Here is a 144,179-nt window from a genome sequence, read left to right as displayed (position 1 = left end):
ATTTAAATGGTAAATGACGCTACTGTTCTTGTAACCCTTTCAATTCTTCAACTCCCAATACTGGCTTCTGGGGCCTGAGGGCTGCACCGTAAATACAATCCGTACTACATGCGGGTTGGGTGCCAGGGCAATATTTCAAACAATAAGTAAAACAACACACCACAGTAGTAAGAAATCCTCTTATGCCACGTACACACGATCAGTCCATCCGATGAGAACGGTTAAAAAAACGATCGTGTCAGAACGCGGTGACGTAAAACACAACGACGTGCAGAAAAAAACGAAGTTCAATGCTTCCAAGCATGCGTTGACTTGATTCTGAGCATGCGTGTATTTTTAACCGATGGTTGTGCCTACTAACGATCGTTTTTTTCCCATTGGTTAGCAATCCATCGGTTAAATTTAAAGCAAGTTGGCTTTTTTTTTAACCGATGGTTAAATAACCTATGGGGCCCACACACGATCGGTTTTGACCGATGAAAACGGTCCATTAGACCGTTGTCCTCTGTTTAACCTATCGTGTGTACGAGGCCTTAGGGATTGCATAGATTATACAGGTTATAAAAAAAACAGGGCTACATTTACCATAAGCCAATGGGGGAGCGTAGGGCAGCAAGACAAATGATGGAGGAACACAATAACAATTATTTTTTGCTTGTACTTTACCCTAATCTTTCAACCTACTTGTGGAAAAACACAGCAGTAGAATACATGGGTGGGAGCAGGGGCGTAGATAAAAGGGGGATGGGGGGTCCAAACCTCCACCAATGAGAGTCCACAAAGCTGCAGCTTTTGCTTACAGTTTCTGCACACCGGAAGGACTGAATCTGTCGCTTCTGCCACTTATCAGAACCCAGAGACAGGGAGCAGCAGTTCAGAGGAAGGGAGGTTCTCTTTAGCCTCTTCATCGGCTCCAAACACATGACTAAATGAAGGGAGGACTTCCCCTCACTCTTAAATACCCGATCTGGGGAGTAGATTTCAATGAGGGAGGAGAAGGTAGAGCTGTACTGCTGGGGGGGGGGGGGGGGTATGTATTTGGGGAAGCTGTACTGGTGATAAAGGGGACATGTGTACAGAAGGTAGTAAGCTTGGAGGAAGGGAGGTAATATTTGTGTTGTATTCTGTCTACTGACTTGTATGTTATGCATCACACACTCCTTGCCCCTGTTAGACTCTTGCTTTTGGCACAGTAATTAAAGAATTTTAAAAATAGAGAGTATTCACTGCGCTTGGGTTATAAGGAGCAGCTAGCATAAAATTGCTTGTAACAATAATAACACTGAAAAAATGAGTATATAACAATAACAATTTACATTTTTAAATGTCCACAAACGCTGGCACAAAAGTCCATGTTTCTTTTCTGGAATCACCCAAGGTGTAAATCAGACAGACTAGAGTGAATGTTGGTATCCTCCACCGAACATCAACACACCGGGCCTCTAACCCCAAATAGTGGACCACTAGGTTATAAGTGGTCAAACAGGCATAGTGTATATCTACCGGCTGGTCACATCTCCACTAAGACAACAAGCAACTGGATCTTGTATAGCCTTCACAGGTGGTGAATCCACAGGTTCATGCATTAAAAGAAGAGAAAGTGATTTCTCATGGTGCAGTATATTAGGCCATTGTAAAATTTATTTCAAAACGAATTCCAGTAGTCACATTTAAAATGATAAAAATGAGCATGTCATAAGGTATAAAACAAGCAGATGTTCCCAACCCACAAGATGGCCGCAGTCAGCACGTGATCAGATGGCAGAGCAAGCAGGTATATCCTTCAAGTCCTGAGAAGAGGAAGTGATGATTGCCAGCCACGCCCCTGATAACGTTCCTCATTAGACGAAACATGTAGGATAGAGCCTGGGATCTGATGTCGCGATGCTACACGCGTTGACCGTGGGTTGGAAACATCTTCTCGTTTTATACCTTATGACGTGCTTGTTTTTATCGTTTTAAATGTGGGTACTCTGGAATTATTTTTGGAATAAATTATGCACTGTTACTCTAATTTCAATGCATGGCTTAACGGGGGTGGGGGCGACACATTTTGGCATCTTTGCCCTGGGCACTGGATGATCTTGTTCCAGCACTGCATTGACCCATGGGAAACCCAAATTTCTGTATTCCAAGCACGCTGCGCGATATGTACTCTCTCCAGCACAGTGACCTAACTGTCATAGACTGCTCCTAGTCTCTAGTAATGATCAACAGACGGTCTGCTGATCATGTGGCTACTGTGCCTGCCAATCAGGTGTCACAGGGCACAAAAGTCCTATTAGAGGAATGGCAGGGCTGGGCAGGAAGGCAATAAAATGTGAATTTCTTGATTTTGTCAACTACTTAACCTTATTTTTTATGGAAGATCCTCTCTGCTCAGTCCTGCTTATTCCTTGCTGCACTCAAATAAGGCAGCCTGTACTGTGTGCAGCTGCCTGTGTATAACTGCCAGTGAACGAGGATGAATAATCAGTCTAATTTTATAAATATGCCCCATTGTGCTATAAAGCAAAAAAATAATCAGGAACTATATTTCACCTGAAATGAGTCAACCGGCATCTGCTTGCTGTCAGTTACTGCACTTTGCAAACTATTGCTTGCATGGCCTTTTTGAAGAGGAATGCAATTCCAGTGGGTGAGGGGGTTTTTGCCATAATTTGCAAGTATACACAGAATAATTCTCCATGTGCCCTTCTGCAGCAGTGACAGCTTTAGTGTCTGCCCTATCCACCCGCACATTCTCCCCCCCATGGCTTCTACCAGGTCCCACATCCCTCCTCTTTGGCCATTGTTCATTGGAAATACATTGTTCTCACTAGCTGACTCTGTTCTCAGCAAGCACCGTGCAGTGTACACACACACAAAAAGGTTATATATCAATGAAGTTGAATAAATTTCTTTTTTTAAAGTGTAATTTAAAAATATAATTAAATAAAATAAAAATAAATTGTTTCTCAGACGTGCACAATTATTAAATCTTGACTTATCTATTTATTGATCGTAACCTATTTTTTTTATATTTTATAATAAAAAAAATTGATATTATATGGGGTTTGTGTGCGCTAAAATGCATTTAAGTGTATTTTTCCCTGAAAATTTGCATTTAATAAACAGCTGCACGAATATCGTGTGACGTAAAATATGTCAATAACCACCATATAAATCTCCAGGGACGCTCCTTTCAGAAAATATATCATGTTTGGCTATTATAAGCCATTTTTCGAGCTAAAAAACTTGTTTATTTTAACAAGTGTGTGAGAATGTTAAAATTGTCCCTGGCAGCTCAGGGTTAAAAAGATTACAAATTTAAATGTTTTCTCCAACAAAAAAAGAGGTCATGTGACATGACCATATGCATATTTGATTTTTTTTTTTTTCAGTTAGAAAAAAAAAAAATATTAAGGCCCAGATTCACGTAGGAGATACGACAGCGTATCTCCAGATACGCCGTCGTATCTCTGAGTCTGAGGCGTCGTATCTTGGCGCCTGATTCAAAGAATCAGATAAGCCAGAATTTGTATAAGATACGACCAGCGTAAGTCTCCTACGCCGTCGTATCTTAACTGCATATTTACGCTGGCCGCTAGGGGCGTGTACGCTGATTTACGCCTAGAAATATGTAAATCAGCAAGATTCGCCAATTCACGAACGTACGCCCGGCCGTCGCATTACTTATATGCCGTTTACATTAGGCTTTTTCCGGTGTAAAGTTACCCCTGCTATATGAGGCGTACCAATGTTAAGTATGGACGTCGGGCCAGTGTCAAATTTTCCGTCGATTACGTCGTTTGCGTAAGTCGTTCGCGAATAGGGCTGTGCATAATTTACGTTCACGTCGAAAGCATTGGCTTTTTGCGGGTTAATTTGGAGCTTGCGCACTGGGATACTTTCACGGACGGCGCATGCGTCGTTCGGAGAAAGCGTCATTTACGTGGGGTCACAATACATTTACATAATACACGCCCACAACTTCCACATTTGAATTAGGCGGGCCTACGCCGGCCTATTTACGCTACGCCGCCGCAACTTTGCTTTGAGAATACGGCACTTGCCTGTCAAAGTTGCGGAGGCGTAGCGTAAATAGGATACGTTACGCCCGCACAAAGATGCGCTCTCCTACGTGAATCTGGGCCTTAATCTTGACATTTGGGTATCCATTTACTCATCTTAACCTCATGTTTTATATTTTATTATATATATATATATATATATATATATATATATATATATATATATATATATATATATATATATATATTATATGGTGTTTGTGTGCACTAAAATGCATTAAAGTGTATTTTTTTTCCTTGAAAATTTACATTTAATAAACAGCTGTGGGAATATCGTGTAACATAAAATATGGAAACAACCACCATATAAATCTCCAGGGTCGCTGCTTTCAGAAAATATATCATGTTTGGGTATTATAAGCCATTTTCTAGCTATTTGGACAAGTGTGTGAGAAATGTAAAAATTGTCCTTGGCAGCGAAGGGTTAATTCAAATTCAAAATTTTTGTCAGTTAGAAAAAAAAAGTCATGTGATATGACCATATTCATATTTTTTTGTCAGTTAGAAAAAAAAAAAACATTAAAAAAATTATTAAATCTTGACTTTTTGAGCCTCGTCCTTACACAGTCATGGAAGAGGTGTCCTGGAACAGAGGGGCTGGAGAAGTGATTGGAACGCAAGTAAAAAGCATCTAAAAAAGTAACCAGCAATTTTTAAATATGTTTTTATCTTATGCCATTTTAATAGGAACCGGTAACAAATATAAGGTAGGAATCATCTCAATTCGGCTGCAAAACCATTGAAACAGAGAATCAGCATGGCAGCTAGAAATAAAAAGAAATCAGCCATGGAGATTCCATGTTGCTCTAATGACAGGTCTGCTTTAACTTCAGGATTTACCCCCTTCCTGACCAAGCCCCTTTTTGCGTTTTTTTACCAATTTCAATGTCCTCTTGTTCCATGGCTTTCCACTAAGGCCCCGTACACACGACCGAACATGTCTGCTGAAACTGGTCCGCGGACCAGTTTCAGCAGACATGTTTAGTCGTGTGTACGGCCGATCGGACAGGTTTCCAGCGTACATTTGTCCGCCCGACCATTTTCGAGCGGACAAATGTTTCTTAGCATGCTAAGAAACACGCCCGCTGGAATCCTGTCCGTCGGACATGTTCGGTCGTCTGTACAGACTTACCGTACATGTCCGACCGGCCGCCATCCCTCGCATGCGTCTAATGACTTTGACGCATGCGTGGAAGCATTGACCTTTCAGCGGCGCGCACGTCACCGCAACGGCGCAGACACGTCACCGCGCTGTCTGTCCGCGCGGATTGTCTCTCATTTCTGTCTGATGGTGCACAACCATCAGACAGAAATCTCCGACCGGACATGTCCGCTGAAAACGGTCCGGCAGACCGTTTTAAGCAGACTGTCCGGTAGTGTGTACGAGGCCTTAGACATTCTAGCATACACCTTTGTAAACAATAAAATGTATGATATATGTATGTTTTTATGTCAGATTTATAATTTGAATGTATCTCATTCCAGATAGTGAGACTCGTTCTCTTTTTTTGTCATCCCTTTTGAACCTTGGTCGTTGTCCTGAAGAAGCCTAACGGCAAAACGCGTAGACACACAAGGGCTCATTGTACAAACTACATCCTTTTATATGATTTTTAATTCTTGAACACTGTTTATCTGTACTTTTTCTAATAAATATTATTTTTTAACGTACACTTCTCCATTGTTTCCATGCCTTAAAAGTCCGACCCTTGGTTATTTGAATAAGTAGCCTTCTATGTTCTTCCCATGAATATTAAAGAATTTGTTATTACAGGAAAGCAGTAAAATGGGGTGGTTTATTAGATGAGAGAGCATGTTTATAGAGTGAAGGAAAATAATTGTATGCTCTAGATGTGCCCCCACCAACAGCGGTCCGTCCATAGAGGGCGCTGGAGCGCCGCCCCCTCTGGCACTGCACTGCCACTGAAAATAACATACATTCATGCATTGCATGAATGTATGTTAGTGTTGCCAGCTGCCGCTGGTCTATTCAGGTGGCCGGACATTGAGCGCTGACCACCTGAATAACGGCAGCTGGTTGGCTGTGCGGAAGTGCCTATCCGAGTACAGCCCTCGTCTTCCGGATGTCTTATCCAGGGAACATACGGGGTGTATTCTTTGGATAAGACTGACGGCCGTCTCAGCCAATCAGGTTCGCAGATTCTGGTTATCGGTAACCTGATTGGCTGAAGCGTCACCAAGGCGGGAGAAGACATTGAGGGACGTCGAAGGATTAAGGTAAGTGCAATTTACAGGGCAATGTGGCGACAATGGGCACAGAGGCGACAAGGGGGACAGTGGCATCAATGGGCACAGTAGTGACAATGGGCACAGTGGCAACAATTAAAGGGCACAGTGAAATGCACAGTGGCAACAATAGGCACAGTAGTGACAATGGGCACAGTGGCATCAATGGGCACAGTGACATCAATGGGCACAGTAGTGACAATGGGCACAGTGGCGACAATTAAAGGGCACAGTAGTGACAATTGACACAGTGGCGACAATTGAGAGGCATAGTGGTGACAATTGGCACAGTGGCGACAATTGAGGGGCACAGTGGCTGCGTTTGATGGCATGGCACAGTGGTGACAATTGATGGCACAGTGACTGTGTTTGATGGCATGGCACAGCAGCTGCGTTTGATGGCATGGCACAGTGACTGCGTTTGATGGCATGGCACAGCGGCTGCGTTTGATGGCATGGCACAGTGACTGCGTTTGATGGCATGGCACAGTGGTGCGAATTGATGGCATAGTGACTGCATTTGATGGCATGGCACAGTGGTGATAATTGATGGCATACTGGCTGCGTTTGATGGCAAGGCACAGTGATTGCATTTGATGGCATGGCACAGTGGTGCGAATTGATGGCATAGTGACTGCATTTGATGGCATGGCACAGTGTTGATAATTGATGGCACAGTGACTGCGTTTGATGGCATGGCACAGTGGTGACAATTGATGCCACAGTGGCTGCGTTTGATGGCATGGCACAGTGACTGCATTTGATGGCATGGCACAGTGGCTGCATTTGATGGGCACAGTGAGGCTGCAATTTTTTTCTTTTTTACGTTTGCGCCCCCCAAAAATTTTGAGCACCAGCCGCCACTGGCCCCCACTCTGCATGTCAAAGGTGCCTTTATTTAAAGACAGACACCCCCATGGCACACAGCATTTTCTACAGATGCCAAGCATGGAAATATAAGCACATATCAGCAATCATGTATACTGCCTAGCTAATGCACCCACATTGCCTGGCTGCTGATACACTCCAATGCTGGAGTGTGAGACAATCAATATATTGCGCAACAACTAACACAACAGGTCTATTGATATGATTGATTCTAAAGGGCTACTGCATGCCTGCTGTTGTATAAAGGCATTTATTTTTCTGTTTTCTTTCATTAACATTGCAGCACTCAGCCTGGTAAACCAAAGGACATTTCTAGATGGAATTCAGGTGCTCTGGGTTTTCTAGGAACAATACATCACAGCTTTCCCGATTGCTGCAGCTCATGAGCCCCATTGTGATAGAACCTTTGGTGGTGAGCCGCGTTAATTAGCTGTTTTTTCAAAGAAATGTTACAATGAGGATGTGCAAAGAGCAGTGACCCATAGCAACCAGGGTGCTGTGGACAGAAAAGCAAAGAGAGAATTTGTATTGACACTATGATGTACTTTGCTTTAATTTTAACATTGTTAAAGCAAATATAAAGCCGTCTTTTTTTAGATTTTAGTTTCGGTACAATAGGGAAGTGTAGAGCACTTTGTCAATTGTCAATTTGCACTTTATCAATTTGTTTTGCTTTCCCTGTCCCAGTGTGACAGGAAGTCAGGTAAATCTGTGGGTGTTGTCACAGACGGGACATACATTTCTGCCTTGTTTAGACAATACACCAATTGTTATTAGGCGTCGGCTGCAAAAGTGGCCAGAGAAGGTCTAAGGGCGTTGGAAAACTTCAGCTGTTCAGAATGAGGCAATTAAGGCCTCTATAAATAATCCAGAGGATTACCACTGACTTGATGCATCCTGAGGCTTTCTGAGTGAAAGAGAGCAGAAGCTGAAAGTCTTCTGAGGAGGTGAGGAGGAAATTGATTTCTCTGTGTGATAAAAATCAAAAGACTATTGTTTTTCTGCTGTATGACCAGCAGTGTCTGCCCAGCACTAGGCTGTACCAGACTTCATTAGATAGGTTCCTGTGTGGTGAAGATAGACGCCCCAAGTGGCCAGGGTTTATTTTATGTTTGACTTTGTTTATGCTGTTTTGGATGCTTGCACTTGTTTCCTGCAAGATGGAAGAATAAACCAAAATCTTTGTTTTCAACCATCTTCGAGTGCCTGTCTGTATAAATTCAGTGTGTAGTGAACCCATCCAAGGGTTCACACACCCCCGCTACCGAGCTAACCCCTTACACCAGATAGAGAGATCTTCCCTCTCAATTTGTCCTGGTGACCACACAACCTCATACACACAACTGGTTTTCCCGGCAGGAAAACTGCCAGGGGAGCTTTTAGCCGGTAATCCCGGCCGTGTGTATGCTCCCTAGCAGTTTTCCCATCAGAACCCTGCTCTCTATTTTCTCGTCAGGTTTCCCGGCAGAGTGTTTCCTGCCGAGAAAACCGGTCGTCTCTATGGGTGAAAAACCATAGCATACAAGGTTAGTGTGGGGTGTAGCAAGATGGCGGCGACGGCATCGAATGTGACGAGACCCTGGCTAGTCGTAGTCGATGACGTCACCGCGTTCTTGCCATTCAAAAGAACGATGGTGTTTTGTGTGGCTGTGTGTATACATGGCTTTTTAAGTCATGCCTGCCAGGAATCTCGTCAGGAACACCGACGTTTTTTTTCCCGACGGGATTCCTGGTCATGTGTACAGGGCTTCATATGTAGTGCTATCCCAGTAGGAGCCACTGGTAGTTTGCCCAGGTCTTCCCCACTTTCCCCACAGGCGTGCACATGGGCGGATACAGAGTCTAGTCTCAGGAGGGGCACTGCCAGAAAATATTTTTTTTGCGGGCAATTTGTCGGGGCAATGGCTGGTGTTGTCGCTTCAATCATCTCGGCACCATGGTTGTTATGGTCTAAAGGTAAACTTAGGCCAATGTGTGTGAATCTACCCAATTGATTTTTTTATTAAAATTGTCGCTCTATTTTTGTTTATAGCGCAAAAAATAATAAAAGGCAGAGGTGATCAAATACCACCAAAAGAAAGCTCTATTTGTGGGAAAAAAAGGACGCCAATTTTGTTTGGGAGCCACGTCGCACGACCGTGCAATTGTCTGTTAAAGCGACGCAGTGCCGAATCGCAAAACCTGGCCGGGTCCTTTAGCTGCATTTTGGTCCGGGTCTTATATGGTTAATAACATTATTCTATTCCATTCTATTTTCCTCCATCCCAGAGCAGGAGGTCACGAGCCACATCAGAGTGCTCCACGGGCCACTGGTTGGGCACTAAAACAAACAAAAAAAAAGTTTTGACTTTAGATACATTTTAAATAGTTTGCATAACGACACTTGAAAAGCTTTTATTAAAAAAAATGTTTATCAGTTGACATGAAATTATATAAAACAGATAGGGCCGGATTCACAAAGAGTTACGCCGGCATATCAGTAGATACGCCGACGTAACTCCGAATCTAAGCCCGTCGTATGTTTAAGTGTATGCTCAAACTGAGATACACTAAAACATGCAATATTTACGCTGGCCGCTAGGTGGCGCTTCCATTGAGTTTGGCGTAGAATATGCAAATGAGTCGTTATGCCGATTCACGAACGTACGCTTGCCCGTCGCAGTAAAGATACACTGTTTCCGTAAGATAAACGTGCCCCCCTAGGTGGCGTATCCAATGTTAAGTATGGCCGTCGTTCCCGCGTCGCAATTTGAAAATTTTAAGTTGTTTGCGTAACTCGTCCGTGAATGGGGCTGGACGCCATTTACGTCCACGTCAAAACCAATGACGTCCTTGCGACGTCATTTAGAGCAATGCACGCCGGGATATTTTAGGGACGGCGCATGCGCAGTTCGTTCGGCGCGGGGACACGCTTAATTTTTTTTTAAATAGCCGCCAGATCAGGTCTATTTATTTATTTATTTTTTATTTATTTTTTTTAAAGTGTATTTTGTGCGTGTACTCGAGAGAGGAGCCGGACTGCAGGAGTTGGGAGTAGGCAGGCCTCCCCCAGAGGCAATCTGCCACCTTTCTCCATGCCCCGGGTGGCAATGGTGGGTGTGTGAGGGGGTCCTCCCACACAGCCCGCCCTACCTGCTCCGCTTTGAAGCCCAACGGGGCAGAGGGACTCCCTATAAGGGAGTGAGAGGATCTAGCCCGCTCAACCAGCCCCGTTAGTCCTTCGCCTCTTTTTTTTTTTTAGAGACTGCGTGGTCAAAGTGCGTGCATGTTAACCCAATTTCATGTAAGTGTGGTGGTTTTTGTAGGAGGGGGGTGGGCGTGGTAAGCGCTGGCTTACCTCGCATAGCATACCCACCGGGAGCCGGGCTGAGACCACCAAACTCAATTCACATGTAGCCAAGACCGGGATCCAAACCCCTAGCTGCAGAGGTGAATGGCTTGTCAGCGCAGTGCCAATCGCGTTGAGCCACCGCAGCTCCCTGGGACGCGCTTCATTTAAATGAAACACGCCCCCTACCCGCCGAATTTGAATTCCGCTGGGTGATTTACGCTACGCCGCCGCAACTTTACAGGCAAGTGCTTTGTGAATAAAGCACTTGCCTGAAAAACTTGCGGCGGCGTAACGTAAATCAAATACGTTACGCCCGCCCAAAAAGACGCCCATCTACATGAATCTGGCCCACAGTCTTTGTTGAGCTCTGATAAATATGGTGCAAGTATGACATGGCCATCTTTTGTCAGTGGCCTTACAGTAAAGGGTAAATACGATCCATGAATTCTGTTCAAAGCTCTTCACTCATACTGTAGATCCAGTTTTAGGATGACGTAAGGAAAAGATAAAATGCAAGCATTGTACTATAAGCAAGGTATTTTTTTAACGTCAATTTTACTGAAACCTTACTATAAATCCAACAACCTATACGTGGCACTGCTTATTTACAGCTTGGGGATTACTGGACAATAGAAGCTTTATGCAGAGGGATTAAATGCAGCAACAACAAAAGTAGCCGAGAGACGATGCATTTTTGTGAAGCAGTAGCTGAGATTAGTGATGAAATGAATTGTGGAAATGGATTGTATTGGAGGTCTTGGAACACACAATAGAAACTAAAGTGGGTCTGTAAGGAATACGTTGTATAAAAATAAGGAGATATTGCAGAGTTTAATGTATTAGCGGTCTGAGTTATAGAAATGATTATTCGAAGTAATAAAATGATATTATGTGGAGTAACAGATGGGGTATTGGCTGGGATTACATGATGGAATATGGTACTTTATATTGTGAAGGCTCTTTTAATGGAACAACATATCAGCCTAGTGAGATATTACGTTACATAGACCTCCAATACTATGGAGGCATTCCTTACTAGGCTGATATGTTGGCAGATCAAATGGTATTAGAGCCTAAAACTACATTAGTCTCTCCGGGATCAATACCAGCTACAAAGCACGTCTTGCAGAGCCGAGCAAGTCTGGGAACGCGGCTCAGATCTCCACCACCGAGAGCTGCTCCGCCGCTATCCCTCGCCAGCACCGAGACGGTTAATACAGCTGCAGGTTTCTGAACATGAAGACAGATTTTTGACATTTCCCTGCATATCCTTTTATATGGTGATTAAAAATCAAAAACAAGACAATAAACAGACTGTATCAATTATTTAGTGGTGGAAGGCTCTTGTCGCGTATCAGGAACGTAGTGACACATTCTGTAATAAAGCAGCTGTTTCCTAAGGGAAACGTGACTGTCGCCACTCACAGCATATCTCACGGTTACATCCGGTGGAAGATGTGTGACAGCGAATTTCCCATTCACAGGCGTCTCTCAGCATTATTACTTCTTGGATATCTTACACGGCGGTAGTACTCCACAATCCAGGAGAAGCAATGCCACTCAGAATGACACTACCAATATCAACCAATGTCAGGAACATCCCTTCTCAATAGTATTACTCAGGAATATACCTACTTCTATTATTCAGGAACATCCCTCCTCAATAGTATTACTCAGGAATATACCTACTTCTATTATTCAGGAACATCCCTCCTCAATAGTATTACTCAGGAATATACCTCTTTCCTGGAAAATCGATCCCAGACAGTGAAACTAGGTCCTTTCACCTCCGAACGACGCACTGTGTCATGATGTGACCTACTAAGGAATATTGGGCCTAATCCTCAAAAACCCGGCGCAACGTAACTTTTTCCATTTAAATTACACCGCCGCAAAATCTCTAACTAAGTGCCCGATCCACAAAGCACTTACCTAGAAATTTTGAGCGGTGTAACTTAAATCGGGCCGGCGCAATGCGTTCCTCTTCTCCAGGGGGCGATTCCCATTTAAATGAGCCGCGCTCCCGCGCCGGCCGTACTGCGCATGCTCGTGACGTCATTTTCCCGACGTGCATAGCGCGAAATTACGTTACGTCGGGCTTTGTGGATTGCGACGGGACAATAAAGTTGCGTCGGGTAAAAAAAAAGATACGGCGCCAAAAAAAAATTTTAAATTTAAAAAAAATCGCGTCGCGAGCAAGAAAGGTCTGTTTTTACATGGTGTAAACAGTTTACACCTTGTAAAAGCAGCCCTAATTTTGCGTTTGCAAAATAAAACTTACGGAGAAAAAACTAAGCTGAAAAGCTTTGTGGATCTCCGTAAGTCCTAATTTGCATACCCGAGGCGGCATTTCGACGCGAAATGCCCCCAGCGGCGGATGCGGTACTGCATCCTAAGATCCGACAGTGTAATTCAACATGTCGTAACAGCAGTTACTCCGTCGTATCTCTTTTGAGGATTTGGCCCTTTATTCAGTAACATACCTACTTAGAAATATTGGGCCAGATCCACAAAAACCTGACGTAACTTAAAAAATCCAATTTAAGTTACACTGCCTTAAAGTTTCTACCTAAGTGCCTGATCCACAAAGCACTTATCTAGAAATTTCAGGCTGTGTAACTAAAATTCCGCCGGCGCAAGGCGTTCCTATTCAAATGGGGCGAGTCCCATTTAAATGAGGCGCGCTCCCGCGCCGGCCGTACTGCGCATGCTTGCCGGCCGTACTGCGCATGCGCGAAGTTACGTTACGCCGAGTTTTGAGGATCGCGACGGCTTAAAGTTGCGTCGGGGATAAAAAAAATGACAGCGGCATGCATTCCTGAGGGAGAACTCCATGCCCATTTTCAAAGAAAAAAACGGCATGGGTTCCCCCCCCAGGAGCATACCAGGCCCTTAGGTCTGGCATGGGTTGTAAGGAGACCCCCCCACGCCGAAAAATTGACGTAGGGGGTCCCCCTACAATCCATACCAGACCCGTATCCAAAGCACGCTACCCGGCCGGCCAGGAAGGGAGTGGGGACGAGCGAGCGCCCCCCCCCCTCCTGAGCCGTGCCAGGCCGCATGCCCTCAACATGGGGGGGTTGGGTGCTCTGGGGCAGGGGGGCGCACTGCGGGCCCCCCCACCCCAGAGCACCCTGTCCCCATGTTGATGAGGACAGGACCTCTTCCCGACAACCCTTGCCATTGGTTGTCGGGGTCTGCGGGCGGAGGCTTATCGGAATCTGGGAGTCCCCTTTAATAAGGGGGCCCCCAGATACCGGCCCCCCACCCTAAGTGAATGGATATGGGGTACATCGTACCCCTATCCATTCACCTGGAGGCAAAAAGTAAAATGTAGTAAACACACAACACAAGGCTTTTTAAAATATTTTATTATTCTGCTCCGGACGCCCCCCCTGTCTTCGTTATTAGCTCAATTACCAGGGGGGGCTTCTTCTTCCGCTCTCCGGGGGTCTTCTCCGCTCTCCGGGGGGGGGTTTCTTCTCCGCTCTCCGGGGGGGGGCTTCTCCGGACTCCGGGGGGCTTCTTCCATCTTCTCCCCTCTTCCGCTCTTGACTCGGCGAACCCCGGTTCTTCTGCAGCTCTCCGGTGCCTTCTTCTTCAGCGCTGGCTGCCTGCTATGTTTGTGTGTTAGCTCGATTTCAAACAGGCAGCCGGCGCGGTCTTCTGTGACGCCAGGGTCTTCTCTTCCTTTCTTCCGATGTTGCCTCGTCGCCTCTTGTCGCTGCAATGATGGAAGCGCGCCTTGCATCCCATTTATATAGGCATCACCGTCCCATCATGCTCCGGTAGGTACCCACGTGGTGGGTGCACGTGGGTAGGCACCCACCACGTGGGTACCTGCCGGAGCATGATGGGACGGTGATGCCTATATAAATGTGATGCAAGGCGCGCTTCCATCATTGCAGCGACAAGAGGCGACGAGGCAACATCGGAAGAACAGAAGACCAGAAGACCCTGGCGTCACAGAAGACCGCGCCGGCTGCCTGTTTGAAATCGAGCTAACACACAAACATAGCAGGCAGCCAGCGCTGAAGAAGAAGGCACCGGAGAGCTGCAGAAGAACCGGGGTTCGCCGAGTCAAGAGCGGAAGAGGGGAGAAGATGGAAGAAGCCCCCCGGAGTCCGGAGAAGCCCCCCCCCGGAGAGCGGAGAAGAAACCCCCCCCCGGAGAGCGGAGAAGACCCCCGGAGAGCGGAAGAAGAAGCCCCCCCTGGTAATTGAGCTAATAACGAAGACAGGGGGGGCGTCCGGAGCAGAATAATAAAATATTTTAAAAAGCCTTGTGTTGTGTGTTTACTACATTTTACTTTTTGCCTCCAGGTGAATGGATAGGGGTACGATGTACCCCATATCCATTCACTTAGGGTGGGGGGCCGGTATCTGGGGGCCCCCTTATTAAAGGGGACTCCCAGATTCCGATAAGCCTCCGCCCGCAGACCCCGACAACCAATGGCAAGGGTTGTCGGGAAGAGGTCCTGTCCTCATCAACATGGGGACAGGGTGCTCTGGGGTGGGGGGGCCCGCAGTGCGCCCCCCTGCCCCAGAGCACCCAACCCCCCCATGTTGAGGGCATGCGGCCTGGCACGGCTCAGGAGGGGGGGGGGCGCTCGCTCGTCCCCACTCCCTTCCGGGCCGGCCGGGGTAGCGTGCTTTGGATACGGGTCTGGTATGGATTGTAGGGGGACCCCCTACGTCAATTTTTCGGCGTAGGGGGGGTCCCCTTACAACCCATACCAGACCTAAGGGCCTGGTATGCTCCTGGGGGGGAACCCATGCCGGTTTTGTTTTTTACAAATTGCCGTGGAGTTCTCCCTCGGGAAAGCATACCAAATGCCGTCGCTGGAATGGGCCTTTACAAGGTGTGACTAACTTTACACTTTGTAGAACGAGCCCTAATTTTACACTTGCAAAATAACACTTACGGCGCAAAAAGGAAGCTAGAAAGCTTTGTGGATCGCCTTAAGTGCTAATTTGCATACTAGCAACGGCATTTCGACTCGAAATGCCCCCAGCGGCGGATGCGGTACTGCATCCTAAAATTAGGCAGTGTAATTCAATTACACATGCCGGATCTTCTGTGTAACTTTGGAAAAAGCCTTTTGAGGATCGTTTCCAAAGTTACACACAGACTGAACAGCAGTTAAGTCGGAGTATCTCTTTTGAGGATATTATTCATTATTCAGGAACATAGGGCCAGATTCACAGCGGAGATACGACGGAGTATCTCCTGATACGCCGTCGTATCTCTGGGAGTATCTATGAGACTGATTCATAGAATCAGTTACGCATAGATAGCCCTTAGATCCGACAGGTGTAATTGTTTTACACTGTCGGATCTTAGGATGCAGTACCGCGGCCGCCGCTGGGGGGAGTTCGCGTCGTAAACCAGCGTCGGGTATGCAAATTAGAAGTTACGGCGATCCACGACATTTTTCACGTTCGCTACATCGCTGCTAGTCTAGTTTCCCGTCGCAAATTTAGTCGTCGTTTTAGGTGCCCTAACTTTACACAGCACACGTATGTGCTGTATAAAGTATGGCCATCGTTCCCGCGTCGAAATTTAAAAATTCACGTCGTTTGCGTAAGACATCGAAAAAATGACGTCAGTTCGCGCAAAGCACGGCGGGAATTTCGAAACGGAGCATGCGCAGTAGGTCCGGCGTGGGAGCGCGCCAAATTTAAATGGCACACGCCCCTTTAAATTACGCGGGCTTACGCCGGAGGCCGCCAGCGTAGGTTTTCATTGCAAGTGCTTTGTGAATCAGGCACTTGCGATGAAAACTTGTGGCGGTGTAACGCATCTACGATACGTTACGTTGCCGCAGTTCTACATGAATCTGGCCCATACCTACTTAGGAATATTACTCAGGAACATACCTACTTAGGAATATTACTCAGGAACATACCTACTTTGGAATATTACTCAGAAACATACCTACTTAGGAATATTACTCAGGAACATACCTACTTAGGAATATTACTCAGGAACATACCTACTTTGGAATATTACTCAGAAACATACCTACTTAGGAATATTACTCAGGAACATTATTTGGGAACATTCTTACTCAGAAATCTGTAATCAGAAATATTGCTCAAGAATACAGTCGACTTACTCATGAAGATTATTCATGAAACACCTCTAGCCAGGAATAATAAACATTTCCTACTAAACTATTTGTTACATTTCTTACTCCAGCACTTGCAGTTTACAACTTTCAATGCTGTTGGCTCTAGTTCTCCTAGTGCTGCTTCCCTGAACGTCTGGTCTTCAAAGGAAAGAGTTAACAGTGGACAGCACAATCATTCTGTTAGCTTGAAGAAGGGTGGGGGGGAGGGAGGAGTAAGTGAGTGTCTTGCCATCTTAGTCTATTAGCTAGATTCAGAAAGACTTAGGCTGGCGTATCAGTAGGTCCGAATCTGCGCCAACGCAAATTCAAGCGTATTCTGGTAACCAGATACGCTTAAATTAGGCTCAGATACGAGCGGCGTAAGTGTCTTATACCGTTGTATCCTAAAGTGTACTTTTTAGGCTGACTGCTAGTTGGCGCTTCCATTGCAGTCGGCCTAGAATATGTAAATGAGTAGATACGCCGATTTACGAACGTACGCTTGCCCGACGCAGTAAAGATACGCCGTTTACGTAACGCACTTTCAGGCCTAAAGTTATTCCATCAAATAGCTGGAATAGTAATGTTAAGTATGGCCGTCGTTCCTGCGTCGAAATGTGAAAATTTTACGTTGTTTGCGTAAGTCGTCCGTGAATAGGGCTGGACGTAATTTACGTCCACGTTGAAACCAATACGACCGTGCGGCGTACTTTGCCGCAATGCACACTGGGATATGTACACGGACGGCGCATGCGCCTTTCGTAAAATACGTCAATCACGTCAGGTCACCCTCCATTAACATAAAACACGCCCCCTCAGCCGAATTTGAATTAGCCGCGCTTACGCCTGCCCGATTTACGCTACGCCGCCGTAACTTAGCAGGCAAGTACTTTGTGAATCATGTACTTGCCTCGCTAACTTACGGCGGCGTAGTGTAAACACGATACACTACGCCGCCGCAAAGTTAGGGCGGTCTTTGTGAATCTAGCTATATGAGTTTCTATTGGTGTGTACAGTGTAGGGAGACACAACTCTAATCCAAGGGTGGCAACAAAGGATGCTGCAAGAGAAAGGAGCCACCCTGAAATATGAAAACCTGAGGCAGCAGTTATGGCATCAGCTTAAACTGGAACATAGGCAAGGAAAACATATAAAAATGCTACTTACAGTGATAAAATCAGCTGCTAAAAGTGCTGGGTTTATTGTCACTTTAACTGCAGTTAAGAAATATAAGGGTATCTTGCTGTGTTTTAGGTTGGTGCAAAGAAAACAGTTCTGTTTTTTGTATTTCCACTTTGATTTGATTAGGGGCTTGCCTAGAGTTGTGCATTAATTAAATCTGGTGTAGGAGCTATATCCTGCATAACGATCCTTTTTTCTGCTTTACGTTCTTACTGCAATGATGGAGACGAGGGCCTGGATTCAGATACATTGGAGTATCTATCGGCGGGGCGTAACGTATCTCAGATACGTTATGCCGCCGTAAATTAGGACGCAAGTCCTGTATTCAGAAAGAACTTGCGCCCTAAGTTACGGCGGCGTAACGTATGTGGTCCGGCGTAAGCCCGCCTAATTCAAATCTGGATGATGTGGGCGTGTTTTATTTAAATTTCATGTGACCCTGTGTATTTTTCCGTGCGCCGTTCGTGAAAGAATCCCAGTGCGCATGCTCGAAATTACGCCGCAAATCGTCATTGCTTTAGACATAAACGTAACTTACGAACGACGTTCATACTTAACATAGGATACCCCTCATATAGCAGGGGTAACTTTACGCCACAAAAAGCCTAACGTAAACGACGTAAAAAAATGCGCCGGGTTTCTGAATCGGCGTATCTACCTAATTTGCATATGCAACGCGGAAATCTACGGAAGCGCCACTGTAACGGACCTATGCATGCTGCCGGGACATCGATAATCTTCATGCAGGGAGGACTACAAGGAACTGCATGGCTTGTCACAATTGGATGTACCACATTGTATTCTGAGCTCAAAGGGTTAATTGGACAAAGGTCTCTTTCACTGCTGAATGCTAATGTTCCCTTTGCATAGCTAATGAGAACTCTCTTTTGTGTAGGTAACAGCCCCCTGTGAGGTGTATGCTGATGGGGATTATGTGTGAGTGATAATTGTTTTAAAGGTTAATTGAATTCTATTGTAAGTTTAGGAGCCAAAACGGCTAGCGACTGATTGGCTCAAGGGAATGTCATTATTATTTAAGTATGTGTATTGAAGCCCCCCCCTGGGTGGGGGGGGAGTGTCATTTGTTTCTGTACAGTTTGTAACCAGATATAAGGAAGAAAATGTGGCATTAAAAGTCAGTCCTGCTTGACTCTGCAAACGTAGCCCGTCTCGTTTCTTGAAAGGGCGTTCAATGGGATATACCGGCGGTACCTGCATATCGCAGCTTGCCAGGGAAAAGGACGTCGCCAACGGCCGATACCCCTCACTACATGGGTAGCCGTTACAGCCACCTAGCGGCCAGCGTAAATATGCAGCCTAAGATACGATGGTGTAAGAGCCTTACGGCGGCCGTATCTTAGTAAAATTCTGGCGTATCTTGCTTTCTGAATACAGAAAGAAGATACGCCGGCGCTTCGTAGCACCTACGCGGCGTATCAATAGATACGCCGACGTAAAGGCTATCTGAATCCGGCCCGGCGTCAGGAAAAATACAGTTGCCTGAGGGGTAAATGCCCCTTTGGCAGCCCTCATCGCCTGAAAGGCCAGGTAGGATCTTTCAGGCCATTCCAGGTATGATTGTAATTCTTCAGAGTGGTCACGTGCCACGTAGAATGACCTCACAATATAGCAGGTCGCCCCTTACTGCTCTACAAGGAATTTTATCTGCCATGCCTTTCTTATTTGATTTGCGTTGATTGATAGATCTAAAATTCTTTGACAGGATTCGCATATATGCTGCACCACATGGGTAACACACGAACAAATCTTTTATACGTGGAAGAAAATTCCCTATTCTTTGCGAAATCAATAATTCATGCCATGAGCACTCAAAAACTTTTGGTTTTCCTTTAGTGTGAGATACGTGCGCGGTTGAATCAGAATCTCCTCCTTACAGACACATATCATAAAAACAATGCCTGAAACATCAAATGTCCCAGAGGCCCCCAACGAGAAAGCTCACCCATGCTCTATTCTTCGCTATACAAGAAAGCCAACAAAGCTCCTTGGAGCATTTTATAGTCTGTTTATGGCAGGCCTTTTTACGTGGCTGACTCCCTTACTTAGCCCCCCCTATATTTCTGAATTCTACACGTTATTAACTATATTTTCTGTGCTGTTAAAACTGTCTTCTTGGTGAGTATATAGGCTTGAAACTCCAACCGAAGCATTCCCATAACTCACTACTGCTCTGGTTTTTCATCAAACATTAATGTCTACAGCATGGGGATAAAACACATTTATACATTGTTATGTCATAACCTATCATCCTATTAAAAAAAAAAAAGACCTTGTCTGACCTCTTTCTAAAAATACTAGATGACTGGCTCCCCTTCTGACCCCTTGACTATAATTACATTCAGTCAATGACCCAGAACAAATAACCAGGTCAAAGAAAAGTATCTTCAAACTTATTCTGTGTCAATGATTTAGGGTATGTGTAAATCCAATCACAAAAATGAATCTTTCAGGCTCCATTCACACCTGGGCATTCCAGAATCGCAGCAAAATGCGGGACGCATTTGCGATGCCATCAACTTTTAATGGCACTGTGTCCGTGAATAGAGCCTCACTGTGCCCGAGAATGCAGCCTTACTTTGCCTGTGAATGCAGCCTCACTGTGCCCATGAATGCAGCCTCACTGTGCCCATGAATGCAGCCTCACTGTGCCCATGAATGCAGCCTCACTGTGCCCATAAATGCAGCCTCACTGTGCCCATGAATGCAGCCTCATTGTGCCCGCGAAGCCCCCCTCTGGGCCGCTCTGCCAGAAGCGATCAGCCAGGAAACTGTAAGCCTGATCTGCCCTTGCTCTTCACTCGCCCTGCACTAAATTCCACTCGCAAAATGCGAGCAGGCAAGTGGACTTTTTGAGGGCTGGTATACATTGTAAAGTTGCAGAGCTCCCAACTGTCCCTTATTTCGAGGGACTGTCCCTGACTTTGAGCAATATCCCTCTGTCCCTCTTTCCTCATTTGTCCCTCATTTTGGTCTAATCCATATACCGTAATTATCGGCGTATATCGCGCACTTTTTTCCCCTTAAAATAAGGAGAAAATCGTGGGTGCGCGATATACGCCGATAGCCGCTTCCCGTGGTGCTCAGTTTGAAATCCTGCGCCGACATATACCGAGTGCAGTACACTCGGGTACATTCGGCTAGTCTCGACTTCGCTTGTGCTCACGCATAAACGTCACAGAGCGTGAGCGCGAGCGAAGCCGAGCCTTGCCGAATGTACCCGAGTGTACTGCACTCGGTATATGTCGGCGGAGGCGTTCGAACTGAGCGTGGGAAGCGGGGACTCGACTTGAGGCGCGCGCTGGAGAAGCCGGGAGGACACCATCGAGGCCGCAGACGGATGCCGGACCGGACGATGGACGCTGGGAAGACACCAAAACTGTAAGTAATAAAATCATATAACATTTTTTTTACAGGAATTTCGGGGGCAACTTTAGGGGTGCGCAGTATATGTGGGAGCGCGTTAAACCGCGATAAATACGGTAGTTGTATATAAAATGCAGTTTTTATCTTTCAAAAAGAGTTTCCCAGTGCTAAACCTTTCTTCCAAATGTTTAATTGCTGCATTTGTAAATTTTAAAAGCTGAAATAAAGGAATAGTAGTGATAAAAAAAGCCCTTATGGATTTAATTAATCTTTTTCTTCGTTAACCTCTTGACCACTGGGCACTTAAACCCCCTTCCTAACCAGATACATTTTCAGCTTTCGGTGCTCTCACATTTTGAATGACAATTACTCAGTCATACAACATTGTACCCATATGAAAATTTTGCCCTTTTTTCACACAAATAGAGCTTTCATTTGGTGGTATTTGATCACTTCTGGGTTTTTAATTTTTTTTCGCTATTAAAGATAAAATACTGAAAATTCCGTAAGAAAAATTAATTTTTCTCGTTTCTGTTATAAAATTTATAAAATGTGTAATTTTTCTTCATACATTTTGGCCAAAATTTATACTGCTACATACTTTTGGTAAAAATAAGTACAAATTGGTGCATATTATTTGGTCTTTGTGAAAGTTATAGAGTCAACAAGCTATGGTGCCAATATCTGAAAATTGATCACACCTTGAGACCCTAACATGCCAGGAAAGTACAAATACCCCCCAAATGACCCCTTTTTTGAAAGAAGTCATTTCAAGGTATTTAGAAAAAGACATGGTGAGTTTTTTGAAGTTGTCATTTTTTCCCCACAATTCTTTGCAAAAATCAGGATTTTTTTTTCTTTTTCTTTTTTTCCCCCACAAAATTAGCAGGTTATTTCTCACACATAGCATATGCATACCACAAATTACACCCCAAAACACATTCTGCTATTTCTCCCGAGTATGGCGATACCACATGTGTGAGACTTTTACACAGCGTGGCCACATACAGAGGCCCAACATGCAGGGAGCACCTTAAGGTGTTCTGGAGCGCCCAGGCCAATTCTGACATTTCTCAAAATCATCATTTATTTGCTAGAAAATTACATAGAAACCCAAAACATTATATATGTTTTTTTAGCAAAGACCCTGGAGAATACAATGGCGGTCATTACAACTTTTTATCTCGCACGCTATTCGTGTAGCAATTTTTCGAACATGTTTTTTTTTAACGGTTTCGTGCTTAAAAAAAAAAACATTAAAGTTAGCCCAATGTTTTTGCATAATGTGAAAGATGAAGTTACGCCGAGTAAATAGATACCTAACATGTCACCCTTCAAAATTGCACATGCTCGTGGAATGGCGCCAAACTTCGCTACTTAAAAATCCCCATAGGCGACTTAAAAATCCACTCTTTGCTCTACTGACACCGTCCAATGGTCTGCTGATGGGCTCTGGGGTGCACACCCTAAAGCAATAGGCTGCGCACACCTATGTCTCTTATTGAACTAACTGAACCAGGTATTCATAAAGCATGAAAAGTAGAGACAGACAAAAAACATTACAGAAGGAGGTAAGCATTAGATCCCTTATATATTTTTCAGAGATATAGCAGGACTACAGGCAATCATTTATAAAGGAATGCCCCAGATGGGGTAGAACCACAGGCTGGTTTCAAAAACTCTTGAATTACACTTCCCTCTTGGTGTGTCCAACTTTACGCGCTTTCCTTCACCATGCACAGGATCCTACTGGGCCTCAAGCTTATTACTCTGCTAGTGCCTCTCCAGCTTTATTGAGCACGATATCACAGAGACTCGGGTACAGTTGAACCTTGGATTACGAGCATAATCCCTGTACCTCAGGCCAAATGAGGTACTGCAGGCCAATGTTCGGCTTTTCTCGGTTTCTGCGCCTCCGCACCTTAGGCCAAATGAGGTACTGCAGGCCAATGTTCGGCTCTTCTCGGCTTCTGCGCCTCCGCACCTCAGGCCAAATGAGGTACTGCAGGCCAATGTTCGGCTTTTCTCGGCTTCTGCGCCTCCGCACCTCAGGCCAAATGAGGTACTGCAGGCCAATGTTCGGCTTTTCTCTGCTTCTGCGCCTCCGCACCTCAGGCCAAATGAGGTACTGCAGGCCAATGTTCGGCTTTTATCTGCTTCTGCGCCTCCGCACCTCAGGCCAAATGAGGTACTGCAGGCCAATGTTTGGCTTTTCTCGGCTTCTGCGCCTCCGCACCTCAGGCCAAATGAGGTACTGCAGGCCTATTTAGCTTGAATTCTGCTCGTCTTGCGAGTCAACACTCACAAACCGAGTCAGAATTGTTTTTAAAAGTTGCTCGCAAATTAAAACGCTCTCAAACCAAGTTACACTTAAACCGAGGTTCCACTGTATATGAATGCTCCACTATTGTCTATACTAAGTGAGCAGCAAATCTCCCCTCTCTTTCATTTTCTGAGCTACCCTCGGGGGAAAATTCTAATTTCCAGTTCAAATGCTGCCACATCTGGCCAAATACTCCAAGGTTTTCTAGCCGTTGCTGCTTCTCCACTGACCCTGACTACCTCTGTGCTATCAGTCCCTCTGTAGTCCTTTGTCAACAACTGAAGGATTGAGATTGCCTTCAGATGTTTGTTGGTGTCTTCACAACTATAGTGTCCTTTCAGATATTTTTGGCTAAACATTATTTTGATTAGAGCAAGCAGCAGCAATAATGAAGGGCTTACATTGACTGAAGTTTCCATGGGAAGTTATCTTCCTTGCCTCCTCCCCGCAGAAGAAGCATGCTCGATGACCCTCGGGAGAAACACAGCCACTAGTGCCTTTGGGGAAACATGGACAACGACTACATATTGCCTTTTCTGTTCAATTGCTTTTTTTTTATAAAAAGATTTTCAAAATTAAAGAAGTTGAGTCATGCTGAGTCGGTAGTACAAGTGTACAGTGAATAAGGCACAAAAGATCAAATCACACATATCGAAAAAAAAAAAAATCATTGTATTATCGCAACTTCAGGTCAGAGAAGAAAGTGGGAGGCGGAGGAAGAGCCGAGAAAGGCAGTCAGGGAGGACAAAAAATGGTCAGGGGTGTAGATTAGTTCATGAAGGTGTCAGTCAAAGTCAGAAGGAAGAAAGTGCAAGACCCAATGTTCTCAGTTTCTTTTTCATTTGGCCATGGTACCATGGAATTTTGCCGTTAGCTTGTCATTAACTATATCTGGTCTCCCACAGTACACAGACCATGGAAATGCAATTATTTTATTAAATATAACTGGATAAATACCTTTTCTTATCAGCAGTATACAGTATAGCAGTCTTGTGACTTCTATCAGTTTCTAGTAAAGCTTGTGGCTCCACAGAATTAAGTAGAAGCCTTGTACTCAATTCAAAGAATGAAAGGTGTCCAACCCCCTATTAACAGAAATGGTAAATAGTATCCCCCTATGCATTCTTTATTGAGGCAAATAGGTCACCCTATACCCATGCTATAGTTCTGTATGCGGCGGCGGTTAATAATGGGATGTGGGGTTCCAGCACCTTGCACCTCTGGACCCCTTTACATTACACATCACCCTGCACCTCTGGACCCCTTTACATTACACAGCACCCTGCACCTCTGGACCCCTTTACATTACACAGCACCCTGTACCTCTGGACCCCTTTACATTACACAGCACCCTGCACCTCTGGACCCCTTTACATTACACAGCACCCTGTACCTCTGGACCCCTTTACATTACACAGCACCCTGCACCTCTGAACCCCTTTACATTACACAGCACCTTGCACCTCTGAACCCCTTTACATTACACAGGACCCTGGACCCCTTTACATTACATAGCACCGCACCTCTGGACCCTTTTACATTACATAGGACCGCACCTCTGGACCCTTTTACATTACACAGCACCCTGCACCTCTGGGCCCGTTTACATTACACAGCACCCAGCACCTCTAGACCCCTTTACATTACACAGCACCCTGCACCTCTGGATCCCTTTACATTACACAGCACCCTGCACCTCTGGACCCCTTTACATTACATAGCACCCCACCTCTGGACCCATTTACATTACACAGCCCCCCACAGTTTGTTACACAGACACCCCCCCTAACAGTTATGGACCCCCTGCATGTTACACAGAACTCCCTACAGTACAGACCCTCTCCCTACAGTACAGACCCCCTCACAGTACAGACCCCCCTACATTACAGAACCCCTCTACAATACAGTACAGCCCATACAGACCCCCCTACATTATAGAGACGTGACCTGCGGCGTGCGGGCCACCGCGGCCCACAGGGCATATGCCCGGCATGCCCTATGGCCAGTCCAGGCCTGGCTTATACAATACAAATGTCTTCTCAATAAGGACCCCCTTGCAGAACTATAGCATGGGTGACCTATTAGCCTCAATAAAGGATGCATAGGGGGATACTATAATTTGCCTTTTCTGTTTATAGGGGGTTGAACTCCTTGCATGTGAATAGAGTACAGTGGAACCTTGGTTTATGAGTAACGCAGTTAACGAGCATTTGGAAAGACAAGCAACTTTTTAAAAAAAAAATTCTGACTCGGTTTGCGAGTGTTGTCTCGCAAAACGATCAGAATTCAAGCTAATGGGGTGTGCAGTACCGCATTTGGCCAGAGAGGTCAGAACGGTTTGGAGCCGTTTAGAGCCTTTCAAAAATACTCATAATCACTTAAAAATACTGGGAAATACTCAGTTCCCGGGTGTTTTCGAGCCTTTCCGAGGTCAGCTGAGCTGCCCCCAAGCATTTCCGAGGCTCTCCCACCTCTGGCCACATGCGGTATTGCATGCCATTGAAGTCAATGGGGAACACATTATTTTCGTTTCCATTGACTTCTATGGGGAAACTCGTTTTAATATGCGAGTGCTTTGGATTGCGAGCATTCTCCTGGAAAGGATTATGCTCGTAATCCAAGGTTCCACTGTACAAAGCTTTTTCTGAATGGAGGAGATACTGAACGAGCAACCCACTGTAATTAGTTTACTACAGTCGGAACTACAAGGCTCAGTGCTGAACTTTCATTAGAGGTTACTATATTTACTGTGTATATGTACATGAACATACTTCAGCTTTACTTCTAGGGACAGACTGCTTGACATATGTAATTTCTTCCGTTGACCAATCCTCAATGTTGTGGTGTTGTTATGATGGAATCTGTGATTTATTACGCCAAACCCTTGGCCATTCCGGCATAATTGGCTTCAGAAAATGTATTGGGCAGACCCTCATTGAATAGTTCAGTTATGTCTTTTTTTTCATGCCTATGCTTCTTAGCAGTCATATTAATTCCCTATACAGAGCTGCCATTGTATGTGCAGTGTGCATAGAACTGAAGAGACACAGAGAACGTAGTTAGTAGAGCTGTCATAAAAGGGACTGAAAAAAAGCCTTGTGCTCCCAGCTTTGTCGAAGTCAGTGTGTTCTCCCGGGGAGAATCTGTAAGTTAAAAGGTAAAATACATATTAAAATAAAACCCTCTTAATTTGTTATCTATCACCCCACTGCAAATATATTTTTGCTATTATTAAAGAAACATTGACATTACTGGATATACTGGTATTTTCTATTATTAGGAAGCATAAGCTTTTAAATATGATTAAAGCATAACTACAAGGATAACAAATATAACACAATGAAATTTAATTGCCCATTAAAAGATCAAAAATCGGTGTTTGCTGCAATATTCACCTTTATTTCAGAGATTTCTCTGCAGTAATTTTCTGCCACTAGATGTCCTCAGTTTGATGGCCAGCGTCATTCAACCCACTTCCTCTAAAACCAGGTCATCCTGGACCAGGGCTTAAGTCCTGCGGGAACGCGTGGGAACAGAGTTCCTGCACTTTTTTCACAGCAGGAACGCAGTTCCCTTTGCAGGACTAGAGCAGCCGAGCCGCCCGAGCCAATCCTTCACTAAGCGGCAATGCCCAGCTCGAGTCACTGTCAGGGGCCTTAGTAATCCTTTATGTTACTGGCCGCTTCCTGTATATGGATTCATCGGGTAGTGTGCGGGTATTCCGTCACTTCCTCGATGCCGCAATGTCTCCTGGGAGCTTTTGTCATTGTTCCCAGGAGACAGTGTGGAGGTCTGCCACGAGTTATCGCGGGATTTAGAAAGAACTTGCGGTTTAGTAATTATGCATATGAGTGTATAATTATTTTTTTTTTGGTGGGGGGGTGGATCTTGGGTGGGAGTTCCCACACTTTTTTCCCCAGGACTTGACCCCTGTCCTGGACACAACTTATCGATTAGTAAACCTATATTTTACAATGATTCTGTACAAAGCATCTGTGGTTCGAAAGGCTAAATGTTTTTTTTTTTTTTTTTTTTACCCTAATGTATTACCTGCATTAAAGCGGAGGTGCCAAAAAAAAAAAATATTAAAAGCCAGCAGCTACAGTTACAGAGGCTGCTGACTTTTAATATATGGACACTTACCTGTTAAGGGTGCCCGCAATGTCGGCAGCCGTAGCCGAGCAATCGCTCGGCTCTCGGCTGCCCCGCCGCCATCCTCAGCGATTGAATAGGGAAATGAAGCAGTGCGGCTTCACTTCCTGGTTCCCTACTGTGCATGCGTTAGTCGTGCTGTGTGTCTTCACTGGTCCCCGCTGTTTTTTGGGAGCTGTGTGTCTCCCAGAAGACATCAGGGGTACAGAGTAGGCGCCGGAAGTGGCTTGTTATTATTTTGGTCTTTTTCTGTTTTTACTTTGAAGGCTTGACTAGGGTATAAAAGATGTTTTGTTCTCGTAATTGCTAGGCCACCACTCGACCACTAACCTTTTCCTAAAAAAAACACACGAGACCCAAGATGGAGTTTAATGGCCATAGCTGCCTTTTATTAACAAAACTACAAATAACATATGAACATATTAAAGCGGGAGTTCACCCTAAAAAAAAAATTTAAGATTAGATTGATGCTCATTTTGTCAAGGGGAATCGGGTAGTTTTTTTTAAAATCGAACCTGTACTTACCGTTTTAGAGAGCGATCTTCTCCGCCGCTTCCGGGTATGGCTTTCAGGACTGGGAGTTCCTTCTTGATTGACAGTCTTCCGACAGGCTTCCGACGGTCGCATCTATCGCGTCACGAGTAGCCGAAAGAAGCCGAACGTCGGTGCGGCGCTATACGGCGCCTGCGCACCGACGTTCGGCTACTTTCGGACAACTGAGTAATGCCCTGGCCTGTACACACTAACGGAATTTCCAATGGAAAAAGTCAGACAGACTTTTTTCATCGGAAATTCCGACCGTGTGCAGCCCCATCTGAGTTTTTCCATCGGATATTCCGAGGAATTCCATCAGAGTTTAGATATAGAACATGTTCTCTTTTACTCCGATGGAATTCCGTCGGAATTCCAATGTGAGTTTGGCCGGGCAAAAGCGTGATCGTGAGTACGGGGCATTAGGATTCTCCCATATCACACATTCAAGTTCCTTGGAGGTGGAAGAGGGTGGGATACCCGCCGGGATACCCGCCCTATGGACACGCACAGCCTGGCTCAGGAGTTTGCATGTTCAGGTACCTCCATATAAAGGAAGCACCTGGAGCAGGGGGACCGTGACAGCGCCAGCAGAGGACTGCCAGAAGGGTAGAAGATGGTGCATTCTGTGCAATATCATTGTGCAGCAGCTAAGTATGACCTCTTTTTTATATATATTTTTTTAACATTAGACTTTAGTACCTCTTTAATAAAAAAATGTGGCTATCCAAAAGATGTATATCGTGATCTGTCCCTATATCATTTTCAAATTAAATGAATAGACATCTGGAGGTGTGGTTAGTTTTTGAATGGCTGGACCTATGCTCAGGGCTGTCTTAATGGGAGGACACACCTGGGCACTGCCCAGGGGCCCCAGCTGCATGGGGGGCCCCTGCACATTTCCCAAAGCAGCTGGTCCTTGAGCCCACACTACCCTGAAATTAGGAGCCCCGTGATGGCACTGAGAGTGATAGATGCAAAGGGGAGGCAGTCTGCCTACTACCTACTTAATGTCTGTTTACCCGCACTGTCATCATTGTACGGGCCCCAGAGCATTACTTTGCCCAGGGGCCCATGATGTTATTAAGATGGCCCTGCATATGCTGTCCCTATACAGAATAAGTCCAAGAGTCCCGGTCTTCATATGCCCTACATACATACTAAAGAACTCTGTTATAACACAACTCCCACTGGCAGCAACATCTCTCTCACCTGGCATAAAATAACATGTTATTTTTAAGTCTGTTATAAGAAGAAAAAAAAAGCTTTACAAAAACTGTTTTACAGCCTGAATTGTGGTTTTAAGCGCTTTGCGGTCCCTGGTTATAAGATGCGATCCTAATAAGAATATCTCAGCGTGCCGCTCGGTTCAGCCTATTTCACAGTGAGATTTCCATCACCCCACAACAGACACACAATTCAAACCTTTATCTCCTAATAAAATTATTTCCTTTATCTGCTGAAACAAATTATTTCCCACTAAAGGGTTCTTCTCTTTTCCCTCCTCCGCAGTTGCCTGTCCCAGTAAATTATTAATCAGGAGATCGGTGGCTGGAGAGCAGAGTGATATATTTAATGCGTTTCTGCGGGTCCCCGCTGATACAAATACTAGCGGTTGTCACTAGATTGGTCCTGCGTCTGCTAGATGTTAACTTTCTGCATTAAATCTGTCTCCTTGCTTGTTGCATTTAAATAGTGGTGTCACTAAACCTCTAGATTGTGGGCCCAAGGGCAAAACTTGTAATTGGGTCCCCTCAAACCCATTATTGGACAGGATCCTCAGCAACAAGGCAAAATGCCAAATGCTTTCCCTTTTCTGCACATGATGTCATCACACTATCCCTGCATATTAATATTGCGTATGCCCTTCATTTTATCGGTATATCCTAACATCCAAAGAGTAATGGCAAGAAGAAAAAAAAAATCGGTATTTGTAATTCTGTGGCTGCTTCTGTACAGTACGGGAAAATTGATTATTGCGGAACTTAAACAGACCCTGACTTCAGACTGTTCATTTCAACAAAAATCTTCCTATAACATTGTATGTGAATTACATTTATTTTATGCATGTTATTTACCTGTAAAAACCCTGGCCCGGATTCAGAGACGAGTTACGACGGCGTATCTCCGGAAAAGCCGTCGTAACTCTGAGTGGCGGGGTCGTATCTATGCGACTGATTCGTAGAATCAGTTACGCAGATTTCCCTAAGATCCGACCGGCGTAAGTCTCTTACACCGTCGTATCTTAGGCTGCATATTTACGCTGGCCGCTAGGTGGTGCTTCCGTAGATTTACGCGAGGAATATGCAAATTAGGTAGATACACCGATTCAGAAACGTACGTCCGCCCAGCGCATTTTTTTACGTCGTTTGCGTAAGGCTTTTTCCGGCGTAAAGTTACCCCTCATAAAGCAGAGGTAAGTCATGTTAAGTATGGATGTCGGAAACACACGAACAGCGTCGTCTTTTTACGTCGTTTACGTAAGTCGTTCGCGAATACGGCTGTACGTAAGTTACGTTCACGTCGAAAGCATTGACAGTTTGCGGCGTAATTTGGAGCATGCGCACTCGGAAACGTTCACGGACGGCGCATGCGTCGTTCGTAAAAACCGTCAAATACGTGGGTTCACAATTAATTTAAATAAAACACGCCCACATCATCCACATTTGAATTAGGCGGGCTTACGCCGACACATTTACACTACGCCGCCGTAACTTAGGGCGCAAGTTCTTTCTGAATACGAAACTTGCGCCCTAAGTTATGGCGGCGTAATGTATCTGAGATACGTTACGCTTGCCGAAACATACGTAAATGTATCTGAATCCGGGCCCCTATATATTTTTATATATATATATATATATATATATATATATATATATATATATATATATATATATATATATATATATATATATATAAAAATATATGCACTTCCGCACAGCCAACCAGCTGCCGTTATTCTGGTGGCCGGTGCTCAAGTTCCGGGCATCTCTGAATAGACCAGCGGCAGCTGGCAACATTAACATACATTCATGCAATGCATGATTGTATGTTATTAGACTCAGTGGCGGGCGAGAGCCAGAGGGGGTGGCACTCCAGCGCGCTCTATGGACGAACCGCCACTGGGTATATATATATATATATATATATATATATATATATATATATACACACACACTATGGCCCGGATTCACAAAGCACTTGCGGCGACGTATCTCAAGATACGCCGCGTAAGTGCAAATATGCGCCGTCGTATCTGTGGGCCGGACCCACAAAGTAAGATACGCCTAAAAATAGGCTTCATCTAGCCGACGTAACTTGCCTACGCCGGCGTAGCATTGGCGCACATTTAGGCTGGACGCATGGTGGCACTCCCATTGATCAGCCATTCAAATATGTAAATGAGGAAAATACGGCGATTCACAAACGTAAGTGTGCCCGACGCAGGCTACGACTGGTGCGCGTAAGTTGTACGTCCGGCGTAAAGTTAAGCCCCATAAAGGATGTGTAACCCAGCAGCAGACATGTAAAGGTCTGCACCAAGGAATACAAGCCGGCGTATTTTACGTAGTTTACGCTGGACGTGGGTCTGGCTGGGCGTTGGATACGTTCATGGGGTAGGCAGTGATCCGGCGTATCTTAGGAAGTTGTTCCGACGTGGTTGTGAGCATGCGCAGGGGGATGCGTCCACGGCACGACGCATGCGCAGTTCATTAATCGTACTTGTCTGGAGCTCGGACCATCATTTGCATGGAGTCACGCCTCATTTGCATGGGTTTGCATGGGTCAAGCCCACTTCCACCTACGCCGGCCAGCGCCTTCGAAACCTACGCCACGCCGACACAGCGCGGGGAGCACTGGCTTCCTGAATTCCATGCTTGCCTCTCTGCGCTGCGTCGGCATAGCGCACAGGGGGATGCGCTGCGGCGGCGTAATGTGCGCCTGCTGTCTGTGAATCCGGGCCTATATATATATATATATATATATATATATATATATATATATATATATATATATATATATATATACACACATACACCACTATATATATATATATATATATATATATATATATATATATATATATATATATATATATATAAAATATATGCATACACTAAATTGTTAAAAGTATTGTGACACCTGCCTCTACACCCACATGAACTTTAACCACATAAGCCCCGGACCATTTGGCTGGCCACTGTTTTGTGATTCGGCACTGCGTCACTTTAACTGACAATTTTGCGGTCGTACGACGTGGCTCCCAAACAAAATTGACATCCTTTTTTTTCCCACAAATAGAGCTTTCTTTTGGTGGTATTTGATCACCTCTGCGGTTTTTATTTTTTGCGCTACAAACAAAAATATGGCGACAATTTTGAGAAAAATTCTATATTTTTGAATTTTTGCTATAATAAATATCCCCAAAAAATATATAAAAATTATTTTTTTTCCTCAGGTTAGGCCGATACGTATTCTTCTACCTATTTTTGGTAAAAAAAAAAACGCAATAAGCGTTTATTGATTGGTTTTCCAAAAGTTATAGCGTTTACAAAATAGGGTTTTATGGCAGTTTTCTATTTTTTTTTTTTACTATTAATGGCGGCAATTAGCGATTTTTCACATATTTTTTAATTAAAATCTTAGGAGAAAGTGCGTGGATCTTGGGTGAAAATTGTGTTAATTTTGGATGATAAATAGATCGCTATGTGCGTCACTAAATAAAATGGAAAACGTTTTCTGGATTTTACTTGGCTAACTGTCTACTAGTAAAAAATGTAAGATTAAAAAAAAAAAAAAAAACATCAGTTTATGAACCTCTAATATGAAAAAAAGAAAATTATCCTGCCTAATAGCCATCATTACTTGCCTTTAAATCTAACCGTCTCACCCCCTTACTTTTCCTTTCTATCCCTCATTCCTCTAAATTGTCAGCTTGTAAGATAAATTGCAGGGCTGTCACTCCTATTGTCATGTCCAATTTAAAAACATTGAATCTTTGCATTTTAATAGGCAGTTAAAAGAGTGTCTGTTATAATAATAATAATGTAAATAGGAGAGCAGAAAACAGACATGTATAAAGGTTAATGTGCAGTTTTGGAATCGGTGCACTTGGATGAGCCGTCTGTGTTAGAGAGATAGCTGCTGTTGCAACAGTCTAGTTTCCATCCTGCCTTAGAAGGCAGAGGGGTTGAATTGCTAAAAGCAAATAGACGTCACTTTGCAAGGGGAATTGCACTTTGCATGGCGAAAATTCCCCAGAGCTTAGTGAATGAGTTGAAGCACTTTTGACTTCCATCGTCCAATCATGTGCAAGCAAGAATGCTGTTTTTTTTTATTTTACTTACAGGTGATTGGGGATTCTTTGAAAAGTGAAATTTCACTACATTCACTTAGCTCCTGGGAAGATTCCCTTGCAAAGTGAACAGTCTATTTGGCTTTAGTAAGTCAATGCCAGAAAATTTCCTATTGGGGTTATTGTGGGAGGTTTATTTCACAGAAAAGGAGTAGTAAGTGAAGAAGGAGCCACATAACACAGCCCTGAAATAATGTTGTAGTGTGAGCGGCAGTAAGGAATGGAAGTGTAGCACCCTCTAGTGTGCTAGAAAAGGAATTGTTAGGTTTGTGTTAGAGTAGGCAAAATGTTTAGGCTTAGCTGGTAGCCAAGCCTGTGTTTTATCTGGGTCAGGGTGAGTGACTCAGGGAGGCCGGTATGACTCACAGGCAGCATCTCTGATACCTCTCTTTACTTCTAGAAACTTGGAGAAGATTCTGGAAGAATGGGAGTGGAGGTTAGGAGGAGCTGCCTGGAGTATTCACGTGGGCCCTGACCAATCCCAAAACAGATGGGTTGGAAGAGGGCAGGCCAACTCAAATACTCGGGTACTTGAGAGTTCGGGTGGAAGTTGGAGATGGAGTGCTAGGTGGCTGTCAGGGGACCCTTAAGGGTAATCCCCTAGTCTGGGGAGGCCCCCTCAAATACTCGGGTACTTGAGAGTTCGGGTGGAAGTTGGAGATGGAGTGCTAGGTGGCGGCGGACCCTTAAGGGTAATCCCCTAGTCTGGGGAGGCCCCCTCAAATACTCGGGTACTTGAGAGTTCGGGTGGAAGTTGGAGATGGAGTGCTAGGTGGCGGCGGACCCTTAAGGGTAATCCCCTAGTCTGGGGAGGCCCCCTCAAATACTTGGGTACTTGAGAGTTCGGGTGGAAGTTGGAGATGGAGTGCTAGGTGGCTGTCGGCGGACCCTTAAGGGTAATCCCCTAGTCTGGGGAGGCCCCCTCAAATACTCAGGTACTTGAGAGTTCGGGTGGAAGTTGGAGATGAAGTGCTAGGTGGCTGTCGGCGGACCCTTAAGGGTAATCCCCTAGTCTGGGGAGGCCCCCTCAAATACTCGGGTACTTGAGAGTTCGGGTGGAAGTTGGAGATGGAGTGCTAGGTAGCTGTCGGCGGACCCTTAAGGGTAATCCCCTAGTCTGGAAGGCCCTCTCAAATACTCGGGTACTTGAGAGTTCGGGTGGAAGTTGGAGATGGAGTGCTATATAAACAATATAAACTTATAGGTGAAGACCGCGCAATTGTCAGTTAAAGCGACGCAGTGCCGAATCGCAAAAAAATGCTCTGGTCATTTGGCAGCCAAATCCTCCGGGGCTGAAGTGGTTAAAATGTATAAACATAAAAATATAGCTATAGTTGGCCCAAAGCCCTTATAGATACTCATTGCATGTCAGTTTTCTACTTAAGCCTCTTGTATATTTTGTAGAGATTGCAGGATAGTGTTTCCCGAAGATAATCCCAGCTTGTAACGCACAAACATTATTTACTGGTTATTGCTGTGTTTGCGATATTGCATGTCGAAATCTACGATTTGCAAAAGACAAAAATGATTAACGAACCTGCGTATCATTGCTCATTACAAGACATACTGCCCACTATGGAGGATAAAATCACTTCTTGCGCTGTTGTGTTTCGTGTTTTGATAACATTGGCAAATAGAAGCAGGAGGAATTGTATGATCTGCACAGCAGATAGTAGACAGTTTACGCTGTGTGTGCGGTTGGGATATGAACACCTGCCAAACCCATAATCCTTTCCATGCTCTGTGTTTTGGTTGAAGCTTTCATTTTATTCATTCTGCCGCCAATGCAGATCTAGTCCTAATTCCCAGACCGCTGCTGAGATTCAATGGGACCTGGCAGGCCAAACGCAGACAAAATATGTTGCGGTGCCGTTTAACTACCTTACAGACACATAATTCACAAGATCCCTAATACCTGCTATTCTGGGGCCCACCCTTGTCACCAATGAAACTATAATATCAAAAGTATTGGGACGCCTGCCTTTACATGAACTTTAATGGCATCCCAGTCTTAGTCCGTAGGGTTCAATATTGAGTTGGCCCCACCCTTTGCAGCTATAACAGCTTCAACTCTTCTGGGAAGGCTGTGCACAAGGTTTAGGAGTGTGTCTATGGGAATCTTTGACCATTCTTCCAGAAGAGCATTTGTGAGGTCAGGCACTGATATTGGACAGGAAGGCCTGGCATGCAGTCTGCGCTCTAATTCAAGGTGTTCTATCGGGTTGAGATCAGGAGTCTGTGCAGGCCAGTCAAGTTCCTCCACCTCAAACTCGCTCATCCATTTCTTTAACCACTTAAGGACCGGACCAATATGCTGCTAAATGACCCAAGGGGTTTTTACAATTCGGCACTGTCGATTTAACAGACAATTGCGTGGTCGTGCGACGTGGCTCCCAAACAAAATTGGCGTCCTTTTTTCCCCACAAATAGAGCTTTCTTTTGGTGGTATTTGATCACCTCTGCGGTTTTTATTTTTTGCGCTATAAACAAAAATAGAGTGACAATTTTGAAAAAAAAACAATATTTTTTACTTTTTGTTATAATAAATATCGCCCAAAAACATATCTAAAAAAAAAATGTTCCCTCAGTTTAGGCCGATACGTATTCTTCGACCTATTTTTAGTAAAAAAAAATCGCAATAAGCGTTTATTGATTGGTTTGCGTAAAATTTATAGCGTTTACAAAATAGGGGATAGTTTTATTGCATTTTTATACATTTTTTTTTTTTTACTACTAATGGCGGCAATCAGTGATTTTTTTCGTGACTGCGACATTATGGCGGACACTTCGGACAATTTTGACACATTTTTGGGACCATTGTCATTTTCACAGCAAAAAATGCATTTGAATTGCATTGTTTATTGTGAAAATGACAGTTGCCGTTTGTGAGTTAACCACAGGGGGCGCTGTAGGAGTTAGGGTTCACCTAGTGTGTGTTTACAACTGTAGGGGGGTGTGGATGTAGGACTGACGTCATCGATCGAGTCTCCCTTATATAAGGGATCACTCGATTGATACGCCGCAACAGGGAAGCACAGGGAAGTCGTTTTTACACACGGCTCTCCCCGTTCTTCAGCTCCGGGGAGCGAGCGCGACGGAGAGGCTATAAACAAATAGCCGCGCCGTCGTCCCGGATCGCTCCCCGAGGGAACCCGACCGCCGCATGTAGCCACCCGCTAGAAGGCAAGGACGTACATGTACGTCCACATTCTGTGGACGTACATATACATGCGGCGGTCGGGAAGTGGTTAATGCATCCTATGCATTAAGGTGAAAAAACTTCTGTCATTGACTGGCCCCCCAACCCCTCCGAGTCCCCTCTGCTCGTTGTCTCGGGTCTTGATTGGATAGATTGATAGCAACACCGCCATTGGCTCCCGCTGCTGTCAATCAAATCCAATAAATATAAAAACCTTTGGATATGAATATACCTATAGTAACTGATATCAGCTGCAAAATGAATTTGCTAAGTACCAACAGAGCAATATGAATTAAGAAAAAGGAAAATGCGCTAGAAATCATACACTAAGGTATTTAAACAAACTGGCAGACAAAAATATACGTATTTATAACAATAAACATTGGCCGAAACGTTGAGGTAATACCGCGTCATTGCGTTACTTCCGCTCTAATTGAAACCACCAGGGAATCGTGTACCAGGACGAGGCTACAGGGGCGATCCCGTTCAGGGCCGATTACCCTTTTAAACAATCGCCTGCTATACACGCCGGGTGCCAGGACTATTAGGCACTTAGCAATGTACCGTATTTATCGGGGTATACCGTGCACCGGCGTATAACGCGCACCCCAAGCTTAGAAGGGAAGTTTAGGAAAAAACTTACATTTTGGATGCTCAGCCTTGTCGGTGTCCGTCTGCTGTCGGCGTCCATCGGCGGCCTTGTCCGGCGTCCATCTGCGGCCTTGCGCGGGGTCCATCCAGCCTTGTCGGTGTCCATCGCATCTATCTGCCGGGGGTTGCAGCGTTGTGTGTTTGAGTTTGGCGCCTCGGTCGAGCTGTGTTCGGCTCCTCTCTGCTTCTCTCGGCTCCTCTCTATTTTTAGCGGCCCTATACCGCCACCACGGCTCCCGCTCCAATGTGAAGGGGCCTTAATTTGCTTCAAAGTTGTTTATTTTAAAAATATGTTTTTTTCCTGAAAAACCCTCTTAAAATTGGGGTGCGTGTTATATGCCGACACGTGTTATACGCCGATAAATACGGTACTTAAAACAATGAAATGCTGTATATTATTATTTTTTATTCTCAGTTTCAATCAGTATGACGTTCTGGGATCCTTATAGCATATTTTGCACACTATCCTCATCTGCTTTGCTAAAAAAAAAAAAAGTTTACAGCGCTCAATAGCTCAAGCTTGGATTTGCACACACATGCAAATGAGTTAGATCAAAGGCAAAAGTGTCACCAACACATCAAAGAGGGAAGGGGAGGCTATCAAGCTAAGGCTATAAATCTTGAGGTTGGGGAGGTAAAAAAAAAAAAAAACAGGGACGTGTTTTTAACCCCCCAACCACCCCTGTTAAGCTACAAATGCAGCCAGACAGGGTTGTACACAGAACCTCGCCAAGCAACTGCATGAACTCCATGTAGTTGTGGTATTTATGGGGTTAAAACAGGGGATAAGGAGGTGACATATTTCCTTCTCAAAGCCTCTGAAATGCAATCCACCACAAATCGCTTTTCAGGCATCTAAACGTAGCCGTACATTGTAATACATTTTCATGCTATGTTCCCATTATTACATTGGTTATTTTTAAACAGTATTATAAAGGAGTGGTAAAAAGAAAAAAGCACCTTTTAAGTGATTTAGTTGTTCTTTTTTTGTTCCTTAATTCTTTATAACCTATATATGATCCGAAGTGTGAAAAAAATATTTCCTTATCCTATATCATTTTGCAGTAAAAGATATCCCTCTTTCCCATCTCACAATGTAGGAAGATATACTGCCGCTTGATGGCTGAGCTGCAACCATGTAATTTCCGTGCACTGCAGGGGTGCAAACAGGCAAGAGGGGGGTGAGGATGAAGTGGACTGGAAAACCAAAGAGGACTGCTGGAACTGATAAAGCCAGGGACTGGAGATTGCTGACGAAGAAGCCGGAGTTGATGAAGTGCAAAGAACAGACAAACTATGTGGGGGACAAGGGGGGGAAATGCTGGAAGTGGCTTAAAGTGTATTTTCACTTGCAGCCAAATTGGATACAACTTAGTTTATATTTGTTACATGTTCCCATTCACATAGCATAGCATAGCTTATTTATTTATTTATTTTTAAAGTAGTTTAGCTGTTTATTATTATTTTCGTTTTTAGTTTGTGTGACCGAGCCTGCGTTTGCCCAATAGGCTCTGTATTGTATTGTGTTTTTGTTTTTGTTTTTGTTTTTTACCTTGATATTACAATAAAAGCAACTTTTAACACTTCCATATCGTGCCTATTCTGGCACTTCTCTCCTTCATTTGCTAGAAAATTACTCAGAACCCCCAAACATTATATATATGTATTTTAGCAGACACCCTAGGGAATAAAGTGGCGGTCATTGCAACTTTTTATCTTGCATGGTATTTGCGCGAAAAAATTTCTAACGCCTTTTTTTGGGGGGGGGAAACGGTTTCATGAATTAAAGTGGAGGTTCATCCGAAAAGTACATTTTTAACATTAGATTGATGCTCATTTTGTGAAGGGGAATCGGGTGTTTTTTTTAAATCGAAGCAGTACTTACCGTTTTAGAGACCGATCTTCTCCGCCGCTTCTGGGTATGGTCTGCGGGACTGGGCATTCCTATTTGATTGACAGGCTTCCGACAGGCTTCCGACGGTCGCATACATCGCGTCACGATTTTTCCGAAAGTAGCCGAACGTCGGTGCTCAGGCGCCGTATAGAGCCGCACCGACGTTTCGGCTTCTTTCGGCTACTCGTGACGCGATGTATGCGACCGTCGGAAGCCTGTCGATCAAATAGGAACGCCCAGTCCCGAAGACCCATACCCGGAAGCGGCGGAGAAGATCTATCTCTAAAACGGTAAGTACTGCTTCGATTTAAAAAAAACCCACCCGATTCCCCTTCACAAAATGAGCCTCAATCTAATGTTAAAAACATTGTTTGGGTGAACTCCCGCTTTAAAATATAACAAAACAGTAAAGATAGCCCAATTTTTCTGTATAATGTGAAAGATGATGTTATGCCGAGTAAATAGATACCTAACCTGTCACGCTTTAAAATTGCGCACACTCATTGAAAGGCGCCAAACTTCAGTACTTAAAAATCTCAATAGGCGACGCTTTAATTTTTTTTACAGGTTACATTTTAAGGCCCCTTTCACACGGGGGGATCAGTAATAATCTGCCCGTGAACCTCCGCTTGCTCAGCGGGGATCGCTCTGTTGATCCCCGCTGAGCCGGCAGATGACAGGGCGGTCCCCGCACACTGTGCATGGACTGCCCTGTCTTTTCTCCGCTCTCCCCTATGGGGGGATCAGATGAACACGGACCGTCTGTCCGTGTTTACCCGATCCGATCCGCCAGACGGATGGAAAAGTAGGTTTTTCCTCAGCCACACTGAGCGGGTCAGATGACATCCGCGGCGCCAGAGAGGAGCACGGAGCACCCATTCAGGTCCGCAAAAGAAACTAACAGGCGGACCTGAACGGGCCGCTCGTGTGAAAGAGCCCTTAGAGTTACAGAGGAGGTCTAGTGCTAGAATTATTGCTCTCGCTCTAATGCATGCGGCAATACCTCACATGTGTGGTTAGAACGGCGTTTACACATGTGGGCGGGACTTACATGCGCGTTCTCTTCTGAGCGCAAGCTACTGGGGACAGGGGCGTTTTAACATTTTTTTATATATATTTTATTTTTTATTTTACTTTTTTTTTTATTTATTTTTTCTATCACTTTTATTCCTATTACAAGGAATGTAAACATCCCTTGTAATAGGAATGGTTTGTGACAGGTCCTCTTTATGGAGAGATGCGGGGTTAATAAAACCCCACATCTATCCTCCAGGCTGGAAAGCATGAGATCGGGAAAAAAAAATTCACTGATCTCATGCTTTCAGCCGTGATTGCGGCTGTGTTTACTTACGGGTACCCGGGCTTGACGTCATAACGTCACGCCCGGGCCTCTGACAGTCATAGGGATGATGGGAAATCTCTATGCTCTTCATTCGGCAGCGTCTGATTCATTCTCCGGGCCTCCGATGACATGGGAGAGCCCGGAGAAGCACCGGATTTCGCCGGGAGGGGGGATGTCCCCTTCCGCCGCCTATAAGAACGATCAAATGGAAGAACTGCTGCTATGATCGTTCTAATGGTACACAGAATCGCCGCCTGAAAAGAAGGATATCTGAATGATGCCTGTAGCTGCAGGCATCATTCAGACAGAGGCGGCTCTAGGCTTTGTGAGGCCTTAGGCAAAACTTGACATGGCGCCCCACTCACGCCCATGATGGGAAAAATAATTCAAGGACAAGAGCCTCTTCCCCACAACCCTGGCCAGTGGTTTAACATTGTGACCTCCAGATCCTGCTCTTTAATAACTAAGGGGCGGGGGCCACCCGGCGATGTCACCTGCTGAACCCGCCCCCTTGTAACGTCATTGACTGAGGGCATGCTGGGTGATTGACGTCACAAGGGGTGGTGTCACCGATATTCACTGGTTGTTAGGGACGCTGGTGGCCTTGCTCTTGAGTCAGGGCTCTTAACGCTGCCTGAGCACAGCAGCGTTAAGGTCCCCTGTCCCTCAAAACTGGGGTAATGCATTGGGTAAGTTAGGCCGCCGCGAGGCCCCTGTGAGTGCGAGGCCTTAGGCGACCGCCTAATTTGCCTAATTAAAGAGCCATTGAAAAATCCTACTAGTTCTTTCTGGGACCTAGGGAGCTGAGTGTGATACATTTGCCTATATGTCTCAGTGTACTGCTCCCTGCTTGCCATGTCTGTAGAGGTAGAAAGGAATTTCAGGTGTGATTCATTCCTCTGACAGGTTATTGACGTGCTAATGTCCCCTCACTATTCTAAAGGTTAATTGATCTATTGTGTTGTGTAAAGAAGATCTGTGTTTACCCTTAAAAGATGAGTATTGTATCATCAGGCTAAATGATTAGAGAAGTAGTATGTTAATTATTCTGATTGCTTCAGTGTAGTAATTAACTCCAGTGATGTCTTTATCTAAAGAAATGTGTCTGCGTGGTCGGCTCCGACTTGTCTCCTATAATCTGTATGGGAAGCCCCACTGTGTGAGGGGGGCGTTCCTAACAGGCTGTAACCACATATAAGCTGAGGTTTTGTGTCAATAAAGTGTCTTGGTTCCAGCATCCAGTCTTGTCTCATGTGTGGCTTTCTGGGCGATTCCAGGGATATCCCTCCTCGTGGAATATTGGGGTGATTTTCGTTATGGGAAGAAGGGAACGTTGACGGGGATATCATACCGATACCGTCACACTGAGTTTACCATAATTAACCCTGTCTGTACCGTGCAGGCAGATCTCATTATCAGTCGTAAACTAGACTTAAGCGCTTTCTCTCCTAACAAAGAGTTAAAGATTCACAAGCTGGGCTTCATGCAATATGTGTCAATAGGATGAGACTCAATCAGTCCTTAGGAGAGACTCACTTTGACATTGTTCAAAAATTCTTGTATTTAGCCATGAGGCCTTCTGATGAAATCTAAAAGCTAAGAAATATTAAACAAACATACACTGCTCAAAAAAATGAAAGGAACACTTTGAAAACACATCAGATCTCAACGGGCAAAAATCTCACGCTGGATATCTATACTGATATGGACGGGGTAATGTGTTAGGAATGAAAGGATGGCACATCATTTGATGGAAATGAAAATGATCAACCTACAGAGGGCTGAATTCAAAGATACCCGGAAATTTAAGTGAAAAAAATGATGTAGCAGGCTAGTCCATTTTGCTGAAATTTCATTGCAACAACTCAAAGTGGTACTTGGTCGTTTGTATGGCCCTAACATTGGGGCATGCTTCTAATGAGACCACGAATGGTGTCCTGGGGTAGTTCCTTCCAGATCTGAACCAGGGCACCACTGAGCTACTGAACAGACTGAGGTACAACCTGGCGGCGTCGGATAGGCTGAAACATAATGTCACAGAGGGGTTTTATTGGCTTTTGGTTAGGCAAGTGGTGGGGGCCATTCAATGGTATCAATTCCTGCCTTCATCCTCCAGGAACTGTCTGTATACTCTCGCCACATGAGGCCGGGCTTTTTCATGCACCAGGAGGAACCCAGGACCCACTGTACCAGCGTAGGGTCTGACAATGGGTCCAAGGATTTCATCCCGATACCTAACGGCAGTCAGGGTGCCATTGTGTAGCCTGTAGAGTTCAGTGCGTCCCTCCATGGATATGCCTCCCCAGACCACCAATGATCCACCTCTAAACTGTTCATGCTGAATGATGTTACGGGCAGCATAAAGTTCTCAGCGGCTTCTCCAGACCCTTTCATGTCTATCACATATGCTCAGGGAAAATCTGCTCTCATCTGCAAAAAGCACAGGGTTCCAGTGGCAGACTTGCCAATTCTTGTGTTCAATGGCAAATGCCAATCGAGCTCCATGGTCCGTCTGGCCCTCTGGCCCTCAGACCGCCCTCATGAAGTCTGTTTCTGATTGTTTGGTCAGAGACATTCACACGAGTGGCCTGCTGGAGGTCATTGTGTAGGGCTCTGGCAGTGCTCCTGTTCCTCCTTGCACAAAGGAGCAGATACCGGTCCTGATGGGTTAAGGACCTTCTATGGCCCTGTTCAGTTTTCCTAGAGTAACTGCCTGTCTCCTGGAATCTCCTCCATGCTTCTGAGACTGTGCTGGGAGACACGGCAAACCTTCTGGCAATGACGCGTATTGATGTGCCATCCTGGAGGAGTTGGACTGCCTGTGCAAACTTTATAGGGTCCAGGTATCACCTCGTGCTACCAGTAGTGACACTGAGCCTAGTCAAATGTAAAACTAGTAAAAAACAGTCATAAAAGATGAGTAGGGGAAAAAAAGGGAGGTGGCCTCCACCTGTAAAACCATTCCTGTTTTGGAGGTTTTCTCATTGTTTCCCATCTAGTGCACCTGTTGCTAATTTCATTAACACCAAAGGAGCTGAAACTGATTAACAACTCCCTCTGCTACTTAACTGACCAGATCAATATCCCAGGAGTTTAATTGCCTCGATGCTATACTCTAATTAAAAAATGTTCCTTTAATTTTTTTGAGCAGTTTATTAAAAATTGAACTAAAGAAAAGCCAGGTGCTAACACATATGTGATAATTGCATGTGAACAAAGGATAAAGAACAATCCAAATTAACTTGAGAGTTCAAAGGTGAAAAAAAATGCTATAAGAATTATTAATAAATATCCCACAGTCCAAAACATTTTCCCAAATTTTGCTGACGAAAGCTCCAATCACTGTTCTCCTGGTCTTAAAGGGCAATCAAACAGGATGATTGTGTTGGTACAGATTACAGCACCTTGAAATGTGAGTGGCAAATTTATATTTTTAATCCTTGATTTGACTTTTATTAAAATGATATCACACCATATGAAGAATGGCGCTTACAGGTTAATGACACTATTTTAAAGAATGGCAGGTTTGTCGAAATAGGGGGTCAATAAGAAAGTTTCATAAAATATGGGATTTGTGGTTGGGCATGCCCGGGATGACTCCTTTTATAATAGCAACAAATGGAACTCCAGGGATGGATGGTTCTTTTTCAAATTATAGAAAATGTGGGGAAGGATTAGGCCCTGTACACACGATCGGACCAAACCGATGAAAACGGACTGAAGTTCAGTTTCATCTGTCCAAACCGACCGTATGTGGGCCCCATCAGTCAGTTATCCTTCGGTCCAAAAATGTAGAACTTGCTTTAAAATTCAACCGATGGACGCAAAAGCAGCGGTTCCAAACCCGCGCATGCTCAGAATCAAGTCGACGCATGCTTGGAAGCATTGAACTTCATTTTTCTCTGCACGTCGTTGTGTTTTACGTCACCGCGTTGGACTCGATCGGTTTTTGAACTGATGGTGTGTAGGCACATCAGACCATCAGTCTGCTTCATCGGTTAACCAATGAAAACGGTCCTTGGGACCGTTATCATCGGATGGACCGACCGTGTGTATGCGGCCTAAGTGAAAGAGGGTGGAATAAGGGAAAGTAAATAAAAGGTAGGAGGAGAAAAAGGGAGAGAAAGGGAGAGGGAAGAGAGAGATGGAAAAAATAGGAAAATGAAAGGGAGAGGGAAAAGAGAGAGAAAAAAAAGAGAAAGGGAAGAAAGATGGAAAAATAAAAAGGAGAGAGATAACAGATAAGAGATAAGTTTAGGATATAAATGGATTGTATAGATAGGTGTACCTATAGATAAATATGACTGTTGGTCTTATTGCAGGGGGATTTCTTCCTACGGATGGATATGGGATGAGGTAGATAAAATGGGGGGAGAGAAGAAGGGGGGAAATGGACATGTTATTTACATGAATAATAGTGTTGATGTAATTAAGAGAAAGATAGATGGTGTATGTGTGTTGGCCTCTTGGTTTATTTACTGTTTTTTGTTTGTTTTATTTATTGAGGTTTTGTTTGTGTTCCTTTTCTTTCTTTTTTTTCAATATGTATTTAGTTTTTGTTTTTTTTGTTCTAAAGTGTTGTAAATTAAAATTGGTGCTAATAAAAATTATGTATTGTTAAAAAAAAGAATATTACATAAGACCAATAAAAAAAGTATTTTAATTACAGAAATTTTTGGCTTACTGAAAAGTTTGTCATTGTACAGTATAGTATGCACTCAATTCTTGGTCGGGGCTCCTTTTGCATGAATTACTGCATCAATGTGGCGTGGCATGGAGGCTTTTAGCCTGTGCCACTGCTGAGGTGTCATGGAAGCCCAGGTTGCATTGTTGGGTCTGTAGTCTCTAATCTTCATCTTGACAATACCCCACAGATTCTCTATGGGGTTTAGGTCAGGTGATTTTATTGGCCAATCAAGCACAGTGATACCATGATCATTAAACCAGGTATTAGTACTTTTGACTGTGTGGGCAGATGCCAAGTCCACTGACTGTGGAAACTTAACACTGGACCTCATGCAACTTGGATTCTGTGCATCTCTAGTCTTCCCCCTGACTCTGGGACCATGATTTCCAAATGGAATGCTACATTTTCCACAGTCCGTGATGATTTGGTGTTGGTCCACTGAGTTTTATCAAGTCCAAAGTCAGCGCAGCCCTCTACCAGAAAATTCTAGAGCACTTCATGCTTCCTTCTGCTGACCAGCTTTATGGAGAAGCTGATTTCATTGGCACCTGCCCACACTGCCAAAAGTACCAATACCTGGTTTAATTATGAAAGTATCACTGTGCTTGATGGGCCAACAGTGCCACAGGCTGATCACCTCCATGCCATGTTGCATTAATGTAATTCATGCAAAAGGAGCCCCGACCAAGTATTGAGTGCATACTATACTGTACATGGACATACTTTTCAGTAAGCCAACATTTCTGTATTGAAAAGCCTTTTTTAATTGGCCTTATGTAATATTCAAATTTTTCTGAGATTATTACATACTGAATTTTGGGTTTTCACTAGCTGTAAGCCATAATCATCAAAATTAAGAGAAAGAAATGCTTGAAATATATCACTCTGTGTGTAACGCATCTATATTAAATATACGAGTTTCACTTTTTGAATTGAATTACTGAAATAAATGACCTTCTTGATGATATTCTAATTTTTATAAGATGCTCCTGTATTACATTACAGCTAAGTAAGGTTGCTAAACCTGTAAAGGAAAAAAGTTTTTTTAGCTAAACTTTAGCTTTAATTTTTGTTCTTGGGTACGTACTACATTAACCATCCGCTGTACTCCTTTGTAGAAGAGGTCTAGTTACTTCCATTTGAGAATACAGTAAAACCTTGGTTTGCGAGCATAATTCGTTCTAGAAACATGCTTCTAATCCAAAGCACTTGTATATCAAAGCATTATTTTTACAGGGTATAAAAGAGAAGAGAGGCACCTCTAAGTGTAGTAGCAATAAGTTGCTACATGTTGCACCCTTATTAAATGTAACCATATTGCTACACTTAGAGGCTCCTCTCTTCTTTTTTATACTCAGTTGTGACATGACACTACTCTTATATCAAGACATTGGTCAGTCGTGCCTACACACCATCGGTTAAAAAAACGATTGTGTCAGAACGCGGTCACATAAACACTATAAAGGGGAAGTTCAAATCCAATGGCGCCACCCTTGGGGCTGCTTTTGCTGATTCCGTGTTACCGCGTGTTAGTAAAAGTTTGGTTAGAGCCGATTCGCGCTTTTCTGTCTGTTACAGCGTGATGAATGTGCTAGCTCCATAACGAACGCTAGTTTTACCAGAACGAGTGCTCCTGTCCCCTAATTTAGTCTGAGCATTCGTGGATTTTTAACCGATAGACGTGCCTACAGACGATCGGTTTTTATCTATCGGTTAGGTATCCATCAGATAATTTTAAAGCAAGTTCCATTTTTTTTAACCAATGGATAAATAACCAATGAGGCCCACAAACGATCGGTTTGGTCTGATGAAAACGGTCCATCAGACCGTTTTCATCAGACAAACCGATCGTGTGTACGCGGAATTACTGTATGTTTACATCTTTGTATGAGACAAGGTGCTATTTCCAAGTCAGTAGCCATAGGTCCTGCCAGTCATGTAACATTCTTCAAAGAGATATTACCGAATATCTTTTGCCTATCAGCATTTCTCTCCTGGATATTGTTTGACAGAAATAGCCTCCCCGAGAGCATGTAGCGGCATTGGCCTCTGGGGTGGGAGGTGGATGCGGGAAGAAAGTCAAACACTTTGCCAGTTGAGTCCCACAACACCAAGGTGAGCAGATAGCTGCAAGCTGTACAGAGGGTACGACTTCACATTTTTCTTATTACTCAGGCACAAATCAATTTGCAGAGTTCAAAGGGCACCATCTGACATGAAAAGCTTTTAAGCTGAGGCCAAGTAAAAGTGCATCGCTTCTTGCGCAAAACTGAAGACTGTGATTTTTTTTACCGTTATTTTAGGTATTGTTTATTTTGGCAACATTCAGAACGCTGTATTTGCTCCTAAATACCTTCTTTCAGGTCTTGTGATAGAAAAATTGGATCATTTCTTTCATTATCTTACATGATAATATAAAGTGCCCAATTGTGATTTATAGATTATGATACACTTGAAAGCAGAATTGAGCTTTCAGTTTAAATTCATTAAATACATTCTAAGTGCATCAAAGCAAAATGAGTAAAAATTCTTACAGTCCCATATCGTTAGTAGAAAAGATTGTCCCCTGCCAGCATGCATCCTTCCTCATTGTGTGGGAGCAGAACTTTGCTGCAGTCATTTGGAGCAAGAGTTCATCCTATTACCTAACTTCACATGGGGTCAATATCCTCTGGATATGCTCAGCGTCATATCCAGAGGTTGTCTTTGGGAAATAGACATATGAGTGCATCCAGCATTGCTGCAGAGGTTTAAGGGGTGGGGGGTCAGCCCTGGTGCCCAACTTGCAGCCGAGGGCCCTTTGGTATATGATATATGGTAGTAGCAATGATCTCTACTAGCCTCATGTACAGGGCCCAAGTCCTGCAGGAACGCATGGGAACGGAGTCCCTGCACTTTTTTTCCCAGCAGGAACGCAGTTCCCTTTGCAGGACTAGAGCCAATCCTTCACTAAGCGGCGATGCCCAGCTCGAGTCACTGTCAGGGGCAGGCGAACCTTAGTAATCCTTTATGTTACTGGCCGCTTCCTGTATATGGATTCATCGGGTAGTGTGCGGGTATTCCGTCACTTCCTCGATGCCGCAATGTCTCCTGGGAGCTTTTGTCATTGTTCCCAGGAGACATTGCGGAGGTCTGCCGCGATTTATTGCGGGATTTAGAAAGAACTTGCTTATAGTTCTTTCTAAATCCCGCGATAACTTGTGTAAAGAATTGCTAAGATACAGTGGATCGGTTTAGTAATTATGCATATCATTTTTGAGGGGGGGGTGGATCTTGGGTGGGAGTTCCCACACTTTTTCCCCCAGGACTTGACCCCTGCTCATGTAACATATTCCCAATTTTTAAATTGTCTGTAGCATATCCCTACCCAAAAATGTAGCATGCCTTCACTCTCTGGTCCTCACTTCCTCTATTAGGTCTGCAATTCCACATTCCTCTTAAAGTGGAGTTCCACCCATAAATATAACATTACATCAGTAGTTTTAAAAAAATGTCATTAGTCCTTTACAAAACATTTTTTTTTTTAGATGCCTTCAAAGTGTTGTTGCTAGGCAGAATAGTTAATCTTCCCACTTCCTGCACCTAGGTGCTTAATGCACCGCACAGACTCCTGGGAATGTAGTGGGTGTAACTTTCCAGGAGTCTGTGCACTCCCCAGTCTCAAAGAATCATGTGACTTGGACAGCATAGGTGCTGAAACCTGATCTGACACTGCTTGTGCAGCACTGAGCATGTGCGAGATCTGGAAGGCTGAAATACAGGAAGTCATACAGTCTGGCTTCATGATGCCCACACTTAAGATGGCCCCAGTCAATTTCTATTTTATAAAGTGTCTAAATGCTGTAACAACCTAACAAAACGGACCTTAGTTTACAGACTAACTTTACTAGAATACATTAGGCTTGTGTATTACAGGGGTATTTATATTTAAAAAGTGAAATTGTGGCCGGAACTCCGCTTTAAGAATTACATGGATTGACAATGTATTATGTGCGTCAGGAACCACATTTGAGGTCTTCTTTCTCTCAAAAGTTGAAAACCCCTGCTCTACAGTATTCAGTATATAAACCCTAAAAATCTTTTATAATCTTTTACATCATTAGAAAAGTAATTTATCATTTATTTTATCAACTTTAAAATATGTTATACTTCTTAGGAGACCCAAAAGGATCACAGAAATGTAATGGCAACCTAACAGAAATTCTTGCTCTTCCGCACTCTTTCCAAAGACTTAAAATTGGCTGAAATTAGGCTTTAAGCTTCTTTCTCGGCAGTGGATTATTTATTCCTATTAACATTAAATGAGGTCTCCAGTTGCTTGTGCTGTAGAGGAGCTGGACACATTGCAGCTGGTTTGCCCTTCCGTTTCCTTTCCTGCCTTGTCTAGTGGGCTAATCTGATGTGTCTCAGCTCAGGTGATTAACATAATTAACACAATGAGACGGCCTTGTTATTTGGTGTAATAACATCTTCCTCTAACACACTGCACATGTCTTAGTAACGGTAAATCTGCTGCCCAGCCATAGACATATCCATCTGTATATTTGTCCCTAATCCCTTGTTAGACTGGACAAATGTGTCTATGCTGTGATATCTATATCCTGATCACTTCTTTACTGACTCAGTTAACAGAATTTTGTTGCTGATATGGAAGAGTGGGTATGTGAAGATACTGCGACCATATCCATCTCTGCACGATCACCAGGGCTCAAGTCCTGCGGGAACGCGTGGGAACGGAGTTCCTGCACCTTTTTCACAGCAGGAACTCAGTTCCCTTTGCAGGACTAGAGCAGCCGAGAGCAGCCGAGCCGCCCGAGCCAATCCTTCACTAAGCGGCGATGCCCAGCTCGAGTCACTGTCAGGGGCAGGCGAACCTTAGTAATCCTTTATGCTACTGGCCGCTTCCTGTATATGGATTCACCGGGTAGTGTGCGGGTATTCCGTCACTTCCTCGATGCCGCAATGTCTCCTGGGAGCTTTTGTCATTGTTCCCAGGAGACTTTGCGGAGATCTGCCGTGAGTTATCGCGGGATTTAGAAAGAACATGCTTAAAAAACATGCGTTTTTACTAATTATGCATATGTGGGTATATTTTTTTTTTTTGGTGGGGGAGTGGACCTTGGGTGGGAGTTCCCACACTTTTTTCCCCAGGACTTGACCCCTGACGATCACGTCTCTAAGTCATGGGCCCATATCAAATATAGAGAACAACTGTATGCCTGTCAAATGTCTACAAGTGCTGAACATGATGGACCTTTCAGCTCAATCTTGCTATTATACAAAAAGACTTTTATTAATTGGAATTGCTCAGGAAAGTTTGGATTAGGGTGCCCACGTGTCCCGGATTGCCCGGGACTGTCCCGCAATTGGCATGTCTGTCCTGGGTCCCGGGCACCTTCATTCTGGGACAATACAATGTCTCGGAAATGGAATAGAGGACACAGCCACCCCCTACTAACTAATAACTACATTTCCGTAACTGGTTGCTTGGGCCGGCTCTGCCTGGCATCTTGCAACCAGTGACAATTTACTCTCAGACAGTGAGAGCGGGAGCGAGGCCTGCGCCTAGTGCAGCACTGCTGTCCCCACCCACCTCGGCACCTCCACCTTCTCCGGCACCCAGCGGCAAGCAGCAGGGACTGGTGTGATCTTCACTCTCCAGATAGTGATGCCATTCTTTTCCTTCTACGCACGTGGCTCATGCAGAGGGAGTGACAGCAGCACTGCATCTGGTGGCAGGCTATGGGTTGCAAGCGGCACTGCATCTGGTGGCAAGTGGCACATTCACCTGACAAATAACCTGCTGCCGAATTCCCCATCAACCCCCGAGACTACATTTCGCCCCCCCCTCATCTTTTTGTGGGGAAGGTGAGAGAGGGGGTGTGTCCCTGAATGGCAGTTTGGAAATGTGGTCACCCTAGATTGAATAGATGCATGGGGCTCTAGGAAGGATGCCAACTCTCCTCCTGGACTGGATGATGAGTCTTAATTTAGTTCTATGTGGGCTTTGCTATGCCCTCCTCCTTTTATTTTCTTGTGAATGATTTTATTGGTTCCTCCCTTCCACCTGACGCCCAACGCCCCCCCCCCCCCCCATGCCAATGCTGAATTTACAGTCTATCTAGCTGATCTATTCATATTCTGTATTAAAACTGTGTTTTCCTGGGATTTTCAGCATTATATTAATGCTCACTTCTTGTATCTTTCCGTTACAGTTTTCTGAATAAAGACATTACTTAAAGCGGGGTTCCGCCCGCGATTTGAATTTTTTTAAGTGTCAGCAGCTACAAACACTGTAGCTGCTGACTTTTAATAAGGACACTTACCTATCCTAGGCGCCCGCGATGTCTGCCCCCCCAAGGCCGATCCCTCGATCCTGGCAGCTCCCGGCGCTACCATCCTCACTAAGGGAGACAGGCATGCGTGAGTCTCGCAGCGCATTGAGAATGGGTGGCTGCTTTCTGGAATAAACACAGTTCCCAGCAGCGCGCCACATTCCCCAGAAGACAGCGCAAGGAGGATGAGGAAGAAGACCTGCCGTGGACTACGAAGAGGAAAATTAGGAAGATCCGCATAGCAACCGCAATTTCTGGTAAGTAAAAAATCTTTTATTTTTTATTTTTTGCAGGATTTTGATGATTTTTTTTTTTTATAGGGTGGACCTCCACTTTAAAGTGGATGTAAACCCGATTCATAAAATTTGAGCTGGGCACATATATCTGCAGTATTTATTTTGTTATCTCTCTTCAAGTCCCATAGCTCTCAGGCCCCGTACACACGTCCAAGAAACTCGACGGGTAAAACACATCGTTTTGCTCGTCGAGTTCCTTGTGAAGCCGCCGAGGATCTCGGCAAGCCAAGTTTCCTCATTGACTAACGAGGAAATAGAGAACATGTTCTCTATTTGGCCCGACGACATTCTCGTCGGTTTCCTCAGCCAAAAGTGTACACACGACCGGGTTTCTCGGCAGAAAACGGCTCCAACCGAGTTTCTGGCTGAATTCTGCCGAGAAACTCGGTCGTGTGTACGGGGCCTTAGCTGAACTGTTCCTGTGTTTTCAGCCTGATAACTCCTGAAAAATTCTCGGACACTTTAGACAAAAGCTGCCTGAATCTTCAGTCCAGGGAGGTTGTTAAAATAGGTTAGCAGGGAGCAGGCCATATTACAAAACATCTCTGAAGCCTTTGCTAAAGATTTTCCCAGAAGTCTGCACTGAGTTGACTTTTAGGCATCCTTTGTAAAAGGAGTACATTTTTTTGTTGAGATATTCCCCAAGGCTTGCCTGCGTCTTAAGCCCTGTACACACGGCCCGGATTCTCGTCAGGAAAAAAACGTTGGTTTTTCCTGACGAGATTCCTGGCAAGATTCTCTTGCCGGCCGACACACACCATTCAAAAGAACCGCCATTTTTTTGAATGTCACAAACACGGTGACGTCATCGACTACGACAAGCATGCGCTCGTCACGTTCGATGCCGTCGCCGCCATCTTGCTTCACCCTACCTGTGCCTTGGAAGCTACCGCGCATGCGTCAAAGTCATTTCGAGCATGCGCAGGTTTCCATGGAGAGGTACTGTAAGTATACACGGGCTCTGGTTTCTCGGCAGTAAAGCACTACCGAGAATCACGACGAGAAAATAGAGAGTAGGTTCTCTATTTTTCTCCTTGAGATTCTGGGCAGTTTTCTTGACGAGAAACCTCAAAGCCTCATACACACGCACGGTTTACTCGGCAAGAAAGCTCTGCCAGCAGTTTTCTTGCTGGTTCTTGCCGAGAAAACCGAGCGTGTGTACGAGGCTTCAAAGTATACCTTCACTGAAGTTCAGGTATGACAATTTTTTCATCTTCATAAAGTTGGGCTTTAAAGCATACAGACATTTTTCTCAGGTGATTATAATAAGCCAGATTCTTCCATTCATTCAGGACATGGTAAAACCAACCATTATTTCTTCAGTACAGAAAAAAGTAGAAGCCTGCAAGAATCCCTCACAATATACACTAGATCACACAATGTAGTACGTAGGTTACACTTTAAACATGAAGACTTGGCACGACTACTTGCCAGGTCTTCATGCTTCTCAGTTCCCCCAATTCTAAAAATTAAATAAGCACCATGTTACTGTACCCCTGAATTTCAAGGGCTCCCAAAGCTTTCTTAAGCAATGGATTGGGAAGTTATTGGTCAGAACCTAGTTGGGCCGAATAATCTTTAATATGGTTATTTAAGAGGGGATTAGCAAGGAGATTCTGTGAAATAAAAATGCAGCCATCCTCCTGGAATTAAACTGCAAACCAACAGCTAAGACAAAGAAAAATACATTAAACGGTCAGCTGCAGTTATAATTATAGCTGGGTGGCAAGAGTGTGCAGGCTGGGCACTTCTTCTACGGCAGCCAAAAGATACAGATGTGCCTTTAATGTGAAGGGAGAAAAATGTGCTTGCTTGATTCCAGCTATTGAACGGCTATAAAGGGGCTGTCTGAGCTTATGGGACTCACTAAAATGTGTCTGAGCCAGCAGAATTTACACACAGTTCTATGGCGTTCTCCTAACAGCTGCGCAACAGCACGGCCTGCAGGATAACCCAGCCCTGCCAACTACGGACAACAGTGATATTAAACTGGCATACTCTACACTGCCAACCTCAGTTTCTTATTTCTTATACAGCATACAGTATACTTTTCTTTACTACAAATGAATTTACCAAGTTCCATTACTTTTTCAGGGATCTCTGTACTTGGCTTATAGCCTATATAGGTTATAATATGGTTTCTTTAAAAGTCAATAAAAGGTGTGTTGCAAAGCAACAGGTTAGCTTCAAAGAGGCTATGTCTTTAGACCAGGGGTGTCCAAACTTTTTTCAAAGAGGGCCAGATTTGATGAAATGAACATGCTTGAGGGCCGACCATTTTGCCTGACATTCTTTAAACCATTAAATTTGGTCGAAGTGCGTTCTCTTGAGCACTAATACATTGCCCAATACAAATCCTCTTGCCTTTGTGGCTGTGTGTGGTGAAGAGATGAGCTTAGGCGTGTTATTTGGATATACCGTATTTATCAGCTTAAAACACGCACCTAACTTTAAAAAGGAAGATTCAGGAAGAAATCTTACATTTTAAATAAAGAACTGTGAAGCAAAATACAGCATCCACCATATTGCCATGAATACAGCACCCACCATATTGCCACGAATGCAGCACCCACCATATTGCCACGAATGCAGCACCCACCATATTGCCACGAATGCAGCACCCACCGTATTGCCACGAATGCAGCACCCACCGTATTGCCACGAATGCAGCACCCACCGTATTGCCACGAATGCAGCACCCACCATATTGCCACGAATGCAGCACCCACCGTATTGCCACGAATGCAGCACCCCCCGTATTGCCACGAATGCAGCAACCACCATATTGCCACGAATGCAGCACCCACCGTATTGCCACGAATGCAGCACCCACCGTATTGCCATGAATGCAGCACCCACCATATTGCCATTAATACAGCACCCACATTGACATGAATGCAGACTCACCATTGTCGTCAGTGCAGCCTGATTCATGTCCATCTGCAGCCTTGAGGAGACAGAGAGGGGGCGGGACGAGCGCCGACAGACATGTAGGAGAACCTCATGTTTTCTCGTCTGCCTCTTTAATTGAAAGTCCCGCCTCCTGTGATGGACAGAACAGTTGTCCAATGGCAGCGCAGAAGACGGGACTTCCTTTTACACAGGATCCCGTGTAAACAGGAAATACTCCTGTATCCTGTACGGCACTTGTCACGTGATTGCATTAAGATGAAAAAAAAAATTCTTTACAACTCCTTTAAGTAAAAGAAAAGTAGAGTGCTTAATGGGTCTTTTCAGTATGGGTAAGAACAAGGGGTGTTCACAGAGATGGAGGTGGCACTAGGGCGGCTCTTCAAAGAGTAAAAGCGACTCTAAGTGCAAAATGCCAGCGGTTTATTATTTGACACAGTTTAAAAACACTACGTTCCTGGCGGAACTCCTGTCATTATCTTTCTATCTCCCTGTGCTGACCAGCAGCTGTAAGAGTGGATAGGATCACCTAGTCAAGATGACCAACGCTCTTCTGGGACCGTGGTGGAACATACGGCATACATAAGGACCGCACACGCCGGAAGTGATGTCATAAAAGGGGCGGTGACACGTTTCGGAGCATGCACACAAGGCTCCTACTTCAAAACCAGATCCCCATCGTAACAAGACAGATAAATAGGGAAGGAAGGGCGAGAGTGGGTGGGAATGGGTGAACCCATGGCGAAGAACTTATCAAGCGGTGAGTGTTGCACAGAGGTGTGAAACAGTGTGCACTGCTGCGGTGGAATAGCATGCATTCCACCACAGTCCTGGAAGTGACTGGTCAATCCTATCCACTCTTACAGCAGCTGGTTGGCACAGGGAGATGGAAAGACAGTGACCGGAGCCCCACCAGGCTCATTACAATGAGCCTACCTTATGCCGCGTACACATGATCATTTTTCGGCATGAAAAAAAAAACGTTGTTTTTCAGCATGTCCAAAAAACGAAGTTTTTCAAACTTCATCATTAAAAACGATGTTGCCCACACACCATCATTTTGGAAAAATGATGAACAAAGCACGGTGACGTACAACACGTACGACGGCACTCTAAAGGGGAAGTTCTATTCGCCTTTGGGCTGCTTTTAGCTGATTCCTTGTTAGTAAAAGACGATTCACGCTTTTTTTGTCTGTTACAGCGTGATGAATGTGCTTACTCCATTATGAATGGTAGTTTTACCAGAACGAGCGTTCCCGTCTCATAACTTGCTTCTGGGCATGCGCGGGTTTAAAACGTCATTTTTGGCCACACACGAAAAACGACATTTTTTCAGCAGCCGAAAAACGATGTGAAGCCCACACACGATCATTTTAAATGACATTTTAAAAAATTTCGTTTTTTTTTATGCCGAAAAGTGATCGTGTGTACGCGGCATTATGCTTATTTCTTGTAAGTGTTTTTACACTGTGTCAAATAACAAACTTCTGAATTCTTCACTTAGAGGCACCTTTTCTGTTCTTCTCCTTTTCATTTCACACATATCTTCCCATAAGAATATATGTGCATTTTACATTTAATATGGATATTATGTAGTTGTAAAAGCCTCCCTTGTGTGTACATTCAAAAGCCCAGAGACTCCTGCTGGGCCTCGCCAACATGGATGGCACTCAGAGCTGCCACTCAAGCCACACTCTACAGCAGTGGTGGTCCATTTAAAAATGATAGAGGAACTCAATTGCAGTCCTTCGCACTTCCAGAGAAACTGGGTCAGTAGTGATTAGGCTCTTCCAGAAGAGGAGAGGTTTAAGACGTGCAAGGGTCTGTGCTAGTGAATTGAATCCTAAAATATTAAAATGTTCTAGCTAGTTCCAAGTCACACTGCATATGAATATCCTACCCATTGTGTCTAGGTGTAGCGCTACCCCCGAAGGAGCCGCTGGTTAATTTGGGATCGGCGTATTAAGTTACCAAATTCTTCTGTCTAATGGCAATGCTTGTGAGTGTGGATAAAAGAACAAGTGTCCAGCAGGTAGCGTGAGGTTTTTTGAATGCTTTATTCCAGAGCCAACAAGGCCAACATCAACATGACACACAGTATAGGAAAAAAGGTTGATGAGTAGGAAGGACTTGTAGCGTCAGGCCTTGGATATAAAAAAAAAACATAAAGAGCAAGCCTGCTCTCGGCTCAGATAATTTAAACGTTGCCACCCTCGCCAGGGTGGGTAAGTGCCCTTTGGACAGGCAAATAACTTGGACCTGGCAGCCAAAGGGTCGCTCGCAATAATCAGATCACTGGGAGGAAACAATGCCTCTGCCACAGGCGTAGTAAATTTTCTTGGTATAATTGAAGTGTAAGGATAGAGAATCCTCCCAGTAAGTTTTGTTCTACAGGATCACCCACTGACAGCAAAAGAAAAATACCTGTCACGTAGCGCGGTGATCGGATCCCCGGTGGTTCGTCCAGGCCTCACAGACAACCTCTGCACTTAGGTTCTCCCGAGCCAATCCTCCACCGTTTAGCCTCCAGCTTAGGATCTGGAACCCAGCAAGCCGCTGGGGTCCCCTTCTCCATCAACGAAAGGCTCCGCGAGGTGCACAGCCTCGACCCGACTGGCCATGAGGATGGGACCCTAAAGGTGGATGCCGCACCTGGAACTCGGGCCCCGCAGACTACACAAAAAAATGGCCGGTGCTCCAGATATACCCCCCCCCCCGCCAGCATGCCCAAAGAGGGGAACTCCTCCTATTGGCTGCTGGGGAGGGATGGTTTTGTCAGAACCCCTATAGCGCCAACTGTTGCCCAGGGGTGGGAGCGCACCCCTGGACACACAGACTGACCCAAGAGGCAGTTCTGAACTGGCACCAGCTCAAACTAACAATTAGTGAATGGGAGCAACTGAAATCTCCCATTCCCCACTAACTTTAGCGTAACGCCCCACTAACAAAAAGGAGGGGGGCGCTACATAGGTATGGAAGAGATGGTGACTCGCTAACCTTTCTCAAATGTTATGAAGCTGGTACTTGATGATTGGCTTTCATGGGGGCTGGGAAAGTATCCTCGACCCTGTGTAAGGCTCAGTTCACACTGAGGTGACCTGAAAGTCACGCAACTTGTGATGCGATGTTGTTAGGCGACCTCCTCTGGACTTGACTACTACTTTGATAGAAGTAAAGAATAAAAAGAGAATAGAAGTCGGATAGAAGTCGCCTTGAAGTAGTACAATAACCTAAAGTCAGAGCGACTTCAGTAGTGCTAATTAAGACAGCTCTCATTGACTAACATGGCATTTCACATGTCACACGACTTGGTGTCTCACAAGTTGGATTCCAAGTTGCGTAGTGTGAACTGAGCCTAAGCTTTGGCTAGAGGGATTTGTAGCTTGCACAGGACTTTTTCACCTTCAACCAATGGAGCAGCAGGGGATCGAAAATAAGGTAAGCAGGTGCTGCATGGACAATGAACTAGTTTGCGCTAAAGGCATTACCCAGCTCGACATTGTCAATATATTTCATATTACCCAACAATACTAGTTAAAGCCTTCAATCTTGTCTACTGCTTCATATGACCAGAAGACTAGGTTTGATTAAAAACAACATCATCTCAACTTAACAATGACAAAACTTTTGCTACGCAACCTCTGCTACCCCTGTTCCTACTACCAAGATAAAGGTGCCCTTGAAAATAAAAATTTAAAACCCATTCTTTACTAATGCTGTGCTTAATCATAATGTAATTATGGCATAGAGAACATCTTGTCTTCTATATCCTAGCCATTTCCAAAGTTTTGGTCCAACCAAGGCGTACTTTAGCTGACTGCATGTTGGCTTATTCAGCTTTGGGTTCCTGCCAACCCCTCTTGATACATGTACCAAGAGCCTAAGGGAAGCTCTTACATGAGATTTGCCACAGAGTAAAACTAAGCTCTTTTGGATCTCCATCCCTTACAAAATTCAGTCGTACAATGGAGTACAACACCAACAGCTAAGCACCCACCATTTGACTCTCTCCCATATTGCCCATAGCATGTAATCCTATTGGTCCATAACAAATATCTAGAAAGCATGTTACCATTATTATATACACAAAGCTTGTAATTTGTTTTCATGATAATAATTGTCTACATAGACATTGGCCCTAATACGTGCTCATTGTGTAAACATAATTGTGCATCTCAGTCCTCATATTACCCCATAAAATTGTTCCCTATAACTCTTGCCAGCCCCCATCAGTTTTCTCCACAGGCGGAGGAACTGGAGGATAGTTGCAGGTTGTGATTTATGACACATTTCAGCCTTATTGATTGAACACGTGCACACGAATAAAATGTTCCTCTGCCCCTGGCCGAGACGCTAATTTATATCCCTGTGCCCTTCACTGCCAGGCACAATATATGGGTCGGCCCACACTGCCAGCTTCACGTTTAACCTGTTAGTGGTGCATGAGTTTTAATCATAGAAATTTTATCTGTGAATATTCTGTGTGCTGGCTGGTGATCTTCTGCTGGTTCTCTCAACAACTGCTGGAAAAGCATTTAGAAGACAAGGTACATTGTATGCATTAATGTTATGTGAATGCATGGAAGTGTTAGAAAAGAAGAAAAAATTAATAAACAGTCTGGGGTAGATTCACGTAGAATGACGTATGTTTGTGCGGGCGTAACGTATCCTATTTACGTTACGCCTCCGCAACTTTTTCAGGCAAGTGCCGTATTCTCAAAAGAAAGTTGCAGCGGCGTAGCGTAAATAGGCCGGCGTAAGCCCGCCTAATTCAAATTGTGAAGAGGTAGGCGTGTGTTATGTAAATTAACCATGACCCAACATGGAATTTCCCAGTGTGCATTGCTCCAAAGTACGCCGCAAGGACGTATTGGTTTCGACGTGAACGTAAATGACGTCCAGCCCCATTCACGGACGACTTACGCAAACAACGTAAATTTTTCAAAATTCGACGTGGGAACGAAGTCCATACTTAACATTGGTACGCCGCATATACGCCTCATATAGCAGGGGTAACTTTACGCCGGGAAAAGCCTAACGTAAACGGCGTAACTGTACTGTGTCGGCCGGGAGTACGTTTGTGAATTCGCGTATCTAGCTGATTTACATAGTCTAGGCGTAAATCAGCGTACACGCCCCTAGCGGCCAGCGTAAATATGCAGTTAAGATCCGACGGCGTAAGAGACTTACGCCGGTTGGATCTAATAGAAATCTATGCGTAACTGATTCTATGAATCAGGCGCATAGATACGACTGGCCAGACTCAGAGATACGACGGCGTATCTGGAGATAAGTGTAAATAATAAACTTATGACAAAAATAACCAACAGAAACGTTAGTTTAAAAATTCCCACATACATATGACTCTTCTTAGCTAGTATCCCCTGAAGATGTGCATGCGCACAAAAAGCATTGGGAGGAGCGTTAATGTCACACTGATCCCCTTTTTGATCCCCTTTTGGGACCGGTGACCATTTTAGTAAATGAATGTCCCCACATGGTAGATTTACAATCTACTATACCTGTAAACTTTAGTGTATTAGGGTGCCTATTGACTCAGGGATGCTCCAATAATGCCTTTAGCTCAGGCTTACCTTGATTGGAGATGGGGTTCATCATCTTTATATTTAACCTCAACTGCCCCTACTTTTATTCTTTGGGCCACTCACATACTTTCTTTTTGTGGAGAGCCTCCCAATGTGATAGGGTGTCAATACAAGAGCACAACTGGGAAACATTTGCCACCCTATAACAAGAACCCTGATGGCAGGATCACCAGATATTATTTTAATGAAACCTGCATATACTGTATACAAATTTTGAAAACTATTAAAATGAAATGTACATGTTAAAGCTAAGATGCAATATTAGTGATTGGGTTTGAATCTCCTCTGAGTGTTGGGTAATGATTTAGCATGAAGAGCTTGTTAAGGCGCCAGATTAGATGTTAAATTAGAACTATAGGCATTTTGGATAGAGCAAGGAAGAGTTATAACCCCTGTCAGATTATTTTTGTTCGCCATCTGTGTCCCATTGTGGAGATTTCTCTTCATATCCTGTCCCATAGCCAAACAGGAAGTGAGAAGAAATCCCTGTAAATTAGGGACATCCTTAGGGACCCCCAGGTCACCAGAACTAGTGTCCCCATTGGAAAAGTTCCAAACTATTACTTTTCTGGGGACAACCAAAAATATGGAATTTTCTTTTACTTTCACTTTCAATGATAATGGCAGAGACTTCACCCTAAAGTTTCCAAGTGACACCCTGGCTGCTAGGCCGGTGAGAGATCCCTATCCTGGTGCACTGTACTTTCACCCCAAATACAACATTTCTCTATAAACTTTAATTTTATCCACAAATTAAAACTGACTAAACCCAAACTAAACCTCTGCATTTAGGTCTTTGAAGGTTCTCATAGTATCTTCCTGAGACCCATTAGAACAGCCTTCTAAGGCCCCTTTTACATGTGCGGACCATTCAGATCCTCCTGTCAGTTTTTTTAGGTGAACCTGAACGGGCACTCCATGTACCTCTATGGCGCGTCGGATGTCAGCGGTGGCATGTCCGCTGATATCCGATCAGCCCCGATCCGATCCTCTGCGCTAAAGTGTGACGGATGCAAGCCCCTAGTGGCCGCTTCAGGGAGCGACGTATAGCTACAGGCTCTCGCGCAGGGGGTTATACGGCGGCTGGTCGGCAAGTAGTTAAGGCACAGTAATGCCCAGAGACTCCTGGGAAATGAGTGTCATCATTTCCCAGGAGGCAATGGGGTCTTAGGAAAGGAAGTTGAACCACCTAGGACCAGGAACTAGGCAGATTATAAAATCTGCCTAGTAACAGCCAGATAGAAGTGAGTAATAGCTGTTAATAAAAAGTAAATTTTTAGGGTGGAACTCCACTTTAAGGGGTTCTTTAATAAAGGGGATGCTTGTTATTTTTCATTTTAGGAAAGGTTTCATTTGTCTTTGGCTCTGGTAACCCTATGTTGAGGACTCAACACAAAGCCAGTATGCTCTACAACAGCCCTAAATAAATGAAACAATAAATAAGGTTTATTTAAAGAACAATGGGCAAATTAAAAACCATCATTTTTAATCTTTGACTGAGCCAAACAGTAAACTAAAACCTGATTGGTTGCTCTTGGTTATCCCACATTGCACCTCGTCATTGTTCTTTGTGCCGACTTAATAAATAAACCAGATAATCTTGCATGTATTTTTAGCTCCAGAGAAGCATTTTTCCCCTATCTTCTCTCTTCACTGCTCCTTGCCTCTCTGCAAACTAATTTACTGCTAATCAGTTTCCTCTCGCTCTCTTCACTGACACAATAACTGTCGTTTCAACATCAATATTTCTGACAGCATTTTTCTCATTGCATCGATATATGGATAACAAAAAATGGGAGTTTAAAACAGAGAGACTGACTATTTTATTTATTAACCACTTGACCACTGGGCACTTAAACCCCCTTAACCAGACCAATTTTCAGCTTTCGGTGCTCTCACATTTTGAATGACAATTACTCAGTCATACAACATTGTACCCAAATGAAATTTTTGTCCTTTTTCCCCACAAATAGAGCTTTCTTTTGGTGGTATTTAATCACTGTTGGGTTTTTTATTTTTTGCGCTATAAAAGAAAAGAACTGAAAATTCTGTAAAAAAAAAAAGAATTTTTCTTTGTTTCTGTTATAAAATTTAGCAAATTTGTAATTTTTCTTCATAAATTTTGGCCAAAATGTATACTGCTACATATCTTTGGTAAAAATAAGTACAAATTGGTGAATATTATTTGGTCTTTGTTAAAGTTATAGCGTCCACAAGCTATGGTGCCAATATTTGAAAATTGTGCGGGGGTATTGCAGAGTACTGTGCGGGGGTATTGCAGAGTATTGTGCGGGGGTATTGCAGAGTATTGTGCGGGGGTATTGCAGAGTATTGTGTGGGGGTATTGCAGAGTATTGTGCGGGGGTATTGCAGAGTATTGTGCGGGGGTATTGCAGAGTATTGTGCGGGGTATTGCAGAGTATTGCGCAGGGGGTATTGCAGAGTATTGTGTAGGGGTATTGCAGAGTATTGTGCAGGGGGTATTGCAGAGTACTGCGCAGGGGGTATTGCAGAGTACTGCGCAAGGGGTATTGCAGAGTACTGTGCAGGGGGTATTGCAGAGTACTGCCCAGGGGGTATTGCAGAGTATTGCACAGGGGGTATTGCAGAGTATGGGTAGTGCAGAGTATTGTGCGGGGGTATTGCAAAGTATTGTGCGGGGGTATTGCAGAGTATTGCGCAGGGGGTATTGCAGAGTACTGGCACAGGGGGTATTGCAGAGTACTGCGCAGGGGGTATTGCAGAGTATTGCGCAGGGGGTATTGCAGAGTATTGCGCAGGGGGTATTGCAGAGTATTGCGCAGGGGGTATTGCAGAGTATTGCGCAGGGGGTATTGCAGAGTATTGCGCAGGGGGTATTACAGAGTATGGGTAGTGCAGAGTATTGTGTGGGGGTATTGCAGAGTATTGCGCAGGGGGTATTGCAGAGTACTGGCGCAGGAGGTATTGCAGAGTACTGCGAATGGGGTATTGCAGTGTACTGCGCAGGGACCGCGATTCTGGGAAGACGTCCATGGACGTCCTCCCAGAGTTAGGAACCGCCTTGTAGCCGTAATTTGGCTATGAGGCGGTGATTAAGTGGTTAATGTTAGTGTTAACTCTTAGTTTAACAAGGCAGCTTGGCGTGGCTTTTTTTGATGTGGCAAACATGCCTTGCCCGTGTGAATGGGTGGCATGGCACAGTTGTGTGGAAGCTGTCACTGTGCCTTGCTGTGTGTACAAATAAAGAGGCTGGCATACCAACATCCTGGGGAGGCTGGCACGGTTTGCAGTGAAGCTTGCCATGAATGTTCTATGGCAAGTCTTGCATTTTCCCTGTGTGGGAGTGAAGAGTGGCAGATACAAATCCTTCACATTAGCCTTCTAAGACCTAGCATACTATCTCCATATTATCATTACATGTAAAAAATATTACAGACCTACCCACAGCCATGGTTCAACCACCGGATAATTACAGTCAGAACAATCATCGCTACTATGGGGAAATCATTGTTCAATTTTCTGCCACTGGACTGCAGAATGTCAACAGCAGTTATGAAATAATTAAATTAGAATTAAAATAACTCCAATGCATAAAGATATTTAAAGGCAGAATATTGTGTTAAAGTGGTTGTACTTGTAAACCTCAGATAAGAACTATGAACAAAAGATATCCCTCTATCTACCTTTAATATCACTTTACAGCAGAACTTCAACTAAAGGCAAACGTTTTAAAGAATGGTTATAACCTCTGTCAGTTTTTTGCCATTTATGTCCCATCAGAGAGAGACAGTGGCCCAGATTCAGTAAGCAATTGCGCCTGCGTAACCATAGGCGCAATTGCTTACTTGCGCCGGCGTTACGAATGCTCCTGATTCAGGAACATCGTAACGCCGACTGCAGCCTAAAATCTACGTGGCATAAGGCTCTTATGCCACGCTGATTTTAGGCTGCAATCTTGCGTTGGCCGCTAGGGGGCACTCCCATTGTGATCAGCGTATAGTATGCAAATTGCATACTAACACCGATTCACAAAGTTGCGCGGGCCCTGCGTACGCAAGTTACGGATTTTCCGTACGGCGTCTTTAGCGTAAGTCTGCCCCTTCTAATAGTAGGGGCAGCCAATGCTAAAGTATACCGCCCTTCCCGCGTTGCGACGTTCAAATTTTACGTCGTTTGCGTAAGTGATTCACTTTGAAGCAAATGACGTCCTTGCGACGTCATTTGCCGCAATGCACGTCGGGAAAGTTTCCCGACGGAGCTTGCGCTCTACGCTCGGCGCGGGAGTGCGCCTAATTTAAATGATTCCCGCCCCCGGCGGGATCATTTACATTGCGCGCGCTTACACCGGGCAATTTTGCCGGCGCGCCCTCGCAATTTACGGAGCTACTGCTCCGTGAATCGAGGGCAGCGCAAAATATTTGCGTGGGCGCAGGGCAAAATCGTTGCCCTGTGCCTCCGCAAATAAAACGCAAATGTACCTGAATCTGGGCCAATCCCTCCAAAGTCAGAGAATCCTTGTGTCAGGGCCTGCATTTGAACGCAGAACCTCTGCTGTTGTTAGACAATGTCTCTTCTTGCTGAGCCACCTGGAATGTCAGACAGTTCCCACGACAATTCCTTGAATAATCTTGCCTCGAACCTTGTTTGTCTTGAACCTTGAACACTTTGCTCCTCCCATGACCTTTCCGATTTAATCCATGCCTCTGCAATTCTTGTTTGCCAGATTATTGTGCTCTCCAGCCAGTATCTCACTTTTGTCTTTCCTACTGCCGTCCATATCTTTGCTACCACTTGTTACTGACCCTTGGCTTGAAACCTCAACTACGCTTCAGCTAAAAGGAGTTGTAAAGGAAAAAAAATGTTTTGCCTAAAATTAATGTCTGCAAGGTAGACAGACAGAATAGTGTAATGATTCTGTTAAAAAACGAGTAAATACCTATTAAATTCCTTCATCTATATCACCTCCAGAATTCTAGTTTCTGTTCTCTCATTCACTTCCTAGTCTGCGGTGCTCATTCATGTAAGAACTACATTTCCCAGTATGAATTGCGGCACACCCAGTAATTCACACCTACTTGAAGTCTCTAACACGTAGAGAGCGTCCTGCCGCACAGATGTAGTTCCCAGGAGGGGGTGAGCACGTTACTGACCACTGCAGTAAAGCCTCCCATCACGGTGGTCAGTAAAATCAGACAAGCAGGAAGTGAACAGAACAGAGAAGAAATAGAGCAACTTCTGAGCAAAAACGAACAATAAGGAAGTGAAAATAGGAATGTGTGCAGGTAAAGGATGCTTATTATGAAAAAAAAATTCCTTTACAACCCCTTTAATCGCAACATGGAATTACTTGTTATCGACCTTTGCCTTGTTTGCTGACTATGCTTCTGTTTGAACCTTACCTGCTGTATCCGCTACTGGACCCCGACTTGCTCACCTCCTGGTGTGGCGATCCTGAGGACTGCCACCTGGTACTAACTCGCAGCTAAACCCATCTCCACCGCCAAGGGAGCACTGGTGAATAATGGTTAGTACGTAGGCTCTTTTTTTCCTGCCACCAGGTGTGGTGGCTTGCCCTACTGCATCATATGTCACTACAGGATGTACAAACCACCAGGAGAAGCCATTTTTTCAGCAGGGGCAGATCTTGAACTCATCCAATCAGTCAAATACCTGAACTAGCTGGAGAAAAGTGAAGAAGGGGTATGAGGGCTGCTGAGAAGGTATATTTTTTCTTCTTTTACAAGGTCCTTTTTTTTCGTAATTGACCTCGGGGCAACAGATTCACTTTGTTGGTTTGAGAAAATATCCTTCCGATGTCTGCAGGTACTTGGTGAGCATTTTCTTTTTTCTTTCTCAGAAAGGTTTTTATTTATTTATTTTTTTATTGCATTTGGGTTCTGTAATATGATCAGTTTATGTGCAAACAAGGCTCAGCAGAGGTCTTTCAAATCTAATCTATACACTGTTGTAGAGTGACTCAAATCTCACTTGTCACGGGATAAAGAAGAAGGACCTGATAAACATTTTGGTACATGGCCAAGTCTCTGACTGTGTGCCTGAATACAAATGCCACTAATCAGTCTGTTAATAAAGGAATTGTTTTGCTTCATAGTACGTGTGAGCAATTATTATCATTTTGTCTCCAATCTAGTAATATGGATTTTACTGGCTTTCTAAAATGTCAAAAGGACCTTTGTAATTTGAACTAAACGCTACTGTTTAATTGGATGGTCTTATTTTCTACATCTAATGAAAATCTGTGGTTATAATTACATAGCTCCCAACTGTCCCTGATTTCGAGGGACTGTCCCTGATTTGGAGCAATGTCCCTCTGTCCCCTTTCCCCCTCATTTGTCCCTCATTTTGGTCTGATCTATATAGTTGCATATACAATGCACTAAACCTTTCATTCATATTCTAAATTGCTGCATTTGTAAATTTTAAAATCCAATATGAAGGAATAGTAGTGGTAAAAAAAAAAGCCCTTGTGGATTTAATTAATTTTTTTGGGGGTTAATTATCTTTTAACCACTTGCTTACTGGGCACATATACCCCCCTCCTGCCCAGGTGAAATTTCAGCTTTCAGCACTGCGCCGCTTTAACTAACAATTGCGCGGTCGTGCGACGTGGCTCCCAAACAAAATTGACGTCCTTTTTTCCCCACGAATAGAGCTTTCTTTTGGTGGTATTTGATCGCCTGTGCGGTTTTTATTTTTTGCACTGTAAACAAAAAAGAGCGACAATTTTGAAAAAAATACAATATTTTTTACTTGTTGCTATAATCCCAATTTAAAAAAACAAAAACAATTTTTTTTTCTCAGTTTAGGCCGATACGTATTCTTCTACATATTTTTGGTAAAAAAAAAAAATCGCAATAAGCGACTGGTTTGCGCAAAAGTTATAGTGCCTACAAAATAAGGGACAGAATTATTACTTTTTATTTTTTATTATTTTTTATTATTTTTTTTTTACTAGAAATGGCGGCGATCTGTGATTTTTATTGGGACTGCGACGTTATGGCGGGCACATCGGACACTTTTGACACATTTTTGGCGCCATTCACATTTATACTGCGATCAGTGCTATAAATATGCACTAATTACAGTATAAATGTGACTGGCATTGAAGGGGTTAACACTAGGGGGTGAGGAAGGGGTTAAATGTGTACCCTAATTAGTGTTCTAACTGTGGGGGAAGGGGGGTGACTGGGGGGGGGGGGTGACCGATCTATGTCCCTATGGACAAGGGACACAGATCGGTCTCCTCTCCAGAGACAGCACCGCTGTCTCTGTGTAAAACGGCAATGAGAGATGATCTCATATGTTTACATATGAGATCATCTCTCATTGGCTGCACAGATCGCATCGCAAACGGCCACTCTGATTGGCCGTTCGCGGCGATCTGTGATTGGCTGTGTCCAAGAGACACGGCCAGCACAGCAGTTCCCCGCTGTGCGCTCGGGGAACGCGCAAAGGGGCGGACGTCAATTGACGTCCACTTGGATTTTGGGATCCGCGCTGTAGTCGTCATTTGACTATAGGGCGGGTCCCAAGAGGATAAGGAGGTGTGGCAGGGGTCGTGTCCTATACCTACATACGTTTACTAGTAGGTGTCCCTCATTCCCATTTCAAAATGTTGGGAGGTATGTAATTACTAACAATAGGTAAACACAATTCTGAACTGTGACTGTCTTATGGTACAAAGAGAGCATTCTTCTCTGTTGGGCAAATTATCCTGTGGAAGTGGATTGTTTTGCCTTTGTTATGGACAAAATTGCTGGAGTTTGTGAGAGGTTGATGCTGATGGAGTTTTCTCATCTTCAGCCTACATAAATTTATAGCTATGAATAGTAAATCACATTCAACTGGATATTTGAGCGGTATCATTATTTGGTTTTTGGTCTACTATCATTTGTATAGTATATATATATATATATATATATATATAAAGGGCAGTCCCCGGGTTACAAACATAAGACTTACAAACACTCCTACTTACAAACGGAGGGAGACAACAGGAAGTGAGAGGAAATCTACCCCTAGGAAGGGAAATTCTTCTAATGCCTCCTACACACGGCAGGACTTTCCGAGAAAAAAAGCCCAACTTTCCAGAAGTCCGAGATCCAGAAGTCTGAAATTCCGGCCCTGTTTAGCCTCCATCTGACTTTTTTGTCGGAAGTCTAGTTGCTAGACATGTTTTTTCGTCCAAATGCATTTTCGTTTGAATTTTGGGTATTTTCGTTATTGTTTTAACAAACGAAAATTAACACGCAGAATCTGAAAATCATAAGATCCGACATCCGTTTTCGTTGCTACAACAGTTCGATATAGATAGGAGATTCGACATGATGCATCAAATATGTGGTCGAATGTGCCTAACCTTAACTCTATTAGTCCAAGATTATTCTACATAGAGAGGAAATATTTGACATAGAAAAGATTTGACATTATAGAGACAGTGTTGGGGTAGACCATTCGACATGAACGACAAAGATTTGACGAAGCAGAGAAAAAAATACCAACATCAAATCTGTCATTGAAGGCTTATGGTGTCTGTCGAATGTTCTAAGAAGATTCGACAAGCAGCTAAACTGTACGATGCCGCAATCGTAGATTTCCGGTCAAATGCTCGGCCCATAGGCTATAGAAGAATATGAATGTTGGTTAACTAGTAATAATAATTTATAAATATAATTATTATTAGTGTCATACAACATTATAATTCTTCTATAGCTTGTAGGCGGAACATTCGACTGGAAATGTACAATTGCGGCGTCGTACAATTTCGCTGCTCCGTCGAATCTTCTTAGAACTTTCGACAGAGACCATAAGCCTTCAATTGACAGATTTTCGGACGAATGCATTTTTCGAAAGAAATATATAAAAACTAATTTTGGGAGTAACTAAATAAATGTATTTTTCGGACAAAAAGTGTCTACTAGTTACTAGATCTTTTTACTTCACTTGGAAATGTTTATAGTAATATGGTAGCTGCTTAATTATATTAGGATATTTACCAAAGTGTCAGATACGTGACCCTTGTTTACTTTTTTGTTATATTTAAAGAAATATATATACTTATATTATAGCAGCACCATACAGTTCTTCCATTAAGACTCTGGGAATGCTGAGGATCCCAAATCTAGTGAGAAAATCTCCAGCACAGTGCAGGAGGTTCTTCTTATGACATCTAGAATCCTCAACGTTCCCAGAATCTTTTTCATAATAATAGGATTGGTACAGCTGTATATAATACATCAAGTCTACCTCACACCACATAAATTAAACTTAATGGGACGAATGGCATCTGCGGACTGTGTGAGGTGTCATCAACCAGGGGCTGATTTTGTGCATTTAATGTGGTCTTGCCCGGTATTAGTAGATACTGAAGACAGGTCTTGGATATATTATCAAAAGTACTGGGGAACCACATTCCATTACCTCTAGAAGTTTGTCTGTTAGGACTGGTCGAGATCCAGAAGTGGATTGGATATACCAAGACCTGCCTATAGGAAACCCTATTTATGGCACGTAAGCAAATTGAGCCTAAGTGGATGCAACAAAGGGATCAGTGGCTTAAAACGGTAAACCAAATACTTCCATATGAGAAATTAATGTATTAGCATAGAGGAACATCTTAGAAATACTATAGAATTTGGGATGGATGATTGAACTCATCATTAACTCTTAGTGGAAATTAATAATGTATCAAGCCCTGTACACACGCTCGGTTTTCACTGCAGTAAAAAGTCCGCCGTAAAAACCGAGGGGAGAGCCGAGAACCCGGCAGGAAAACTGCCATGGAGCTTTGACCCGGAATCCCGGCCGTGTGTAGTGTTTCCCATAGAGTATTAGTAAAAAAGCCGCCGGGAATCCCAACGGGAAAATAGAGAGCGGGTTCTCGATTTTCCCGTTGGGATTCCTGTCTGTTTTCCTCATGGGAAAACTGCTAGAAAGCATACACATGTCCGGTTTTCCCAGCCAAAAGCTCTCTTGGCAGTTTTCCTGGCAGGAAAACCGGTCGTGTATGCGGGACTTAAGAGGGGTACAGATAGAAGATGACTTGGATGGATGGTAGTCAGGAAAGCAGGGTGAGAAAGGCACTAGTTAGCTGTCTATTTGTTTCTTTATACTCAGGGTGGAAATATAATGTGTATTGTCTTTTCTTTTTTTTGGTTTGTATCGATCTATAACAGTGGTTCTCAACCTTTCTAGTGCCGTGACCCCTTGATAAAATTTCCCAAGTTGTGGGGACCCCCAACAGTATAATTTTCATAGCGTGGGTAGTCAGCACCCAAGGCAAGACAGGTCAGTTGCAAGCCTAACCCACATACTTTTAACACTCACTGAGTCTCTTCCACAGGTACAGTATTAATTCCCCTTATGGTACATTTTAGAATGTACCACTCTTTCTCTTTGTTCTCTTTTTTTTCCCCTTTTATCTCTCTCTATCCTAATTTCTTGTCCCCCCATCCCTCTCTCTAGCCGTCTTTCTTGTTCTTTCTCTTATTCTTTCTCTCCCTTTTTCTTTGTTCTTCCCCCTCTTTTCCTCTCCCTTTCATGTATTCTTAATTTGTTTCCCCTTCTCTTACTCCTTTCTGGGGGGGTGGGGGGGAATGGGATCAGTGGCAATGCTGGGGGGAATTCTGATCGGCCAACTTAGGTGCTCGTGATCAAGGTCATCTGCTGACCTGAGAACTGTAGTGAGGACTTAATGGCAACTATAATCACAGGGAGTGTTACTCACCGTGTCTCCGGCTTTATGGTGTCTCATAGCAGTGACACCTACAGCGAAATCAGGAGATAGGGTCTCCTCCAGCCCCTCCTACTTCACATTCCTCACCAGTCAGCTGACCTCTAGTCTCTGCCCCCCAGTCATGCTGTGACCTGAATGGGCAGCTGCGAAGAAGTTAAGTGGGCGGCCGCGGGCTCCAGAAACAGCCCAGCTGGGCGGCCGCAAAAAGGCTGGGAGAGCGTTGCGATCTTCAGGAACAGCCCAGGATTTGGTGACCCCTGGCAAATCGTCATTCGACCCCCAGGTTGAGAACCACTGATCTATAAAGAAACAAATGATTTGAGAAATTATGAAATGTGATATTTATAATTTTTGTTAATGCAGACTTATGAAATAAAAAGTATTTAAAAAAAAAAAAAGAATCTTCTTCAAAGAAATGTAATGCCACCTCCTCCTAAACGCTGCAGGCGACATACATACATTTTGTAAATGTTTCCAACTTTCTTTTTTAGTTATCACTTGGCAAATTGAATTGGTGGGAAGGCCTGATAATAAGCGGACTTTGCATTTTAGTGCAGGGTCCTCTTTAATAATGTTCCTATACATTTAAAGTTCCGCTACACACACTACATTGCCTGCAATTCTTTGTTAAAGGGGGTAAATGGTACCGTCAGCGTTCAAATGAGGATCGAATGCTGTCTCTCACCCACGTATCCCTCTGGGACCCTATAAAAAGAGGTTAGTGTGTCATTCTTTTTACACTAATCATAAAGCAAATTAATGATCTGGTATTTCCCAAAGACGCAGGAAAACAAATCTCTCAACTCCCTCCCCCGCCTGAGCCTCTTCAATCCTGGTCTAATTAGCATTTATTCCCTCTAAACAGTAGACAGCGAGGGGCCCTGGCTCATTTCTTCAGCCCCAAGTTCATTACCTCTCGCAGACCACGCGAGGAGAGGGAGGCAATTAGAGCCATGGGACACGTCCTTCCTTAGAAGCCCTAATGCTCAAATGTCTTGTGTTTAACCCATGCAGAATAATCACACATATCCTCTGCCGGCTTACTCTCGTGTCACATTCTGCTTTCTTCATTAATCCCTTTTCATGTTGTTTGGCTTTTTTTCCCCCAAGTATTCCCTCCTGATTGCTATTTTTTTCTCTCTGACGCCTGTATCGGTTTTCTTTTGGATGTTATTTTCCTCCCTTTATCATGAAGCCGATTTCTTTATTATTTTATTGCAATTTCTTCTTTCTATATATATATATATATATATATATATATATATATATATATATATATATATATATATATATATATATATATATATATATATATATATATATATGTATATATATATATATATTGAAAGAAGAAATTGCAATAAAATAATACAGAAATCGGCTATATATATATATATATATATATATATATATTTAATTCTCTGACACCCGTTATTGCTATACTGTCACACAGCTTTAGAGACAGGTCCTAGGCCAATGGTGGTCAACTTACTTGATATAGGAGATCCTCAAGTGTGGCCCCTGGCATTACCAAGGGGCTGCATATTATTTTCAGTGAATGTTATGATACAGAAAGCTGTGAGAGACTGCAGACAGGCAAAGGGACGGTCAGAGACTGCCAGCATTCTACAAGAGATGGTCAGAGACTGCAAACATGATATATGATTTTTTCGAGGCTGGATAAATATTTTAAGAGATATGTAGACTGGAGACATCCCATGAGCCTACTAGAGATCATGACTATTACAGTCCCTTTACAAATCAACAGTGGTGACCAGTGGAATTTTTTTTGGGGGGGCGGCAAATATTATGCCCCAACTAACCCACCCACCGGTATCTCGCCCTGCTTGCCGGCTGCGACGGCGGCCTCCTGTTTTCCTGCTCTCCACGGGTCACCATGGCAGCGGCAGCTTCCGTTTCCTCCCTGCTCTTCGGTGGCCAATTGGGAGTCTTCTCTTTTCGGCCAATCGGAAAATGGGTCTCACACGCGCTTCTGATTGGCTGGATTGAGTTTTAAATTTTTTATTCTTTTTCACATAAAAAACTTTTACAAACTTTTCAAAAACGTTTTTTAAAAACAAAAACCATTATAAAGTTCACATAAATACATTCATACATAAAACATGTACAATAATACAAAAATACATGTATGGGTACATAGTTGGGTCCATCCTCTAAGTCATACGCCTAAAGTAGGTCTCTCTATACCATAGCACCTTCTCTTTTATCCTCAAAAAGAGAGATAGAAACCTCTCGGATACATAGAGATCAAAGCAACCCGCCCAACCCCCTTAAAAAAAAAAAAATTGTGTATTTTTTACACCTCTTAGGGGCAGATTCACGTAGAATCGCGGCGGCGTAATGTATCGTAGATACGTTACACCGCCGCAAGTTTTTTAATCGCAAGTGCCTGATTCACAAAGCACTTGCGAGAAAACTTCCGCCGGCGGCCTCCGGCGTAAGCCCGCGTAATTCAAAGGGGCGTGTGCCATTTAAATTAGGCGCGCTCCCGCGCCGGACCTACTGCGCATGCTCCCTTTTGAATTTCCCGCCGTGCTTTGCGCGAAGTGACGTCATTTTTTCAAACGGCGACGTGCGTAGCGTACTTCCGTATTCCCGGACGTCTTACGCAAGAAGGAAAATTTTTTAAATTTCGACGCGGGAACGACGGCCATACTTTATACAGCACATACGTGTGCTGTGTAAAGTTAGGGCACCTAAAACAATGACTAACTTTGCGACGGGAAACTAGACTAGCAGCGACGTAGCGAACGCGAAAAACCGTCGTGGATCGCCGTAACTACTAATTTGCATACCTGACACTGGTTTACGACGCAAACTTCCCCCAGCGGCGGCCGCGGTATTGCATCCTAAGATCTGACAGTGTAAAACAATTACACCTGTAGGATCTAAGGGCTATCTATGCGTAACTGATTCTATGAATCAGCCGCATAGATACTCTGAGAGATACGACGGAGTATCTCGGCTGTGAATCTGGCCCTTAGTGTGTATCCCATTTCTATCTCAGTGCCCATGTATGTATCCTTACTTGTTTGGCTGGATTGAGGATCAGTGTTTCAACAGAAAATTTTCATTCGCTGTTGTAACACAGCTGGGTGGAATCGGAGCGCATTCCCTGTGACCCTAGCCCACCCGATTTTGAAGCCTATTAGAGCCTCTGGCAGAAAGGGGACGGATGCATGAATGAGGGGTGGCCGTGGTGGCCATAGATAGATTCATGCTATGCATGAATCTATCCATTGCATATGGAGAGTGGCATAGAGAGAGGGGGCAGTGCCCGGGTGCCCCTAATGGATGGTCCGCCACTGCAAATCAATGCTTCCACATCTGTGCTCCCTGCAGCCCTCCCTTAATAACTACTTGTGCCATATCTGATATTTCAGAAAGATCCATTATAAGAGATCAGAGGGAACAAACACATTAAAGCGGGAGTTCACCCGAAAACATTTTTTTAACATTAGATTGATGCTAATTTTGTCAAGGGGAATCGGGTAGTTTTTTTAAAATCGAAGCAGTACTTACCGTTTTAGAGAGCGATCTTCTCCGCCGCTTCCGGGTATGGTCTTCGGGACTGGGCATTCCTATTTGATTGACAGGCTTCCGACAGGCTTCCGACGGTCGCATACACCGCGTCACGAGTAGCCGAAAGAAGCCGAACGTCGGTGCAGCTCTATACGGCGCCTGCGCACCGACGTTCGGCTACTTTCGGAAATTCGTGACGCGATGTATGCGACCGTTGGAAGCCTGTCAATCAAGTAGGAACGCCCAGTCCCGCAGCCCATACCCAGAAGCGGCGGAGAAGATGCATCTCTAAAACGGTAAGTACTGCTTCGATTGTAAAAAAAAACACCCGATTCCCCTTGACAAAACGAGCCTCAATCTAATGTTAAAAAAAAAGTTTTTTGGGTGAACCTCCACTTTAAGAGAAAGGGAATGGGCAGCACAGAAAGATGTAATATGTTCTGAAAGAAATAAACCAAATCATTTAACTATTAAAAACCATTTGAAATAATAAGTAAGCACATAGATGAGCAAAAATGCAGACTATTTTAAGGGCTACACAAGTAACAACGGGCTGCATGTGCCCCCTGGACTGCAGGGTGGGCATCAGAGTTCTAGGAAGATATATAAAGACAGACCATTTCATGCAGATATTTCATATACGTTTTAAAACAAATCATAATCACAATTCCCTGCAAGAGAAGAGCCATTTTCCTCACCTCTCTGACAGTCCAGAGATCTCTGACATTTACTTATAGGTATGCCTATGATAAAGCTTACCCATAAGTAGTGTAACTATCTCCTAAACGTGCACTTTCAGAGATATTTACTGTACATGCAGCTTGTGACATCACTGGCACATGGGCTCTGAAGCAACGGCACTGTTCACCCGGACCGTTCCTTCAGAGCCCTCTGCCATAAACAGTGGCTCCCGCACGCATGGGAGTGACGTCATTGTGGCTCCAGCCAGCCAAAGAGCCGGAGTTCGAGAACCCGGTAGCAAGGCGGGTGAATAAGAGAGCGCCTGCAGCGCTGAGATCTTGACGCTGGAAGGGCTTCATTATAAGGTAAGTTTAACATAATGTGCTAGTATGCAATGCATACTAGCACATCATGACATTACCTTGCAGGTACAAAAAAAAATCATCCAGCGGTTTACAACTGCTTTCAGTTCCAAAGCCACTGGCCTGGATTCACGTAGAGTGGCGCATCTTTAGACCGGCATAGCGCATCTCATATGCGCTACGCCGACGTAAATCAGTGAGGCAAGAGCAGTATTCACAAAGCACTTGCTCCCAAACTTGCGCCGGCGTAACGTAAATTGGCGGGCGTAAGCCCGCCTAATTCAAAGTAGGAAGGTAGTGGGCGTGATCTATTAAAATTAATCGTGACCCCATGTAAATGAAGGGCCCGAACGGCGCATGCACACGCATGCTCAGAATAACGTCGCATATACTCCCTAAGATACGACGGCTCAATGCCTACGACGTGAACGTAATCTAGCCCCATTCACGTACGACTTACGTAAACGACGTAAAATACGACGGCTGTTTCCTGGTCCATACCCTAACATGACTTACACCTGCTTTAGGTGGAATAACTTTATGCCGGACGTACGCCTTTACGTAAATGGCGTAGATTACAGCGACGGACGCAAGTTTGTTCGTGAATCGGCGTATCTTGGTCATTTGCATATTCAACGCGTAAATCAATGGAAGTGCCCCTTGCGGCCAGCGTAAATATGCGCCCAAGATACGACGGCGTAGGAGACTTACGTTCGGATGGAGCCAAAATTCAGGCGTATCTTGTTTCAAGCATCAGGCGCATAGATACGACGGTGCATCAGTGCACTTACACAGCGTATTAGAAGATACGTCGGCGTAAGTGCTTTCTGAATCCGGCTATATGTGTTTAGAATGTAAAGCCTAACTCCAGTTTTTCTATCACTTTAAGTAGTTTGGGCCAAGCCTTTGAGGGGGAGGGGCATCATATGACGTCCTCCCGTGATGGTGCCTGCTGTAGCGCACTCTGTGATCGATGTGTCCTTAGGAAACAGCTGATCACAGATCGGGGTAAAGAGCAATTACAGTGGCCCTTTACCATTTGATCAGCTGTGTCCAATCACAGTTGATCATGATGTAAACACAAGCCAGTTATCTGCATTCCTTTCCTCACTCTGCGTAAGGAGAGGAGAGTCAATAACCGGCTTTTGAGAAAAGGGACATCTACACTGATAATCAGGGCATTATCAGTGTCCTGACTATCAGTGCAGTCCCACCAGTGCTGCCAATCAGTGCCCACCAGTGCTGCCAATCAATGCTCATCAGTGCTGCCAATCAGTTGCCAATCAGTACTGCCAATCAGTTCCCTTCAGTGCCTCCTCATTAGTGTTTCCTATCAGTGCCCATCAATGCTGTCTATCATTGCCCATTAGGCCTCGTACAGACGAACGGACCGCGGACCGTTTTCATCGGACATGTCTGCTAGCAGATTTTGGTCTGATGGTTGTACACACCATCAAACCAAAATCCCCGCGGACAGAATACGCGGTGACGTGACGGCGAAGATGACGCGGCGATGTGCGCGAAAACAGAAGTTCAATGCTTCCACGCATGCGTCAAATCACTTCGACGTCATGCGCGGGTTCTCGGGCCAACGGACATATCCGATGAGTCGTACTGACCATCGGACATGTCCGGCGGACAGGCTTCCAGCGGACATGTTTCTTAGCATGCTAAGAAACATTTGTCCGCTGGAAACCTGTCCGGTCGGCCGGAAAATTGTCCGGTCGGCCCTACACACGACCGAACATGTCTGCTGAAACTGGTCCGACGGACCAGTTTCAGCGGACATGTTTGGTCGTGTGTACGAGGCCTCACTGTTGCCCATAGGTGTGCGCAGCTTATTGCATTAGGGTGTGCACCCCAAAGCTCAAACACACACACTATTGATCAAGCACAATGTTCATTCAGAAAGAAAAGGGGCCAGTAAATGAAATGCTTACTGGCCCCTTCCCCCACTTATCCTAAAACATCCCTGCAGCAACAGTCGGCAGGAGAGGAGAGGAGGGAAGCACTGCGGGGGGAAGGGGAGGGAGCTAGGGCAGTGGTGGGAAATTGTGCTGCACAGGGTAATTAGGGTGTGCCTGGGCACACCTGGCACGCCCTGTGTGCACACCTATGGTGTCGCCTATTAGTGCCTTTCAGTACACCCTCATATGTGCAGCCTCATCAGTGCCCATCAGTGCAGCCTATCAGCGCCCATCAGTGCAGCCTCATTAGCACACATCAGTGAAGGAGAAAAATGATCTGTTTGCAAAATGTTTTTAATTGTCTGTCTTTTTTTGTTTATTTAGCAAAATGAAAAAAAGTCCAGTGGTGAGTAAATACCACCAAAATAAATCTCTATTTATGTATTGAAAAAGAAATCAGGACCTTACTTCCTGCAACTTCTTATTGGACACTGAGGCTTCCCAGAATGAGGGCCCAATTAACATTTGGAAGAAGGAGGGCTGGTCTACTGTATTAACACACACATCTTTTACAGTTTAATCCAAGGATCCCTTTCAGCTAGAAACAATTCTTTAAAACAGTGGTAGAGATTTCCAGCATTAAAAATCTCCATGTGCAATAATGAGCACTTTTATTGTTTGCCCATTATCGCCCACTTGTTAATCCCTACACGGTTCAATTATCCCTAACAATGCCCAGAACACATCATTTGTAAAAAATCAGGCCATTTATGGCCAGCCTCAGAGAGAATTAGAGAGAATTTCCAGAAATGGTGTAATTGGTTATATATTCTACATGCTGCCTGACCCAATTGAGGCTTAGCAGCTTTGGCCTAGATTCACGTACGGCCGCTCTACGTTGCGCGGGCGTAGCGTATCGTATTTACGCTATGCCGCCGCAACTTAGAGAGGCAAGTGCTGTATTCACAAAGCACTTGCGTCCTAAGTTACGGCGGCGTAGCGTAAATGGGCCGGCGTAAGCGCGCGTATCTCAAAGTAGGCTGGTAGGGGGCGTGTTGTATTCAAATGAGGCTTGACCCCATGTAGATGCATGGCCGAACGAACGGCGCATGCGCGCGAATGCTCAGTATCACGTCGTATTTACGCCCCAAGATACGTTGGCTCATTGCCTGTGACGTGAACATAACTTACGCACAGCCCTATTCGCGTACGACTTACGCAAACGACGTAAAAAGATACGTCCGACGTCCATACTTTGCATGGGCTGCGCCACCTAGAGACATGCTTTATCTTTACGCCGGCGTATGTCTTACGTAAACAGCGTAACTAATTGCGACGGGCGTACGTATGTTCGTGAATCGACGTATCTTGCTCATTTACATATTCAACGCGGAAATCAAGGAAGCGCCACCTAGCGGCCAGCGTAATTAATGCAACCCAAGATATGACGGCGTAGGAGACTTACGCCGCTCGTATCTTGGCCAAATCTATGCGTAACTGATTCTATGAATCAAGCGCATAGATACGACGGCGGCCATTCGGACTTACGACGGCGTATCTGGAGATACGCCGACGGAAGTCTTAGTAAATCTGGGCCTATGTCTATCCTTAGTGATCTGGAACTTTTGGACTCTTTACATTAAAGTGTAGGTCGCTGCCACACTTTGAATGACAATTACAGTCTCTGATCATCTCTTGTAGAATGCTGGCAGTCTCTGACCGTCCCTTTGCCTGTCTGCAGTCTCTCACAGCTTTCTGTATCATAACATTCACTGAAAATAATATGCAGCCCCTTGGTAATGCCAGGGGCCACACTTGAGGATCTCCTATATCAAGTAAGTTGACCACCATTGGCCTAGGGCCTGTCTCTAAAGCTGTGTGACAGTATAGTAATAACGGGTGTCAGAGAATTAAAAAAAAAAATATATATATATATATATATATTGAAAGAAGAAATTGCAATAAAATAATACAGAAATCGGCTTTGTGATAAAAGGAGGAAAATAACATCCAAAAGAAAACCAATACAGACGTCAGAGAGAAAAATAGCAATCAGGAGGGAATGACCAGTTTGTATCCTGAGACCAAATTTTCGTAGTGATATGCGCTATATATTTTTAAGCATGTTAGTGGTTAGTTCTTTTTAAAGAAATCTTTTTATACACGGTTTTACACTATGTTGGTGTTCGTGGCTCTCTTTTCATGCTATGGTGGAATATGCTTCCATATGAGGTGACCATAATTGAAGACCTGGAGGCGGTTCATGCTCCTAGCAGAGAGTGCATAGATACACAAGCATATGTGACAAATAGCTAGATTCAGGATGGCGAGCGCATACTTGCGGCGGCGTAGCTTATGGCATTTAGGCTACGCCGCCGTAAGTTAGCGAGACAAGAACCTGATTCACAATGTACTTGCCTGCTAAGTTACGGCGGCGTAGCCTAAAGCGGGCGGGCGTAAGGGCGCCTAATTCAAAGTAGGCTGAGGGGGCGTGTTTTATGCTAATTAGGCTTGACCCGACGTGATTGACGTTTTTTTTAACTGCGCATGCGCCCTGCGCCTACATTTCCCAGTGTGCATTTCCTAAGTCCGCCGCACGGGCCTATTGATTTTGACGTGGACGTAAACAACGTAAATCCCTATTCACGGACGACTTACGCAAACAACGTAAAATTTTCGAATTTCGACGTGGGAACGGCGGCCATACTTAACATTACTATTCCATCTATTTGATGGAATAACTTTAGGCCTGCTAATGCGTTACGTAAATGGCGTATCTGTACTGCGTCGGCCGGGCGTACGTTCGTGAATAGGCGTATCTACTGATTTACATATTCTACGCCGACCGCAATGGAAGCGCCACCTAGCAGTCAGCCTAAAAATTACACTTTAGGATACAAGGGTGTAAGACACTTACGCCGCTCGTATCTGAGCCTAATTTAAGCCTATCTGGTTACCAGAATACGCTTAAATTAGCGACGATGCAAATTCTGACTTAGGATGCCGTATCTACTGATACGCCAGCCTAAGTCTTTCTGAATCTAGCTAAAAGAGTCCACTATCTTCGGTAAGAATCCTTCTACACCTATGGTGGTGGGACACTTGAGGTGTTCGGAGCATCGATTTAATCTATATGAAGCAAGACTCACCACTTACTATTCATCATTTGGCACTATTTTCACCCTTTTTGGAACTATTATGCCGTGAACACGCGATCGTTTTTCATGATGAGAAAAATGCAATTTTTTAAACTGGTCGTGAAAAACGGTCGTGTGTAGGCTCCAGAGCATTTTTCTCGACGAGAAAAATGGCCGATTTTTTTTTTTTAAAACCTGCTCTATTTTTTCTCTTCGTTTTTCACGTCGTTCTTTTTCACATCGTGGAAAACGGTCGTGCGTACGCTTTAATGAGGGGGAAAAAAATGTGCATGCTCAGAAGCAAGTTATGAGACGGGGAAATGAGCAAAAGCAGCCCAAAGGGTGCCGCCATTCGAATGGAACTTCCCCTTTATAGTGCCGTCGTACGTTTTGTACATCGCCGCGCTTTGCTCAAGCATTTTTTTCACGAACGTGTGTATGCAAGGCAGGCTTGAGAGGAATCATGACAAATCACGTCAAGAAAAACGTTGTTTCTTTGCATGACATGAAAAACGGTCGTGTGTACGCGGCATTATTTTTTATGTGTTGATTTATGGATTGCACTTTTCATTTTACAGCACTATATTATATGTGATTGATTAATAGCACAGCCTTTTTTATTCACACTTAAAGCCTATTTCCACTTTTGCCATCAAATTTGAGAAAACTTCACACATGTCGTGTGTTCCCATTCACACATTTGTTTATTATTTCTTACCTTTTGGATGTATCTCAGGAGGAGGTTTCATGGCTCGCTACACATTTTTTTGGAACAATGTTAGAGTAATGTCTAGTACACGCAATGAGAAAACTAGATGACATTTTTTTTAAGCGATTGTACATTAATCTGATCATTAGTACACAGTTTTCGAGAGCCAATCACCAATGTTCATGCAAAATTGTAGTTGTATTCTGTTGTGCGCGAATTTTCATAATTTTAGTAACCTGTTTTTTTATATGAAACAACGTTGAAAAAACGACGATCATTCATCAGATATTCTTATCGTGTGTACGAGACTTATGCCCCGTACACACAATCGGAATTTCTGATGGCCTAAAATCCGATGGAATTTTTCGTCGGAATTCCGTTCAAGCTGCCTTGCATACACACTGGGGTAGATTCAGGTAGGGGCGCGCACTACTACGGAGGCGCAGCGTACCGTTTTTACGCTACGCCTCCGTAAATTACGTGCGCTACGCTTCATTCACGAAGCAGTAGCTCCGTAATTTGCGGGGGCATTCCGTAAAAGTGGCCGCGTAAGCGCGTGTAATTTAAATGATCCCGTAGGGGGCGTGGATCATTTAAATTAGGCGCGTTCCCGCGCCGAACGTAGTGCTCATGCTCCGTCGGGAAACTTTCCTGACGTGCATTGCGGTAAATGACGTCGCAAGGACATCATTTGCTTCAACGTGAACGTAAATGGCGTCCAGCGCCATTCACGATTCACTTACGCAAACAACGTAATTTTAAAAAATCGCGACGCGGGAACGACGGGTATACTTAGCATTGGCTGCAAACGACGTAAGATTCGAACGCCGGGCGCGCGTACGGTTGTGAATCGGCGTGAGTATGCAATTTGCATACTCTACGCTGACCACTACGGGAACGCCACCTAGCGGCCAGCGTAAGAATGCAGCCTACGATATGACGGCATAAGAGCCTTATGCCTGTCATATCTTAGGCTGCAGTCGGCGTATCGAGCTTTCTGAATACAGAAAGTCGATACGCCGGCGCTACTTAGCAATTACGCTGCGTATCTATGGATACGCAGGCGTAATTGCTACCTGAATCTACCCCACTGTCAGACCAAATTCCGACCGTCCAAAGCGCGTTGACGTAAAACACTACGACAAGCTGAAAAAAATGAAGTTCAATGATTCCGAGCATGCGTCAACTTTTTTCTTCCTTTTGAGTTGCACACAGACGATAGGAATTTCCTATTGTTTTTTTTGTTTCACCATCGGAAACGTGTTGTATTTCTAAACACCAACGGAAGAAAAGTCATATGGGGCCCACACACGATCGGAATTTCCATCTGACTTTTTTCATCGGAAGTTCCGATCGTGTGTACGCGGCATTATGCCTGTCCCAAGTCTGTCCTCATCAACATATAATGCAAGAAGCCCAGCCTCTAAACCTTGAACTACCTGTATTTGTTAGCACAGAAAATGTTCTAATCAAGTTATATTTGATCATAAAAACCTACCTGCACAGTACAGAAAGGGTTAACTACGGCAAAAAGCTGCCCAGCCCCCTCATAAACAAAGAGAAGTATGTAGTATTTTCCCTTGATGGAGGAACTAGAATAGAGCATCTTGAAAAGGTAAGCTGCAATTGTATAATATATTTTTAAAGTATTCTGTCAGAATAGGAACATGTAACAAACATAAAGTAGGTGTTATCTCAATTTTGTCTAGAAAAGTGAAAATACACTTTAAAATCAAGTCAAATTTACATATTTATACAATTTGCATTCAAAATGCAGTTAATGGTTTTATAAAATAAATACATTGAACAAGAAAACAGAAGCCACCGCTATCTAAGTGTATCAATATTTTAAAAGCATTGATACACTCTTGTGGGTGTATTTTATTTATTTTTTTTCAAATGCTTTTAATAAACTCATACACTTAAATGGTGGTGCCTTCTGTTTTCTTGTTCATTGTAGTACACGGAGACCAAGAGCCGGTTCACACTGGGGCGACTCCTCAGGCGACTCAGCCGCCTGACAAGTCGAGTCCCATTCGATTCAATAGAACCGTTCTAATAGGAGCGACACAAGTCACTCCGACTTAGAAAAAGGTTCCTGTACGACTTTGGGGGCGACTCGGGGCGACTTGCATTGACTTCTATACAGAAGTCATTTTGCAAGTCGTCTCTGAAGTTGTCTTCAGGACGCCTTGCCGAGTCGCCCCCCAAGTCGTGCCGCCCCAGTGTGAACCGGCTCTAACACACACACATGAACTTTAATGGCATCCCAGTTTTAGTCCGTAGGGTTCAATATTAAATGGCCCACCCTTTGCAGATTTAACAGATTTAACTCTTCTCAGAAGGCTGTCTACAAGGTTTAAGAGTGTGTCTATGGGAATGGTTGACCATTCTTCCATAAGCGCATTTGTGAGGTCAGGGACTGATGTGGACGAGAAGGCCTGGCTCGCAGTCTAATTCAAAACAAAGGTGTTCTATCGAGTTGAGTTCAGGACTCTTTGAAGGCCAGTCCTCCGAAAAAAGCTCATCCACATCTTCGTGGATCTTGTCTGTGCACTGGTGCGCAGTCATGTTGGAACTTGAAGGGACCATCTCGACCATCTTGACATTTTGGAAGAATGCTCAATAAACACACTCCTAAACATTGTGGACAGCCTTCCCAGAAGAGTTGAAGCTGCTATAGCTGCAAAGGGTGGGCTAACTCAATATTAAACTCTACGGACTAATGCCATTAAAGTTCATGTGTGTGTAAAGGCAGGCGTCCCAATACTTTTGGCAATATAATGTATATACTTTTGGGAGTTTATCACTCTATTTTGCGCCATTGAGTTTATTTTTTCTTCATTAAAATAAATACATGGCTACAATCATTGCTTTTTTTTTTATAAAATGGCTGATTACCACTTTCTAAGCTCCGTAATGACAATGATTTGCTATGCTTCCTTGCCATAACCAAACTGTAGTTATCAGATTCAATTTGACTTCCAGTAGTAGCCCATGTCAGCCTCCCTTTCTCTTTGTGTAGTAATTGTTCACTACTAGTATAGTAGCCAGTAAATGGCATTTTCACAGTCCTGTTTGAGGTAGCCTCACCACCAAGGACAGGCAATACAGCAGCGAAGAAGCCACGGAATGATCAGATTTGGTGAAGCTGTAAATCAGTTAATTTATGGTGATAGCATGAAGCATTGAACCTTGGAATAGCCGGGGAAAGATTTTATCCCTTCTATTCCATACACAGGGAAAGATTTATGGAACCTGAGGTAAAAAGGAAGCTAATAACCAAAGCAGCCTTTCAGATTCCGTGTTGAACAATAAAACCTAATTGGCAAGATCTTCATCTTTTTACTTTTCATAAATTAGTTCCAATTAGTCCCATTGTGTTCTTTTTACATTATCTTAGCTAACATTGTCTGTTCTTTTTCATGCACAACGCAAAGACAAACGGTGCATGGCAACAACCATTAGAGAGATAGTTGATTGTATTAAGTTGAATCCTTATTCTGCCTCACCCACAAATGTATACAGGGGAACGCTCCCCAATACTTAAGCGAGAAAATAAAACCCTACGTCACCAAGCGCGTGCTCCGGTCAACCAACCAAAACCTTCTCCAAATTCCTAAATCCCGCTACAAATCGAAGGGAGAACATAGATTTTCGATCCAAGGACCACGGCTCTGGAATGCTCTACCTACTACCATCCACTTGGAGGAAAACCATCGGGCCTTTAGGAAAAAACGAAAGACCCACCTCTTCTGAAAGACCGGTACGACTTTGGATGCCAAGCACCTTGAGGCGATTAAGTTTGCATTTGTTGCGCTATACAAGTTACTTACTCACTCACTCACTCACTCACTCACTCACTTATCTACACTGAAATACATCACGATAAATATTTGTTATTAACTTTGAAATCCCACTTGACACCCCTCCATATGGTAAAATGGTGCACCTTGACTATAACATATGGGAACCCTTAACCTGTCATAAAACGATCCAAACCCAACCACTTAAAGGGTAAGTTCACCTTTACAGAAAAAAAAACCTATGCAGGTAAGGGATGTTTGAAGATAAAAAAAAAACTGTGAAGCTCTGACTAAAGTTGAATAAAGCCCTTGCGTTTGGCGAAGGCCATTTAAATACCTCCCATAGCCTGAGTGGAATTTTATCAGGACGTTGTTGAGTGAGGCCTAGTCATTACTGCTCACCTCCACCATCACAGGAGTGAGATTTTTCTCTAATTCAAAAACCCCCTCACATGCTCTTTATTTTCCCTGATGCAGAAGCTCTGAGCTCAGCGTTTAAGAGCTCGCTCCTGTGATGGTGGAGGTGAGCAGTAAGGAAGGCCCCTTGACCCACCCTGCCCTAAGGAAAGGGAGCCTTGACTGCTGGATGCTTGGCAACTAAGCGGGGCGTCAATCCAATCAGGGAGTCGAAGTGGCTCCGTTGGGATTGGCTACAATGGCATGAGGTGACGGGGTGGAGCCAGAACTCTAGAAAAAGGCTACGCTGAGGCACGCCCCACGACTTTCAAGAGAAGCTTACGTCACAAGAGTTGCCCGCCCACCCGCCCGTTGTGAAGCCTCGTACACATGACCGTGGAACTCGACGGGCGAAACACATTGTTTTCCTCGTCAAGTTCCTTGTTAGGCTGTCGAGGAATTCGACAAGGCAAGTTTCTCCATTCCCGTCGATGAGAAATAAGACATGCTCTCTTTTTGGCTCGACGGGATCCTCGACAGTTTCCTCGTCGAAAAATGTACACACGACCGGTTTACTTGGCAACAAAACAAATCCCAGCAAGTTTCTTGCTGGTTTTTGCTTTGAAACTTGGTCGTGTGTACGAGGCCTGAGTTTCATCACAGTTTTACCTTGCCAGCATTTGGTATTACTTTATAGACTATGCCCTCAAGTTTCATTCCGGGGTCAGTAACTGGATACATTGTTATCTCTCCCACTAGAGTCAACTTAACAGTAGCAGGCAGAAATAATCAATCTCCAATTCTTAGGACAAAAACAACGAACGCAGAAAAGATAAATAGAGCCCAGGCATGCTACACATTAGCTACAAACAGTACAACATTTTGGAAAGGGACACTCCAGCTTAAGACAGGGCCCCTACATAATAAATATACAAAGTGTACTATATATATGACATACTTGTGTAATAATCTACAATAAATGAAATCTTTGTAATACAAATACCTTCTAATATAATTGCCTTATTAACGCAAGCACTTGGTATTAAAGTTAAAGTGGTGCTGACCTATCAAACTGACACTCCTACTCTCACTTAGAGGTATACATTAGAGTAACAAGGGTACAAAGTGTTGTGCGGACATTCACAGTGGCACTCAGGTATGGGATTATATGTAACGGATGGCCAACAACATGAATAGCGATTATGAAAAGAACGCTAATAGCTCCAACAAGGTTTACAACCGTTATTCACTAATTAGCCAGTCACTAAAGATAATTAACCTTTTAAAAAACTAGGTTCCTTGTTTTCTCAACACAGGTTTTTCAAAGAACCTCAACGTTTCTCTATGTTGAGATCAAACCTTGCCCTCTTTCTTTCACTAAACCCCACCATTGACATTCAATTGTCACATGCCAAATTCTCTACTGCTTACTGGGGTTCTGGAATTGACCGTGAGGACAGGGCTTAATCTTAATTTTGAGAAAATGTGTGGCACTGGGGGCACAGCGGTTGATCTGAAGACTCATAACTCATGTACTAGTTACATTGCCATTCGATTCAGAAGCAGGTCTAAAGCAGTATGATTTCAAATGGCTTTGGCTTACAATTGAGCAGAAAGATTTGGAGGTGTTTATTTCAGATGACTGCATAACAAGCAAGCAGTATGGCCTTGCAGTTGTGAAAACAAATTGATTTCTGGGGTGAAAAACTAGATGGATCACCAGAAAGAGAAAGGATTCCCCCGTGTAGCTCTTTAGTTAGACCTCACTGATTAGTGTGCCCATTTCTGGAGACCTCTCTTACAAAAAAGATATTGATAAGATAGAACAAGTTCATAAATAGGCAACAAAAATGATGAGAAATCTGAAAGATACAGTAAAACATATCAGTAGAGACTTCGGCCTCGTACACACGACCGGATCTATCCGCTGGAATTGATCCGCGGATCAGTTCCAGCGGACAAATCCGGTCGTCTGTACGGCCTAGCGGATATTTATCCGCGGAGATTCCTCGGGCCGGACCATTTCAAGTGGATAGAAATTTCTTAGCATGCTAAGAAATCTATCCGCTTGAATCGGGACCAGCGGATTGATCCGGTCGTCTGTACAGACTCACCGGATCAATCCGTCCGCTCCCCTCCCTCGCATGCGTCGTAATGATCCGACGCATGCGTGGAAGTACTTACCTTCCAGCGTCGCGCACGTCGCCGCGTCATCATCGCGGCGACGGCGCGACACATCACTGGGGATGAATTCTGCGCGGATTTTGATCCGATGGTGAGTACAAGCCATCGGATTGAATCGGGACCAGCGGATTGATCCGGTGGTCTGTACAGACTCACCGGATCAATCCGTCCGCTCCCCTCCCTCGCATGCGTCGTAATGATCCGACGCATGCGTGGAAGTACTTACCTTCCAGCGTCGCGCACGTCGCCGCGTCATCATCGCGGCGACGGCGCGACACATCACTGGGGATGAATTCTGCGCAGATTTTGATCCGATGGTGAGTACAAGCCATCGGATCCAAATCCGGAGGAGGAATCTCCGGCGGACCGTTTCCAGCGGAGATCCCCTCGTGTGTACGGGGCCTTCAGGAACTAAAAGGGTAACTTCACTTTCATGGAAAAAATATGGGAAATAAAAAAAAAAACAATATAACTTGTACAATTGCTAAAAAAAAAAAAAACATATTATAATTTAAAGTTTTTAAAACTTGCCTTTCACTTGCAATTTGCAGGGCTGCAATTTTCTGTAAAATGCAATGCAGTATGGAAACCTGGAGGTACCGCTGGTGCAGGGATGGACTGACCATTGGGACTACAGGGAGTTTCCCGGTGGGCCGATGGCTCAGTGGGCCGGCTCAGTGGGTCTGACAGCGGACCGCTGCCCCCCTCTGCTCCTATGTCTCTCCCTCCCCGCAGTGCTAACCTGGGGGGAACAGAGAAGCGGGGGGAGGACCAGAGGAGCAGGGACAACGACAGAGGAGCATGGGGGAGGGGACAGACAGCTGACTTAACAGCTATGGCCTGGGGGTTTATCACTTCTGACACTTGTAAACATGTGTAAAGCGTTTAGACACATTTAGGCTTGTCAAGTGCTTGGCTGTTAATTCATTTCACTAGCCAGAACAACAATTTATTGTGGCTCCTGGAATTAATTAACGCTTGAGCATTAAATGTGCCTAGTGTTTATGCGTGTTTAGCCGTGCCCAGCATTTTTTCTGCCAAAATGCGGCTGCACTTGGTCGCATTGGAAATTAGTTTTTCTTTGCTGCCTCTAAACTCATCTAAATGCCTGTGTGTGCATGGACACATAGGTTAATATGCAGAGAAATTTAAAGGCAGAAAAAATGCCAGATGCCCCTAGGAACAAACATTAAATGCATTAAACGCATTAAACGCATTTAACAAGCGTTAAAACATCCAGTGTGCATAAGGTCCTAAGGATGAAAGATGAAATCAGGGAAATTAGAAAAAATTCACCGGGTGGGAAAAGCCCAGGACCGGACGGTCTGACGATACTCTATTATAAAAAATGTATAGATATTTTAGTCCCTAGAATGTGCTCTTATATGAACGGGATAGGCGCAAGGTGGGATATGCGTAGAGAGGCATTAGAGGCCACTATTACCATAATCCTGAAAGAGGGTAAAGATAGCACACTTTGCTCTAGCTATAGACCAATCTCACGTTTAAACATTGATACTAAGATATTCTCTAAAATATTGGCAGGGAGGATGAAAACAATCATGAACGACCTGATACATACAGATCAGGTAGGTTTTGTCCCCGGAAGGGAGGGGAGGGATAACGGAATTAGAACTCTTTTAGCTATACAGAAAATTAAAAATAGCGGGGCCTCAGGTCTACTCCTGTCAGTTGACGCCGAAAAAGCCTTTGACAGGGTAGACTGGGGCTTCATGTATAGTATTTTAGAAGTAATAGGAATAGGACCAAGAATGATCACCTGGATAAAGGCACTTTACAACCGACCTATGGCAAGAGTGAAAGTTAACAGGACCCTCTCAGGATTATTTGAAAGGCACAATGGTACAAGACAGGGATGCCCTCTATCCCCCTTATTGTTCGGGTTGGCACTAGAGCCCCTATTAAGAGGGATAAGGAGGAACCCGGATATAAGGGGGATAGGGGTTGGAGAGGAAGAACACAAACTTGCGGCTTACGCGGATGATATTTTATTTTATATAATCGGTCCCAGAATAACCCTACCAAACTTAATGAAATCATTAAAAGAATATGGAAAGATATCCAACTTTAAAATGAACCCGACAAATGGTGTAGTATGGAAGGGACTAGTGAGAGATAGAATAGATCAGGGGTCTCCAAACTTTCTAAACAAAGGGACAGTTTTTTGTCCTTCAGAGCCCATTCACACAGGGGCAACACGACATCTAGCACGACTTTGGGAGGCAACTTGGACACGACTTGAGTATGAATCATCAGGCAACTTACAAGGCGACTTCAAGTTGCCTCCAGGACAGTACAAGGCAACTTCAAGTCGCCTCCAGGACAAGAGGTTTTCCAGTGACCAATCAAACAACAATCAGCTCTGTGGGAGGGAGGGGTGTGCCTGAGAAATGTATGTTATCTTCCTGTATTGTTGCTTCAGTTAAGACAGTGATCCGACTTCTGAGGTGACTTCCATTGCAATGAATGGGTACAAGTTGCCTACAAGTTGCCTAGAAGTCGGATTGAAGTAGTACAGGAACCTTTTCTGAAGTCGGAGTGACTTCAGTAGTGTACATTAAGACGGCTCTCATTCACTTCCATTCATTTTCTCGACCGCACGACTTGGGGCAACACAGGTCGCCCCAGTGTGAACCGGATCTCAGACTTTAAAGGGGTTGTAAAGGTTTGTTTTTTATTTTCTAAATAGGATCCTTTAAGCTAGTGCATTGTTGGTTCACTTACCCTTTCCTTCGATTTTCTTTCCTTTGTCTGAATGTCTCACTTCCTGTTCCTCCTCAGTAAGCTGACTAACCCCCAGCCAGAACGGCTTGGATGATGGTGGAAAGCTTACTGAGGAGAAACAGGAAGTGAGAAATTCAGACAAAGAAAAAATACATTTAGAAGGGAAATCAAAGGAAAAGGTAAGTGAACCAACAATGCACTAGCTTAAAGAAACCTTTACAACCCCTTTAAAGGGGCCAAACTGTGGCCAGTGGGAGTAGAAAATACCCAGCTTGAGTGGGAGTAGACAGTATCTCAGACTTGGTGGTCAATGGGAGTAAAAAAATTAAATAGTGCCTTTGATCAGTAGGAATGGAGGCCCATTATTGGTTTTACTTGGAGAATTCATGTCCAGTTGTTTATATTGGGGGGAAATTATGCCCCATCTTTAGTGTCAGGAGAAAGAATAGTGCCCCATCTGTGGTGTCAATGGAAGAAATTAATGCCCCATAGTTTGTGTCAGTGGGCTGAATAGTGCCCCACTGTTGTTTTCAGTGGAAGGAATGGTTCTTAAATCAGTGGGAGAAATAGTACCTCGTATCATTTGGAGGAACAGTGTCCCAAGGGTCGGATAAAGGCAAGCAAAGGGGCCACAGTTTGGAGACCACTGGAGTAGATGAATATATTGATTAATGTAGAAAATTGTAAATTTAATTTTTATTATTATGTATGTTTTATATATTGGAAGGCTGACAGTTACAAGCATGACTCCCACAGGCAGAGGCATGATGGGACTTGAAGTTTCGCAACAGCTGGAGGGCCGCCAGTTTGAGACCCCTGCTCTAGAGACTTTTTTAGCCTTTCCAAGTTCATTTCAAACAAATGCTTGCTCAGACATTGCGGGCCAGATTCACAAAGGAGATACGACGGAGTATCTCAGATACTCCGTCGTATCTCTCAGAGTATCTATGCGACTGATTCATAGAATCAGTTACGCATAGATATCCCTAAGATCCGACAGGTGTAATTGTTTTACACTGTCGGATCTTAGGATGCAGTACCGCGGTCGCCGCTGGGGGGAGTTTGCGTCGTAAACCAGCGTTGGGTATGCAAATTAGCAGTTACGGCGATCCACGAAGGTTTTTCCCGTCGTTACGCCGACGCAAGTGTTAGATTCCCGTCACAAAGATAGAGCTGCTATTAACATGGTGTAAAAGTACTCCACCATGTTAAAGTATGCCGGTCTTTCCCGCGTCGCTTTTGAATTTTTTTGTTTTCCCGGCGTAAGTATGTTACGCACGTCGCGATTCTCAACACGTCGGCGCGTCGTAATTGCGCGCAAAGCATGTCAGGGAAATACGCGAACGGAGCATGCGCAGTACGTCCGGCGCGGGAGCGCGCCTAATTTAAATGGTACCCGCCTCATTTGAATTGGGCCGCCTTGCGCCGGACGTGTTTACGATACACCGCCGCAAGTTTCCAGGTAAGTGCTTTGTAGATCGGGCACTAAAACTGAAAACTTGCGGCTTACGTTACACGGGCGCAATTGTACCTGAATCTGGCCCATAGTTCTGTACTCTAAAAATAATTTTTTTTTTTTTTTCAAAAGACCTGCTTTCAAAATGGACATGGTATACTGTATCGAAAATGGTTTGACTTTACAATACATTCCTTTCCTCTATGGTTTTAGAGAAAAAAACAGCCTTACACTGGATATCCCCTAACACAGACTGCAAGCTCAGTACGTATAATCCACCATACAATGGAGTAGATTATAGAAAGTAAAGGGATGATACAGTATTGTGCTTATTTCAAGCAGTTACAATCCACATTAACAAGATTTACTGGTTTTGTTCTGCCCACGCCAAACTATGAGGAGCAAAAAAAAAAAATTTTTTATTCAAAATTGTTGGTCTTTTTATGTTTATAGCCCCTTTTTTTTATTTATTTTTTATAATTTTTATTTATTTTTATATATATTTTTTATATATTTTATATTAACCACTTTACAAACGGAGGCCGTCTTTTAACGTCCTTGGCTTTGTGTGGTTTTGTGCGGTGATATCTGAATGATGGGTGCAGCTACAGGCATCATTCAGATATCACCGGTCTTCAGCCGGCGATTCAGTGCACTATAAGATTGACCGTCACTTGATCGTTCTTATAGGCGGCGGGAGGGGACGTCCCCCCCTCCCGCCACCATCTGGTGCTTCCCCGGGCACTCCCGTGCCATCGGCCGGCGCTGTCTGGGAAGCATAGAGATAACTGGTCATCTCTATGACCGTCGGAGGCGTCATAAAAGTTGCGCCCGATACCTGCAAGTAAACAAAGCCGCAATTGCGGCTGTCGGCATGTGATCGGTGAATTTTTTTTCACCGATTTCATGCTTGTAATCCTGGAGGAGAGATGTGGGTCCTATTGACACATGTGAGGTATCGTCGCGTGCGTTAGAGCGTGTGCACAGTTCTAGCACTAGACCTCCTCTGTAACTCGAAAATAGTAACCTGTAAAAAAATGTAAACCGTCGCCTATGGAGATTTTTAAGTACCGAAGTTTGGCGCCATTCCATGAGTGTGCGCAATTTTAAAGTGTGACATGTTAGGTATCTATTTACTCGGCGTAACGTCATCTTTCACATTATACAAAAAAATTGGGCTAACTTTACTGTTTTGTTATTTTTAAATTCATGAAACGCGTTTGAACAATTATTGCGCAAATACCGTGCAAGAAAAAAAGTTGCAATGACCGCCATTTTATTCCCTAGGGTAAAAAATATATAATGTTTGGGGGTTCTGATCAAATTTCTAGCAAAAAAATTTTGATTTTTACATGAAGGAGAGTGCCAAAGGAAGTGCCAAAATAGGCTCGGTTGTCAAGTGGTTAAAGGGCCCAGAGGTTTCTTTTTTTTTCTTTTTTCTTTTTATTAAAGGGCCCAGAGGTCCCCAGGGTCCCGGATGGCAACCCCACTTTTTTTGTAATTTATTTTTATTAAAAAAATGTAATTTTTATATATATATATATATATATATATATATATATATATATATATAAATATTTTTTTTTTTTTTTTTTAAAGGGCACAGAGGTCCCCATGGCCCCGGATGGCAACCCCCCTTTTTTTATATATATATATTTTCTATTTCTTATTTATTGTAAAGGGCCCCCCCCCCGCTTCTCAATTAGCTGCGGCATCCCCCCCCCCCGCTTCTCAATTTGCGACAGCCCCCCTCTTGTCAATTTCAGGCGGCAGCACCCCCCCCCCGGTTGTCTGCTCCAGGGGGCCCATGCCTGAAGCTAATTCCTGATGGCGACCCTGTGCGCATCACTACAGTGTGTTGCCCGCTGCAGTGTATAGAGTTGAATAATGTGTTATTCTGTGACACTTCAATAAAGTTAAAAAAAGAAAACAGTGCAATGTGTTGTTACAAAGCATTGCACCACCCCTACACAATATACATATTTTAGTCTGTGGACTAGCGTGAACAAAAGCCGTAATAGTTCATAATAAAAGCACATAAATTAAATAAAAAAATACAAAATGAGCATACTAAGGCTGTCTGGAGTAAAAGCTTTTTTAGAATGCAAGGTCAAGGAAATGCTAAAAAGTAAAATGAAAATATAAAAATCTACAGAGAACAATTGAAACCACCATCTGTACTAGATGTAAAAATGCCCTTATGAGAAATCATGTTCTCACAAGGAATTTCAAACATGCCGTCGTAGCCAACTCCTGCAAAAAATGTTACCTTATGATGTGCAATGAGAGAGTTTTCTGAATACTTGTACTAAGCATCGCTCTCCAAAGGTTTGCCTGTCTCACCTATGCAACACATTTCTTACGTGCAGTTATTTAGTATTTAAGTGTATGAAGGCCGCTCCAGCAATAAGGAATTAGCTTAATGTGTTTGCTGATTGTCCATTGGTGTGCACATAACAGTAGTTGCCATTGAGCTGAGCTGTGTATACATAGTTGGATTATCCACAAGGCGACCAATGGGGGTTTAGGGCCCTGTGAATATCCAGGGGCCCAACTATAACTTTATTCTTCTGGGGCCAGATTCACGATGGACTTACGACGGCGTATCTCCACGTACGCCGTCGTAAGTCCGAATGTGAGCCGTTGTATCTATGCGCCTGATTCTTAGAATCCGTTACGCATAAATTTGGCCAAGATACGAGCGGCGTAAGTCTCCTACGCCGTCGTATCTTGGGTGCATATTTACGCTGGCCGCAAGGGGCGCTTCCGTAGATTTACACATCGAATATGTAAATTAGGTAGATACGCCGATTCACACACGTATTTGTGGCCGCTACGCCGTTTACGTAAGGCTTACGTCCGGAGTAAAGTTACCCCTGCTGTTTGAGGCGTAGGTAATGCAAAGTATGGACGTCGGCAAGCGTATCTTTTTACGTTGTTTACGTAAGTCGTACGTGAATGGGGCTGTGCGTAGGTTACGTTCACGTCACAGGCAATGGGCCTGGCGTATCTTATGGAGTACATTCGACGTGATACTGAGCATGCGTGCGCATGCACCGTTCGTTAGGCGCGTCATTTACGTGGGGTCACGATTGATTTACATACAACACACCCACCTCTTCCAAATTTGAATTACGCGGGCTTACACCGGCCAATTTACGCTATGCCGCTGCAACTTACGAAGCAAGTGCTTTGTGAATACTGCACTTGCCCGTCTAAGTTGCGGAGGCGTAGCGTAAATAGGATAAGCTACGCCGGAACAAAGATACGCGCTCTTATGTGAATCTGGCCCCTGGTGTCTTATAGAGCAGGCCATACCCATACCTCCCAACTTTTTCAGATGGGAATGAGGTACACCTACTAGCAAAAGCATGTAGGCATAGGACATACACCCTGCCGAGCCCCCTTATAGAAGAATTAACCTAAAAAAAAAAAAGATTAGGTAAACCCACAAGGGCTTTTAAAATTTACAAATGCAGCAATTTAGAAATTGGATGAAAGGTTTAGCATTGGGAAGCACTTTTTGAAAGCTAAAAAGTGCATTTTGAATACAACTATATAGATCAGACCAAAATGAGGAACAAATGGAGAGGAAGTAAGGACAGAGGGACATTGCTCCAAATCAGGGACAGTCCCTCGAAATCAGAGGCAGTTGGGAGTTATGGCCATAACAGTATAGACAGTGGGGTGGCTTCTCTCTTTGCCTATTGCAATCATTTTTAATGTCAATTGAATGCATGGGGTAGGGTGGAACGAAGCTGCTACTTTGCTAAGGGCCCCATTCTGCCTTAACCCATCTTTACATATATACACTCAATCACTTTGCTTTATGAGAAGCACATCAATTACAGTATCTTAATTGGTTTCCCTTCCATAATATTATTTATTATAAATTCATTATTCATTTATTTGTTTCCCCAGCTCAGCAATTCTCAGAGCATGAACAGATGTCCCTCCTTCTTGGTACAGTCTTCCCCTTTAGATATAAATCACATTGTCATGGATCTGCAGTAATGTTCATGCCTGTCGCCTTACCTCTCTATGTGTTCAGCTTGAGAGACCAGCCACCCTTCACCTGGCTGCTTACGTAATCTCTCTTAAAAGCATGGCTCCACCCCAGGCACTATGAGGGAACAGTATATTAACCTGTACACTGTAAGCCAGCCCTGCTGATCAATATTGTGTGTTTGGCTTCCGTGTGCTCCTTGCTGTGTGTTCTATGTCGGATTCTAGTTACCAATCTTGGCTTGTTCTTGACTGTCCTTGTCTGCTTCATATCCCGACCTTGGCGTGTTCCTTGACTATACTTACCTGCTTGTTCCATCCGACCTTTGGCTATCTCCTGACTATCCTTTGTTGTCGCAGTCTGCTGCTTCCTCTCTAACTTCCTGTACTCTAACATGAGCGTGAGCTGGGAGGCACTGGGGGTCGCGACCTGGAGCCGGACTGCAGCTAAATCCATCTCCACAACTAGGGGCCTCTGGTGAACACGCGCTGGCTCTTAGATTCCGCACCCTGGGAAACCTCTAGCTCTAGCTCCCAGTGTGATCCATGTGGGTGCTCCAGAATACCTGCTCTCATCCGTAGAAGTCAGCCTTAGGGTCCACTACCTTGCGGTGCACTCTTGACCCCAACGGGGTGCACTCAGGTGACCTGACACACATATTAAGTGGCACATCATCAATGTATGTGTGGGAGGGGGGATGGGGCCCACTCTGCACTCACTGACTACATACAGGGCCACTATTAGACATTGGGGGGGGCTTGCAGCCTGCCTGACAAGGCCTTCCCAAACAACCTGTCTGATAGGTTCTCCCTCACCACCTACTCCACCACATACAGAGAAAACTCTTTAAATACCTTATTTATTTATTTTTAAAGTGTATTCTTGTGCGTGTACTCGAGAGAGGAGCCGGACTGCAGGAGTTGGGAGTAGGCAGGCCTCCCCCAGAGGCAATCTGCCACCTTTCTCCATGCCCCGGGTGGCAATGGCGGGTGTGTGAGGGGGTCCTCCCACACAGCCTGCCCTACCTGCTCCGCTTTGAAGCCCAACGGGGCAGAGGGACTCCCTATAAGGGAGTGAGAGGAAAAAGCCCCGTTAGTCCTTCGCCTCTCTTTTTAGAGACCGCGTGGTCAAAGTGCGTGCATGTTAACCCAATTTCGAGTGCGTGTAAGTGTGGTGGTTTTTGTGGGAGGGGGGTGGGCGTACTAAGCGCAGGCTTACCTCGCATAGCACACCCACCGGGGGCCGGGCTGAGACCACCAAACTCAATTCACATGTAGCCGAGACCGGGATCCGAACCTCTAGCTGCAGAGGTGAATGGCTTGTCAGCGCAGTGCCAATCGCGTTGAGCCACCGCAGCTCCCTCTTTAAATACCTTATTGTGCATGCACAGTAATCCTGCTACCCATGCCTCTCAGCAATTAAATAAAAATTTCACTGGTCTCGTCAGTTCAGCAGCAGGGACTAAGGATAGAGGAGGGACTACTTATTAATTTTTGAGATCAGTAATCCTCTGCACTCCCAACGATTAAATTAAAGTTCCAGCCTGCCCCTATAGATTGATATATATGAAGAAAAGGCCAGAAATTTGACTGGTGGGAGCCGTGGCGCAAAAATAAGTAAATATCCCCCTCTCTGTTCTGCTGCTGAATTGATAAGGCCCGGGGGACTTTAATTTAATTAGTGGGAGCCAAGGCCTGTGGGACTGCTGGATTGCTTTACATGCACCCAAAGATATTTAAAGAGTACCCTCTTTGCCCCTGGGCCCCCTGCTAAACAGATAGGACCTGGGCCCAGGCCCCTGGGGTAGGAGGACTGACTTTGCCTGTCTATCGGTAGCCCTGACTGCACGCATTGGGGATTTGGGTCACCAGGGGCTGCTTGTGGTCTTTGAACAGATAATTTCACAATTTGGAAACCAGAAACAAGAATCAACCTATTCTAGTTCATTTCATGCCGGGTTCCTCTTTAACCTTACTCAACTTAAAAGCCACCAATGTCAGAAGGCCAATCCAAAGCAATGATTTGTAGTCTAACTTGGAAAGATTGCATTTAGACAGGAAGTCGCTGAAAGAGGCTAAAAGAGATGGAGATGAAAACATTTATAAAAAGAAGTTTATAAGAAATAGAAAACCAAGTGGTTGTTTATGCACAGAGCAAACCAAATGTCATCCATTTAGGGGTTTATACTTTAAGGGTGTCATCAGGGCGGACGAACCTGAAGTATTTTATATGATAATAGAAATTCAATGTGAACCAAACATTAACTAATCTGAGTAATGTGACATATTTCACTTTTTGTTTTTCAAGGGGTTGGGATGTTAGGACTCTACATTACTACACTGGGAATCTCAATCAAGCAATGGACTTCCATTTATTTTCTTGGAAATCTCCTTTAACCACTTAAGGACCGCCTAACGCCCATATACGTCGGCAGAATGGCACGGCTGGGCACAATCACGTACCTGTACGTGATTGTTAAATCCCCAGCTGCGACCCGGTACGAAGCTCCGTGACCACGGCCGCGGGACCCGTGGACCCGATCGCCGCTAGTGTCCCGCGATCGGTCACAGGAGCTGAAGAACGGGTAGAGGTGTGTGTAAACACACCTTCCCCCATCTTCACAGTGGCGCTGTCATTGATCGTCTGTTCCCTGATATAGGAAAAGGCGATCAATGACGTCACACGTCCGCCCCCCTACAGTTAGAAACACATATGAGGTCACACTTAACCCTTTCCCAAAATGCAATTGTCATTTTCACAGTAAACAATGCATTTTTATAGCACTTTTTGCTGTGAAAATGACAATGGTCCCAAAAATGTGTCAATATTGTCCGATGTGTCCGCCATAATGTCGCAGTCATGAAAAAAATCGCTGATCGCCGCCATTAGTAGTAAAAAAAAAAATGCAATAAAACTATCCTATATTTTGTAAACGCTCTAAACTTTGCGCAAACCAATCGATAAAAGCCATTTTGCATTTTTTTTACCAATAATAGGTAGAAGAATATGTATCGGCCTAAACTGCAGAAAAAAAAACGTTTTTTTATATATTTTTGGGGGATATTTATTATAGCAAAAAGTAAAAAATATAGAATTTTTTTCAAAATTGTCGCTCTATTTTTGTTTATAGCGCAAAAAATAAAAACCGCAGAGGTGATCAAATACCACCAAAAGAAAGCTCTATTTGTGGGGGAAAAAGGACGCCAATTTTGTTTGGGAGCCACGTCGCAATTGTCAGTTAAAGCGACGCAGTGCTGAATCGCAAAAAGGGGCCTGGGTCCTTTACCTGCATATTGGTCCGGGTCTTAAGTGGTTAAGCTTAATTTCTATTCCAAGCCCTTACTTTGTTGCTTTGTGAATATACATACATAGGACACAAGAATTCAGTTTATCTCAGGTGATCTTTACGGTGTTACATTTTTATTGATTTCTTTTTTCATTAGAGTGACGGGCCTCTAGAAATTCGTGCAGTGCCCTGAAATAAACAAGATTGTAATGCCGTGTGTTTTTTTTTATATATACAATGGAAAACATTGCTCGCCTAAAAGGTGTGAGGCTTTTAAATAGAAATACTGGAAAATAATAGAAGGGTGCAAAAAATCTGTATATATTCAGAGACAATACATTGCTCCAGAATTGCAGACATTAAATAATCCTGCTGCAAAACTTCATTATGAAATCTGTTGCCGTCTTGACTGGCCAGTTTATGAAAAATGACTCCTTTTTATACGGTAGTTGGTTCGTGTGCGAGGTATAGACTAGTACACAAATCAGACAAATCTCGTAGCTAACCTTTTGCAGAAGAACAAACACACTATTGGATAATGTCAGCCAAGATAAAATACAAAGACTATTCTAGCATCAGCTCTTAATCCTCAGTAACCAATGTGCTAATACTGTAACATATAATGAGCACAATAAATTTCAGGTCCCATTCTAATGAGTTTTACAAGCTACTGAGTACATTTACACCCTCACATTTTGCATGCAGGGCAGTTCCAGTGTGGTGCCTTTAAAGTGCACTTTATGGGGATTATACTGTATATACATGGGCGTCCGCAGGTAGGGGCAAGGGGGGGCAATTGCCTCCCCTGGAATCGTCAAGAAGGTGTTACAGTTGCCAGCTGCAGTGTCCTCCGTGGCCATCATGGACTTTTTTCTGAGTCTTCTGGCTGCTCTCTCTCCTGACATATCAGACGTCCCTCCCTCACCCCGGATGAGATGGCTCGGCCACTCGGGCCTCTGCTCAGCAGGTCTTTTTTTCCGGCGCTTCTCTTCAGTGATTGGCTGCCTGCATGTACATGTTGTGTAGATACGGCCAGTGCCACCCACTCAATGCAGTTAGTGGCCAAGCCGCCGAGTAATACACTGCCAGTCCCTACTCATCATCGCATCACAGGAAATCCTGACCTGAAGTGAGTGGCATATACAGTTGCAAGCAACAGAAGAAGAACCACAGGTAAGAACAGTTAGGAAGAGCATTTTGATTTATACCGTGTTTCCCAGAAAATAAGACCTAACCTGAAAATAAGAGCTAGCGTTATTTTCCAGGGGGGCTGCAATATAAGCCCTACCCCGAAAATAAGCCCTAGTTTAAAATGTTAGTAACATCCTATAATCCCCTATATTATAGTAGTATATAATGTACAATGTGTGTGTTTCTGTAATATAATTGCGGGGAAGAGAGCTCCGGCGGGTCACAGAAGCGCTGAATGAAGGTATTTGGCACAATTATATTACAGAAACACACACATTATATACTACTGTGATAGAGTGGATTATAGGATTTTACAAGCATTTTAACTCCGTTTACACTGGGGATACCTGTCAGGCAGGGAGTGAGTTGGGGAGAGAAGACAGCACATTACATGGTAAGACCTACCCCGAAAATAAGCCCTACTGTGTCTTTTGTTGCCAAAATTAATATAAGACCCGGGCTTATTTTCGGGGAAACACAATATATTGCTGGAAAGTAACTTCCAATATAAAGTGAAGCTGAATTACTGGAAAGATATATGTTTTATATAAGAGAAAATTCATCGTCACTTTGTATTGGAAATTACCCAGGACAGGCATACCGTGCCCATATAAATATAGCCTAGAGAATGTACATCTTTTTATATTGCATGGGTGACCTTAAAATGATGCCTTCCTCCTGAAAAAAGTTCTGCGGACGCCCATGGTAACAATACCTGTGATTATAGTTGCCATTAAAAGTCCCCACTACAGTTCTCAGATCAACAGATGACCTTGATCAAGAGAACCTAAGTTGGTTGATCAGAACTCCCCCAGCACTGCCATTGATCCCATTCCCCCACCAGAACTGCCATTGATCCCACCCCCCACCAGCACTGCAACTCATCCCAACTCCCCGTCAGCACTGCCACTCATCCTATTCCCCAAGGAGTAAGAGAAGGAATAAAAATTGAGAATACCTTGAAGGGAGAGGAAAAGAGGTGGAGGAAGAAAGAAAAAATGAGAGAGAAAAAAAAGAGAAAGAACAAGAAAGACGGCTTAGAGAGAGGGATGGGGGAAAAAAACAGTAGTACATCCTAAAATGTACCATAAGGAGTTTTAATACAATATGAGTGGAAGGGAGCTCTAAATGTCCGTGGGTAAGGGGCACAAATGACTTGTCTGGCCTTTGGGGGGTAACAAGCCCACGCTATGAAAATAATTTTACTGTAAGGCCTCTTACACACGGCCGAGGAACTCGACGTGCCAAACACATCGAGTTCCTCGGCCAGTTCAGCACTGAAGCCGCCGAGGAGCTCGGCGGGACGAGAGCTCCCATAGAACAACGAGGAAATAGAGAACATGTTCTCTATTTCCTCGTCGAGCTCCTCGTCGGCTTCCTCGGCCGAAAGTGTACACACGACCAGTTTCCTCGGCAGAATTCAGCCAGAAACTCGGTCGGAAGCTGAATTCTGCCGAGGAAACTGGTCGTGTGTACGGGGCCTAAGGGTCCCCACAACTTGGGAAATTTTATCAAGCGGTCACAGCACTAGAAAGGTTGAGAACCACTGATCTAGACAAATCGGAGGGCACCCGACAACACATAGAGCACAGGGGGCTCTGTCTGTGTCCGCTCTGCATAAACGGAGATGACACAGACCTGTCATCCACTTGCTCTACACATCAGGGGATCAGCGGATAGATCTCCTGCTGAGAAAATCAGATTCCACCCCATGTGAAAGGGAACTAAAGGTTTTTTCCTTCCTCTGGATCAGCTGAAATATGTGTATGTGTATGAAGGCTTTCAGATATATTTATCCTTTCCTTCTATTGGTTGAACTGACTGTATGATGATATGAAGAATTGTTACAAAAAATCCAGTGAGTTCCTAAATTCTGCCTCTGCTGCACTGAAGTCTTGGGTAGAGTTATCAGCCCTGTCAGTTCTCCTCTGCCCCCCACTTTATATTATGGGTCTTTGGCAATCCTCAGGATGCAGTTCCTAGGTTTTCCAAGTGACTAATCTACAGTATAATCTGTGGGCCAGATTCACAAAAGAGATACGACGGCGTATCTCCTGATACGCCGTCGTATCTCTGAGATCCGTCCGTCGTAACTATGCGCCTGATTCATAGAATCAGGTTACGCATAGATCTCCCAAAGATCCGACAGGTGTAATTGACTTACACCGTCGGATCTTAGGCTGCAATTCTAGGCCGGTCGCTAGGTGGCGATTCCATTGCGGTCGGCGTAGAATATGCAAATGACTAGTTACGCCGATTCACGAACGTAGGCTTTGCCCGTCGCTGTAAATTTACGTTGTTTCCGTAGAGATACGCGACGTAAAACTAAACCTGCCCTCTAGGTGGTCTAGCCAATGTTAAGTATGGCCGTCGTTCCCGCGTCGAAATTTGAAATTTCACGTCGTTTGCGTAAGTCGTCCGTGAATGGCGCTGGACGCCATTTACGTTAACGTCGAAACCAATGACGTCCTTGCGACGTCATTTAGCGCAATGCACGTCGGGTAATTTTAGGGACGGAGCATGCGCAGTACGTTCGGCGCGGGAACGCACCTAATATAAATGGTCCCCCCCCCCCATTTGAATTAGGCGGGCTTGCGCCGGGCGGATTTACGCTACTTACACTTACAGGAAAGTGCTTTGTGAATCAAGCACTTACGCTGAAAACTTGCGGCGGTGTAACGTAAATGGGATACGTTACGCCGCCGCAGCGTAGCCCAATTCTATGTGAATCTGGCCCTGTATGTATATCTGGAAAGTCAAGGTTTGTGCAATGACTTTGGATCAGTGAATCAGTGAGTATAGAAGCATTAGGCCTCGTACACACGACAGAGATTCTCGGCAGAATTCGCCGAGAAACTCGGTCAAAACCCGGATTCTGCCGAGAATCTCTGTCGTCTGTACAGTTTTGGCTCGATGGAGCCGCCGAGGAGCTCGACGAGAAAATAGAGAACATGTTCTCTATTTTCTCGTTGGCCGCGTTGTTCTATAGGAGAAGGCGGCCCGCCGAGCTCTTCGGCGGCTTCATCCCAAAACGAGACGAGGAACTCGACGTGCCAAGCACGTCGAGTTTCTCTGTCGTGTGTACGAGGCCTATGGCTTAGAATGGCATTCAACAGTGGCTGTCCACTAGTGGTTGTCCACTGTTGTGTCAGTGGCTGACAGGTTACCTTTGACACAACTGCCTTTGGGTGAAGGGGACCACACATTACCATTGCCAGTGTGTAAATCCCTGAAATGTAATTCATGAAGAGGAATAAAATCAATGTAGGATTTACTGAAACTCTGAGCAAACAGAAGCAGGTGTAAACACTAGCTATGTACAATTCTCCCATGTTCAGTGTGTTGCTGCCATGAAATATTTCTTCAATATCGTGACCTCTGCTCCCATTTATTATCTTATAAGACTTATTTCCTCATCCTCTGTAAAACCCAGTCTCTTGGTAGTTATCCTATTTCAACTTCCCATACTTCTCCGGTCCAAACTTTAATCAATTATTTAAATTTTCCATTAAGTCACTTGATGTATGCAGGAGCCCAGTTCTCTTACCACCATCTACTGTCTATATTCCTCATAGAGGATGGGGTAGGGGTATGTCGTGTCTGGGTTTTTGCTACAGTTATATTTACCCTTTTTTTTTTTTCCTGATTGCCTCTTCTTTCAGACCTTCGGGCCCGGATTCAGAAAGGAGATACGACGGCGTATCTCCGGATACGCCGTCGTATCTCTGAGTGTGCGGCGTCGTATCTATGCATAGAATCAGTTACGCATAGATTTCCCTAAGATCCGACCGGCGTAAGTGTCTTACACCGTCGTATCTTAGGCTGCATATTTACGCAGGCCGCTAGGTGGCGCTTCTGTATATTTACTCAAGGAATATGCAAATGAGCTAGATACGCCGATTCAGAAACGTACGTCCGTCCGGCACATTTTTTTACGTCGTTTACGTTAGGCTTTTTCCGGCGTAAAGTTACCCCTGCTATATGAGGCGTAGCCAATGTTAAGTATGGACGTCATTCCCGCGTTGAGTTTTTAAAATTTTACGTCGTTTGCGTAAGTCGTTCGCGAATAGGGCTGTATGTAAGTTACGTTCACGTCTAAAGCATTGACGATTTGTGGCGTAATTTCGAGCATGCGCGCTGGGATTTTTTCACGAACGCCGCATGCGCCGTTCGTAAAAAACGTCGAATGCGCGGGGTCACAGTTAATATACATAAAACACGCCCACATCATTCACATTTGAATTAGGTGGGCTTACGCCGACACACATACGTTACGCCGCCGTAACTAAGGGCGCAAGTTGTTTCTGAATACGGAACTTGCGCCCTAATTTACGGCGGCGTAACGTATCTGAGATACGTTACGCCACCCGGAAAGATACACCAATGTATCTGAATCCGGCCCCTGGTTTTTAAGGGATTATAATTATAATGATATTAACTTTGAATCGGCTTTATGTTACTGTATATATACAGTGTTGTGCAAAAGTTTTAGGCAGTTTTGATGACATGCTGTAAATTAAGAATGCTTTCAAACATACTGTATAGTATATTTTAATTGTTTGTTTTTATCAGTTTACAAAAAGTACAGAACAGAAGATAAATCTAAGGCCCCATGTACACTGCTGCTGCTAAACGGACGTTCAGAGGCAGTTGGACACTTTTTTCAACTGCCCCTGAACTCATTTAATGTTATCTTTATGTGTACATGTACACAGGTTCATTTATTGTCGTTTTTAGACAGTTGCGTTAATAGGCCTTTATTTTTAAGGCAAAAAAAATAGTTTAGACGCCAAAGTTTCCGATGTTTCAGACGCCAAGCGCCTCTAAACGCAGCTAAACGTGGTAACCCGTGTTTAGCCGTGTTTCGTTTATAGGCGTTTTTCGTTTTTGCCCATTTAAAAATAAAATATATATATATATATATTTTAAACGCTTCTAAATGCAAACGCGGCTAAACGCGGCATGTAAACGTGGCAAAACGGACGTTTTAAACGTGGGTTACTATCTGTCAAGTTAAATCGTTCAGGAGAGGTTGCAAAAACATCCCGTGTACATGGAGCCTAAATCAAATCAATGTTTGGTGTGAATAGCCTTTAAACCAGCATCAGTTCTTACACATGCACACTGGTTACACTTGCACAAAGTCAGGAATTGTGTAGGATTAGAGTCAGGAGTATGATTAATCAATTATACCAAGCAGGTGGTAATGATCATCAATTTAATATGTAGCTTGAAACACAGTCATTAACTGAAATAGAAGCAGATGTGTAGGAGGCTTAAAGCTGGGTGAGGAACAGCTAAACTCTGCTACTGAAGTGAGGCTACAAAAGACAGTTTCACGTCACAGGACATACACCATGGCAAAACTGAACACAGCAACAAGACACTAAGTAGGTATACTGCATACGCAAAGCAGATTGGGATTTCAAGATCCGCTGTTCAAGCTCTTTTGAAGAAGCACAAAAAAAATGACAATGTTGAGGACCATAGACAATCAAGGAAACTTAATGCAGCAGATAAAAGATACATCATGCTTACTTTCTTGCAACATCAGAAGATGTCCAGTAGTGCCCTCAGTACAAAACTGGAGGAAACCAGTGGAACGAAGGTACACCCATATACTGTCTGGAGAAGTCTGGCCAGAAGTGGACTGTGCAGAACAATTGCAGCCAAAAAAACATACACCCGATGTTAGGTCAACTATGCACAAAAACGTATGAACTGGGGTGCAGAAGAATGGAAATATTTGGCTGTAGCAAGAGGCAGTTTGTTCGCCGAAGGGCTAGAGAGCGGTACAATAATGAGTGTTTGAAGGTAACAGTGAAGCAAGGAGGAGGTTCCTTTCAAGTTTGGGGCTGTATTTCTGCAAATGGAGTTGGAGATTTGGTCAGGATCAATGGTGTCCTCAATGCTGAGAAATACAGGCAAATACTTATCCATCATGCCAAACCATCAGGGAGGAGTGCGATTGGCCGCAAATTCTGTAGCAGAACAACCCCAAACATACAACCAATGTTATTAAGAACTATTTTTAGTGTAAAAAAATAACAAGGAGTCCAGGAGGTGATGGTTTTGCCCCCACAAAGCCCTGATCTCAAGATCATCAAGTCTGTCTGGGACATACATAAATGGACACAAGGATTTAAGGCAGCCTACATCCACATGAGATATGTGGTTAGTTTCAACATACAGGTGCACATGTGCCAAAGTAAAAACAATTAAAATAAAAAATAACATACTTATGGACCATTTGTCCATTTATCTATCCACCAAGGAGAAAACTACATTTCTGGGTGCAAATGCCTCCAGGTTGCCATATAAGAAGGAAGAGACATTTAACAATTTCAGAAAATTACCTTTGTTGCAGAATTAAATTGAATGGTAATTTTTTATAAAATTAAATGAAATAATGGTTTAGGTAGCAATTACTTATGCTTTTAAAGAGTAACTAAACCCCAAAAAAGTCAGTCAGACGACAAAGAACTATTCCCCGGTATTGCCTGTCATGTACCTTGATGCAAAGTCTGAGATGACAAGGACAGCCTCTTACTACTCCAGACCAAGCACCCCTGAGTAGGAGGAGGTGAGGGTATCAGGGGTGAAAGAGTGGCAGAAGTATCAGTGGACAGTGATGCCACTGGAAATCAATAGTGCTGCCAACAAGTGGCTAGAGGTAACAGGAGATGAGATTCACCTTTGGGAAGAGGTCAAGAACAGGCCAGGATCAGCAACAGTCAGTCAAGAGGTAACAATTTGGCAGGCAAAGATAGAGTCAGCAACTGATGGGCAGTGAAGTACAAGAGTGGCATACAGGAACTGTAGTTGGAGAACAAGCCCAGGTCAGTTCAGGGGCAGATGAGCAGCCAGAAGAGAGCCACAGGTGAGTCAAGACACAAGCTGAATTGGTAACAAAAATTAGGATCCAATGTGTAATTGCTGGGCTCAGAAGTACAGATGAAGACCACTCAGTACTGCAGGTTTGCTGGTCTCAGCCTAAACTAGCCTGGTTGTAGCCACAGTTGGCATTGAGAGTCCACACACACCCGTGTGCAACGCACACATGACACTTGGCCATGCATGAGTCTATAAGCAGAACTTTGCACATGCACATATACATTTTGGATCCCAGCTAGGTAGGCTGGCTCGGTATTCCTGACATAGCTTCTGGTCTCCCTGTAGCTAACTTTTTCTCCATTGCTGACTTATATCTGAGATCTCGCCCTGCATATGGCACTGAGGATGTACAGTGAGTACAGGAGTGGCTGGGCACACTCATATACTGCTATTTTTCAGCTGGAATTACAGACAAACGGCAGATTTCTCAGGGTACTGCTAAGGCGCAATTAACATTTCTAGATGTTCCTTTTATAAAAAAGCATGGGGCAGATCCACAAAGAGAGATACGCCGGCGAACTTTCAAATTTTCCGCGTCGTATCTTTGTTTTGAATCCTCAAAACAATATACGACGGCATCTGGGTTAGATCCGTCAGGCGTACGTCTTCGTACGCCTTCGGATCTTAGATGCAATACGTTGGCGTCCGCTGGGTGGTGTTCCCGTCGTTTTCCGCGTTGAGTATGCAAATGAGCTATTTCCGATGATCCACGAAAGTACGAGCGGCCGTTGCATTTTTTTATGTCGTCTCTAGTCGGCTTTTTTCGGCGTATAGTTAAAGCTGCTTTTTCGTGGCGTACTCAATGTTAAGTATGGCCGTCGTTCCTGCGTATAATTAAAAAAAACAATTTTGGTTTGCATAAGTCGTCCGTGAATCGGGATGGGCGTAATTTACGTCCACGTAAAAAAAAATGATGTCCTTGCGATGTCATTTAGCGCAATGCACGGCGGGAAATTTAGGGATGGCGCATGCGCAGTTCGTTTGACGCAGGGACGCGCTTCATTTAAATGAAACACGCCCCCTACTCGCCGATTTGAATTAAGCGCCATTACGCCGCGGGAGATAGACTACACCGCAGTAGCTTACGGCGCGAATTCTTTCAGGATTCGAAGAAGTAAGTTACGGCGGCGTAGCGTATCTCAGATACGCTGCGCGGGTGCAGATCTCTGTGGATCTGCCCCCATATCTTCATTTTTGTGTTCAGGTCCACGTTATCTAAACGGTAGCATGCAGCTTTAAGCATCATCTTAAAAAGCAGTAGAAGTTTTTTTTTTTCCCTGTTAGCAGTTTAGAGCAATATGATGTTGTCATCTGTGCCTTTTGCTATCAGTTTAATGATTTCCAATATTTCTTTGTCTGTTTAGCAAACAGAAGAATTTCTAGTGTGAAGACTGAGAGGTGCAGAAGACCTCAACAGCCATGAAAGAAAAAATGAATTGCATTCTTTGTTATGGGGCCTGCCGATGGATTATCTGATTTAATTTTAAACATAGTTTAAAAAGAAAATGCGAATTCAGCCAAATTGTCATCATTTCTCTCAATGTGCCAAGTTTTCGTCATCAAGAAAAGTCTATTTGTTACCGTACTAATAAATAAAGATATTCATAAGAAATGAATAATGTCTTAAAGCGGGGGTTCACCCTAAAAACGATTTTCTAACATTACATCCAGCTCACTGTCTACATTGACAGTATGCCGTTTGTTTTTTTTTTTTTTTGCTGTACATACCTCGTACAGCTGATTTGTTCCCCGGCTTCCGGGTCGGGACTCCCGCGGGAGTGGGCGTTCCTATCCAGCAGGTGATTGACGTGATGACGAAAACGACCTAAACCCGTCGCATAAGGAGCGTCACGAGTTGCCGAAAGAAGCCGAATGTCGGTGTGCAGGCGCCGTATAGCGCCGACTCACCGTTTGGCTTCTTTCGGCAACTCGTGACGCTCCTTATGCGACGGGTTGAGGTCGTTTTCATCATCGCGGAGACGGCCGCCTCTAGACACGGACAAGGAGAGGAGGGAGGGGAACACTCTGGTGCTTCATTCCCCCCACCTCTGTGGCGTCTGGTTGCACTGCACCCCACGCACCTGCCTAGGATCAGCCCTGGGAAGGTACATCTGTTATACAGTAGTCGTGACCTTCCGCATAATATAACAATGGCATGTTTCCATCTCTAATTAATTTGTAACGAAATAGAAGATAGAAATAGGACTTTACATGAAACATGTCATTGTGGGTAAAGATAATTAGCCGGATTCATGTAGGACTTACGCCGACGTATCTTCTGATACGCCGCGTAAGTTCTCGGATGCGCTGTCGTATCTGTGTGCCTAATTCTCAATACAAGATACGCCTGAATTTTGGCTTGATCCGACCGACGTAAGTCTCCTACGCCGTCGTATCTTGGGCACATATTTACGCTGGCCGCAAGGGGCGCTTCCATTGATTTACACGTCGAATATGTAAATGACTTAGATACGCCGATTCACGAACGTACTTACGCCCATTGCTGTAATCTACGTCGTTTACGTAAGGCGTACGTCCGGCGTAAAGTTATTCCACCTAAAGCAGGGGTAAGTCATGTTAGGGTATGGACGACGGAACATCGACGGAACAGCCATCGTATTTTACGTTGTTTACGTAAGTCGTACGTGAATGGGGCTGGGCGTAGGTTACGTTCACGTCGAAGGCATTGAGCCGTCGTATCTTAGGGAGTATATGCAACGTGATTCTGAGCATGCCGTTCGTTTGGCCCTTCATTTACATGGGGTCACGCTTCATTGTAATCCATCACGCCCACTACCTGCCTACTTTGAATTAGGCGGGCTTACGTCGGCCCATTTACGCTACGCCGCCGTAACTTAGGGAGCAAGTGCTTTGTGAATACTGTTCTTGCCTCTCTATGTTACGTCTGCGTATCGCATATGAGATGCGCTACGCCCGCTCAAAGATACGCCACTCTACTTGAATCTGGGCCAATATGTGAAACTGAATTGACTACATTTTACGATTTAATGTCATTAACCCCTAGGGGTAATCCATGATTTTTTTAAAGCATACATTTATTAAATATAGTACAAATATAATCATAGAAGATTAATATAATTTTTATAATACGAATAATAAATTTGATGCAAACAAATCAAAGGACATGATTAATATAATAGATACAGACAAATACATAAATCAATAAATTTGCAAATCAAAAAATAGATAAATCCCATGATACAAGTACAGACAAAGAAGACTAATGTATTGAAATTCATGATTAAAACAAAGCTTAGCTGGGCATCCTTAGTTTAAAACCTGAACGTGTTTCTTGGCTTCCTGCCAGTTAACAGGGGTAGGATGCACGTATTTACTAAAAAGTCAAAATAAAGTAACTATTAATATCTGTCACCTTCTAATAAGTCATATTAGCTTCCTTTAAACGCCCTATTTGTTCTGTTAATAATATACAGTAGAGGAGATTATCTTCAAAGGCGGGGATGATGGACTGTACACAATTACAAAGTTTACTACGGGAATATTGCGGGCGTCAAAAGCTGTAAATGAATCCCTGGGAAGATCGTGATAATCGCCACTAAAAATAAGGCTTTCCATTAAAAAGGGTGCCTGGATACTGTCATTGTTATGCTGTTATGTTATTTACTGATGTAACATTCTTACATAGGAACACCGTATGAGAGTAAAACTGTATGCATTCTTCAAGAGGCGTGCTGCGGGGCAATATATAGATCTGCCAGCCTGCTGTTTGTAGGATATGCTCCGCAGAAGGCCCAGTGTATTATACAACTTGCTCTCTTTATGATATAAAGCCAACATTTTGCAGTAAACTCAAGCAGTGAGGAAGGAATAAAGGACTATCTTTGTGTCTCAGGACGCTCTGGTGCCTCCTGCAAGAAACTGTAATGAAGATATAATGTTGACATATGTCTAGGCTCCTGACAGCTTTTCTGTTCCTGATCCCCGACAGCTCCTCATTTTAATACAATCTGTGGCTTTGGTTATTTTATTTTGGTCTGCTCTAAACAAGGGATAACCCATTGTTGGCAAGCTGCAGTAGATACCCATTGTGCAAGGGAACACTTGAGTGACCTTTTAGATTTTATAGTTGATATGGCAATTAAATGTGTTTGCATTTTGAACGTTAAAGCGTATCTATCCAAGAACATTTGTTTCCTTTTTTTTTGCCTTTTTTTAAACTGACTTTTACAGTTTTTTTCAGTACAATGGACAATGACAAATGGTCAAGTTTTGTCATACATGTTATAATAAAGATGGCCAGGCATTAGGTATCCAAACTTATTTTTTTGTGGCTTTTTTACTATTATTATAACCTGGTAATCCTACGAGTAACACAATTCCTGTCCCAAAGTGACAACGCTCACTCATTGTACTGTATCATTGGATGAGTGTTGTAACCCTAAGACAGGGGTAGGCAACCTTTGAGAGATGAAGATCCACCACAACATGGAAGACAGCAAAGATCTCCAGGGGGCTGCAGTCTTTTTTTTTTTTTTCTAGATTAACTAGCAAGCCCCCAGAAGTCAGTAGTGGATGTGGCAGTATACAGAGTAGTAGGTAGGGCAATGTACAGATGCCAGTAAGATAGTTTGCAGTGTACAGAGGTCAGTATTATGTAGGGCAATGTACAGATGTCAGAAAGATGTATTACAGTGTGCAAAAGTCAGTTGTATGTAGAGTAGTGTACAGAGGTCAATAGTAGGTAGGGCAGTGTACAGGGGTCAGTAGTATGAAGAGCAGTTTAGAGGGGTCAGTAGTAGGTAGGTCAGTGTACAGAGGTCAGTAGTATGTAGGGCAGTGTACAGAGGTCAGTAGTATGTAGGGCAGTGTACAGATGTCAGTAAGATGTATTACAGTGTACGAAGGTCACTTGTATGTAGAGTTATCTACAGAGGTTAGTAGTAGGTAGGACAGTGTACAGGGGTCAGTAGTATGCAGGGTAGTGTACAGAGGTCAGTAGTATGAAGAGCAGTGTAGAGAGGTCAGTAGTATGAAGAGCAGTGTACAGAGGTCAGTAGGGCAGATGACAGGGGGAGCAGGACAGGGGTTAGCAGGTCAGAAAACAGGGCAAAGAACAAGGGGTTAGCAAGGAAGTGTTTTTCATTTTTGGAGAGAGTAGGGGTTGGTTAACACTGTTGTTTTTTCCATCTGTGTTTTACTTTTTTATTAGGTACAAAAAAGTGGTACAAAACAAGATATTACATATTTAGGAAAATCCAATATATAAGCTTGCATAGTAAGTACAATTACAACTATGTATACCGAAATAGATAGGAAATGCTGCAATCATTGACTATTACTAATATATAATCCATGGTGACCTTGAAATAGATAAACAACTGTTGTACATTAACCACCTCCCACCCGCCCGATGACTTTTTACAGCCACAATGTGGCTCTTTATTGGCGGGAGGCCTCCAGCAACTGGGGGGCACTTGAGCGCCGCCGGCGGCGCGCGCACACGCCCGCGGCGTCACTCAGGTGCCGATGGGCGTGCCTGGCGGCCGCAATGTCCTCCAGGCACCCGCGATCGGCAGTCACAGAGACAGGGACATGGATCTCTGTGTGTAAACACAGAGATCCACGTCCTGTCAGGGAGAGGAGACCTTAATCTTGGCTTACCTGTAGGTTAACGTGGTCTGTAAGGCCTCGTACACACGATAGGTTAAACCGATGAGAATGGTCTGATGGACCGTTTTCATCGGTCAAAACTGATCGTGTGTGGGCGCCATCGGTTAGTTAACCATCGGTTAAAAAGAAGGCAACTTGTTTTAAAAAACTCGGTTAAAAATCGATGGTTGTGCTCAGAATCAAGTCGACGCATGCTTGGAAGCATTGAACTTCGTTTTTTCAGCACGTCGTTGTGTTTTACGTCACCGCGTTCTGAAACAATCGTTTTTTTAACCAATGGTGTGTAGGCGCGACGGACCATCAGTCAGCTTCATCGGTTAACCGATGAAAACGGTCCATCGGTCCGTTCTCATCTGATGGACTGATTGTGTGTACGCGGCATAAGGGTTTATAACCACTTTAAGGGTTACCTGTAGGTACAGTAAATACCTCCTAAATGTGCACCGTTTAGGAGATGTTTATTTAACAGCAGCTGGTATGTCACTGGCGCACTGTGCCGTCCATTCAGAACTCGTAGTGATGTCATCATGACTCAGCCATTTAAGCCGTCGAAGCCCATGAAACTAGAAGGAAGACCGAGTGAAGACAGTAGCTCCTACGGTGGTGAAAATGTGCTGCTGGGGGGGTTGATTTTCATGCAAGTCCATCATAATGTGCATGCCAGCACATTATGACTTAAACTGCTTTTTTTTACTACTTTACGATTTAAAGATTTTGACAGATTCCAAGTAATTACCCCCAGCTAGCAATCCAAACTCATCTTTTAATGACCTTACTTCAGCATAAAAAAAAATCGAATTCCTAATGGTTTTCTGCAACTTTGCACTGTTTTTTTGAACCAGGTTAAAAAAGTATTGAAATGTAACTTGTAAGATGATCAGAATTTTAAAGGCAACGTCCATACTGAAAGTTTCTCTGTTTTACGACAGATGCTGTTTGACTGTATGCGAGACAATCTGCATAAAATCCTTTATCAGCAGCACCCAGCACAACTCCTGTATGGCTGTATACTGCACAGAGCCTTACCTGCACATTATGATAGAGCAATACCTTGCTTATCTCTGCGGCACAGCAAAGTGCCCATAAACCCAGAGTGACCACATTGCAGTTTTATGCGTATTACAGGTCAGAATTAATGCTGGCTGCTAATATGATTTCCTTTCTATAGAAAACACACATTAAATTGCCGGTTGCTCACCTTGTAATTATGTTTTTCTCAAAAGAAGATTTTAGCTGTATTATGTGAATCTGGGGACATTAGGTCAGTGATTCTCCAGTACACAGAGGGTGAACAGGATAAAAAAAAACTGTTGAAAAGAAAATGGTTTTCATTAGCCATGGCAGCCAATCAGATTATAGTTTTAATTATTTCACTACAAAAGTCAAATAAAAAATGGATGCTAGGATTAGTTAGGTTGTTGTGTAAGGTAAATGTAGTTGTGCTCATTGCAATCAGTGCAGCTGCATGTGATTAGTTAGGTCTGCTCAGTGTTTCAGCTGCTGCTAGTTTTGGTTGTTTCCTCTGCTTTCTAGAGAACTGGAGAACTCTCTGGAACATAGGTGTAAACTAAAGCAATGCAAATACTAGCATGGATATTTATACAGACCTGGCCAATCCCAGGGAGGATGGCTATGAAGGTTGATGGTAGTCTGTATAAATACTCTGAGACACTGAGCTTCTGGGTCTTTTCCTTAACCGCTTGAGGACCGAGCCTGTTTTTCAGACTCAGTGGGCTAGATTCACATAGATTAGCGGATCTTTAGATCCGCGTAATCTATGTGATTTACGATCCGCCTGTGCAATTTTGAGAGGCTAGTGCAGTATTCACAAAGCACTTACCTCGAAACTTGCGCCGGCGGATCGTAACTCCCCCGGCGGAATTCAAATTCCGCGGCTAGGGGGAGTGTACAATTTAAATCAGGCGCGCTCCCACGCCGATTTAACTGCGCATGCGCCGCCGGCAAAATTTCCCAGTGCGCATGCTCCAAATGACGTCGCTAGGACGTCATTGTTTTCGGCGGCAATGTAAATTGCGGCCATCCGTATTCCAGACCGACTTACGCAAACGACGTAAAAATTTGTAACTCGGCGCGGGAACGACGGCCATACTTAACATTAGCTACCCCTCATGTAGCAGGGGTAACTATCCGCCGGAAAAAGCCGAACGCAAACGACGTAAAAAAAAGCGACGGGCGGGTGTTCGTTTCTGAATCGGCGGAAATCGGAATTTGCATATTCCTCGCGTAAAAAAAACGAAGCGACACGTAGCGGCCGGCGGGATATTGCAGCCTAAGATCCGACGGTGTAAGTCACTTACACCAGTCGGATCTAAGGGAGATCTATGCGTAACTGATTCTTATGAATCAGTCGCATAGATCCGACCGTCGGATCTCAGAGATAGGACGGCGGATCAGGAGATCCGCCGTCGTATCTCTTGATGAATCTGGCCCCGAGTTTACAAGTAAAAAAATATTTTTTTTTGCTAGAAAATTACTTAGAACCCCCAAACATTATTCATGCCAACTGTTTGGCGGTAGTCCACTGTAACAAAGCCCCACCTCCCCCTCGTCCTTGATAGATGGAACACTGATTCAGTTTCCCAGCATTGTATCAGTGTTCAGTGTTCTGTCTATCAAAGATGAGGCAGTGCTTTGTTACAGTGGACAGCCACCAGTTAAGACTGCATGACACAGCGGGAGACCCTCACTCAAGTATAAGCCGAGGGGGGCTTTTTCAGCATAAAAAATGTGTATATACGGTATATATTTTTCAAATTTTCCTTCACCAACTTAGGGCTAGATTCACAGTCAGCGGGGTAATTTTGTGTGCGGGCGTAACGTATCTGCTTTACGTTACGCCTCCGCAACTTAGACGGGCAAGTGCTGTATTCTCAAAGCACTTGCTCTGTAAGTTGCGGCGGCGTAGCGTAAATTGGCCGGCGTAAGCCAGCCTAATTCAAATTTGGATCAGGGGGCGTGTTTTATGTAAATCTACTGTAACCCGACGTGATTGACATTTTTGCCGAGCGGAGCATGCGCCGTCCGTGGAATTTCCCAGTGTGCATTGCTCCAAAGTACGCCGCAAGGACGTCATTGGTTTCGACGTGAACGTAAATGACGTCCAGCCCCATTCACGGACGACTTACGCAAACGACATAACTTTTTCAAATTTTGACGCGGGAACGACGGCCATACTTAACATTGGTACGCCGCACTTATGCCTCATATAGCAGGGGCAACTATACGCCGGGAAAAGCCTAACGTAAACGTCGTAACTTTACTGCGTCGGTCGGGCGTACGTTCGTGAATTCGCGTATCTAGCTAATTTGCATACTCAACACAGAATTCGACAGAAGCGCCACCTATCGGTCAGAAAAAATATGCAGTTACGATCCGACGGTGTAAGAGACTTACGCCTGTCGGATCTAATGGATATCTATGCGTAACTGATTCTAAGAATCTGGCGCATAGATACGACGGCTCGGATTAGGACTTACGACGACGTACATGGCGCTGCGCCGTCGTAAGTCCTTTTTGAATCTGGGCCTTAGACTATTGTGTTTTGATCCATCACATATAATTCAGATTAAAAAAACATTGAACTAAAGACTGTAATGTAACAAAATAGGTAAAAAGCCAAGGGGGTGAATACTTTTGCAAGGCACTGTCTGTCTTTCGATATACTTTATTTATACCATTTATTGCTCAATTTTTACTGAATTACGTTTGTTGTTCAAACTTGTGGGTGGCAGATTGCCAGGTATCAATTTGCCATTGCTCACAGCCAGGGCCGATCCGCCCTATAGGCTCACTATGCAAGGCGCTTAGGGCCAGGCAAAGCTGCGGAGGGCCCCCCAAATTACTAGAGGCCCCACCTGGTGAGAAGTCATTTTTGGCCCCTCATCCTGCTTCTCAACTCACTGGCTGCATGGGAGAAGAGGTAAGAAGTCAGCACCCCCTGCTTCTCACTTTAATGTAAGGCCCGGTACACACGAGCAAACATGTACGATGAAAGCGGTCCGTCGGACCGTTTTCACCGTACATGCCTGCCAGAGGGCTTCTGTACGATGGTTGTACTAACCATCGTACAGAAGTCCGCGCGTAAACACTACGCGGGGAGTGTCCGCGTCGTCGCTGCGACGATGACGCGGCGACGTGGGCAGGCCTGCCATTTAAAGGCTTCCACGCATGCGTCGAAGTCATTCGACGCATGCGAGGGACAGCGGGCGCTCGGACATGTACGGTAGGTCTGTACTGACGACCGTACATGTCCGAGCGGGCAGGATTCCAGCGGACGGTTTTAAAACACGTCCAGGAATATTTGCCTGCTGGGAAAAGGCCCAGCGGGCAAATGTTTGCTGGAATTCGGCCCGCTCGCGCCTACACACGACCGAACATGTATGCTGAAACTGGCCCGCGGACCAGTTTCAGCATACATGTTTGGTGACGGTCGTGTGTACGGGGCCTTAGATGTCATTTCCGACAGCAGAACACCCCCACCCTCCGCTTCTCAACTTTAATTTGACATGTTACTGTCGGCAGCGCCCCCCCTCTCAACTTTAATGTGACATGTCATTTTTGGCAGCCCCCCTGCTTCTCAACTTTAATGTTACATGTCATTTTGCTTAGGGCCCCAGGGAGGTCAGGATCGCCACTGCTCACAGCCCAAGGAACCCTTGGCAACCCCCGGGAGGAACCCTGAGTGAGAATGGCTGATCTTAATTGTTTGTGGTGGGTTTTCTTGAGTGAAATGCCTGTTCTTGCAAATAAAAGTTATTGAAATGGCCTAGAAATTGCATGATTACGATAATAAAAGATGACCTTCCGGTAGTACCAGTCTGATTTTTATGTGCTTGCTTGGGTAACCCAGAAAAAACACCATGGCCGTGATTCAGATACATTGTCGTATCTTTGAGTGGGCGTAACGCATCTCCTATGTGCTACGCCGACGTAACATTGAGAGGCAAGTACTGTATTCAGAAAGCACTTGCTCCCAAAGTTACGTCCACGTATCGTAAATGGGCCGGCGTAAGGCCGCGTAATTCAAAGTAGCAAGGCAGTGGGCGTGTTGTATTGTAATGAAGCGTGACCCCATGTAAATGCATGTCCGATCGAACGGCGCATGCGCAAGCATGCTCAGAATAACGTCGCAAATACTCCCTGAGATACGTCGGCTCAATGCTTTGTCGACGTGAACATAACTTACGCCCAGCCCCATTCACGTACGACTTACGCAAGCGACGTAAAATATGATGCTGTTCCGACGTTTCTGACGTCCATACCTTAAGATGACTTACCCCTGCTCTATGAGGGGTAAACTTAGGCCGGACATACGCCTTACGTAAACGGCGTAGCTAAATCCGACTGGCGCAAGTACGTTTCTGAATTGGCGTATCTAGGTCATTTGCATATTCGACGCGTAAATCTACGGAAGCGCCCCTTGCGGCCAGCGTAAATATGCACCCAAGTTACGACGGCGTAGGAGACTTACGTCGGTCGTAGGAAGCTAAAATTCAGGCGTATCTTGTACTGTGAATACGGCACATAGATACGACGGCGCATCCTAGAACTTACACGGCGTATCAACAGATATGACGGCGTAAGTTCTCTCTGAATCTGGCCCCACATTTTTATTTTTATGTATACAATTTTATTTCATAGCTTTAAAAACAGCAGTCACTGAAAAATTATCTGTCTAATATTTCTAATACAACGTACAGATGTACTAGAGGCATTAACAAAAATCTCTGAATACCTGGAAGCCCTCTACTGGCTACTGTCATTCGGATAGAAGGAATTGATAGCTGTTGACATGCTCCAATGTTTTAAGCTGTGTTTGTTATCTCCCCAAATACATACCAACAGAAGCTCAGTGTCAATGAGCAAGGTGACATCCCAACTCATCGTGTATCTAATTAGGTGCAAGTGGAGTCAGGCATGCTTAATAATAGCGCAATCAGCCCTTAGCTATACATGCAGAACTTTCAGAATGCAGGATATAGTTGCTGCAATCAGAGTGCTAGGAAGACATGTGCTTCTTGTACTATGTGCCCCCCAATCTGACCCTATGTGCTTTTCCAAGCATCATGAATATAATGTGACTGAAATCATTTAGAATTTTTTATAAAAAGGATCGACAAAGAAAGTGTTTTGCCTATACTGAAAATTGCTTGGAATAAAAAAAAAAAAAACATATTTTTTTTTTACTTTAATTAGAGGTGTTCTTTTTTGGTGAGTCTATTTAATTTAATTTGGGGGTATATTTATAAAGCACTGAATTTGACAGTCATTAAACAATAACTATAGGTGAATTTGGCTGTATATTTAAATAACAGTGATTGATTCACCACCAGTGAATGCTGGTAAAAGTATCATTTACTGATTTAAAAATTATAACCCCTTAGTACCTGTATTTATCTGCATATAACATGCACAGGCGTATAACACAGCTTGATTAATGCCCATCTGCAGCCTACCCATTGCCATGAATGCAGCCTGATCAATGCCCATCTCAGGGAGGGGGGCTGGATGAGCGCCATCAGATTACATACAGCGAGAATCTCCTGTTTACTTGGAGGCCTCTTTAATTTAATGTCCCATCTCCTGGACAGGCTTCTATGATAGACAGTACACTGGTCCAATGACGGCCCAGGAGATGGGACTTCCTATTACAGAGGCCGCTGAGTAAACAGGAGATTATCGCTGTATGTAATCTGACGACGCTCCTCCCACCCCCCTCCCGTTCTCTCCGAGGCAGCCCAAATTGCAGTATCTGCGTATAAAGCACACACACAATTTGCAACCGATTTGCAGAGTGAGTGTTATACACCAATAAATACAGTATTTTAAAGTAGAATTAATGGCAAGGCGAGAGCCGAGGGACAGATTGGCTTTGGGTGCCGACATCGCGGGCGCCCTGGACAGGTAAGTGTCCTAATATTAAAAGTCAACAGCTGCAGTATTTGTAGCTGCTGACTTGTATTAAAAAAATTTTTGGCAGAACTCCACTTTAAATGCGGACCGCCTGGGCCCCAGAGCATGAGCAGTAGGGAACCGGGCAGTGAAGCCGCAAGGCTTCACTACCTGATTCCCTCACCGAGGATGGTGGCGGGGGGCAGCAGAGAGACGAGCAATTGCTCATCTTCTGCTGCCGACATCACGAGCGCGTTGGACAGGTAAGTGTCCATTTATTAAAAGTCAGCAGCTGCAGTATTTTGTAGCTGCTGCCTTTAAATTTTTTTTTTTTTCGCAGGCCTCCGCTTCAATGAGGCTGCAGCACTGGAATAAAGGGAACATTTAAAAAATACACCGGAGAAGTGAATACAATATCCCTTTATTTGCAGGAAGGTGTTATTTAGGATTTTTTTTCTCAGATTTGCAATCATGTTTTTTTTTTTTTCAACCTACCCACTTACTGCATGTAGCTTTAAATTGCGCACATTTTTTTAAATCTGTCTTCTAGTGCCAAAAGGCAAAATTAAAGGGCAATTTTCGGTAAACGTGAAATTGGCAATTTCACAGCTAAATCAAGTTCAACTAAATTACAGGCTCAACCCCATTACAGACATTCCACTAAAGCTGCAACAAGGCCTATGTTTTTATTAAAAGAAAAAGGCCGCAGTACAAACTTCCATATTTATTGATATATAAACGTCGATCATTCTTCTCATGATTGTGCTATGTGATTGTGGATTCTATCACTGGTGGTAATTACACATTATTGGAGGGTTGCATGGATTTGTGGCAAATACTTTTCATCTGTCTATAGTTCTTGTATAGGTTTACTACAATGTTAAGAATGAAGTTTTTCAGGAAATTTATACAGTGAGCTGTAATTATAGAAACCCCCTTAGGGTATTCTTCCTGCTGAGATGGTGGTAGCATATATATTATGAACTAAGATCCGGTAGTTGCAATGTATAAATGTTATCGTTCATAACGTGTTCATATATAATATTGCATGTGGGTGGGCTGTCAGAGTTTGATATATACAATTTGTCATGATCATGGGAATAAGATAGAAAATGGCAGGGCCCTTATATACCTGTATTATTATTTTTTTTATATTTGTGTATAATAAAATGCGCTTACTTTTATTTATTTATATGATGTGGAAAGTAATTATAGTTGTTTATTTATATACAGTATATAGGCATGTGTTCAATATTATTATGACATATATATATATATATATATATATATATATATAAAAATATATTTTATATATATATATATATATATATATATATATATATACACACACACACACACACACAGTATATATATATATATATATATATATATATATATATATATATATATATATATATATATATCTCTACATATGCTTAAATTAAGCAGCAACGGTGGTCTGGCTGCCTTGCTGTATCAGAGATGTGATTTAAAATTGGATGGGCATATTTGTGACATTTGAGTATTGAACAGAACCTAACCCCCTACTATTCCCCTGAGGAAGCCCTTTTCGAGCGAAACGTGTTGGAGTTATTCTGTAGAATGTGTATGGTTCTATCAACACTTTATGAGCCAAGTTGGGACAATCATTGATTTGGTGTCATACTATAAGTGTTGAGAATAAGGATTTTGATGCATTGACCGGTTGACGTTCTGTATATAATTTGACACAAATATATGTAATATTTATGGAATAAATAGTTTTTACGTCGATTGTAGTGTTTTTCTGAGAGACCACCCACCTTTAAATCAACCATTTTGAGTATTGGGGGTTCTCACAAGAAAGAAATATTACCAGAGTTGGCCTTTAAATTTATCACACTAGATACCGTATATACTTGTGTATAAGCCGAGTTTTTCAGCACATTTTTTTGTGCTGAAAATGCCCCCCTCGGCATATACTCAAGTTTCTCCCGGCGCTGTTCCCATCTGCAGCCTAATCCCCCGGCGCTGTGATACATGTTCAGTCTCGTATCTCCTGGCGCTGTGCCCATCTTCAGTCTTATTATCTCCCGGCGCTGAGCCCATTTTTATTCTTATTATGTCCCGGGACTGTGAATCAAGGTCCATCAGGCAAATTGCGGACACTACTTTTTCAGCTCTCTTCAGAATAAAAGTCTTGTTTACCAGTGTAATCCTTGTAGTGTAACCAAGCGCCGCCTTCTCCTCCTCGTCCGTGATAATCTGACTCACTGCTGGGAAACCGAGTCAGTGTTCCGTCACGGAGGAGGAGGCGGCGCTTGGTTACACTACACGGCTTACAACTGAATGTATCACAGCGCTGGGACATAATAAGACTGAAGATGGGCACAGCGCCGGGAGATAATAAGACTGAATATGGGCACAGCGCTGGGACATAATAAGACTAAAGATGGGCACAACACCGGGAGATAATAAGGCTGAAAATGGGCACAACGCTGGGACATAATAAAACTAAAGATGGGCACAACACCGGGAGATAATAAGACTGAAGATGGGCACAGCGCCAGGAGATTACGCCGATCAAGGTACCGTACTTGAGGCACAGTGAGGCTTTTACCCTAGGCTTTTACTCGAGTCAATACGTGTTCCCATTTTTTTGTGGTAAAATTGCAACGAAGGGAATTTGGGACTTTAAATGAAACAGTGGGCCGCGTCGGGCTTACAAAGATGTAGCTATACGCGTTTATGGGACCCATTCTGATCAACCAGTACTTTTATGATCTATTTCCCTTGTTCGTGCAAAGTGTGCATAATCTGTCCACACATACGGCATACTTTAATTATGGTTTAATTTGCCATTCAGTTGCTGAACACACCACTTAGCTGCTTGCAAACATCACGCACTGTTTAGACCTTTTTTTTATTTTGTCTGCATCCCGGGATCGCGATGCACTCACTGTGCTTCCCTTCCTCCCCTTTGGGGGTACGGGCGGTTACCGTCAGTGCATCGGCGTCACGTGCCATCCGGATGATGTCCTTATTGGGCGTCACCCTGTTGTATGGCTAGTATCCATCACAGCTGATCAAGTGGGTGTGTGTGTAGCATCTCTTCAGTACAGGCAATTGTGCCGTCTGATTGAGGGCCCCGCCCCCACACTGTCCAGCTGACGTGACGTTGGGGGCAGTCTGGTGCATTTGCTGGACGCGTTATTTAAGCACCTTCCCAGCTATTCAGCCAGTGGCCATTTTCTATGCAGGGCTTATAGCCGTCACTAGCTGTGGCCATCCTACTCGCATTCCAGGTATCCTTTGTTAATTTCTATGTATGTGTTATGCCCTTATCCCCTTACCATGTGGGTCACTATTTGATGGACCTATTCATTCATTCATTACAGATACCTACCTGTACTATGAGGATACACTATAATTTTATTTTACCCATGGTCGCTGTGCTGTCTGGGAAGGATGCTTTATGCGCTCTGTTGTTTGCCTGCTGATCTGCCACCTCTGTCCCGGGACGGGCATATGTTTGGTCTTAATTGTATTTACATTACCACTTTGGCATACTATGTAAGTAACCAGAATTGACTTACTACCTCTTTTTTGGTGGATCCAATTTTAATACCTTGATCACTAATCAAATCTGTATTCCAGATATCCCACTACATCCGCCCCTGATGAGTGTTTTTCATATACACGAAACGCCGCGTCGGGCTTACAAAAATGTAGCTATACGCGTTTATGGGACCCATTCTGATCAACCAGTACTTTTATGATCTATTTACATTTTATACTTCACCTATTGCGTGGTTATGCTCAACCTCTATGTGGTTATATATGTTGTCATCGACTGTTATTTATTCAATGTATTTTTATGTTCTGTACTTTTGTACAAGCTATTTGTTTCTACCAAATATTCTATTTTCTTAATACATGAGCATTTTATCTATGGTTTGTTTCATTACTTTGTCCCCATTTAGCCCACTGTTTCATTTAAAGTCCCAAATTCCCTTTGTTGCAATTTTCCGCATATGGGATGGAGATATAGTATGGATGTAATCTCATATAAAGTCCAGACACAAGGATGGAGATACATCACAGAGGTATTCTCATTTAAAGTCCCAAACACCTTCGGGTGGTCCCCCGCTTTTTTCTTTTTGTGGTAAAATTAGGTGCCTCGGCTTATATTTTTTTTCTTAACTTGAGTCTTCTTTTCTTATAGTCTTTCTATTGTTAGTGTAATAGCAATAATGATGATATATATCCCAGGAACTCTATAGTTTGAGTCTATAAGGCTGCACAAATACTCTTTTTATTATTCCAGAAGAAAGTAAAAATATAGCGAAGCCATTCTTTCTACATGATTTCTGGAAATTCACCATCATAGATAACAATTGGCACATCCGGGCATAGAAAGTATTCAGCAGCTGCTAGGCAGCAAATGGCCTACAGTTTCGGAGGAAGAGAATAATAATCAAGGTCCATCAGGCAAATTGCGGACACTACTTTTTTCAGCTCTCTTAAGAATAAAAATCTTGTTTACCTGGTCTTTCAGGAAATTGTTCCGTGCTGTTCAGCTGCTGAAAGTATTGTATTGCATTGTGTGCTTTCATCAGCGTTGGTACCACTAAAACACATCATCACAGGTGCTGCAGGCCATTCAAGTACAACTCCAGAAAATGTGTCTTTTTGTTTTGGAAAGGGCTATGAAGGTTTACAACCTCTCTCTGGTGCAAGAGCTCATTCATATGCGCGGCAGGGTATTTGACAGGCAGTAAGGAGGTGATATGTCCTCTCCTCACCACTTATTTAGAAAAGCCAGGAGTAAAAGACAAAAGGACATAACGCAGGGCTGGCATGACCAGGTGTTTGGGAACTCAAGGGGTTAAGAGAGCTGGTTTAGGAAAGGGGGGGTGTCTCTGTTGTAAGTTTTCCTGGGCAAGGGGCGGGGCGCTATTTAAAGGGTGGGCGGAGCTGGAGGAGCACAGCACACGAGGGAGATCAGGGGAAGGAGGCAGTTTTTCCCACCCACCCTCCCTTTTTTGTTTGTGTTTGTTCGTTTGTTTTCTTCTTTTTCAGGTCACGGTTTCGGGTCGTCATAGCAGTGGTAGCGGCGGTGTCATGTTGGTCTTTGATGGTCAAGTGAACAGTTATGACGGAAGTGTGGGGGGGTCCAGCGGTGTTATGCCCCCCCTGTGTATTCCAGTGGAACGGTGTCTGCTGGGATACGGGTATTGGTTGCACTGCGGGAAAGGTTGGAGGCCTGTGTATGGTAAAGGTCCCGCAGTGTAGTGGTGGTAGTCTAAAAGATTGGGGGTACCGTCAAAGACCATATGGCTGTATTATGTTTGCCGTTTTAAAAATGGCTGTTTGTAATAATTTGGTTCTATTTGAAGTTATTGAAAATTAATGTAATATTTGAATAATTAATTTGTTTTATGTTAATTTATTAATAAAGAAAATGGCTGCTATGGCCATGTTTTACTCCAACATCATGTGTCGTCTTGTTACTAAGGCCCCATACACACGGGAGGATTTATCCGCGGATACGGTCCAGCGGACCGTTTCCACGGATAAATCCTCTCGAGGATTTCCGCGGATTTCTATGCGATGGAGTGTACTCACCATCGCATTGAAATCCGCGCCGAAATCCTCTGGCAATGACGTGTCGCGCCGTTGCCGCGATTATGACGCGGCGACGTGCGCGACGCTGTCATATAAGGAATTCCACGCATGCGTCGAATCATTACGACGCATGCGGGGGATCCCTTCGGACGGATGGATCCGGTGAGTCTATACAGACCAGCGGATCCATCCGTTGGGATGGATTCCAGCAGATAGATTTGTTTGGCATGTCAGCAAATATTCGATCTGCTGGAATCCATCCCAGGGGAGAAATATCCGCGGAAACAGATCCGCTGGAGTGTACACACCATAGGATCTATCCGCTGAAACCCATTTGCTGGGATTTTTCAGCGGATGGATTCTATCGTGTGTATGGGGCCTTAGGTATGGGTTAGGAGTTTTGACATGGGGACATTAGTACAGTATATATCAGGGGTTATCCAGACTACATGGGTCATGACCCTGAAAATGCTTATCCTCCCCGCTGCACATTGGTTGCAGCCCTATTCACCTAAATGGGTTGTATTTGACTGCAGTAGTGTCTGCCAAATGCTACATCCCTTTTCATTTAGGCTAAGCGTTTGCATGCCATTCTTTAGATTGGTGATCGGGGGGGTAAAACCACAGCTCAACCACCTGCTTTCGCTGCCTCTTGGCCACCCGTGTGAATGCATCCCCATAGAGAAAACTTTACAAAGACGGGGGAGTCAGTGGCACAAGAAATTATGGGAAATCTCACCAATGTGGAAAGCGATTGTAACAGGAGTCACTTTTGTGCACAGATTGAGCCAGGAGATGGGGTACACATGTTGGATTGTTTGGGCGTGGACAGTGATTTACAGTATATTCCTTAATGCCTGCAAAGAATATTCTATGACTCATTTCTATGCTTAGCCCTGACTAGTGACATTCTAATTGAGTCAGGGCCTGGAAGACATTCCATTGTCCTTGTGTAAAGGTGTTAATCCAGGTCTGCTCCCAGACCTCTAATTATGTATGCTAAATACTGTTTATGTGTGGAATGTACTTGTCGGAGACAGAGCGTCTGTCTGGGGATGTGGATTGGAAGGAGATCATTGTGTGATGGTGTTTTGTTTGTTATGCTGTTAATGAAGGAATGTTTAGTAATTTGCCTTAGTGTGTGATTAGGGGGGTGGAGATTTCATTGTCCCTTTGAATACTTCCATGCCTTGTACTGTATATAAGCTGAGAAGAAACCATTAAAGTAGTCTTCATTTGAAACCAGAGAACACGGAGCAAGTCTCGTTTTTCTGGGAAATGGGAGGCCTGCTGGTTTGTCTGTGTGTCAGATGAGCTTTCGTAGTTGATGGAAGGTCGTACACGGTGATGACCGTTACAGCGATAAAAATAGTAATGCCTCGTACACACAGTCGGACTTTTGACCGTGCAAAATTCTGCCGTGAGTCCATCGGAAGTCCGACGGAAAGAAAAAGAAGGTTCTCTAGCTAAGGTCTGTTGGACTTCCAACAAAAAAAGTCTGATGGAGGCTACACAGACTTTACGAGAGAAAAAAAGCCTGTCTGACTTTTTTTCTCAGAAAGTCCGGCTGTGTGTACACATTTTTTTTAGTCTTTCTTTCCCTGTAACCCCAGTCCTTCATTTGTTGCTCTGGTGTCACAAGGACGTCACTGGGACACTAAATTTGAAATCACCCAATTTTAGACACAGACGGTCATAGATGTCTACAGCCTATTGCATTAGGGTGCTCAAACATATATGCACAGGTGAAACTCGAAAATGTTTAATATTGTAAAAAAGTTCATTTATTTCACTAATGCAACTTAAAAAGTGAAACTAATATATGAGAGAGACTCATTACATGCAAAGCAAGATAGTTCAATCCGTGATTTGTCATAATTGTGATGATTACGACTTGCAGCTCATGAAAACCCCAAATCCACAATCTCAGAAAATTAGAATATTGTGAAAAGGTGCCAGCAGGTTTTTACCAGAGCCTCTGGTGGTGAGAATGGACTTTACTGCAGCTGACCCCCCAGGGTCTCCCAGCTCACACTCACTGCAGGCTCTGGTGGATAGAGCGGAAGCAGCAGTGAAGGGCGACAAGCCAAGAGCCGGGGGAACCAAGCAGACAGGCATAGTCAGGAGAACAAGCCAAAGTCGGTACATGTCATCAAACATAGAGCACACGGAAAGAAACACACAGGAGAGCATAAACACATCATTGCCTGTGCAAGGCTGGCTTGCAGTGCATGGTGTTAAATAGTGCTTCCTGTTAGAGGCTTGGCTGGAGCTGAGAAAAGATTACTTAAACATGCAGGTTTGGTTTGAGAGCGCGGTCCCTAAGCTGATACACAGACCAGAGGTAAGCAGACAGACAGGGCATGAAACATTACTGCAGATTTATAACACGATGTAGATATGGTGTATGGTAAAGACCAGGTGTCTTCAAATGTTTGGTCATATAGTGTAAATTTATACATAAAATGCAAATAAAACATTGTGCAGATCTACTTGTGTATCTGAGGAGCTTTACACCCCCTCCCTAACATACACGCACATTTTCTATCTATAAAAATGTGTTGAAAGAAACAGAAGTAGGAAGGAAGGCTGCTTGATGCTCCTCCTTACTACATATGCTCAGATTCTACAACTATAAAGTTGGCTCCCATAGGGACTTTGTAACCAAGGAAGCCAAATCAGTAGAACATTTATGTATTTGTCGTTATAATTACTCTCAACTTTTAGCTGCTCCATTAAACACATTTTTAATACATCACGTGCATGTTGTGAGACATTATTTCTCTCTGTTTTTCCCCAGTAAAATACAGCGTCTATTTATAGTCCTGTGCATGCTTTATCGCTGTAATTTATGCACCATCAGTACTTCATTCAGAACTGTCCAACTCAGTCATTGGGACCCACAATCTTTTTTGGATCCTTAAATGTTATGATTTTCATAATTAAAGCTAAATTCCAGGATAAGCATACATTTTCTAAATCAAAAGGCGTGTGTATTCTTACTTGAATCTTGGTGTGCTTGGTGTGTTTCTTCTATATCTGTGAAATATAATCCAGCGTGAAACTTTGTCTCTCTGCAAGAGCTTCCTGTACTAAAGACCAGTCACTGCTGTTCTCTCTACTTGTGCAAAGTGACTGGTCTTGTCTCCACCCCCTCCTGTAGTTTTCTGCAGGCAGCCTCTAGTGGGTGGGGCCTGGTGGGTCCCACCCTCAGATCTGCTCATAACACAACACAGCAACACAGTAATAATGACACTGCTGCTTTTTTTATGGTAATATCTGGGTTTGGAAAGCATTTGGTGCACTCAAATTGTATCTATATCTTTTGTGGCTACTGACATGGACTTTCACTGTATTGTTCATTTAAAGGGGTTGTAAACCCTCATCCTATGCATTAAGGTGAAAAAACACCTTGCTGTACCTGGCCATCACTCAACTAAGCAAGCACTAATCTTCCTATACAGTGGGGGGAGATGTTTGTGGATATTACAGTGGGGGAGATGTCTGTGGATTACAGTGGGGGAGATGTCTGTGGATTACAGTGGGGGGGAGATGTCTGTGGATATTACAGTGGGAAGATGTCTGTGGATTACAGTGGGGAGATGTCTGTGGATATTACAGTGGGGGAAATGTCTGTGAATATTACAGTGGGGAGATGTCTGTGGATATTACAGTGGGGGAGATGTCTGTGGATATTACAGTGGGGGAGATGTCTGTGGATATTACAGTGGGGGAGATGTCTGTGGATATTACAGTGGGGGAGATGTCTGTGGATATTACAGTGAGGAGATGTCTATGGATATTACAATGGGGGAGATGTCTGTGGATAGTACAGTGGGGGAGATGTCTGTGGATATTACAGTGGGGGAGATGTCTGTGGATATTACAGGGGGGGAGATGTCTGTGGATATTACAGTGGGGGAGATGTCTGTGGTTATTACAGTGGGGGAGATGTCTGTGGATATTACAGTGGGGGGGAGATGTCTGTGGTTATTACAGTGGGGGAGATGTCTGTGGTTATTACAGTGGGGGAGATGTCTGTGGATATTACAGTGGGGGGAGATGTCTGTGGATATTCCAGTGGGGGAGATGTCTGTGGTAAATACAGTGGGGGAGATGTCTGTGGATATTACAGTGGGGGTGATATCTGTGGATATTACAGTGGGGGAGATGTCTGTGGATATTACAGTGGGGGGAGATGTCTGTGGATATTCCAGTGGGGGAGATGTCTGTGGATATTCCAGTGGGGGAGATGTCTGTGGTAATTACAGTGGGGGAGATGTCTGTGGATATTACAGTGGGGGTGATATCTGTGGATATTACAGTGGGGGAGATGTCTGTGGATATTACAGTGGGGGAGATGTCTGTGGATATTACAGTGGGGGGGATGTCTGTGGATATTACAGTGGGGGAGATGTCTGTGGATATTACAGTGGGGGAGATGTCTATGGATATTACAGTGGGGGAGATGTCTGTGGATATTACAGTGGGGGAGATGTCTGTGGATATTACAGTGGGGGAGATGTCTGCGGATATTACAGTGGGGGAGATGTCTTTGGATTTTACAGTGGGGAGATGTCTGTGGATATTACAGTGGGGAGATGTCTGTGGATATTACAGTGGGGGAGATGTCTGTGGATATTACAGTGGGGAGATGTCTGTGGATATTACAGTGGGGAGATGTCTGTGGATATTACAGTGGGGGAGATGTCTGTGGATTACAGTGGGGAGATGTCTGTGGATATTACAGTGGGGGAGATGTCTGTGGATATTACAGTGGGGAGATGTCTGTGGATATTACAGTGGGGGAGATGTCTGTGGATATTACAGTGGGGAGATGTCTGTGGATATTACAGTGGGGGAGATGTCTGTGGATAGTACAGTGGGGGAGATGTCTATGGATATTACAGTGGGGGAGATGTGTGTGGATATTACAGTGGGGGAGATGTGTGTGGATATTACAGTGGGGGAAGATGTCTGCAGATATTACAGTGGGGGAGATGTCTGTGGATATTACAGTGGGGAGATGTTTGTGGATATTACAGTGGGGGAGATGTCTGTAGATATTACAGTGGGGAGATGTCTGTGGATATTACAGTGGGGGAGATGTCTGTGGATATTACAGTGGGGAGATGTCTGTGGATATTACAGTGGGGGAGATGTCTGTGGATATTACAGTGGAGGCTATATATGGTGGTGATCCGAAAAATGTATGTGCGTTATAATTAATCAAAATTAGTCGATTAATCGATAAAAAAAAAATCGATTAATCGAACACGAAAATTTTAATCAGTAACAGCCCTATTAAATTTGTTATATTTATCTGTCATTGTTTAAATAAATGTTATGTATAGTTTGATTTTACCTACAAGTGTTTGTGTGGTCTCTCTTTGCACATCTCAAAAAAAAAAAAAAACGTAAACCGTGATACAACAAAATTCTAATTCAAATGTTATTAGGTTATTTTGGCTCTAGATCAGATATTCTTCATTCATAAGACTATTGTAATTCAGGAAAATGCCAAGTTAAAGCGGAGGTTCACCCAAATAACATGTATATAAGATCATATTCTTTATACTTCCAACATGTACAGTATGCCCTCTTTTTTTTGGGCTGTACATACCTTTTTATGGCTATTTTCCACCCGGCTTCCGGGTATTCACTCCCGCAGGAGTAGGCATTTCTATGCTGTGCCGCAATGTAATCTGGGACTTCGCACAGATGATTGACGTCCTTGAGAAAAAGTTCCCCCCAGGCGGATAAGGCCCCCCCATTGCGTAGGCGTGTCATGAGTCACAGAGTTTCCGAAAGTAGCCGAACTGCGAGTGAGGGGGGAACTTTTTCTCAAGGACGTCAATCATCAGGGCGAAGTCCCAGCATAGAAACGCCTACTCCCGCGGGAGTGAGTACCCGGAAGCCGGGTGGAAAATAGCCATATTAAGGTATGTACAGCCCAAAAAAAAAGGCATACTGTACATGTTGGAAGTATAAAGAATATGATCTTATATACATGTTATTTGGGTGAACCTCCGCTTTAAGGCCACTAGACAGAGCTGACAGTCATAATAAATATGTATTTCCTATAATCATCAGCTCCATCTAGTGGCAGTATTTTCCTGATTCACTCGACTTTTGTAAATAAAGAACATCCAGCCCAGAGGGAAAATAGCCTAGTAATGTAAACAATATATGGCAAGTGTTTATGAACTTTCATTGACAAACTTTGTTATTGACACAAAATGGGGAGTATGGCCTCATGTATGGAATAATACATTGAATAAAAGTGTACCATCATCCCAATTATAATAGAAAATGGGGGAGAGTGGGGGCGAAGGGCTAGTAGCTGAAGCTAGACCTGGAGCTACCCACTCAATGGTTTGGGGGGGGCTATCACGGTACTGATAAATATGCATAAAACATAATGATATAAAAAAGTTTATTGATATATAAAAATTGCAAAACAAATAATTGTACAATTCATTGATTGGTCAACGTCGACTAGTTTCGCGGGGTTGCCGCTTCGTCAGGACAGCCAATCTATAGAATAATGCAATAAGAATATGTAACAAACATCAGCAATACAGTAATAATTGATAAAAAACATTGATAGTTGCTTACCGAATGAGTCAATTGATAATGGGTGTAAATAAGCAATATAAAAATATGTATGTATATAAGAGAATGTTTAACCCCATAGAATCGGTGGGTTGGGCAGGGCAGGGGCAGGGAAGGGTATAAGGGGGGGAAAGGAAAAAGAGAGAAAGAGAAAAAGGGAGGCGGGGAGGGAAGAGGAGGAGGGGGAATTAAGAGGGGGGAAGGGGGGAAGGGAGGAAGAGGGGGTTAAACATTCTCTTATATACATACATATTTTTATATTGCTTATTTACACCCAGACCTTCACGATCAACCATCTCCTTGCCCGCCACGGGGGGACCCCACGTAGGCCGCCTGGTTCCGCGCATTATCAATTGACTCATTCGGTAAGCAACTATTAATGTTTTTTATCAATTATTACTGTATTGCTGATGTTTGTTACATATTCTTATTGCATTATTCTATAGATTGGCTGTCCTGACGAAGCGGCAACCCCGCAAAACTAGTCGACGTTGACCAATCAATGAATTGTACAATTATTTGTTTTGCAATTTTTATATATCAATAAACTTTTTTATATCATTATGTTTTATGCATATTTATCAGTACCGTGATAGTCCCCCCCAAACCATTGAGTGGGTAGCTCCAGGTCTAGCTTCAGCTACTAGCCCTTTGCCCCCACTCTCCCCCATTTTTTGTTATTGACACAATTAAGTTTTGAGATACCTTGGTTTATACGGGGATCGTCTAGCAGTTGTGCATTGTGCCTTGCGGGATGACGTGTTTTGTTTGATATTGTTAGCTTGTTAAATGAAGGCTTGTTTTCCTATGCACTGCAACAGCTATTCAGTTTACCTGAACAGATTTATATTGATGAATGAAATGAGATTGCTTGCTTACAAATTAGTTCACGAAAGCAAGATGAGAAAGGTGTGAAGATAAAGTAGTAAAGTGAAAAAAGCAGAGGGAGAAAGTGTAAGCAATATCCCAGATCCATGACATCACACTGCTGATATCAGCATGGTCTACTTGGGGGAGAGCTAATCTATAAGGAACACATTATTTCTTATGGAAACCGTTTTATTCAGTAGTTTGCTTTCTTTATTAGTTTCCATGTATCAGTTAATTTTCACATCTATTCTAATCCAAATGAACAGTTCAATATTGATTTTTTGATATGCTGGTTCCCACAGGCTTCAGTCCTTAAGAGACTCCAGTGGTGAGATTTCCCTGCCAAGGATGGCTATAGATGGATCGAAATTTGTACGGTTCAGCAGGGAGCGGACGAATTTCAATCCATGTGTGGCCACTCAACAAAAGTTGATCTATTGATCTGGAACGGTTGGAAAAAAGCCACTCGATCGGCAGCTGCGGCTAATGGTTGCAGTGCTGATCTGTGTATTCTGATAGTGGAGGTGTCCACCAGCTGTCAGAATACAATAATGCAGCAGGGAGGATTCCCCCCATTCACCTTGGTTCAGTTTTTTTTTTTGGCCCACTTGCTGACCAAAAAAAAGTGAGCCTTTTATGGCCAGCTTATAATAGGGTTATGTTATTTTTTTCTGGAATCATACTTACCTAGGTGGATGCATTCCAGAAAACACCGAAGTTTGGCGTAATTCCACAAGTGTGCACAATTTTAACTACTTGCCGACCAGCCGCCGCAGTTATACGGCGGCAGGTCGGCTCCCCTGAGCGAGAGCACATAGTATAACATCACCTCGCGAAGCGGCCACTAGGGGCGCGTGCCTGGCGGGTGCGATCACCGCCGGGGCACCCGCGATCGCTCGTTACAGAGCGAGGACCGGGAGCTGTGTGTGTAAACACACAGCTCCCGGGCCTGTCAGGGGGAGAAATGCTGATCTTCTGTTCATACAATGTATGAACAGCGATCAGTCATTTCCCCTAGTGAGTCCACCCCCCCTACAGTTAGAACACACCCAGGGAACATACTTAACCCCTTCCCCGCCCCCTAGTGTTAACCCCTTCCCTGCCAGTGGCATTTTTATAGTAATCAATGCATTTGTATAGCACTGATCGCTATAAAAATGCCAATGGTCCCAAAAATGTGTCAAAAGTGTCCAAAGTGTCCGCCATAATGTCGCAGTACCGAAAAATAATCGCTGATCGCCGCCATTACTAGTAAAAAAAAAATATTAATAAAAATGCCATTAAACTACCCCCTTTTTTGTAAACGCTATAACATTTACGCAAACCAATCAATAAACGTTTATTGCGATTTTTTTTAACGAAAAATATGTAGAAGAATACGTATCGGCCTAAACTGAGGGAAATTTTTTTATATATATATATTTTTGGGGGATATTTATTATAGCAAAAAGTAAAAAATATTCATTTTTTTCTAAATTGTCGCTCTATTTTTGTTTATAGCGCAAAAACTAAAAACCGCAGAGGTGATCAAATACCACCAAAAGCAAGCTCTATTTGTGGGGAAAAAAGAAAGCCAATTTTGTTTGGGAGCCACGTCGCACGACCGCGCAGTTGTCAGTTAAAGCGACGCAGTGCCGAATCGCAAAAAGTGCTCTGGTCTTTGACCAGCAATATGGTCCGGGGGTTAAGTGGTTAAAGCGTGATATGTTAGGTATCTATTTACTCGGCGTAACATGTAACATCATCTTTCACATTTTACATAAAAATTGGGCTAACTTTAGTGTTTTTTAATTTTTTTTATTCACCAAAGCTGCATTGACCGCCATTTGATTCCCTAGGTTCTCTGTTAAAAAAAACATATATAATGTTTGGGGGTTCTATGTAATTTTCTAGCAAAAAAGTCTGATTTTACATGTAGGAGTGAAGTGCCCAGAATAGGCCCGGTATGGAAGTGGTTAAAGATACAAGCTACTATTAAAAAAAAAAAAAAAATTCTATTACGCATTTCATTAAGTAATGTGATATATAAGTTGCTTTGTTTTTGCACATCTTCAATTAAATTTTGCGAAAAAAAAAAAATGCAACCAATGTTCGTGTATATTTTCAATTATTGAAGCGGAAATCGACTGTCACAGTAAGCACATGAACCATACAAAAATGTAACGATTAGTCTAAGAACTAAATTTTTTGTTTGATTTTCAGAGGCGGCTCTTCAATTAGACAGATTAGGCGGTCGCCTAAGGCCTCGTACTCACAGGGGCCTCGCGGCCGCCTTGCTGACCAATGCATTACCCCAGTTTTGAGGGACAGGGGACCTTTACACTGCTGTGCTCAGGCAGCGTTAAGAGCCCTGACTCAGAAGCGGGGCCACCAGCGTCCCTAAGAACCAGTGAATATCGGTGACACCACCCCTTGTGACATCAATGACCAAGCATGCCCTTAGTCAATGATGTCACAAGGGGCGGGTTTCACCAGGTGACATTCCCGGGTGCCCCCGCCCCTTAGTTATTAAAGAGCAGGATCTGGGGCCTGCCTTTTTAACCACTTAAGCCCCGGACCATATTGCTGGTCAAAGACCAGAGCTTTTTTTGCGATTCGGCACTGCGTCGCTCGAACTGACAATTGCATGTGGGACGTGGCTCCCAAACAAAATTGGCGTCCCTTTTTTCCCACAAATAGAGCTTTCTTTTGGTGGTATTTGATCACATCTGCGGTTTTTAGTTTTTGCGCTATAAACAAAAATAGAGCGACAATTTTGAAAAAAAACAATATTTTTTACTTTTTACCATAATAAATATCCCCCAAAGATATATAAAAAAAAAAATTTCATCAGTTTAGGCCGATACGTATTCTTCTACATTTTTTTCGGAAAAATAAATCGCAATAAGCGTTTATTGATTGGTTTGCGCAAAAGTTATAGCGTTTACAAAATAGGGGTAGTTTTATGGCATTTTTATTTTTATTTTTTTACTAGTAATGGCGGCAATCAGCGATTTTTTTCGGTACTGCGACATTATGGCGGACACTTTGGACACATTTTTGTGACCATTAGCATTTTTATAGCGATCAGTGCTATAAAAATGAATTGATTACTAGAAAAATGCCACTGGCAGGGAAGGGGTTAACACTAGGGGGCGAGGAAGGGGTTAAGTATGTTCCCTGGGTGTGTGTTCTAACTGTAGGGGGGGTGGGCATTGTATGAACAGACAGGAATTTCTCCCCTGACAGGACCGGGAGCTGTGTGTTTAAACACACAGTTTTTCCGGTTCTCGCTCTGTAACGAGCGATCGGGGGGTGCCTGGCGGTGATCGCGACCACCGGGCACGCGCGCGGGAGTCAGGAGTGAGCGGGGGGCGCGCGCCCCCCTATTGGCTGCTGGGAGAGATGACGTAGATCTACGTGCTCTCGCCCAGCAGAGCCGACCTGCCGTCGTAAAATTGCAGCGGCTGGTCGGCAAGCAGTTAAAGGGGGCTTCCAGATTCCGATAACCCCCCTGCCCACAGACCCCCACAGCCACCGGCCAGGGTTGTGGGGAAGAGGCTCTTGTCCTTGAATTATTTTTCCCATCATGGGTGTGAGTTGGGCCCCATGTCAAGTTTTGCCTAAGGCCTCACAAAGCCTAGAACTGCCTCTGTTGATTTTCTATCCATGTATGACCAGCTTTAGTCCAGGGGGACACTAGTTCGGGTGACCCTGGTTTCCTTTTACTTTCACAGGAAGTGAACAGGTATCTCCCCGATGGGACTGAAAAAAAGCGGTTGCTCTTTCCAAAATAAAAAAATAAAAAGTGCCTTTGACAAATAAATCATTCTTAATCCTGGATCAGAGATTATTTGGTTGGTCTCCTGCAGTTTAGAGAAGCGGTGATATATGTAATAATAATCACAGCAGTTGTGTATACAGTACTTATGGCATTGCTGTATCGGTGGAGGGGAACACTTGACATCCTGCCTGCGTGTGCTCTTCTAGGTTTCTCAATTAGACATGCTACACTGATAATGCTGCTCCTGATAATTCCTTTGTTGAGGCTTTAACATATGCAAGTGTGCAAAACGTCTAGGAATTCTCTCATCTCCACGGATAAGCTTCCTGCCACCGTGCAAAATTCTTATTAAGTGTTATTACTATGTTAATTATTTGATTCCCTATCTCTAAATAGCCGAGCATGCCCTTTTAACCTCTTCAAGCCCCGGAAGATTTACCCCCCTTCATGACCAGGCCATTTTTTGCGATACGGCACTGCGTTATTTTAACTGACAATTGTGCAGTCATGTGATACTGTACCCAAATTAAATGTATGTTCTTTTTTTCCCACAAATAGAGTTTTCTTTTGGTGGTATTTGAAGTTTTTTTATTTTGTGTTATAAACAAAAAAAGAGCGTACATTTAAAAAAAAAACAATTGTGGCTACAAAATAGGGGATAGATTTTTAGCATTTTTATTATTTATTTATTTTTTACTAGTAATGGCGGCGATCTGCGATTTTTATTGCGATATTGCGGCGGACACATCGGACACTTTTGACCCATTTTGGTACCATTCACATTTATACAGCGATCCGTGCTATAAAAATGCATTGTCGTCTACGCTGACGACACCCAGTTCTACATTCCTCTGCCCAGGGATGGGGGGGCACAGATAACTCTGGCCACCTGCCTGGAGGAAATTCAAGCCTGGATGGGGGCCAATTATCTTATGCTCAATGGCTCCAAGACTGAGTGCATGGTTTTATGCAATCAGCCATGGTCGGGCGGTTTCCCTACCTGGCCGGACTCGTTTTCATCGGTCCCAGTGCCAGTCACCCAGGTCAGGGATTTGGGAATCATCTTGGACGAGAGATTGACGCTACGACCACAGGTAAACCAGGTGGTGAGTTCTTGTCACTTCCACTTGAAACTCCTGAGGTCGACTTTTCGCTTCATTGAAGAATCGCATAAGATCTCCATGGTCAATGCCATTATTGGAAGTCGATTAGATTATTGTAATGCTTTGTACCTGGGTTTACCTAATAACATCATGCACAAATTACAGCTTATTCAGAATGCCGCTGCGAGGCTACTCACGGGTGTTGGTCGTCGTGACCACATCACGCCATCGCTGAGAGCCCTGCATTGGCTACCCGTGAAGGAACGGGTTCTGTTTAAGACTGGATGCATGGTGCACAGGGCTACCCATGGCAAGGGGCCAGTGTACCTGCAGGAAAAATTCACCAAGTATGTGCCCAACCGTACCTTAAGGTCGGCTAATTTGGAAACTTTGGTGATTCCTAAATTTCATAAGAAAAAATGCGGAGGGAGGACGAGTGCGGTCCAGGGAGCACAGTTTTGGAACTCCCTGCCTCTAAAATTAAGGCTTGAGAATGATCTTTTTAAGTTCAGGAAGCTTTTAAAAACTGAGCTTTTCAGTCTAGCCTATGGAATTACATAGGTTTTTATAGTTCTTTGATCTGCTACTATTTTAAATTTGATCTGTTCCGCTGCCTGTGTGTGTTTTTTTGGTTGTTGCTGTATTGTTGTTCTCGGCGCATCGAGGCCTACGGGTAACTGACTGCGTTTTGTACTTTTTTGTACTTTTAAGAATTTTAATAAATAAATAAATAAGATTGCTGTATAAATATGACGGGCAGGGAAGGGGTTAACACTAGAGGGGGATCAAGGGATTAATGTGTTCCCTAGGGAGTGATTCTTGCGGTGGGGGGAGGGGACTGACTGGGGGAGGTGACCGATCGGTGTCCCTATGTACAAGGGACACACCATCGGTCTCCTCTCCCTGACAGGACATGGATCTGTGTGTTTACACACAGAGACCCACATCCCTGCTCAGTTACTGGCCAATCGCGGGTCCCCGGTGGACATCGCTACCACCGGGCATGCGCATCGGGTTCCCAGTGACGCGGCGCGCACCCCCTAGTGCAGTGTTTCTCAATTCCAGTCCTCAGGCCCCCCCAACAGGTCAGGTTTTCAGGATTTCCATTATTTTGCACAGGTGATTTGATCAGTTTCACTGCCTTAGTAAACACCACAGCCTTTTCATCTGAGGGAAATCCTGAAAACCTGACCTGTTGGGGGGGCCTGAGGACTGGAATTGAGAAACACTGCCCTAGTGGCTCGGGAAGGTGTCCACGTCATATGATGTCCGCCCAGAATGGGAGGGTCTTTATCCCGCCGTCATATGACGGCGGGCAGTAGTCAAGTGGTTATTGAGGAATAGCTTAGTCTGTGGGGGGACAAAGACACTGTGAGGCTATCCAGGCTATCCGCTGTGAGGCTATCCAGAAATTCTTAAAATCATGACACCGGGAAGGCGCTCAGAGACTGAGACGGCGACTCCCCACCCCTCCACAGCTCAGCGCCCCAATGAGCATGGCGGATCAAAGCAGGAGAGATGCTGACTGACAGGCAGCATCTCTATTCTCAGGGAGGGGAGAGAACCGAGCCATTGGCGGTGTTCGGTGGCTCGGTTCTCAGTGAAGAGTTGGCGGAGGACAGCTGCAGCATCGGTCTGATGCAGCATCCACCTAGTTAAGTATGAATAAAAAAAATAAAAACATACTTCTCTTTTAAAGACTTTGGCATAAGTGGGCTTATTTAACCTCCCTGGCGGTCTTCCCGAGACTGACTCGGGGTTAGATTTTCCTGCTACTATCGGTAACCCCGAGTCAGTCTCGGCTCGCCTCGCTGAATCCACAGGCACTTTTTACTTACCTTGTCCCTGGATCCAGCGATGCCACCGCGCTGTGTGAGCGAGCGGGACCTCGCTCAATTCATATAGTGCCTCCGTGTGACGCCGATCTCCGTTCCCTGCGACGTTACGACGCACGGGGACGGAGAACGGCGCCAAATTCAAAAACGTAAACAAACACATTACATACAGTATACTGTAATCTTATAGATTACAGTACTGTATGTAAAAAATACACCCCCCCCCTTGTCCCTAGTGGTCTGCCCAGTGTCCTACATGTACTTTTATATAATAAAAACCTTTTTTTCTCCCTGCAAACTGTAGATTGTCCATAGCAACCAAAAGTGTCCCTTTATGTCAAAAATAGTTTTAGATCAGCTAAAAACCAGCGATAATAAATTATAATCACTTGCAGAATTGTGCGATAGCGATTTGTGGGGAAATTCGTCATAAAAAAAAAAAATAATGACAGCAACAATTCTGCAACTGAGCAAATTTCAGTGATTTTAATTTGATTACATTATTGAATAATTTTTATTATAATTATATTATTATTTGTTATAATTATTTATTATATTATAATTTATAATTTTGTTTTTAAAAAAATTTAATACACGGGATGCCTATTAGAATCTTGTTTGGTCAGATTTAAGTGAGTTATTTCTAAAAATTACAGACCTACAATATAAAACGCCAAATTTCCTTGCAAATAATGGTACCGCTTTCAGCATGTTTTTTCTGAAAGAATCATACCGCCAGGGAGGTTAAAGGGTCACTAAAGGAATTTTTTTTTTTAGCTAAATAGCTTCCTTTACCTTGCTGCAGTCCTGGTTTCATGTCCTCATTGTTCGTTTTTGCTTTCATGTTGCTGTAAATCCTCTCTGTTCTGGACACTTCCTGGTTGCCTGTTTCCTGATGACCACAGTACTGGGAGATTTCTCACGGTGGTCACTAATCAAGGAGGTGTGAGTAAAACTAAACTGGATTGGTGCTGAGGAGTTTTAGACAAAGTATCACTGCTCTCTATTGGCTGACTGCCCTCTAGTGGCTCTCTGTACATCAGAGAACCAGCAAACAACAGCAAAAACGAAACTACACTGCAGGCACATTATATGATTGTTTTTTTATCTATTTTTAATCATTTTTAAAAGGAATCAGTTAACTATTATGTCTCTATGCCCTGTAAACAGTCATTTCAGCAAAAAAAAAAATTTCCTTTAGTGACCCTTTAATAAGGCAAAGAACAGTTTGCAACTGCTGCAATCCTTAACCAATCCCTGCTGGCACTGCAGGAACAAAAATTGTTTCTGGACAGCCGCACTCTGAACAAGTTGTAGCCTTTATTAACCTCCTGAGACCCGCGCTATAGTCAAATGACGGCTATAGCGCGGATCTCAAAATCCAACTAGACGTCAATTGACGTCCGCCCCTTTGGGCGTTCCCCGCGCGCGCTCCAGAGTGCGCAGCGGGGAACTTCTGTGTTGGCCGTGTCCCTTGGACACAGCCAATTACAGATCGCCGCGAACGGCCAATCAGAGTGGCCGTTTGCAATGCGATCTGTGCGGCCAATGAGAGATGATCTCATATGTAAACATATGAGATCATCTGTCATTGCCGGCTCACACAGAGACAGCGTCCTGTCAGGGAGAGAGGAGACCGATCTGTGTCTCTTGTACATAGAGACACAGATCGGTCACCCCCCCAGTCACCCACCCCCACCTACAGTTAGAACACTATATAGGGAACATATTTAACCCCTTCCTCACCCCCTAGTGTTAACCCCTTCAATGCCAGTCACATTTATACAGTAATTAGTGAATATTTATAGCACTGATCGCAGTATAAATGTGAATGGCGCCAAAAATGTGTCAAAAGTGTCCGATGTGTCCGACATAACGTCGCAGTCCCAATAAAAATCGCAGATCGCCGCCATTTCTAGTAAAAAAAAAATTATAAAAAATAATAATTCCGTCCCCTATTTTGTAGGAGCTATAACTTTTGCGCTTATTGCGATTTTTTTTTTTTTTTTACCAAAAATATGCCTAAACTGAGAAAAAAAATGTGGTTTTTTTTTTAAATTGGGATATTTATTATAGCAACAAGTAAAAAATATTGTATTTTTTTTCAAAATTGTCACACTTTTTGGTTTATAGCGCAAAAAATAAAAACCGCACAGGCGATCAAATACCACCAAAAGAAAGCTCTACTTGTGGGGAAAAAAGGACGTCAATTTTGTTTGGGAGCCACGTCACACGACCGCGCAATTGTCAGTTAAAACGACGCAGTGCCGGAAGCTGAAATTTCACCTGGGCAGGAGGGGGGTATATGTGCCCAGTAAGCAAGTGGTTAAAACAAGGACAGCACTACAAGTCACAGCAACATAAAATAAAACCCGACTTCTGACGCGTTTCGCACTGAAACTAGTGCTTAGTCATAGCTGGCACTGCCATGGGGCAAAGGATGTATCCAATCAGAAATCACACGTCACTGATCTGATTTCCGTAAAAACGGAAATCTGGTTACTATGGGTCTTCTTTGCCTGTAATTATTGCAGCTTATACATTAGGTGAAGCAATAAAGTCCTTATGCCGCTCTGAATTTTATATAAACAGAATGAAGTTGTAATGAGCAGAGTGGCTGATGCTTCCAGTTTGTAGCAACACACAGCCTGAGCACATTGCTCAGTTTCTCACTTTATTTTTAAAATTAAGGGTCTTTTTAACATAATTTCCTCACCCTGACTACATTATCCACAATTTTAGAATATGTCTTCAGTAACCTAGGCAACTGCTTTCGCAGCGTGAGTTAAGTAAGTACTAAACCCTCTTCTTTCTGTCTTCGCTGATCATTTTTTCCAGAATAAATAGTTATTAGCACCTCAGCTGAGTACTTAGAGGCTGAAATTCCAGCCTTAATGACACTAAGCAGATGAGACTTCATGGAAAATGGGGCAACTTGAGGAGACGGGGAAAGGACATATAAGGATATGATTCTGCAAATTGAAAATGAGAATAATCAATATCTATAAGTGACAGGGGCATTGGAATGTGAGTCTTAACAATATCTCACTGAATACTCTGAAGGCTCTGTGCTTTGACATTAAAGTGTTACTAAAGGTTCGCTTTAAAAAAATAAATAAAATAAGAAACATATCATACTTACCTCCGCTGTGCAGCTCGTTTTGCACAGAGTGGCCCCGATCATTGTCTTCTGGGGTCCCTCGGCTCCTCCCTGCATCAGCTAACCCCTCTGGGAAGCGCTTTCCCAAGGGGGTTACCTTGCTCCCGAGTCCAGCACTTGCGTATATAGACACGAATGCCGGACTCGGCCCCGCCCCCTGGCGCCCACGTCATTGGATTTAATTGACAGCAGCGCAAGCTAATGGCTGCGCTGCTATCAATCTATTCAATGAAGAGCCTAGAAGACCGGGCCGAAATCGAGCCCCTGGCTCCCAGCGTGGCTCCCAAACAAAATTGGCGTCCTTTTTTTCCCACAAATAGAGCTTTCTTTTGGTGGTATTTGATCACCTCTGCGGTTTTTATTTTTTGCGCTATAAACAAAAATAGAGCAACAATTTTGAAAAAAATATATATGTTTTTTACGTTCTGCTATAATAAATATCCCCCAAAAATATTTAAAAAAAAATATTTTTTTTCCTCAGTTCCTCAGGACCCTGTATTCGTACTGTGGACTCTCTCCTTTTTTCAATTGACACTCCCTTATGTGTTGTTTTTAAACTACTATGTCATATATGTATATATTTTTTGTTCATTATTAAACGATTATATTTTTGTATTAATCCTGACTACTCTAACTACTGTTGCCTCAAAAGCCCCACCTTGGGGGATTCTCCACTTTTTCCAGTTTAGGCCGATATGTATTCTTCTACATATTTTTGGGTAAAAATATTGCAGTAAGCGCATATTGTTAGGTTTGCGCAAAAGTTATAGAGTCTACAATAGTTTTATGGCATTTTTATTGTTATTTTTGTTTATTAGTAATGGCTGCGATCAGCGATTTTTATCATGACTGCAACATTATGGCGGACACATACAAAAACATAGAATATCCAGGCTCAAACTTACCGACAGAGGTTTAGTTGCACGCATTTGCAAATGCATGTGTAAGCTGCAGGCCCCGTCAAGGCGCTCTGTATACTGCAGTCCTAACTATAACATTGCATTTTAAGTCTCCTCAGTAGGAGCACATGACTGCTGATGGATAGATAAGGGGCAGGTGACTGGAGGTAGCCCAGCCCTCATTAACCACTTCCCGACCGCCTCATGTAGATATACGTCGGCA

The sequence above is a fragment of the Rana temporaria genome, chromosome 12, assembly GCF_905171775.1.
Source record: "Rana temporaria chromosome 12, aRanTem1.1, whole genome shotgun sequence".
Lineage (NCBI taxonomy): Eukaryota > Metazoa > Chordata > Amphibia > Anura > Ranidae > Rana > Rana temporaria.
Note: the sequence above shows the minus strand (reverse complement) of the source record.